The following is a 138449-nucleotide window of genomic DNA, read 5'->3' as shown; positions in this document are numbered from 1 at the left end:
AAAACCTGCCTTAGCACCGAAACTAGGAAAGGGGCATCCAGTGCCAGAAATGGAGGCATCTGTGTTATTAGCAGTCAAAATCCAGAAATTTTTCAAAGGAATTAAACAGATCCATCCAATAGCAGGAAATCGATAACCATTTAATCACAAAGTTAAAGCAGAAAAAGTACATGATCATGACACTAAGCTGAAGTATTAAATCCAACAGCTATTCCAAAATTAGATTTTAAAAACTTAAAGTAGGAGAAATACTTATGTCAGATTCATTAAAGTCAAACCAAGGCAGGGTTACTTGCTAAGTCAACATTGTCTTACGTGTTAGCAGTTAAGAAAAATTTTAAATTGGTACAACATCAAAGAAGAAAGAAATCATTTTTTCCTGATTGCCTACCGAGAAAACCCAAGAGGTTGAAATAAAAAGCTTATGCGCACCAGAAAGAGGATACACTAAAGTAGCTGATACACAAAAACAGAATAATCTAGAGTAAGTGCCTACAAAAGGAAACAGAAAACAAAAAAACTACATCACCACTAAAGCTACCAAATATTTAAATGTGGACAATCTTTTGTCCACATTTTTCTTAAGTTTTAAGTTTTTATTGAAGTTGTTAGAGATGTTGCTTCTGTTTTAAGTTTTGTTTTTGTCCATAAGGCACATGGGAACTTAGCTTCCTGACCAGGGTTGAACCTGCTGCACCCCCTCCATTTGAAGGCAGCAGTCTTAACCACTAGACTGCCCTTTCACTTTTTGGCTTCACCCCGCGCCTGCAGGGCATTAGTTCTCTGAACATACTCAGGCCCTGGCAATGAAAGCCAAGTCCTAACCACTGGACTGCCAGGGAGTTTCCGTAACTACCATATCTAGAACTAAATGTTTCAAAAAAGATACAAGGCCAAATGAAAACTAGTCTTTTTGAAGGTCAGAATAACAATCTAACAAAAGAAAAACTGTCCTCCTTTATTTGGAAAGCAAAAATATCAATATTTCCCAAATATATGTTAAATTCAACTCCAGTTAAGACTGCAACTGCAACAGATTTTTAAGTACCTCAAAGACTGAAAACAAATGTGAAAAAAATGAAGTGAGAAAAAGTAGTGGGCAGCTACAGGAGAGGGCCAGGGGACCCTGCTCATGAATACCAGTTATGAGAATAAACTATCAGTGTTCTCAGCTGTAAAACCCAGTCTGCTCTGGCTAGTTTATGTTGAAAAAGAATCTGGAAGCAAGCACAAGAGGTGTAGATTCCCTTGCCACCAGGAATAGCTCCTGGCCTCTTTCAGGGGCTGCTCAACAAAAACAGCCCACCCACCAGCTCCTCTGCGGATGCTCAGGACTGGCTCCTGACGCCACAGGGGCTGCCTCTGCACTGCTGGCAGCCAGCCACGGATGTCCACTACTGGCTCTGCCCAGGCCTTCTCTCCCTCCCTCCTCTCATAGCGTTGGGCAGAGGCACGCTCCCATCCGTGTGTACCAAGCAGCAAGGGATACTGGAGAATGAACTTCGGCAATGTGAGGAACTCCAAACATACGAATGTTCAAAATTTACTGAGCACTACACCAGTGCAATTTAATAAGTTATCAGTAAGAGGATAGGTTGGAAGTACAGGATGGGGAATCCAGAAATACATTCATGGTAATTCTGTTTACAGTTTAGGTGGTACTTTAGTTTCAGTGGTAAAAGGTTGATTTCTTTAATAGGTGGTATGGCACAACAAAGAAAATAAACCTGGATCGCATCATGCCTTACATATGAAAATAAACCCTAGTTGGATTTAAGACCGAAAAAAAAATTTTTTTAATCTTAAACGACAGTATAGGAAACTACATGTACAACTCAACAGTGGAGGAGATACTCTTTTTTTCTTTTTCTTACAAAGGAATTTTTTTTCCAGTTTCATTAGGAGAAGTAATTAATGTATATCACGTTATATGGGAAGATGTTCTTAACCAAGAACTGGAAGCCTAAAAGCTATGAAAGAAGATACGCATATTCAACTGCGCCCAATTTTAAACCTTCAAAATGCTTGATTTTGAAATAATCACAGACTCACAGGAAGTTGCAAAAATAGTCCAGGGCGGTCCTGTGTCCCCTCACCCAATTCCGCCAGTTGCAATCTCTTACAAAAATATGGAACTAGAAAAAAAAAAAAAAAACTATGGAGCAGAGAAATGCAAACAGGGACCAGGTGGCAGGAAATCAAGAATCTCTGTAAACAGCAGGAGGACTTGGGCAAACAAAGAAGAGCAGGAACCTCCAGACTGACAGGAAATCACACATTTTGGGTGATAAGGTTCCCTGAAGCAGACAAAGAAAGGTGGGGAAAAGCGGAATCTCCATTCCTGCAGCCCAAGGTAACCCTTTGCTCATTATGCTCTCATTACAATAAAATTAGCCTTGCAGATAAGTATCCATCTTGCACTGATTCCATGACACTTTTGATCTAAGCTAAATGCAAAAATCCATCCTCCTGAAACCGACGCGGCCCTGTGGGGTTCTCAGGCACGGAGGCGCTTTCCCCCCCCCCGCCATTTCTGGTAGGCAAGACTCCAGCCCCCATGACCTTCCCTGAATTCCAAAGGGCAGATTCCAACAGTTGCTGATCATGGGAGGGGCAGCCAAGAAACCACCAGAAGCAAGACTAAAGGTCCCAGAGAAGCTCAGCAAGGCTTCCCTGGTGGTTTAGATGGTCAAGAATCTGCCTGCAATGCGGGAGACCTGGGTTCCATCCCTGGGTTGGGAAGATCCCCTGGAGAAGGGAATGGCAACCCACTCCAGAATTCTGGCCTGGAGACTCCCATGGACAGAGGAGCCTGGCGGGCCACAGCCCATGGGATTGCAAAGAGTCGGCCACGGCTGAGCAACTAACGCACACAAGTTCATCAAGTTTAGGAGACAGGGACTTCCCTGGTGAGCCAGTGGTTGGGTAGGACTCTGCCCTTCCAGTACAAGGGGGCATGGGTCCGGTCTTTGGGAAGTTCTGTATGCTGCTTCTTGTTGCTGTTCACTCACCAAGTTCTGTCTGACTCTTGTAACCTCAAGGACTGTAGCCCACCAGGCTCCTTTCTCTGTGTATGGTGTTGAGCGCAGCAACCCACCCCCACCACCACCTCAAAAAAAATATTAGGAGACCAGCCACTTGAGATGAAGGGAGTGCAATCCTGCTCCCTTGAACCATTGTGATAAAACCTGTCACCAAACTCCCCTGGGTTGGGACACATCATTTTTTGAGGCAGGAGTCTTTGGTGTCCACCTTTGCCTGGCAACGTAATAGAGCTATCCTTTCCTACTTCACCCAAAACTCTGCCTCTAAGATTTGACTTGGCGCCAGTGTACACAGAGGCTGAGCTTTCCACATCACTCCCCTTGGGAAGATGGAGCCGGGATGAAAATCAGGGAATATAGCCCCCAAACCCCTTGTTCCCCAGTGACTATTCCACCTCTTCATTCGTATGCTCCTCATCACCGGTTTTCCAAAGAAACCCAGGGCAGCAGTTCCTCACTTCTCTGCCTGCGCTCCCTCTGATAAGACTATTCTTGCTTTAATAAATTCTCATTTTACTTTCTTAACCTCCCTGCTTCGTCTCCGAATTCTTTCCAAGACAAGGCAAGAACCTTAAATTCACCAAGAACAGTACAATATGCAAACCAGGAAATAGATTCTGTTGGTGCAATCAACAGATTTTGTTCAGATTTCACCAGCTTTTCCTTCAATATGTAATTTGTGCAGTTTATGCAACTTTATTGCATGTGGATTCGTGTAATCACCACCACAATCCAAATACAGAACTGTTCCTGACCACAAAGGAACTCTCTTGTGCTTCCTATTGTCAGGGGTAGCCCACTCACTGAAGCCGCCCTCCCTGGCCAGGCACCATGGTAACCATTTGTGAGAGTGATTTTACAACAGGAGGTCCTGGTAAGGAACACAGAACTAATAAGCCACTACCATCCAGAAGAGTTCGGGAAAGGTCAAAAGGAGACACCACCTCCCAGAATCCTTCTCGCTGGCATCCATCTTGTGCACCACCAGGAGGGACCCTGAATCAGAATGATTGGCCAGAGACAACCTGGAAACTCATTCCATCTCCATAAAACCCGAGACTGCAAGCCACGTGGCTAATGAGTCCTCCTGGGTTCCCTCACCTTCCTGCTCTCTGCCCAGGTGCCCTTCCCCAATAAAGTCTCTTGCTTTGTCAGCCTGTGTGTCTCCTCGGACAATTCATTTCCAAGTGTTGGGCAAGAGCCCACTTTCAGGCCCTGAGAGGGGTCCCCCTTCCTGCAACACTGCTGCTGCTAAGTCGCTTCAGTCGTGTCCGACTCTGTGCGACCCCATAGACGGCAGCCCACCAAGCTCTGCCGTCCCTGGGATTCTCCAGGCAAGAACACGAGTGGGTTGCCATTTCCTTCTCCAATGCATGAAAGTGAAAAGGGAAAGTGAAGTCGCTCAGTCGATTCCGACCCTTAGCGACTCCATGCAACACCATTTATACTCAAACACTCCCTCTCCCACCCTCATCCCTATCCCCTCACAATCGCTAACACTTGCTTGTTATGCTGAGAATGTCGTATAATTGGAATCATTCAGCATGCCACCTTTGGTGATTGGCCTTTTCATTCAGTATAATGCCCTTGGACCCATCAAGTCCTGAGGTATCAGGGCCGTCCTCCAAGAATCTTGCTCTCAGCCTGAAGTTACCACCTCCCTCTAGGTGGGGCCTTAGTTCCTGCAGAAAACCTTAAAGGTATTGCTTTGTATAGTCTGGAGAGAAACCGGGACCCTGCCCCAAGGCCCCTCTGTGCTTTCTGGATGGCTCCTCCTCTCCCTCTGATTCTCCTCCCTTCCCGGATGAGACTGTCAATCTGCCCTTTGGAGCTCAGGGAGGGTCAGGGAGGCTAAATAAATGGCCAAGGTTAGTCCAAAAGGGAAAAATCCCAAGCAAGGCTGTTTCACAGGCAAAGCCCCACACAATAGGGAAGGTTCCCCTGGTGTCATCACTCCTGAGCCGGTCACCTCTCCACCAGCCAATCAAGAAAACGACACACCCTGCAGCTCTCACCCCAAATTTTGCCTACAAAAACTTTCCTCAAAAACATCACTGGGGAGTTCAGGGGTTTTGAACCCGAGCCACCCACTTTCCTCGCTTGGCCCGACAATAAACCTTTCTCTGCTCCGAACTCTGACGTTTTGGTTTGTTTGGCCTCGTTATGTGTCAGGCACACGAACCTATGTTCTATAACAGATTCAAAATGTTTACTCCCCAAAATAGTAAAGCCTTTCATTGCACAGGTGGGTATAGCGAAGTTTGAGATGACAAAGGCCCCTTATAACAGATTTTCCTGAAAGCTGCAGAGACAGACAGAAAAAAAAAACTGCTCAGAATCCTGGTCTACTCAACGGGCTGCCAAATGTACTCTGTGTGTGTCCCTTCCAGATGGCAAAGACTATACTCTCAAAACACAAAACACCTAAGAAGATCAGGCGGAACAATTACATCAGAGGCACAGAGGGAGGGGGAGGGATCAGTTAGGAGTTTGGGATTAACAGATATCCATTTCTATATACAAAATAGATAAACAACCAGGACCTACTGTATAGCACAGAAGACATACTTGACCTTGTAAGAATCTACTGGGCTCCCCTTGTAGCTCACTCGGTAAAGAATCTGCCTGCAGTGCAGGAGCTGCTGCTACTGCTGCTGCTAAGTCGCTTCAGTCGTGTCCGACTCTGTGCGACCCCGTGGACTGCAGCCTACCAGGCTCCTCCATCCATGGGATTTTCCAGGCAAGAGTACTGGAGTGGGATGCCATTGGAGACCTGGGTTCTATCCCAGGGTTGGGGGGATCCCCTGGAGAAAGAAATGACAACCCACTCCAGTATCATTGACTAGAAAATCTCATGGACCGAGGAGTCTGGTGAGCTGCAGTCCACGCGGTCACACAGAGTCGGGCACAACTGAGTGACTAACACTGAAGAATCTATAATGGAGAAGAATCTGAAAAAGAATATATACATTTATAACTGAATCACTTTGCAGTATACCTGAAAGTAACACAACATTGTAAATGAGCTAGGATTTTTTTTTTTTTTTTTTTAATTTAAAAAATATGGTAGGGTTTCCCTGGTGGCTCAGTGGTAAGGAGTCCACCTGCCAATGCAGGAGACGTGGGTTTGATCCCTGGTCTGGGAAGATCCCACACACCACGGAGCAACTGAGCCTGTACACCACAACTGTTGAGTCTGTGCTCTAGAGCCTGGGAGCTGCAACTGCTGAGTCCTCCTGCCACAACTACTGAAGCCTGAGAGCCTTAGAGCCCGGGCTCTGCCACAGGAGAAGCCTAAGCTCCTCAACTAGAGAAGAGACTGCACAGCAACAGCAAGAAAACCCAGCACCGCCAAAATTAAGTGAGCGAGTAACTAAAAAATCATTTTAAGGCCCAGAGGAAGAACTGCAAATTCCTCCTAGAAGGATGTTTGTTCCTTTAAGGTTAGAGTTTTGCAAAGTTGTTTTATCAACCAGCTTTCCCTAATGAGATACTAAAACACCAGTTTTGAAATGTCAAAAAGAGCCCCATCGTGGACATTTTTAGGGTACAATTTCCCTCGTTCCCTACTGTGTGTGTGATTATGTGTGTGTGAAAGTCACCCAGTTGTGTCCAACTTTTTGCGACCCCATGGACTATACAGTCCATGGAATTCTCCAGGCCAGAAAACTGGAGTGGGTAGCCTTTCCCTTCTCCAGGGGATCTTCCCAACCTAGAGATCGAACCCAGGTCTCCTGCACTGCAGGTGGATTCTTTACCAGCTGAGCCACATGGGAAGTACCCTATTAAATATTCACAAGTATAAATTATATACCTGGGTATGGTATTAGTTGGAGGTTGGCTTTCTGATGCCCCTTCTTCAGGAAAGATGTTTGACTGGCTTCCTACCTAATCACCCAGTCCAGACCCATCTGTCTTTCAGCTAAGCAAATCCCAGTGTCTTTCCACTGGGGGCACTTTTCCCTGGTGTCCTTTAATTCAGGTATCTCCAGTATCTTTCAACCAAATAAACCCTCCTCAGTGTCTCTCAAGTGAGGAATCAGGTATTTTTTAATCCATCACTGAATAAAACTGAAGACTCTCTGCCTATAATTGGGAGAGCTAAGACCCAGAAGTGACTCACCCAAATTTGTCTGGACCCAGCAAGGAGGTGGGAGGACATAAATGACCCTCGCAGGTGGTGAGGCAGGAGATAGATGGGCTCCAGGCTAGACATTTATAGCCAGCCATTTATAGTTTACACATCCAGATAGAATTAACAACAGGAACAGGACAAATTGCTGGACTTTGCCTCTGGTGGAGACTTTAAGATAATAGTAATGGCAAGGGCAGAGAGGAGCTGAGCTCTGCCCAGATAAGAGATAAACAGACCACATATTATTCACGCTTGAGGTCAAGAAGACCTTCCCAACTACCCATGTGCAGAAAGGCTCCTCAGGGGTCAGAAAGGGAGGAGGCGCTACCCCATAATATGTGATGTCAACCTACCAATAGGCCTCTTCCTGGAAATCCATCTTGGCTAAGAAGAGATGTGCACGCACACAGGGATGTGTGCTCACACACGGAAGGATCTGAGATAAACCAAAGGCAGAATCAAAACCAGGCAGAGCAAGATGATTGGTCAAGAGGGAACCCAAAAGCAATGCCCCATAAAACTGATTTAAACTACCACAAGGGTGTGACTCTGAGTCCATCCGTGTGTCTGTCCACACATATACTCCTAATAAACACGTTACTTGTTTCACTCCTTCCTGTCTCCCTGCTTTGTGTTTTGTTTATTTTATTTACTTTTTGGTTACACTGGGCCTTCGCTGCTGCAAGCAAGCTTTCTCTAGTTGGGGTGAGCAAAGGCTACTCTTCATTGCAGTGCGTGGCCTTCTCACTGCGGTGGCTTCTCTTGTTGCGGAGCATGGGTCCTGGCACACGGGCACTGATTGCAGCGTGCAGGCTCAGTAACTGTGCGTGCAGGTTCTGGTAGCTACGGCATGTTGGTCGTAGTTGCTCCTAGCATGTGGAATCTTCCCAGACCAGGGATCAAACCTGTGTCCCCCACATTTGGCAGGTGGATTCTTATGCACTGTGCCACCAGGGAAGTCTCTTTCCATCTCTTTGTGGAAATTTATTTCCATAAAGCTGACCAGCCAGGACCTTATCATTAACCACTGGCCCACGTGGTCTAGGGGCTAGGATTCAGCATTCTCATTGCTCCAGCCTGACTTAAGTCTCTGGCTGGGAACTGAAATCCTGCTTCAAGCTGCTGCAGGCCAAGGAGACCTGAGATCAGTACTAAGGCTCCAGATCCTCGTAGGGTTCAGGTAAAGGAGAGACATCTACTCTGGGTTCCTTCATGATCGTCAAAACATTTGACTGAGAGGAAATCCATGCAAGGTAAAAGCTGTGAGCTAAGTTTTATTCTAGGAACTTCCTGAGGACTGTGGCCTAGAAGACAGCCACTCAGGTAGCTCGGAAGAACTGTTCCCAAGAAGTAAAGAAGTTACAATATATAGGAACTTTGCTCGTTGCAAAAGCATGTAGTCGAAAATGTAAAGATTAACTGCTGATTACAAAGAACAGGCATCTCAAAGATTATGGGTTGGAAGATGCAAGAATCTGGGGTTATTGAAATTTTTCCCTAGATAGGCATCTTAACTATGGAGGAGCCAATATATGCAAAGCACAGAGTGCTTCCTGTTTTTCTCCTTCCTGCTTTCCCCTCAGGGTGCACTGGTAGTGGGCAACTGCAGTGGCAACGTCTCCATCCTTGTAGAAATCGCTGCGGATGGTGACTGCAGCCATGAAACTAAAAGACGCTTCCTCCTTGCGAGGAAAGTTATGACCAACCTAGATAGCATATTAAAAAGCAGAGACATTACTTTGTCAACAAAGATCCTGTTTAGTCAAGGCTATGGTTTTTCCAGTGTCATGTATGGATATGAGAATTGGACTATAAAGAAAGCTGAGCGCCGAAGAATTGATGCTTTTGAAATGTGGTGTTGGAGAAGACTCTTGAGAATCCCTTGGACTGCAAGGAGATCCAACCAGTCCATCCTAAAGGAGATCAGTCCTGAATATTCAATGGAAGGACTGATGCTGAAACTGAAACTCCAATACTTTGGCCACTTCATGCGAAGAGCTGACTCATTTGAAAAGACCCTGATGCAGGGAAAGATTGAAGGCAGGAGGAGAAGGGGACGACAGAGGATGAGATGTCTGGATGGCATCACTGACTCGATGGACATGGGTCTGGGTGAACTCCAGGAGTTGGTGATGGACAGGGAGGCATGGCGTGCTGCAGTCCATGGGGTCGCAAAGGGCTGGATACGACTGAGCTACTGAACTGAACTGAACTTACAGAAATGGAATGGCATGAAACATCGCCCCCACCCTCACTATCCAAATACTAAAGAGAATATGGATGAATTCCAATATAATGTGGATGAATAAAAAGGCCTGTTTGACTCAAAAGTCAGGTATAATGAAAAACCATTGATAAAAACTCTATTATAAAAATAACACTCGTGGCAAATCAAGAGCCTCAGTAAGCAATGTAGAAGGGCAAATGACAAATTCAGTGCTGACCAAGGATATGGAAAATGGAAGTATTTCTGGTAAATTTCTCTGGAGCAGGATCTTTCTGATACGATGCTAGCTGATTATCACTGTAATCAGAGTAACCAGCTTCCCCTGGAGTAGCTCAAACTAACACACATATTTATATCACACTGTCCATGCTGAAGCATTTTAAATAAATTACAAATAGCATCTCATGAGCAAATCCAGAAACTCAAGATACTTATAAGTAAGATTTTTAAGGTATGAAGTATAAAAGTTGCTTTGAGACTTGCAGGATGGGACTAAGACAAAGGCACGAGCCTTGTCATAAAGGAGGCGTGTTGTGTGTCCTTTGAGGCAGGACACAGGGAGAACGGCTGAAGATGCACCCTGACAGGGACTTGAAACTCACAAACACGGCAACCTACTGCTTCGCAGGGCTTCAGTGCAAACTCAGAGCATTGGGCAGTCTCTGTAAGACCCTCAGCGGCAGCGAGACATTGCAGAGCAGCACTTGGAGAAGACAGCGGTGCTGCGGAGACACTGAGAGCATCTCTGAGCCCAAGCAAGTGACTTGGCCGCTGAGACACAACCGACCCCCTGCCCTCTGGCCCCCTGTGCCCACCATTGCCTCCCACGGGGCAGGTTTAACATCTGAAGGAGGAATCTGAAACCACCACAGATGGCGATTATTACCAGAACACAGAGCTTTCTCAACCCCCACCCTATCCACTTGAAACCGTGCAACTCGGATGGGACGTGAACCCATAGGCCAGAACTTGAACCTGGCCAGAACCCGGAATGGGGCTCGAACCCACTTTTAACTGAGGTCAAACACCCGGTCTCAGGACTTAATGAAACTCAGGTTCTTGATGTCTCGTCACAGAATTCAGCAAGAGACAAACAGATAGATAAGAAGTGGATTCATTTAGAGAGAACCAGACCCCGCAGACAGGGTGGGCCGTCTTAGAAGGTGGGAGGTTCCCAAAGTACACTATGGTTAGTTTATAGTTCAGTCTCATCTGACTCTTTGCAACCCCATGGACTGCAGCACACCAGGCTTCCCTGTCCATCACCAACTCCCAGAGCTTGCTCAAACTCATGTCCATCAAGTTGGTGATGCCATTCAACCAACTTATCCTCTGTTGTCCCTTTCTCCTCCTGCCTTCAATCTTTCCCAGCATCAGGGTCTTTTCCAGTGAGTCGGTTCTTCGCATCAGGTGGCCAAAGTTTTGGAGCTTCAGTTTCACCATCAGTCCTTCTAATGAATATTCAGGACTGATTTCCTTTATGATGGACTGGTTGGATCTCCTTGGGTCCAAGGGACTCTCAAGAGTCTTCTCCAGCACCACAGTTCAAAAGCACCAGTTCTTCGGTGCTCAGCATTTTTTATGGTCCAACATTCACATCCATACATGGCCACTGGAAAAATGATAGCTTTGACTAGACAGACCTTTGTCGGCAAAGCAATGTCTCTGCTTTTTAACATGCTGTCTAGGTTGGTCATAGCTCTTCTCCCAGGAGTAAACATCTTTTCATTTCATTGCAGTCACCATCTGTAGTGATTTTGGAGCTCAGGAAAATAAAGTCTGTCACTGTTTCCATTGTTTCCCCATCTATTTGCCATGAAGACTATATGCCATGATCTTAGTTTTTTGAATGTTGAGTTTTAAGCCAGCTTTTTCATGCTCCTCTTTCACTTTCATCAAGAGGCTCTTCAGTTCCTCTTTGCCTTCTTCCATAATGATGGTGTCATCTGCATATCTGAGGTTATTGATACTTCTGTGGTTAATTTCAGATGTTCAAGCTGGATTTAGAAAAGGCAGAGGAACCAGCGGACATGACTGAGCAACTTCACTTTCTCTTTTCACTTTCATGCATTGGAGAAGGAAATGGCAAGCCACTCTAGTGTTCTTGCCTGGAGAATCCCAGGGATGGGGGAGCCTGGTGGGCTGCCGTCTATGGGGTCACTCAGAGTCGGACATGACTGAAGCGACTTAGAAGCAGCAGCAGAGGAACCAGAGATCAAATTGCCAACATCCACTGGATCACTGAAAAGGCAAGAGAGTTCCAGAAAAACATATACTTCTGCTTTATTGACTACACCAAAGCCTTTGACTGTGTGGATCACAACAAACTGTGGAAAATTCTGAAAGAGATGGAAATACCAGACCACCTGACCTGCCTCCTGAGAAATCTGTATGCAGGTCAAGAAGCAGCAGTTAGAACTGGACATGGAACAACAGACTGGTTCCAAATCAGGAAAGGAGTACATCAAGTCTGTATATTGTCACCCTACTTATTTAACTTATATACAGAGTACCTCATGAGAAATCCCGGACTGGATGAAGCACAAACTGGAATCAAGATTGCCGGGAGAAATATCAATAACCTCAGTATGCAGATGACACCACCATTATGGCAGAAAGCTAAGAAGTACTAAACAGCCTCTTGATGAAAATGAAAGAGGAGAGTGGAAAGTTGGCTTAAAACCCAACATTCAGAAAAGTAAGATCATGGCATCTGGTCCCATCAATTCATGGCAAATAGATGGGGAAACAAGGGAAACAGTGGAAACAGTGACAGACTTTATTTTCTGAGGCTCCAAAATCACTGCAGATAGTGACTGCAGCCATGAAATTAAAAGACGCTTACTCCTTGGAAGAAAAGTTATGACCAACCTAGACAGCATATTAAAAAGCAGAGACATTTTTTTTGCCAACAAAGATCCATCTACTCAAAGCTATGGTTTTTCCAGTAGTCGTGTGGAAGTGAGAGTTGGACCATAAATAAAGTTGAGAGCCAAAGAATTCATACTCTTAAACTGCGGTCTTGCAGAAGACTCTTGAGAGTCCCTTGGACTGCAAAGAGATCCAACCAGTCCATCCTAAAAGAAATCAGTCCTGAATGTTCATTGGAAGGGCTGATGTTGAAGCTGACAGTCCAATATTTTGGCCACCTGATGCGAACAACTGATTTATTTGAAAAGACCCTGATGCTGGGAAAGACTGAAGGTGGGAGGAGAAGGGGACAAAAGAGGATGAGATGGTTGGATGGCATTACCAACTCAATGGATATGAGTTTGAGTAAACTCCGGGAGTTGGTGATGGACAGAGAGGCCTGGCATGCTGCAGTCCATGGGGTCGCAAAGAGCTGGACACGATTGAATGACTGAACTGACTGTGGTAAATTTACAGGGGCTGGAAAATTTCTTAGGTTAATGAGTGGGAGGGTTATTTCAACTATTTGGGGGAAGGCACAGGGATTTCCAGGAGTTGAGCTACTGTCCACTTTTTGACTTCCTATGGTCAGCCTCAGAACTCTCATGCTACCCATGGGTGTGCTGTTTAGCATATGCTAATACATTACAATGAACATATGATGAGGCTCAGGGTCCACCGAAAGTCAAACCTTCTGCCATCTTGAACCTACTTAGTTCTAACTGGTTTTTGTCATGTCCTATAGCTCTGCCATTCTTTTTAAGATTGTGCCCTATCCCTTTCTGCCCTGTTTCACCCTGACTGCCATTTTTCCAAGAAGAAAGAACTAGAAAAATGGTTCTAGGCTGGAGTGGTAGCTGGTAGCTAGGCTGGAGCTGTAGCTACCAGTGGCGTGTCAAGAGGACATTGCCTAAAATATAAAATGCCTTAGACATTAGGCACTGCTTTAAACTGGGAGACTGGGAACAGTCCAGATACCCATCAGGAGGTGTTGGTTGAATAACTTACATTACATGCAGAGATGGCATTCTAGCAAGGATGGCATTCTATGTGGCTGCAGAAAAGGATAAGGAAAATCTCTGTCTCCTAATATCTCATGATCACTGGGTGATCAAAAAATGGTAGGTGCTATCCTTCACACTCCTGAACTTTCCATTCCTTCAGACACTCCACAAATCTGATTCCAAGCTACCTTTTAACTTCACGCCCACTGCTTCCCTGCACATACCCCTTCCTGACTCTTCTTTACCTGCTCCACCTAGAATACCCTTCCCTTGGGACTTCCCTGGTGGCCCAGTAACTAAGATTTCACACTTTCAGTGCAGGGGGCCCTGAGTTTGATCCCTGGTCAGGGAGTTAAATTCCACATGCAACTAATGGTTCGCAGGCTGCAACCACAGATCCCACACGCCACACCAGAGATCAAAGATCCCAGCTGCCACAACTAAGCACAGTCACACACATGCACACACGCCTATATACATTTTAATAAATTTGTAAGTAAATAAAAAATAGAATACCCTTCCCCAGCTACCTATAGTTGAAATCCAACCAAGCACAGCCCTATAGAAACTTCTCAATGGAAGAAATGTCCTATATTCCTACTGCCAGATATGGAAGCCTCTAGCCATATGGTTCATTGAAAGCCCTTAAAATATGGCAAATGAAACTGAAGGATGAAATTTATAATTCAATTTATTATATTGTATTTCATTCTAAAGAGCCATATAGGCAATCACTTCAAGATCAGTTTAAATCTCTTGGAATCCTCTCCTGATCTCCTCAGTCCTTATTCAATCATAACTTTTACACACAAATACAGACACACACGTGCACACACACACACAGATTGCCTCCTCCTTTCTGCACGGCCCTGTACTTGGATCCATTGCACTCCGTGTCACTGTTGCCCTGTCTTCCTCTGCAGGCTCCTACGTTTTCTGAGACCTTTTCTGTACATCACGTTTCTGAGCCCCCATGGTGCCATGAATACCGTTAGGAATTGGAGAGCCATTCGCGAGACGATTTTGAAGTGTGACGGGAATAATCATTAACGTCTCAACATAGACATTGCTTATGTGCAGATCTGTAGTCTGGACCTGCAGCAGTATAGAGCCCAGTTCTGAGCTTAAGGAATATGAACAGAGATTAAATGCTCATTTTTAGAGTTTATTAATTTATCTAGGTTACTTTCACTTTATGTGCTGTTCTTAACGCTCGTATTGACTTACAGAAGTTACTGACACCAAATTGCTTCCTCAGTAAAACACAAGTGATTTATAACTTTCCTTAGGCCTACAGTTCTATTTTGCAATGTATGTCATTCCTCAGTAGGAACTGATGGAAACATTTTGTGCTATGTAATAGTCTTTTGAATTGAAAGAATTGTTTGCTCTGCAATTTTTTCAATTTTATAAGCAAAGCATTTAATTCAATTAAGCTTTTTTTTTTTTTTAGATAATGGTAGATTCATGTGCAATTGTAAGAAATAAAATAGATCCCTTCCCCAGTTTCCCTCAAAGCCAATATCTTGCAAAACTCCAGTACAATGTGGCAAACAGGAAATTGACATTGGTATCATCCACCACTTTATTCAGATTTCCTCAGTTTCAGGTGTCCTTCTGTGTGTGTATTTAACATTATGCAATTTAACCACTCAGAGATTCGTGTCAAAGTGAAAGTCACTCAGTCCTGTCCGACTGTTTGCGACCCCATGGACTGTGGCCTGCCAGGCTCCTCTGTCCGTGGAATTCTCCAGGCCAGAATATTGGAGTAGGTAGACTTGACCTTCTCCAGGGGATCTTCCCAACCCAAGAATCGAACCCAGGCCTCCCACATTGCAGGTGGATTCTTTACCAGCTGAGCCACTAGGGAGGCCCAAGAATAGTGGAGTGGGTAGCCTGTCCCTCTCCAGCAGATCTTCCTGACCCAGGAATAGAACCGAGGTCTCCTGCACTGCAGGGGGATTCTTCACCAACTGAGCTATCAGGGAACCCCTGGAGATTTGTGTAATCAGCACCGATTAAGCTACACAACAGCCTCATCTCACCAGTTTTCCCTTCTACCATCACACACACTTTCTCCAGCCCCACCCCAGTCCCTAACCCATGACAACACATACTCTGATCCTTATCTCTATGATTTCATCATCTCAGGAAGGTAATATAAATGGAATCATACTGCATATACCTTTGGGATTGGCTTGTTCACTTAGCATGATTCCCTTCTGATCCACCCAAACTACTGTATCCATAGTTTCCTCCTGTTGTTGTACAGTATCACATGGCATGTATGTACACAGTTTATTCAACCATCCATCCGCTGAGGACATTTGGACTGTTTCTAGATTTGCACTATTATGAACAAAGCTGTGGTGAACATTAGCGTACATATTTTAGTGTGGACACAAGTTTCTGTCCATCTATGATAAATGCTCAGGAGTGAAATTATGGTTTTGTCTGATGATTGCTTGTTTAATTTTGTTAGAAACTGCTGAACTATTTTCCAGAGTGGCCATATAACATTCCCCCAAAACGAAGCTTTTAAAATAAGAGCTATTTTGAAAATAAGTTCAAATTCTGTTAAACATCAGGTTCAGTTCAGTCACTCAGCCGTGTCTCTTTGCGACCCCATGAATCACAGCACGCCAGGCCTCCCTGTCCATCACCATCTCCAAGAGTTCACTCAGACTCACGTCCATCGAGTTGGTGATGCCATCCAGCCATCTCATCCTCTGTCGTCCCCTTCTCCTCCTGCCCCCAATCGCTCCCAGCATCAGAGACTTTTCCAATGAGTCAACTCTTTGCATAAGGTGGCCAAAGTACTGGAGTTTCAGCTTTAGCATCATTCCTTCCAAAGAAATCCCAGGACTGATCTCCTTCAGAATGGATTGGTTGGATCTCCTTGCAGTCCAAGTGACTCTCAAGAGTCTTCTCCAACACCACAGTTCAAATGCATCAATTCTTCAGCGCTCAGCTTTCTTTATGGTCCAACTCTCACATCCATACATGACTACTGGAAAAATCATGGCCTTGACTAGATGGACCTTTGTTGGCAAAATAATGTCTCTGCTTTTGAATATGTACTTTAGTAAAATAAATTTGTTTTAGACCCGGGTAAATTCTGGTCTCCGAAATAGATAGTGCTGCTGCTTAATAGACCAGAAAATGCACTTGGGGATGGTTGATTTGGTTTGTTATCAATCACAGAAATAACTGAACTGAATAGAAAGTTCTGAATAGTCATCTCCTCTGCACCTGAGCTCTGAAGAATTGATGCTTTTGAACTGTGGTGTTGGAGAAGACTCTTGAGAGTCCCTTGGACTGCAAGGAGATCCAACCAGTCCATCCTAAAGGAGATCAGTCCTGAATGTTCATTGGAAGGACTGATGCTGAAGCTGAAACTCCAATACTTTGGCCCCCTTATGTGAAGAACTGATTCATTTGAAAAGATCCTGATGCTGGGAAAGATTGAGGGCAGAAGGAGAAGGGGACAACAGAGGATGAGATGGTTGGATGGCATCACCAACTCAATGGACATGAGTTTGAGCAAGCCCGGGAGATGGTGATGAACAGGGAAGCCTGGTGTGCTGCAGTCCATGAGGTCACAAAGAGTCGGAAATGACGGAGCGACTGAACTGCCTGATTGAAGCACTCATTTTACAAAAGGATTTCTGCTAGTCACAAGGATCTGATGTTATCATGAAGGGATTTAGTGCTTTCCCGGATATGAGAGTGAAAGTGAATTCTCTCAGTCACGTCTGACTCTCTGCGACCCCATGGACTGTAGCTTACCAGGCTCCTCCATCCATGGGATTCTCCAGGCAAGAGTACCGGAGTGGTGGTATTTGACTTCCCTGGTGGCTCAGATGGTAAAGCATCTGCCTACAATGTGGGAGACCCGGGTAAGATCCCTGGGTTGGGAAGATCCTCTGGAGAAGGAAATGGCAACCCATTCCAGTACTCTTGCCTGGAAAATCCCATGGATGGAGGAGCATGGTAGGCTACACAGTCCATGGGGTCACAAAGAGTCAGACACAACTGAGTGACTTCACTTTCTTTCTTTCTAGATATGAAAAGATGCAAGGATTGGTCTTATGAAATCTGTTCCTGAAAGTATGCTACTATCTAAAGACCTGTCCACAGATTCCCTGGAGCACAGAGGGCCTCACTCCACCCTGAACTCCCTCAGAGGGTGTTGAAGGTCAACACCTGCAGCAGTACAGGGCTCAGTCTCCACAGAAAAGTGAAAGTGAAGTCGCTCAGTCATGTCCAACTCTTTGGGACCCCATGGCCTGTAGCCTACCAGGCTTCTTGGTCCATGGGATTTTCCAGGCAAGAATACTGGAGTGGGTTACCACTTCCTTCTCCAGGAGATCTTCCTGACCCAGGGATTGAACCCAGGTCTCCAGCATTGGAGGCAGACACTTTACCGTCTGAGCCACAAAGGAGACAGCAAACCCCCTTGTTCTTCAGTCCTTGGCAATGCTCTTGAAAGTCGCTCAGTCATGTCCGACTCTCTATGACCTCATGGATTATACAGTCCATGGAATTCTCCAGGCCAGAATACTGGAGTGGGTAGCCTTCCCCTCCTCCAGGGGATCTTCCCAACCCAGGAATCGAACCCAGGTCTCCCGCATTGCAGGCGGATTCTTTACCAGCTGAGCCACAAGGGAAACCTGATTGGCAAGTGCCAATTTACAGCTGACCGGAGAAAGGGCTGGAGAATATTACAAGTCAGATACCTTGCAGTCGTCAACAATATAAACAGTGATCAGTTCAGGGTAAAAGCCCTTCTTGGAAAGTGCATACATACTCTGTCCTTTATCATCATAAATTTAAACATTTTATTTGCCAGAAGCTTTCTCTCTGAGAACTTGAACTCTAATGATTAAACATTATATAGTTTTTGACATCAATGCTGTGTAAGGCAGAAAACATCCAGCCATAATGTAGATATGGAGTCCAAAATGTTCATCACATAAATCACATTCAAAAAACTAAGGTCATGGCATCTGGCCACATTACCTCATGGCAAACAGATGAGGGAAAATGGAAACAGTGGCAGATTTTATTTTGGGGGGCCTCCAAAATCACTGTGGATTATAGACTGCACCATGAAATTAAAAGACACTTGCTCCTTGGAAGAAAAGCTAGTGTATTAAAAAGCAGAGACATCACTTTGCTGACAAAGGTTCATACAGTCAAAACTAGGGTTTTTCCAGTAGTCACATACAGATGTGAGAGTTGGACCATAAAGAAGCCTGAGCACCAAAAAATTAATTCTTTTGAACTGTGGTGTTGAGTTTTGAGAGTCCCTTGGACAGCAAGGAGATCAAACTAGTCAATCCTAAAGGAAATCAGTTCTGAATATTCATTGGAAGGACTGATGCTGAAGCTGAAACTCCAGTGCTTTGGCCACCTGATGCGAAGAACTGACTCATTGGAAAAGACCCTGATGCTGGGAAAGATTGAAGGCAGGAGGAGAAGGGGACAATAGAGGATGAGATGGTTGGATGGCATCATCGACTCGATGGATATGAGTTTGAACAAATTATGGGAGACAGTGGAGGACAGGCAAGCCTGGCATGCTGCAGTCCGTGGAGTCACAAAGGGTTAGAGATAACCTAGTGAATGAACAACAAATCGCATGAAATATAAAGTGTTTTTGTAAAATAATGAAAAATACTATTTTTTCAGCCAGTCTATACTGTCTCACAAGGCATAAAAGGAAAGATGAAGGAACTGTATCTGGGCAAACCTTGGTCTGCGTAGGCTTTGGATTAGCATCACTGGCAGTTCTTTTCCAGCCTTCCCCACAGGAAGGAAACAATCCCCCGTCACTGTTCCCTCTCTCCACATGAGAGAGGGGCTGGGCAGAGGATGGAAGCTATCTAACTAGATCTCGGTTCCTTTTATCTCAGGGTTTCTCAGGTGTGGGATTTCCTTGTTTGTTTGTTGTAGGAAATTGTGTTTACTCACTGCATGTTTGTAAAAGGAAATTGAATTTTCTACCCTTTAACCCACTCTGTGTGCCTTCACCAATCTCTTTAAAATTGACTTGACTGGTAGAAAAACTGTGCAGATCTTTCTGGAATTAGGAAATATGCACCAGATTTCCTCCACGTACCGATTTTGAAACATGGAAAAATTAAGAGTGATTTTAACAGAAAGGTTTGTGAAACACAATTTAGAATTTTAACTTAACAACACATCACGCATTTGATTATTACCCCAAAAAAGCATCATCAGTAAAATAAACTTGCTGATGGTAGGATGGATTATGACTTGATTCCATGTGCATGGAATCTTGTACCCAATCATAGCTATCATATATGGAACATCTTTTCTGTAGTAGGTGCTTAATGTTTCTTATCTCGTGAATGTGTGCTAAGTCACCTCAGTCTTGTCTGACTCTCTGTGACCCAATGGACTATAGCCCACCAGGATCCTATGTTGGTGGGATTCTCCAGGCAGGAATCCTGGAGTGGGTTACAATGTCCTCCTCCAGGGGATCTTCCCAACCCAGGGACTGAACACGCGTCTCTTGTGTCTCCTACATCTTTACCATTAGTGCCACATGGAAGCCCCATTTGTTATCTCAGATGCTCACAAAAGCTAACTTAAGGAACTTGGTGTGTGTGCTGAGTCACTCAGTTGTGTCCAACTTTTTGAGACCCCATGGACTGTAACCTGCCAGGCTCCTCTGTCATGGAATTCTCCAAGCAAGAATACTAGAGTAGGTTGCCATTTCCTTCTTCAGGGGATCTTCACAACCCAAGAATCGAATCTGTAACTCCTGCATTGACAGGCAGATTCTTTACCACTGGGCCACCCAGGAAGCCCAAAAGAAACTTAAAATAACAGTCCCAAATTCCAGAGACGTTGTACAGTTACAAAGGTTCAAGGAAGAGAACCAGCATCTCAGTCATCTTGCTAAATCAGTATTTCCCAAGTCACTGTTGCGTGAACACTGTCTGGGAGTTACTAGTTCAAATTTTGTTTCAGAGTCAAAGTTGAGGAATTCCTGTATACTGTCTCCTCCCTTAGGAGTCTGTCTTTCATCAGCATATTCAAGTTTCAGAAAAACCCTACATTTAAACAAGTGTTTTGGACTTCCCTGGTGGACCAGTGGCTAAGACTCTGTGGCAATACAGGGGGATCTGGGTTTGATCCCTGGTCAGGAAACTAGGTCCTACATGCTCCAATTAAGAGTTCGGATGCTGCAACCCAGAGCAGTCAAACAATTTTTTTTTTTAAGTGTATAATTCTTTTTCACTGAGTAGCTCACAAATATGTTTAAACTTGAAATTCTTTTTTTTTTTTTTTTAAGGAATGCCTGTCTCATCTTAGAAACTTACTGTGACTGATGCTGAGTTGATTTTTACTGAAGAAGTGACTACGGAGGCCTACAGCTGAGGACTAAGGAGCATTAAGTACCATGTGTTCTGAAGAGAACTGCCATAACCACGGTACCATCCCAGTCTCCACCCTTTCACGGTGTCAGTCCCCACCCCCACCCAAGAAGACGAGGGAGGGGGGTTAGGAAGAGTCGCAAGAGGAGAACACTGTTGTTTCAGAGCGGGCTTCCCCTGCCGTCTCTGCGGGGTGGACGGAGCGGGTCCCTCACCACCACTCCAACCAAATGAAGAGGGGTTCCCAGAGAAATTCTTCTGAAGATTTGACTCACTGCGCTGCACATGGACATCGCTGGCACAGACAAGTCAGTGATGGCAGAGAAGACTGCTCCTCAGAGCTCTCCAGAGAAACAGAACCAGCAAAGTGTGTGTGTGTGTGTGTGTGTGTGTGTGTGTGTGTGTGTAATAGTGAGGGTGGGCCATATCCAACCAGTTGACAGCCTTAAGGAGCATCATACATGTATGTGATATATATATATATAATTTTTGTAAAAAATTAAGACTACATTTTTAGAGATGGGTTTAGGTTTACAGCAAAAGGGAACAGAAAATCCAGAGATTTCCCATACACTCCTGCCTCCCTGCTCCACTTGCTTCCCTGGTGGTTCAGTTGGTGAAGAATCTGCCTTTAATGCGGGAGGCCTGGGTTTGATCCCTGGGTTGGGAAGATCCCCTGGAGAAGGGAATGACTACCCATTCCAGTATTCTGGCCTGAGGAATCCCATGGACGTTATAGTCCATGGGGTTGCAAAGAGTCAGACACGACTGAGCAACTTTCACTTTCCCCACCCCACATACACATACAGACTCCTCCATTATCAATGTCTCCCGCCAGAGCGACACGTTTGCTGGGGGGAGGACAAGGGATGCCTCTTTATTACCCAAAGTCCACAGTTTCCCTTGTGGTTCACTCTGATATTATACATTATATGGGTTTGGAGACATGGCAAACCAATATGGCCTCATACAGAATATTCTCACTGCCCTAAAAATCCTCTGTGCTCTGCCTAGTCACCCCTCAGCTGCAAACTCTGACAACTACTGATCTTTTTTTACTGTCTCCATAGTTTTGCCTTTTCCGGACATCATAGAGTTAGAATCATACAGTAGATAGCCTTTTCAATTTGTCTTCTTTCAATTAATAATATACAGAAGTTCCTCCATATCTCTTCATGGCTCCACACCTCATTTCTGAGAAAGAGATTTATTTTAAAGAATTGGCTCATGCAGTTGTGGAAAGTGGCAAGTCTGAAACTAGCAGGGCAGGCTGACAATCGCGCAGAAGTCAATGCTGCGGTCTCGACGGTCAAATGCAGTCTACAAGCAGAGTTCTTCTTGCGGAGACTTGTCTTAGCTCTTAGGACCTTCAGATGATTGCATGAAGCCCTTCCATATTATGGAAGGTAATTTGCTTTACTCATACTGGACTGATTTTGGACGGGAGCTGAACAGCATATGGGACTTTAGTTCCCAGGGCTCAAACCTTAGCCCCCTGTATTGGAAGCAAGAAGTCTTCACCACTGGACCACGAGTGAAGTCCCAAAGTGCGGTGATTTCAATGTTAATCACATCTAAACGTTGCCTTCACAGCAACATCTAGACTTGTGTTTGAGCAAATAACTGGCATCATGACCTAACCAAGGTGATACTTAAAATGAAGTATCATGACCCCGAGGAGAGGATTAAGCAATCAGAAAAAGAAAACACTCAGAACCTGTCTCTACCATCTAGCTACTCTAACACATTGGAGAAACTGGAGTAGGGAAGAGGAGGGAATCCCCAAGAGAGATCACAAGCTCCTTCCTCCACTGCAGTTGGGAAAGACAAGACGAGAAAGCACAGAGCAGCTCCATCTGCCTCCACATCCCTGAGCCATAAACCTGGTGAGTACTTGGAGGCAGGGAGAGGAAGAGGGGGAATAAAGGGTAAAGTCTAACAGGAGCTGTAAACAGGACTGGACTGTTGTTACCAGAAGTGACTGGAGAGTGATGAAATCTTCTAGAAATGTTTCTACGGAACAGGAAAGAAAGATTCAACAGAAAATGGATGAAGGAAGGCGTGAATGGAACAAAAGAAATCATTTTGTGTTTAGACCCTACTGCGCTGACACTCGTTAATAAAAATGATGGTATCCGACTTTCCCGCTGGCCCAGTGGTTAAGAATCTGTCTGCCAGTGCAGGGGACATGGCTTTGATCCCTAGTTAAGGAAGATTCCACACGCGGGGGAGCAACTTAGCCCATGTGCCACAACTACTGAGCCCACACACTCTAGAGTGTGCTCCACAGCAAGAAGTGAGAAGTGAGAAGGCCACCCGCTGCAACTAGAGTAACCCCCACTCACTGCAACTAGAGAAAGCTCACGTAGCAACAGAGACCCAGCACTGCCAAAGACAGATAAACAATGTATATTTTTTAAATGGTGGGTAGCTTCTTTTAGAGACTCAGTTTCATGTTTCTACCCCATTTACACTGACACCACTAGACCAGTAATACATTGGCTAAGAGACTCCCAAATTAGGACACATGCTTTAATTCACTTTTGTCACCATTACCATAAGAAAGGCAAGTGAGCAGAAAAAAACACAAACCATTTTTAATATATATATATGACTAAAAATTTAAAAATACATTCTTTTTTATGGCTGAGTAATATTCCGTTGTATATATGTACCACACCTTCTTTATCCATTCATCTAGGACACCTAGGTTGCCTTCGTGTCCTGCTGCTGCTGCTGCTGCTAAGTCGCTTCAGTCGTGTCCGACTCTGTGCGACCCCAGAGATGGCAGCTCACCAGGCTCCCCCCGTCCCTGGGATTCTCCAGGCAAGAACCAGCTATTGTAAATAACACTGCAGTGAACATTAGGATACGAGTGTCTTTTTCAGTTATGGTTTTCTCCAGGTATATGCCCAGTAGAAGGATCGTTAGGTCATATGGAGGTTCAAGAGGGAGGGGACATACAGATATCTATGGTTGATTCATGTTGCTATATGGCAGAAATCAACACAATACTGTAAAGCAATTATCCTCCAATTAAAAATAAATATGTTTAGAAATAGAAAAATGTTACTTTTACTTCAATAACTAGTGGGAGGTAAATTGATTTATTTTCTTAGACATCAGGCTTAGGAAAAATGTCTTTGAAGAATCTGTACAGAGAGGTGATGATGGCTGGGGGTTTCATGCATGCTAAACCTTAGACTTGAGGCAGTGGAGCCAGGAGAGAAAATACTGTGGGATGTTGTGGGGCTCCACTCACTCTAAAATCCTGTTCTGTATAAATTTCTACAATATCCAAAGACCAAAGGAAAATAGTACAGGGTGTTACAAAGATACATTCCAAGAAAGAGAATTAGAATTTATAATCCAGCCCTTATTATCCATCCAATTGCTCATTTCTTTAAGGCTATAAAACTTAAAAGCAAAGAATGACCGAGTAACATTTTAAAGAGGAAATTGGGATGATAATGAGGACATTTAAAATCTCCCACTTTGTCCTTCTTGTTTCAATCAGTGGCTCGATTGAGATTTATTGAATACTTACTGTAAAAAGCATAGAATTGAAGTCTGAAGGAAAGAGGAAGGTGAGCCCAGCAATGCTTAGATCTGCTGCCAGGAATTTATTCTAAACATAGTACAGAATAAACAGCCACGTCTGTTTAGCTCACTGCTATATCTCTGGCATCTAGAACTAGTAATTAGCCTGACTTAGGTGGTCGAATTTTTTTTCAATGACTAGATAAATAAAGGGATCCATGTCAAAAGTGTTGCCCGTATTATACAGAAGGTGTGCCTAAGCTGACGATGCAGACAGGAGTCACCTCTGTTTCTAACTCAACAGTCAACTGCTACACTTGCCTTTTGCAGTGCTGAGCACCTCAATGTTCTAGGCACTGTGTTAGGCATAGGGATACCTCAGTCAACAAGGAACTCTCTCAAATCAATCCCTCACTTTACAACTTGCCCTTAAAGAGGCAACACGCAAGTAAGCAGGTCACAGAGGGACAAGTGGAGAAAAGCCAGCAAAGGAGGACCGTAAAGGGCCAGGGAGCACGCCTCCCCATGAGGGAACCCTCACTTATTGGGGACAGTGCCGCACCCTCCTCGCCTCCTCAGGAGATGGTTGTGGGGAGCAAACTACTTTGTGCCCTGCAGTGTTACAGAGGCCAAGGACGCCTACTTGAAGGGATTTGACTTACTCTGTGATTTTGTTGGGAGAAACACTGACTGAATCTACCCGCCCTGGCCAGGCACCATAGTAACCATCTGCACCAATTATTTTACGACAGGAGGTCCTGGTAAGGAGCATGGAACTAACAAGCCACCACCAACTGGGAGAACTGGGGGAGGTTAAAAGGAGATGCTGTTGGGGCCAGTGTGAGGAAAGCAGGAGAGACTCCATCTTGAAGCCTGTCATCCGTCTTAAGGACGGGATGTGAACTGGGGCTGACCCCTGCCCAAGAGTGAGGAACCGTTGCTAGGGAAAACCAGGTCTCCTGGAGACTGTAGTTGAGGTCAGGCTGCCCCTGTTAGATTAACCATGGAGACATACCCCCTTGATGTATAATCATTATTCCCCACCTTTTAACCTTAACTGTTTGTTCTCCTAGCAGAGGAGAGTGAAAAAGTTGGCTTAAAGCTCAACATTCAGAAAATGAAGATCACGGCATCTGGTCCCATCACTTCATGGGAAATAGATGGGGAAACAGTGGAAACGGTGGCAGACTTTATTTTGGGGGGCTCCAAAATCACTGCAGATGGTGACTGCAGCCATGAAATTAAAAGACGCTTACTCCTTGGAAGAAAAGTTATGACCAACCTAGATAAAATATTCAAAAGCAGAGACATTACTTTGCCAATAAAGGTCCGTCTAGTCAAGGCTATGGTTTTTCCAGTGGTCACATATGGATGTGAGAGTTGGACTGTGAAGAAAGCTGAGCACCAAAGAATCGATGCTTTTGAACTGTGGTGTTAGAGAAGACTCTTGAGAGTCCCTTGAACTGCAAGGAGATCCAACCAGTCCATCCTAAAGGAGATCAGTCCTGGGTGTTCTTTGGAAGGAATGATGCTAAAGCTGAAACTCCAGTACTTTGGCCACCTCATGGGAAGAGTTGACTCATTGAAAAAGACTCTGATGCTGGGAGGGATTGGGGGCAGGAGGAGAAGGGGACGATAGAGGATGAGATGGCTGGATGGCATCACTGACTCAATGGACGTGAGTCTGAGTGAACTCCGGGAGTTGGTGATGGACAGGGAGGCCTGGCGTGATGCAATTTATGGGGTCGACACGAGTGAGCGACTGAACTGAACTGAACTGAATTGAGCACCTACTTGCTGTAAAACTCAATCATATACAATAAAGAGGTTGCTAACATGTAACCAGTCATGTAGTGGCGGGTATAAAACTCAGCCTCTCAGAAACATCAGGGTCCTTGTTGGGAACTGATTCCCTGTGGACCCGCTGGTATAATAAACTGTACTCCACTGTCTTGAGTGTCCTCCCAGGTGTGTTTTGTGACTCCGGATTCCACAACAATGCCGATCCATACGTCGTACCAACCTCCCAGACTCCTCCTCGCTGGCATCCATCTTGGCTGAAAGAAAAAAACTAAGATCTTGGCATCTGGTCCCATCACTTTATTGCAAATAGATGGGGAGACAATGGAAACAGTGACAGACTTTATTTTCTTGGGCTCCAAAATCACTGCAGATGGTGACTGCAGTCATGAAATTAAAAGATGCTTGCTACTTGGAAGAAAAGCTATGACAAACCTACACAGTGTATTAAAAAGCAGAGACATTACTTTGCCAACAAAGGTTCATCTAGTCAAAGTTATGTTTTTTTCAGTAGTCATGCATGGATGGGAAAGTTGGACCATAAAAAAGGCTGAGGGCAGAAGAATTGATGCTTTTGAACTGTGGTGTTGGAGAAGACTCTTGAGAGTCCCTTGGACTGCAAGGAGATCCAACCAGTCCATCCTAAAGGAAATAAGTCTTGAATATTCACTGGAAAGACAGATGCTGAAGCTGGAACTCCAATATTCCGGCCACCTGATGTGAAGAATTGGCTCATTGGAAAAGACCCTGATTCTGGGAAAGATTAAAGGCAGGAGGAGAAGGGGACGACAGAGGACGAGATGGTTGGATGGCATCACTGACTCAATGGACATGAGTTTGAGTGAACTCTGGGAGTTGGTGATGGACCTGGTGTGCTGCAGTTCATGGGGTCGCAAAGAGTCGAACACGACTGAGTGACTGAACTGAACTGAACTGAACTGAACTGACCTGGGGCTCAGTTGAAAGATAGCCAGGTGGCTACATTGTAGAAAGATATAAGGAACGGAGCTCATACTTGCAAGTACCTAACTAAAATAAATAAATAAAGAGAAAATAAATCTCACCCTAAATATTGAAGAGACTCTTTAATGGGTACGCAGTTAGAATTTGCATTGCAGGCAGATTCTTTATCGACTGAGCTATGAGGGAAGCCCACTTTAGGTAGTATAGTAATATCAAATCTTGTTTTAATCACATAAGTGTCTATTTTACCTATTCCATTCTAAATAACCATCCAAATAATTTTTTTAAATTCATTGTGGTAACTCCTTTTTTAAAAAGAAAAAAATTTTTTACCTCATCAAAATAATAGCTATGCATTATGAACAATTGTTTTATAAAGCAAAGGAGAAGGAAATGGCAACCCACTCCAGTTTTCTTGCCTGAAGGATCCCGTGGGACAGAGGAGTCTGGGGGGTCGCGGAGAGTCACACGACTGAAGTGACTTAGCATAGCATAAAGCAAAAGTCAAATTAACCTAAGAGCTTATTTGAATGGGAAAAACTGGTTTAGGAAGCTTCACTGAAGCCTTTTCAATGGGCCTTACAGATGCTAAAAAGAGCAATTAAGAATATTAACAAAAAAATTGGAAAAAAACAAACAAGGTCTAGCTATTACTTCCCACCAGATTCCCTGCAGCAGAGTGCCTCCTCCAGCCTGAACTCCCTCAGGGATTGTTGAAGGTCAACAGCGCAGGGTTCTCCAGAGGCACATGGCAGACCCTTTGTTGTTGTCGCTGTTGACACGTGGTGAGTGCCAATTTGTTGCTGACAAGTTATCTGGGGCCAGTTGGGCTAAGGGCCTGACTTCCTCGTCTCTACCCAACTCTGGGGATCCCAGAGCCTTTTATATAAAAGTAAGTAAAATAGACAAGGAACAAAAAGCAAAGGCCTTCTAAACTCTCCCCTAAGACCAAAGCTTGTTGATTGGATTGTTATGAAAGCGAAAGATACAAAATTTGCTGGAATCTAGATTAAGGTATATAAATTGATATATTTAAATGGGCTTTGTGTAAGGTCGTGACAGTTCTTGTTTACTTACATTTTGGGATAAACACCCCCTGGTGGCTTAGCTGGTAAAGAATCTGCCAGCAATGCGGGAGACCTGGGTTCGATCCCTGGTTTGGGAAGATCCCCTGGAGAAGGGAAAGGCTATCTATTCCAGTATTCTGGCCTGGAGAATTCAGTCCATGGAGAAACAAAGAGTCAGACACAACCGAGTGACTTTCACTTTCACTGCGATAAACAAGGCATACAGATTGCCACTAAGGAAACATTAACTAAACGTACCCAGGAAACCAACAGTCACTTGATTCATACAAAATAAGTAAAATGGAAACTTGACATGTAAGAGTTAATAAATACAAAAAATTATGATTTTTGCCTTGGTTTAATTTATAAACGCAGAAAATTTGTACGTGTTAAATGCCACGTACAAACCTTTAAAGATGTGACAAATTAAAGCTCTAAAGTTAGAAAACAGAACTTTGTACATGCATTTCAGTTTGACAAAAATCTTACTGCTGGTTTTAGTTACTTTAAGGTGATAAAACCATTCTTTGAAAAATGAAACAACTGCCTTTGTCTTGCAAATTTATAAATCAGAATGTGAATACAGACCACAAGACCTAGACTAAGCCCAATTAAGAAGGCAAGACCTGAAAAACCAAGAAAAAAGAAAGTAGCAGTTTTAAATCAACCTTAAAAGGTTCCCACGGCCAAACTTTATAGATAGATAGTAAGCCTTAATCATCTGAGCAAGCAACTTTAAGGTATTCCAACTGTTTGTCAGCTAGTAAGTTTATATTAATATTGTAATACCTAGTTCATATCTAAGCTTTTAATAAAGACATGAGATCTCTAGCTTGTTTATGTCCGTGTACACATTATACATATGAGATATCTCTAATTCTAAAAGGTATTTTTAGCATTGGAGTTACAAAGAGCTCTATTTAATTTTAATAAAAAGCGATTACCTTTAAAGAAAACTGGCCAAGACGACTTTCAGGTTCGAGTGAACTGGGAAATATTCAATATTAAGTTGATCAGTTCAGTTCAGCTCAGTTCAGTCACTCAGTCGTGTCCAACTCTTTGTGACCCCATGAACCGCAGCACACCAGGTCCATCACCAACTCCCGGAGTTTGCTTAAACTCATGTCCATTGAGTCGGTGATGCCATCAACCATCTCATCCACTATTGTCCCCTTCTCCTCCTGCCGTCAATCTTTCCCAGCATCAGGGTCTTTTCCAATGAGTCAGTTCTTCACATCAGGTGGCCAAAGTATTGGAGTTTCAGCTTCAACATTAGTCCTTCCAAAGAACGTTCAGGACTGATTTCCTTTAGGATGGACTGGTTGGATCTCCCTGCAGTCCAAGGGACTTTCAAGAGTCTTCTCCAACACCATTGATACCTGATATCAATGTTTAATTTTGTTGATACAAATTAATATATAGGTCATTAAGAGTCACAGAATTAAGTATAATACTTTATTGTACTTAGGTTTAATAAATAAGACCTTACTAACCTTTTGCAAGAGAATCTCTGGACATGATGAAACTTCAAGATAAATGTAAATGTGATAAAAACTTTGGGATAAAACTTTAATCGTATTTTATTTTATTTTTGCCAACTTAAGACCACTATTATGAAGGAACCAAAAAGCTGCTAAAGGTTTATAAGCAAAATTGTACTTGACAGGAGAGCTCTTTGGGGGGAAGTCTCACTATGTCAACATTTTCGTCTTGCCACCTTCTCCCTCCCACTCCCACCCCGTCGGCCTACTGACCTGGGTTTCTCCTGGTCCCTGGGTGCATCTGTGCCCATCAGTTCCCCGAGGCCCTTCTCCTGTCTCTGGGGACCCCTGATCGCTGACTCAGGCAAACCCGACTGCTTCTCAGAGCCCTGGGCAAGGAAGCCTTCTGGCTCACAGCTGCCGGGCCTCCTTGTTCTGGGATTTGCTAAAGCGTGTGATTCCTGTCTCACTCCTCTCCTTTCTCTGCTCCAAATTCCTCTGCCCCCAGCCCCTCAGGGGTGGTGTCATCAGTGCCGACATTCTGCCTCTCAGCTGTTTTTGAAGTCAATGATCTGTTTTTCTGGGTGCCTGATGTCCTCTGCCTGCATTCAGAAGTTGTTTTGTGGAGTTTGCTCAACGTTGAAAATGTTCTTTTGATGAATTTGTGAGGGAGAAAGTGGTCTCCCCGTCCTATTCCTCCGCCATCTTAGGACCGCCCGTAATCATATTTTAGAAATATCTAATTAATAGGATTTTCCAGATGTTTGATAACTTAAAATTCTAAAGCTCTGCCAATTTAAGTTAAGTGATAGAAGCTTATTTATTTAAAAGATTACTAAAAAAAAAAATAAAAGTATTTGAGAATATTATTATGTTTGGTATCACCTGAGATGTTCTTTATAAGAAAGCAAATGTTTTTAGAAATTATCACTGGTATTTATCTCACCATTATATTGAATGCTAATATAAAGGTCAGTTCTTGGTTGCTTAGGGAAAGTAAGATGTGTGTTTTCAGTAAAGAAGTTATGAGAAATGGAATTCCATTTTATGAAGGGAAAAGAAAGGAGCTCTGACTTACAGTGGCTGTTTCAAGATGGGTACAGAAAGTGATGAGGTTTGTGGACCCTGAAAAAAGAGTTTTGTGCATGGTTGCTGCTAAGTCACTTCAGTCATGTCCTACTCTGTGCGACCCCATAGACGGCAGCCCACCAGGCTCCCCCGTCCCTGGGATTCTCCAGGCAAGAACACTGGAGTGGGCTGCCATTTCCTTCGCCAATGCATGAAAGTGAAAAGTCAAGGTGAAGTCGCTCAGTTGTGTCCAATCCTCAGCGACCCCATGGACTGCAGCCTACCAGGCTCCTCCATCCATGGAATTTTCCAGGCAAGAGTACTGGAGTGGGGTGCCATTGCCTTCTCCGTTGTGCATGCTTAGGACGGACTAAGTCTGAAGTAAATTTAATGAAGTTTACCTTTCAGTCCAGTTCAGTTCAGTCACTCAGTCATGTCCGACTCTTTGCAGCCCCATGAATCACAGCACGCCAGGCCTCCCTGTCTATCACCAACTCCCGGAGTTTACCCAAACTCATGTCCATCGAGTCGGTGATGCCATCCAGCCATCTTATCCTCTGTTGTCCCCTTCTCCTCCTGCCCCCAATCCCTCCCAGCATCAGGGTTTTTTTCCAATGAGTCAACTCTTCGAATGAGGTGATGAATTTTAAAGTAAGCTGGTACAAAACTTGAATTTGGTTTTTCTCTCCATTAACAGGACACACTTTCTTCAGATGTTGAACTGCCTTTGTTAATAGATTTAAGTTTAAGGAAAATGTGAAGTCACTCAGTCATGTCCGACTCTGAGATCCCATGGACTATAAACCTACCAGGTTCCTCTGTCCATAGGATTCTCCAGGCAAGAATACTGGAGTAGGTTGCCATTTCCTTCTCCAGGGGATCTTCTCGACTGGGGGATCGAACCAGGGTCTCCCGCATTGCAGGCAGAAGGGAAAGATTTAAGTTTACTTACCTCTTAAACGTTCTCTGCATGTAAGTTATATGCAGAGTAGATGATGAGAAATGTTGGGCTGGATGAAGCACAAACAGGAATCAAGATTGCCAGGAGAAATATCAATAACCTTGAAGGAGGAAACAGAACAGGCTCCATCTTAAAAGCAGGACTCCACCTTGGGCCAGACTGTGGACTTTGAGCTATATGCCCAGTATCTATGGAAACGACATACCAACTGGAATACCAGGCCCCCAGGATGCAAGAGCCCCAGTGCTCGTCCTAGACTCTCTGTCGCCTAAAAGAATACCCTAATTATCTGTATAACTGAATAGAAGGATAAATTCTATTACATTTATTGGGGTATGACCACAGCCTTATTGATAATTGTCCACTGTTAACTATCTAGGCTTAAGGCATACAATCACGGGTGAACTTTGATTGTATCTTTCTTTTCCTTTGTTCAGACTTGTTTCAGAGAATTTGGGGAGGTGGGTTTGAGCATGTACACTTAGAGTATATAAGGTTTTCACAAAAACTGGTCAGGGTCCTTGGCTAAGAGGACACTCTGCCTTGGGCCTGCCGGTGTAATAAACTGCACTCCACCATCTGCATTGTCCTTCTGAGTGAGTTTGTTTCCCAGAAGGCGTGGCTACCACACTGCCTTTTGGGAGGTGGCGTGAGGTGGCAGAGATGAAGCTTCCATTGTCTGGGTCCCGTGATTGTGATGAAGGTCCCCCTGGATGATGGCATATCCTGCCGCGAAGGGTGGGGATTTTTTAGAGCTGCCATCAATGAACCAGTATGTGGTGTCTGGGTCTAGGATGGGCTGATCTGTTAAATGTTGGAAGGGGTTCTGGGTAAGATCTACTGTTAGGCTGTAGCTATGCAGGAGGGGGTCTGTTGTAGAGGACGTGGGTAATAAGCTGGCGGGGTTGAGGGGAGAGCAGGGGGAGGAGAGCTGAGGCTAGAGGAGAAAGGCATGTAGGACCTGTACCTTGGAAGGGGGAAGCGAGAGGAAAGCCGGATGTGATAGTAAGTCTCCGGTGGTGTGTGGAGAACAGACTGTTAAAGGGGCATGCCTAAAGTGTTTATTTGTTTCAGGTTCAAGGGCTGCGATAGCAGCCATGGCCTGGATGCAGGGAGGCCACCTTGGTCACCATGTGAAGCTGTTTTGATAGATAGGCTATGGGAGCCCAGGTGTCTCCGGCCCGCTGGCATAGAAGTCCCAGGGCCTGTCCTTGGTTGGAATGTGCAAAGAGAAAGAATGGTCTGGTGTGATCTGGCAGGTGGAGAGTTGGCACTTGGAGGAGGCTCTGGGTGAGCTGACGAAGAGGACTGGCCAGCGAGGAGGGGTTAAAGAGGGGCTCATCCAGACATCCTTCAGTTGCCTCATAGAGTGGCTTTGCAATGAGGGAGAAGTTAGGGATCCAGATATGGAAAAAGTTTACGAGGCCAGGATAGACAGGAGCTCCCTTTTCGTTTTTGGAAGTGGACAGTTAATCAAGGCCTGGATTCTATCTGGGGGAATAGTTCTCTGTTGGTGGGATATGGAGAGCCCCAGGTAGGTGACGTCTGTCTGTACTACTTGGGCCGTGGATCAGGACACTCAATAACCCCAGGATCCCAGGGCCCCAAGGAGTTTGGCAGTATGTTGGAGGCAGTTTTCGGGTTGGGCTACAAAGGAGGAGGTCATCTACGTATTGGAGGAGATGACTCGGGGCTAGGCCGAGTGTCTGTAGGTCCTTTTGTAAAGCCTGTCCAAAAAAGTGGGGGCTGTCTCTGAACCCTTGGGGGAGAACTGTCCATGTTAGTTGTTGGGAAACATGAGTCTCGGAGTCTTACCAGGTGAAGGTGGAAATGGTTTGGGAGAGGGGTGTGGAGGGGGATGGTGAAAAAGGCGTCTTTGAGATCTAATACCGTGAAGTGGGTTGCAGTCGGGGGTATGGTAGACAGAAGGGTGTAAGGGTTAGGGACTACTGGGAATGTCAGCGTGATGGTCTCACTGATTTTTGCAGATCCTGGACAAGGCTCCAAGAGTTTGTTCCCTTGCTTACTGCCAGAATAGGGGTGTTGTGTGTAGGAATGTGTAGGAATTAGGATAGAGGCTTGAAGAAGACGGTCTATGATAGGCTTAAGTCCCTTGTGGGCCTACGGGGTGAGAGAGTACTGTTGTTGGGTGATTATAGTCGAGTGGTCTTTTAGGGTAATGTGGACCAGGGGATGATGCCTGGCTATGGATGGGTGATCAGTGTCCCAGACTTGGGGGTCTAAGGTGGGTAGATCCAAGGGAAGGTCAGGAGTGAGGGATAGGGTGCTCCAGGTGCCATCTGTATGCAGAATATAGAGCCTATATCAAGGGGGGGGGTATGGTAATAAAGACCCCCAATTTGGATAACAAATCTCTCCCTAGGAGTGTCATTGGGCACTGAGGCATTATGAGGAATGAGTGTATGAGGGTCGATTTTCCAAATTGACAGAGTAATGGAAGGCTAATTTTTGGCCTTAAGGGAACTCCAGAGACCCCCTTGATTGTGAGTTCTGAGTCTTGAGTTGGGCCAGAGTAGGAAGTTAAGAGAGAGAAAGTGGCTCCAGTGTCTACTATCAGTTCAGTTCAGTCGCTCAGTCATGTCTGACTCTTTGCAACCCCATGAACTGCAGCACACCAGGCCTCCCTGTCCATCACCAACTCCCGGAGTCCACCCAAACCCATGTCCATTGTGTCGGTGATGCCATCCAGCCATCTCATCCTCTGTTGTCCCCTTCTCCTCCTGCCCTCAATCTTTCCCAGCATCAGGGTCTTTTCAAATGAGTCAGCTCTCTGCATCAGGTGGCCAAAGTATTGGAGCTTCAGCTTCAACATCAGTCCCTCCAATGAACACCCAGGACTGATCTCCTTTAGGATGGACTGGTTGGATCTCCTTGCAGTCCAAGGGACTCTCAAGAGTCTTCTCCAACACCACAGTTCAAAAGCATCAATTCTTCGGCGCTCAGCTTTCTTCACAGTCCAACTCTCACATCCATACATGTCTACTATAAAGGACATCTTTTCCCCGGCCACTACCCCATCTACCCTAAGTTCTGAACTCGTGTCCAGGACATGGGCCAGGGCCTGCAACCCAGGCCCCGTCATTGGAACAACTCTCGTAGGGTTGGGCTGGAGTCCTGGGGAGAGGTGAGGATCTCCCCAGGGGCACCAGGCTGTCCCTGTGGACATTCCACTCTCCAGGTCTGGAACGTGGGGACCTCCCCACGGGTGCCAGGGTGTCCCTGGGGACAGTCCATCTTCCAGTGTCCCTATTGACCATAGGTTGGGCATGCTTTTGTGGGGGCTGTGGGTTCAGGCATGCCTTTGCCCAGTGTCCTGACTGGTTACATCAGAAGCAGGGTCTGGGGGTGGTGGTCTTGAGCCCCGGTCTGGGATGACAGGCTGGGCTGATCTCTTCCCTTAATTGCTGCCGCCAAAAAGGCATATTTAGCTTGTCTCTCATGGTCTTTTTCTCTCTTAGCCTCCTCCTCTCTATTATTGAACACCTTGAAGGCTACTTCTAGAAGGTCTCTTTGGGGGGTCTCAGGGCCCTTCTCTAGTTGTCGAAGTTTGCGTCTGATGTCAAGGGCGGACTGGCTGATGAATTGAACCTGAAGGCAGAGTAACCCAGCAGGGGTGGTGATATCTAGGTTGGTATACTTCTGGACTGCCTCTGTGTGGTGTGCCAAGAGTAAGGCTGGATTTTCGTCCGCCCCTTGAGTGACTTCCCTGACTTTATCATAACTGACATGGATATGAGTATTTTTCTGCATTCCTTCTAGAAGGCAGGTAATCACATGATTGAGTCTCCTGATACCTGGGTCACCGGGCTGGGACGTCCAGTGGGGATCTAATTGAGGTACCGCCGCATCAGCAACTGGGGCTATCCCGGTCTTGGTTATGCAAGGGATCCGCATGCTGCTTGCCAGAGATGACCTTTTCCATCTGGGGTGAGAGTGGCATTTAGGATATAATATGCATCACTCCATGTGAGGTTATAGGCCTGGGAGAGTCTCAGGAATTCTTTTCTGTATCTGGTAGGATTTTCAGAAAGTGATCCTAACTTTTCTTCTATCTGGTTCATATCTGACAATGAAAATGGCACGTGGGACTCGGGTGGGGCCCCTCTGGTCCTACCACCTTTCTCAGGGGAAACCTGTGTTGGGGATGTGACCATGTGGCAGGGGGGAGCGAAGGGGGGATGGGGAGTTGGGGAGATTGGGTAGCGGGCTTGAGGGGGAGTCAGGAGCGGTTTCGGAGTAGGTGAGTTGGATGAGGGGGATGGAGAGGGTTAGCAGTGTGGATGGCAGGGAGGGGCCTCAGGTTACCATCCGTGATTAGTTAAAGATAAAGAGCCCTTTTGCTTGGGAGGCAAGGTGCACAGAAGGCCCTTGTGGGTGGAGCAAGCATTGCATAGGGAGGGCCTGCTTTGAAGGGCCCAAAAGGCTTGGGCATATGGGACCTCCGACCACTTGCCATTCCACTTAAGGAAGTCGGTGAGATTTTGAAGCATGGTAAAGTCAAATGTGCCGAATTCACAACAGCGGTCTTGATTGTCCAATCGGTATTGAGGCCAGATCTGTATACAGAGTTGTTTTAAGCGGTTAGCTTTGAGTTCAGTGAGTAAGAGCAGTTTGAGATTTTTAAGAACACAGGACGGGGGGAATCTTTTGGGACAGACTGGCCAGACCCCGTAATTGAAAGGCAAGCAGAGGCTCCTATTGGGAGTTCGAATCGTCACCTGTAGTCACAATAGGAGTTATGAGAAGAGAGCTCTGTGTCGAGGTGGAACGTCCCCCACCATCGCTTACAGAGTGACCTTAGGCCGGGGTCCCTGGGACCCGGAGATGATTTGGTTCTAAGGCGCCTCTACAACACCGTCCGTATCTTACCTTAATCTAGGGGCCGGCTTGAGTGGAGTGTTGCATGTAGAGCGGTCGAATGGCAAGTTCCCTGTACCAGAGGTCATCAGAGAGAAAGAGGGTAGAGCCGAGGCCTGGGGGTACGTAAAGCACCAATGAAAGCCTTAGGACAAGGCTTGCACCGCTCACGAAGGCACTCGGCGTCCCCAAGGGGAACTTATGAGCCCTGGCAGAAAGGGAGCTCGGCAGGTGTCCACGCTCCCAGATTCCGGGAAAAGGGAAAACAATGAGAGGGAGAGAGAGACAAGTGCCTCGTCCTCTCCCGATTTCGGCACCAAGAATGCACGGTATAGTTCCGGCCGAGGCAGAAAAGGAGAGACAACCTCAAGGGAGGCAGGTTACCTTTATTCAGGCAAGGAGCGGCGGCGGTCGGCCTAACGACCAGGCTGAGCGCGAGAGGGATCAGGGAGACTTCATATTTAAAGGGAGGTTTGTGGGGTAGTCGGGTGGAACGTTTTGGGTAATCTTTAGTTGAGATGGCGTTTGTTTGAATACGGGGTGGGAGGTTTTGGGTAGGGGGTGATAAGACCCCTGGGCAGGGGTGATAAGTCCTGGGCAGATGTAGAGGGTGGGAGGTTTCTGGGCAGGGGGTGATAAGTCCCAGGTAGATACAACTGGCCTGGAGCATTAGGGTGGGATTTAAAGCTCGGTTTTGTTTTCCCCAAATTTATATGATTCAGCGAAGGCCTTTGAGACTGTTGTTGTCTTTTCTAGGCCCAAGGACTCCTTCAGCAACCAGGCTATTAGTCTACTAAATTCTGAGGTCTCGATGATGAGAAAAGCCATCTTGCAATATTGTATGGCCCATGATATCCTTAGAGCATCTCAAGGGGGTACCTGTGCTATAATACAATATTTTGAATATTGTGAATATTTTTAATATTGTTATATACCAGATGAATCCTCTAAAGGGTAATGTTTTAGGAAAATGGTTTGGTTCTGAAAGCTCATGACTTAAATCCCTATTTGTAACTTTAATCATGTTATTAGCTGTATTACTTACAATCTGTTTATTTTATAATAATGTTGTCTTTTGTATTACATAATGTATAACCAGGCTTCCAGCCAAATTAATGATAAGGAGATCAACCCTGGGATTTCTTTGGAAGGAATGATGCTAAGGCTGAAACTCCAGTACTTTGGCCACCTCATGGGAAGAGTTGACTCATTGGAAAAGACTTTGATGCTGGGAGGGATTGGGGGCAGGAGGAGAAGGGGACGACAGAGGATGAGATGGCTGGATGGCATCACTGACTCGATGGATGTGAGTCTGAGTGAACTCCAGGAGTTGGTGATGGACAGGGAGGCCTGGCTTGCTGCGATTCATGGGGTCGCAAAGAGTTGGACACGACTGAGCGACTGAACTGAACTGAAACATCTTAAAGAAATAGATCACATTTATAATGTAGAATAATTGTAATAGTATGGTTCTAGTTATGGGAAGAGGCAACAAGGGAAATATCTCCCAGATCCTATTAGGTTAGAAGATAGAGGATCCAGATAATCTTTTATTATTTATCAGTGGGCCTAATCCAGAAATTAAGACCGGGAGCAATTTATCAATAAAGACCTTCACCTGATCTGGGATGAGTCTTAGGAGCCATGGGACCAAAAAAAAAAAAAAAAAAAAAAGGCCATGAACTGTCTCCCAAATATGGTCAAATTTATTACCATGGGGAGGGACTGTGAAATGAAAATATCTCCTGCCATGTTAATCAACAAGAAATGTCACAGGCATCAGTGATTTCTGATGTGATTAAGAGTTCCCATCCAGTAGATGCTGCCACCCCCAACAGCGACCGAAGAGGAGCTGGAGGAATGCAAGAAGCAAGGCGAACAATGAAACAGGATTGGCCCCAGATAGCTGAGGTGCATATGAAAGGAAATGAATTTAGTGAGCCCAGAGTCTTGCATCTTCCATACCTAGAATGCTAAATTCATTAACTCCTTATCTGATCTTTTCTGTTTAGACTGCCTGTTCCCTTTGTTGCAAACTTGTACATAGCCTGAATCTGGCCTCCCCTCCCCCACTCCCCCACCGCCAGCCTTGGAGCAGTTTCTTAGAGCTATTGAGAGCTGTCTCTTAGGCTTGGAGTCCTAAATGTTTCCACTAAATAAAATAACTCTCTACTTTCAGTTCAGTTCAGTTCAGTCACTCAGTCATGCCACCTCTTTGCAACCCCATGGACTGCAGCACACCAGGCTTCCCTGTCCTTGGCCAACTCCCAGAGCTTACTCAAACTCCTGTCCATTGTGTTGGTGATGCCATCCAACCATCTCATCCTCTGTCATCCCCTTCTCCTCTTGCCTGCAATCTTTCCCAGCATCAGGGTCTTTTCCAATGAGTCAGTTCTTCATGTCAGGTGGCCAAAGTATTGGAATTTCAGCTTCAGCATCAGTCCTCCCAATGAATATTCAGGCCTGGTTTCCTTTTCAGATTGACTGGTTTGATCTCCTCGCAGTCCAAGTGACTCTCAAGAGTCTTCTCCAACACCACAGTTCAAAAACTTCAATTTTTCAGCATTCAGCTTTCTTTATAGTCCAACTCTCCCATCCATGCATGACTACTGGAAAAACCATAGCTTTGACTAGATGGACCTTTGTCAGCAAAGTAATGTCTCTGCTTTTTTTCTTTTAATGTCTCTGCTTTTTAATATGCTATTACCAAGATTGGTCATAGCTTTTCTTCCAAGGAGCAAGCGTCTTTTAATTTCATGGCTACAGTCACCATCTGCAGTGACTTTGGAGCCCCCCAAAATAAAGTCTTTCACTGTTTCCGTTGTTTCCCTATCTATTTGCCATGAAGTGATGGGACCAGATGCCATGATCTTAGTTTTTTTCAGGTTGTGACTATGTTTTTTAGTTGACACCTGTTAAGCCACAGTAGACAGGCCTCTGCAATGAGTAGCCAAAAATCCTCCTAAGGATAAAGGCACTTAACTCACATAGGGTAAATCAGAGAAGACTGGACTGAGGAGGTAACCTCAAAAGCAAGACATTGGCAGACAAATCAAAGAGGTGGGGAAAAGGGTTCAGTTAGAGGTCCAGCGTGAGTGAAGAAGACCTGGGGAGAAGAGGTGGGCCTTGTGCAGGGGCTACAGAAGCCAGTGTGTGGCTGAGCCCACAGTGCAGCTCACTGGAGCCAGGAGAGCGGGGCTGGGGTGAGGGTAATGATGAGAGAGGAAGCTGGGGAGACAGCAGGGGCAGAACCATTAGGACCTTGGATGCCTGGTTAAGGGGCTTAGCTTTAATGATTGTAGGAAGCCATCAAGGGTTTCCAGCATGGAAGTGACAGGGCCAGATTTGCTGATCTTTCTAGTTGTTTTGTGGAAAGCAGGTCAAGGGGGAAACTAGCAGAATGCAAGGAAACCAGCTAGGAGGCTGCTCGGGGGAACCAAGTCATCCCTGTTTGCCCAGGACTTTCCCAATTTTATTTTTATTTTTTAATTATTTCATTTTTGGTTTCATCACATCATAGTTGTGGGCACGCAGACTCTTCACTGCAGCCTGTGGGGTTCTCTCTAGTTGTGGTGCTCAGTAGGTCCCTGACATGTGGGATCTTAGTTGCCCCACCAGGGATCGAACCTGCGTCCTCTGCATTGGGAGGCAGATTCTTAACCCGTGGGCCACTGGGGAAGTCGCATGAATTTTCCCAGCTTTAACATTGGGAGTTTGGCATTCCAGGAACCTCCCTTTCCACCCCTACATGGGGTCAACAGGGACAGCTGGTCACCCCAAGGCTGCTGCATGGCCCCAGGAGAGAACTATGGCGGTAGGGATGAGCATGAGGGGAAGGCTTCAGGTTACTGCCGAGTGAGACGAACACCACCTGTCTGCTCTTAGTCAGAACTCCTGCACTCAGAAATCACACCGCACTCAGCCATCAGAAAGCACAAAATAATGCCGTGTGCAGCAACCTGGATGGATTTAGAGATTATCATACCAAGTGAAGTAAGTCAGACAGAGAAAGACAAATACCATATGATATCATTTACATGTGGAATCTAAAAAATGAAACAAATGAATTTGTTTACCAAACAGACTCATATAGAAAACAAACTTAAAAAAAAAACAAAGAAAACAGATTTACGGTTACTAAAGGGGAGGTGGGGAATAAATTAGCTTAGGAATAATAGATACACAGTACTATATATAAAATGGATTTTAAAAAGTCCTCCTGTAAAACACAGGTGACCATATTCGATATCTTGCAATAACCTCTAAGGGAAAATAACTAAATTACTTTGTTGTACACCTGAAATTAATATAACATTGTAAATCATCTATACTTCAATTAAAGAAACACACTAGAGAACCTTTGTGAGCAGAAGCCTGAGTATGGCTTCTACAAGGCCACCAAACTCCAAGAGGTGAACAAATCACAACGGTCAAGGTGTAAAGCAATTCCTTTTCTCAAAGAATAACATTTTGCTCTAGACGCAAGCAATCTTATTCTGAGTATCTTACTCTTGCCTTCTTGTTACAGTTATCCTCATTTGATGGTTATCCTCATTCGACCTGTTCACAACCAGGACACTGAGAGCTGAAAGAAGCAGTGGAATTCTGACCTCCTGGTCTCACACCACAATAAGGGAACATCTTATAAATAAGATCAACGTGGATACCCAGGCTTCCAAACACTTAGGAATTCTGTATGACTTCAGCTGTTGTCTCTCCAGCTCTCATCTCATTTTGTAACCCTCCCCTTGACATGTCTGGACTTCTTGAGGAAAGTCATATCAGGATAACAGTGGTTAATTACTATTTGTATCACAAGCTTTATGCATTCCCTGAAATCCAAAAGAAAAGGAATTGCAATAATTGACCTGAGAATTATAGCATAAGGGGAAAAATGGCATAAGGTCACAGAATCAAGAAGGTTTTGCTCTGAGAGCAAAATGTTTTATAGGGCAACAATGCTGTGCTGTCAAGTAACGAAGTATATTACTCATAGTGCAGAAGAAATGTTTGAAATAAGACAGGATAAGACTTTAAGATAAACTATTTTGGAATTGTGTTTACAGAAATGAAATAAATAATGTTATTTATTTACTATTTATTTATTTTGGCTGTGCTGGGTCTTCATTGCTGTGCAGGCTTTATTCTAGTTGCAGGGAGCAAGGGCCTCTCTCTAGTTGTGCTCAGGTTTCTCATTACAGTGGTTTCTCTTGTTGTGGGGCACAGGCTCCAGGGTGTGCGAGCTTCAGTAGGTACGACGCGTGGGCTCAGTAGTTGCGGTTCCCAGGCTCTAGTTGCTCCTCTGCAAGGTGGGATCGAACCCATGTCTCCTTCACTGGCAGGTGGATTCTTAGCACTGAGCCACCAAGGGAAGCCCCTGATACTTCAGTGTTAATTGTCTCAGCAACACCTAACCAACAGAGCTCTTCCAAGTGTTAGCATTTGAAATCACAGAGTGAAATGCATAAATCACCAGATATTAATCTAAAATCTACTATGTTCCACTGGCAGACATTTCTAACAAAATTGTAGGGGAGAGGTGGTAAGAGAAGAGAGAAAGTGGAGGCTTCTATGGCGAGTGTTTAATGGGCAGGGCCTAGGGAAAACTATACATCACTTCCACCCACATTTCATGGCCCAAACTCAGGCATAAACCTCACTTAGCTATGACTTTACTACGAGGAAACCCGGGTAATACGGTCTACACATCTGTGCAGAGGGAAAGGGCTGGGTTTGGTGAATTCCTCTCCATCTCATCCAGCAGAGCACATGCTACACAATCAGCAACTATTGAACGTCTGAAGTTTCAGAACCAAGTGCTACGGCTGGGATTTCAGCTTCCTCCGCTCTCCCACTCTCCCTCCTACATGCCCCACCCCGCTTTGCTTCTCCATTTTCCTGCCTGTAATGACTGAAGGCGGGAGGAAAAGGGGACGACAGAGGGTGAGATGGCTGGCTGGCATCACCGACTCAATGGACATGAGTCTGAGTAGCCTCCAGGAGTTGGTGATGGACAGGGAGGCCTGGCGTGCTGCAGTCCATGGGGTCGCAACGAGTCAGACACAGCTAGCTGAATGACTGAACTGAACTGATACCACTCATGTTTAAACAATTAGAGCCAAGAGCCCAATGACAAACTTCTCTCTCTTTTTTTTTTTTCTCTTTTATTTCCAATTTACTTATTTTTGGCTGCTCTCAGTCTTTGTTGCTGCCCTCAGGCTTTTTCTAGTTGCAGCTAGTGGAGGCTGCTGTCTAGTGTGGCGCACAGGCTTCTCATTGCTGTGGCTTCTCTTACTGTGGAGCACGGGCTTTAGAGGAAGGACTCAGGAGTTGTGGCACACAGACTTAATTGCCCTGGGATAACTAAGTGGAATCTTCTACATGGAAGATTCTATTTGGAATCTTCCCAAACCAGGAATGAAAGCTGTGTCCCCTGCATTGGCAGTCAGATTCTTAACCACTAGACCACCAAGGAAGCCCTCAATGACAAACTTCTACATCAGGAAAACCAATTAGACAAAACTACAGGCTGTGTGTGTGTGTGTGTGTGTGTGTGTGTGATTCTTTGCAACCCTATGGACAGTAGCCCGCCAATCTCCTCCATCCATGGAATTTTCCAGACAACAATACTGGAGTGGGTTGCCATTTCTTCCCTATCCAAAGATGGAACCTGCGTCTCTTGTGTTTCCCACGTTGGCAGGAAGTTTCTTTAACACTGTGCCACCTGGGAAGTCCTGTAGAGTTGGGTGCTAATTCTGCAATGAAGGCAAGATACGGAAGGTAGAGTAGGCTGCAGCCTGAGCTCTGCAAAGGGCTTGCGTAAAGAGGCAGAGAGGAGGCAAAGGGCTGGGCACACAAAGCTGGAGGGTGAGAAAAACACATTCAACTGAGGTCTTCTCTGTCTTGAAAGAAGTAAAGTCTAGTTTTGGATTCCTAGTTTCATCGTCAAACTAGAGTAGATTTAAGCTAGGATGAACATTTGTCAATCTGGAGGATATAAAACTAGCTTTGTGAGTGATTTTGGGAGGAAAACAGTCCTTATGTGTTAGTTTCATGGGTAGGGGAGTGAAGTCTGGGGTCAAGACAGTGGAGGCTGGACTCTCACCTCTGTGTTTGTGGAGCGTGTCTCTCCCTTGGCCACTCACACCTGGCCACTCACACCGTCTGAGACCGCGTTCTGTCTATGAAATGTCCATTTTCTCTAAATAAATCAACTTCTTAGATTATAAAAAAAAAAAAAAAAGACAGTTGGGGGTTAATTCCTGGGATTCCCTCCTGGCTTAGGGTAAAGAGTCTGCCTGAAATGTGGAAGATGTGAGTTTGACCCCTAGGTTGGGAAGATCCCCTGGAGAAGAAAATGGCAACCCACTCCAGTATTCTTGCCTGGAAAATCCCACGGACAGAAGAGCCTGGAGAGCTACAGGGTTACAGTCCATAGGGTCAGAAAGAGTCGGACACGACTGGGTGACTTCACTCTGATTTTCACTTTGAGCTGGAGCAAGTAACCCAGTCTCTGTGCCTTGCTTTCTTCAGTGAGAAACTGAGCTAATCACATCAGGTTGTTGTGAGGATTAACTGAGGTCTATATGCAGAAAGTAGCTAGCAAGCACTGTACCTGGAACACAGTAAGTTCTGGATGTACTGGCCATTATTAGCATTATCATTACTAACCAGAAGAATCTCGTGTCACAGGGCCAGAAAGCTGGTGGCCTCATTCTCCTCCCTCCTTATGCCACTCCACACTATTTCCCCTCTGCCTTCTTGTAAACAGCCCCCTATTCCTTGAGGTCCATGCCATCCACTAAGCCCTTGACCCGGCCTCACCACGGTCATGTCCCCAGGGCTGCACTAGGGTGCCTTCCGTCAGGCTGAACACAGCCCCACGCCAGGGTGCCTGGCTCTTCCAGTGGACAGCGGGCTGGGTTTCAGCCCCAGGTGGGCAGAGCATGCCCACCCAGGTACAGGGTAACCTGCGTGTGTCTCCCAAGCACCAGGTCTCTCCCCACGCAGAACTGAAGGCTCCGGCCCCTGGCTCAGTGTCTCCCTCTAGCCCGTTTGCCATCACAGTAGGTGAACTCCCATCCCTGGGGATCACTTGGCCAAGACCCTGCTTCTCAGTCCCTTGATCCTCCTTGGGCCCTTCTGCCCCACACCTCTGTGACCGCCTTCAAAGCTGCTTCTACGTGAGCGATCTCTCACCCATGTCTCCCCACCCCCAGCTGCCCACAGACCCTCGGACCTTCCCCCTCCCCTCAGGCTCTCAGTCATCCCCCTGGACGCTTGTTCCTTCTGGTTGATGACTGAGGCGCTTCCCTGAGCCTCTGTCCTTCCACAGCTCCCCCAGCCCACCCTCTAGGTGTCACTTCCCTCCCTTCCACGTGGGCCACTGAGCAGATTGGCCACCTGCAGAGATCCGACCGGCCATCATAGGGGCCACCTCAGTCCCACCTGAGAGAAGACACATCTACATACCGATGCCTTGCTTCTGGAGATCTCTGGGGTTTTAGTGGAACGAAAATCCCATGGGCTGAGGAGCCTGGTTAGGCTGCAGTCCATGGGGTCTTGAAGAGTTGGACACGACTGAGCGACTTCACTTTCACTTTTCACTTTCATGCATTGGAGAAGGAAATGACAACCCACTCCAGTGTTCTTGCCTGGAGAATCCCAGGGACGGGGGAGCCTGGTGGGCTGCCGTCTATGGGGTCTCGGAGTCGGACATGACTGAAGTGACTTAGCAGTGGTTTTCTTCTAGAGGAAGAGGGAGCCATTCTTCTCAGATACCTTCGATCCTCCAGTCAAGGAAGCTCTCCTGCAGCCCAGTTAGGAGGGAAGACCCCCCCTGACTCCGGACAGAGTCCAGCCCTGCTCTGTTCCCTCTGGACAAATGGGATTTGGAAGCAATGGCAGCCCCGCCATGGGGCCACTGCAACTGAGCCTCATCTGAGCCACTTGGTGACCTGTGGGCGTCACTGGAGCAATAGGAGGAATGTGGCAATGGAGGGATGTGAGAAACCTGAAGCAACAGGCCAGCTGTCAACACTGAGAGGCTCCTCCTTCTTTTGGGTCGATGGGTGGGGACTTGAGTGAGCGAGGAGGTCCCAGTAGAAGCAAGGGTAGGAGCCTGGAGAGGGCTACGGATGTGAGTCAGAGCCTGGCGACTTTCACAGAGTTTGGTACGACTTTCCCCGACGTCCCCTGACTGGTTTCCACACTCAAGGAAGGGGGAGCACCTGTGTTTTAATCCCCTTAGTTCCCAGGGCTTCGTTGCCGAGTGGTTGCCAATAAATGCTGTGGAAATGGACTTTGGAAAGTCCTCCAAAGGGCCCCCACACTGTTCATGAGGAGGAAGTCCTAGGTGCCCAATCTCAGCCCCACCTAAGTGCCATATTGGAATTTTTGATGCTAGAGTTGAGGGCTTCTCCCATGTTTCCCGAGTTCATCTGATGTCAGTGCAGAACATTAGGGAACTCTCCTCCTGTTCTTCTCACCACTGTCCCCAAACCTAAAAGAAACAGGAAATGTTCTCAATTACTCATCCAAATAACAACGTGGACTGCTACTAGGTATTTGAAAGTGGAGGTGTTTTTCTTCTCAAACACTGTAAAACAAATATTTGCTGAAATTCTCAGTTTCTGAAATATTTAGGGATAGCCTCCAATCTTGTACATGAAGTATCAAATCTTGAGAGATCACAAGGAAGGATGTATTGATGTTACATTTTTTTTTAAAAAAAGAGGGAAGTGGCAAGGAAAATGTTAAGAAAAACAATTCCAAGAAAACTGTAAAGTTAAGTGAACTGTGAAATAAAAATTGTCTCACAGTGAGCATTTTTATTAGGATAATAAAGACAATGAAAAGGCAGAAAAAAGCTGAATTTAAGTGAGAAAGATATTTGAAGTCAAAAATGGTATATTTCTTTTCTTTAAATCCTTTGGTCAATTAAAAAAGAAAAGTATATAAATTTACCAGGGATTCAAAGGGGGCATTTGCAGCATGATAAACAAAAGACACTTTGAGGAGTGCCATGGACTCATTTGATTCGTTAAAATGTGTGTTTATCATATTTTCATTAACTCACAAAACATCCTTTTCTCTCTGTAAAGAGGGTGATGTTAAAGTAATTGGAATAGCTGACATCAAAGTAAGAGTCCTTCAAAAAGTTTTGTTTTCATGATTGTCTAAGCAGTAACCAATCTGTCTAATATTTTAAAATAATTTCCTCTCTCCTCATTACAGCACGGTTCACTTGTTTTTTTAAATTTTTAGTCACACTTCGCAACTTGCAGGATCTTAGTTCCCCAACCAAGGATCAAACCCATGCTCTTGTCTGTGAGAGTCCTAACCACTGGATTGCCAGGGAATTCCCTCTTTGGTTGCCTTTTTTCAAAATGAACTTTGCTTTTTAGAGCAATTTAGATATGCAGAAAAACTATGACGATAATACACAGGGTTTCTGGATATTCTACACTGTTGCCCCTGTTACTAACATCTTACATTAATCTGGTATATTTGTCACAATTAATGAACCAACACTGGTACATTATCATTAGCGAAAGTACACATTTTATTCAGATGTTTCCTTAGTTTTCCTCTTCCAAGATCTCATCCAGGTACTGCATTGTATTTCATGTAACCTCCTTAGGCTTCTCTTAGTTGTGACAGTTTCTCCTTTTCCTTGTTTTTGATGCTTTGACAGTTTTGAAGAGTACTGGTGACATATTTTGTAGAAAGTCTCTCAATTGGGATTTGTTGATGATTTTCTCCTTATCAGACCAGGGTTATGGGTTAAGGGGATAAAGACCACAGAGGTGAAGTGTTCCTTCTCAAAATATCATATCAAGGGTAGGTACTGACCATCGACAAGACTTATCACTCTTGACCTTGACCTTGATCATCTGGCTGGGATAGTGTAGGTCAGGTTTCTCCAGGTCACTTTCTATACTGTGCTCTTTGGAAGGCAGTCACTGTGCAGCCCACACGTATGTTCAGTCTCCTTGTGAGTGAAGCACGCACATAAATTATTTGGAATTTTCTGTACCAGGGGACTTATCTCTTCTCCCTCATTTATTTACTTATTCAGTCATTTATTTACATCTGTATGGACTCACGGATATTAATGCAGTTCATTTTTTAAGTTGTAATTTTTTCCCCATGGGGAAAGTAAGACAGGCTGCCACACATTTCCACAAACAAAGCACCCTCAGCCTTTTCTCAAGCACATCTCAAGAATGTGTTAAACCCTCTGCATAGCAAGGGACTTGGCATAGGTGAGGAAGAGTTGCTTGCTGTAATCTAAAACGGCTGACTCACTAAATGAAAATATCCTTGTGAAACTTTCCCTGGTATGTGCTTAATCTAAATCCCTCATTTCAAGAAAATGAAATGTAAATGCATTCTTTGTTTCTAAGTATTATACAAATCACAGCAAAAGAGAAACAAACCAATGTAAAAAAAGTGAAGACCTGATTATCTTCCTTAGACTATAAAAACAAAAATAAAACACATCCATAAAGCCAAAATGGTGTGTGATAAAATTCCTAGCAAGATAAATAGATGATAAGTAGAAAAAAAAAAAAAGAAAAGAAACCCACATCACCACCGCCAGTGCCCAGGAATGATTTGGTCAGAAAGACAGGGAGGAGAAGCAAAGCAAGGAGCTTCTTATCTCACAGCCTTCCTGGGCCCCCAGAATCCTGAGGCCCTAGGAACTCATTTTCACTGCAAGTCTTTCCACGTTCCGATGTTTCCGAAAGAGTGTATGTGTGTGTCTGTGTCGGCGGGTAGGGTGGGGGATAGGGTGGGGAGGCCGGCTGCTCACCCCTCAGAAGCCAATAAACAGGCCAGGTGGGTAGAAAGGAAAGTTTGCTTTCTTTCAGATGCTGGCAACTTGAGGGGTAGGGTGGCAGGTATCTATTCGAAGGCCAACTCCCCCCCCACCCCTGCCCATGACAGGCAGGGGGCGATAGAATTGCAGGGAGGGGCTACATGCAGAAATAGCACAGTCCTCTCTGACATCATCTTCAAATTGGCCATCAGTGGTCTGACCAGCATCATCTTGGTTGTTTTAGGTACAGTTAATCTTCAGTTCCAGGGTCATTTGTTCCTATTTCTTTGAGGCCCGTTCTTGGAATTGTGGCAGCTCATATCTTGGCTATCGTCTGGTCATCATGTAGTTAACTTCTCCATCTGGTGTTTTAGTATCTATAACACAGCTCACAGGATATGGCTCAGAATATTATCTAGAGCCCTTGAGAAAGAACTAAAGGTCCTTGACTGTGCTGAATGACGACGTTATTATTATTTAGTCTCCTTTGACTGTTTTTCTTTGTTTCATCATTTCTCACGTCTCTGATTAAACTTATTCTTTGACTAAAGTTTTCCACCGGCAGAGGACATGGTGGGGGGTGGGGGCAAGGACCACACAGTCCTGCTCTCTTTCACTAAGACCACTCAGCCTTCCAGTGAAGCTCCTGGTTGTCAAGATGACCCCAGCAGGTAACACTGTCTTCGGACAATCACCACTGGCCATAGGCCTGGGCACAGTCCTCGGGCCTCTCCTGACTTCCCACAGTCTCCAGGCCCTTGGGGAAGACCAGTTTTTCTTCGTCTTTATATATTTATTTGGCTGTGCTGGGTCTTAATTGCAGCACATGGGACCTTTTTTTAGTTGCCACATGTGAACTGTTAGTTGTGGCATGTAGGATTTAGTTCCCTGACCAGGGATCGAACCTGAGCCCCCTGCACTGGGAACTTGGAGTCTTAGCCAATGGACCACCAGGGAAGCTCCCAAGATCAGCTCTTTCCTCATGACTGCCCACTCCCTTTTTCACTCCACTGCCTCTGACACCTCAGGATTGCTCCTCAAAGTCAAAGTATTAGTCTCTCAGTCATGTCTAACTCCTTGTGATCCTAAGGGCTATAGCCCACCAGGCCCCTCTGTTCATGAGGTTTCCTAGGCAAGAATACTGGAGTGGGTTGCCATTCCCTTCTCCAGGAGATCATCCCGATCCAGGGATCCAACCTAGGTCTCCCACATTGCAGGCAGATTCTTCACTGCCTGAACCACCAGGGCCCTCCGAAAGCTGCTCTGTATGCTGTGCACTGACAGCCAGCCCTCCCAGTCTGTCTTCCTTACTACTCTTGGAAGGTAATGTTATGTGCAGACAAAATTCTGGCATGGACACAGATATCTGTGTGACTCTGGGCAAGTTGCTTCACCTCTCAGTTTCTCAAGCAAAACATGAAGAGATTGGGCCGAGTCAGTCCCAAACTTTTTCACTCTGAAATGTCATGATTCTGTTAAATCCTTAAAAGCCAGGATAACTGGATTAAAAACAGTGATATAGTCATGAAATATTATCTTATTTTTTCCTCAGTTCCCTCTCTGAAAAGGGCATTTTTAATGATTATCTGATATTATCAGATATAATAAATTATATATTTTTTTAAGTATGCTTCTCAATTTTGCCATCAAAAAAATTTATTTTTTTCAAAGTGGGATCTTCATTTTGATGGTCTCTAGCTTTTTAAAGTAATTAACTTACTGAGTTGGATATTTTGTAAAGGAGGGAAATAGGATCAGGGAGGGTGTACAAGAAGTTTGAATCTGTATCCATAATATCATATTTCTTTAGGAAAAACAGGAGGCACAGATAGCAAAATCTTAGAATGTAATGAAGTCTGAGATACAAAAATTGTTCATTATATGATTGTGAATAGTTGTCACTTTCCTCTAATCGTTTTCTTCTTAAGTATAAAAACTTAACTTCTCGTATCCCTTTTTTTTGTTGTTGGCCTTTTGATTATTGGTATTTGAAAATCGATAGCCAGTCAATTAAAATAGGAGTAAGAAGAGGCCTGGGTTCTCCTTTTCCTTTGCAGCTCATATTAGGGCCCAACTCCTCTAGGAAGCCTTTCAGTTTGCCTCAATCTCCTGTTAACTTTCAGCCAATTGCCTGGTGACTTTGCTGGAAGGTGCCACTTCTGGGCTCTTAATTCACTTGTGCAACACCCACATTTTCATCCGTGGCACACTGATAATCTTTATTATCACAATGGGCGAGGTCACTGTGCTAACAAACAACCGCACAAGTCATTTCTTGCCCACATTGCGTGTCTGCAGTGGATTGGCTGTGGCTGTAATCCGTGTGTCTTCACCCTGGGACTGCTAACGGAGCAGTCTTAACCTGTCACGTTGCCTGTTTCCTGGTTATTGTTTTGTTGCTCAGTTGTGTCCAACTCTTTTTACGATCCTGTGGACTGTAGCCCACCAGTGTCCTCTGTCCATGGGATTTCTTAGGCAAGAATACTGAAGTGGGTTGCCATTTCCTTTTCCAGGGGGATCTTCCCGACTCAGGGATCAAACCCGTGTCTCCTGACTTGGCAGGCAGATTCTGTACCACTGAGCCACCAGGGAAGCCCCTGTTTCCAGGTAAAGGAGGAATAACCTGGTAGCCATCATCTAAGTCTGAAAACTCCCACCCACTTGACTTCTAACCATATTTTATTGGCCAAAGCAAGTCACATGGGTACTCCTGAGTTTAGAGGGCAGAGGTATCTAATTTTCCTGGTGGGAGGGGCACCATGGCAAGGGATCCAGACTGTTGGGTGTACAGGTCAGTAACACAATCGACCATCCCTTAGCAAACATTTCTTCTAATGAATCTGAACTTTCATCTCTCAGTTGACAACCTTCCTGTGATCTCACCTGCTGATGCTGCCAATTTTAGCAGAGTTGCCCTCTTAAGGAACTCTTTGTACAAGCATTTAAATATTTCATTGCATTTTAGCCCTTATTAATTTATAACCATAGATGGAAAATGGAAAATTAAAGTGCTGATATGAGTCATAAGGAACACAGGTCTCATAACTTCAAACACTGGAGAGGAATCCTTGGGTATGCCAGAGCTGTGAATCTCTCAATCAGAGGGTCCCTGGTCAATGTGGGCTAGTTGGCTCTTCTCATTTGTGAAGGAAACTAATTAAGAAACTTGTAAAGAGCTGGGACAATATCATCAAAGCTCTTGTTGTGATTAGAAAGATTCTTAACTCTCTGGTAAGAGAAACGACTGCATCAGCTTTTGAACATGCTAGTTTCATATGTATATTTTCAGGAGCAATTGCCTGTGTTGGCTGGTGGTTTTATTTAGTGCTTTACACATGTGCTCTGTTCCTCTGGTTGTGAATCCCTGAGGATAGGATCTAAGGGGCAGCATGGAGAGCTGAATGTACTCAAGTTCTGCAGTGAGGCCACCCTGGATCCAAATCCTGGCTGCGAGACACAGGACACGTGGCTTAAAGCTTTGGAACCTCAATTTTCTCATCTGAAAAAATGGGGCTTTTAGTACTTAACTCATAGTTTGTTGTGAACTTCCCTAATACATGTAAAACACTAGCAGCTGCTACATAATGTTAGTTTTGTCTAAATCTACCATTTACTATGCTTACCGTGTGCCAGGCATGGAACATGCTTTATTCTGTAATAACCTCTCAGCAACCATAAAGGTAGGATTATTATTCACATTTTGTAAAAATCAGAAAGATTAAGTGATTCTTCCAAAGACACAATTGTTGGCAAATTATGTCTTGAACTCATGCCCTTTTATTATAGAATTCTATAAACTGAATAAAGGGAGATTAACTCATCTTCCTACTTCAGGACCTAAGGCATCGCCAGATCCTGCTTCTCTAGATCATGAAAGAAGATAAATTACTTGATAACAATTATGGGTTAGATGTCTCATTGCTCTCAATTAATTCGGTTCCCCTCTGCTGCTCTTTTGTGTGTATAGTAAAATACACATAAGATTTAGCTTTTTAACCCTTTTTCTGGTACAGTTCAGTGGGATTAATTCATTCACAGTGTTGCATAACTGTTATGACTGTTTGCAGAATTTTTTGTCATCCCAAAAAGACATTCTGTACCTGTGAAACACAAGCTCTCCACCTCCTTCTAACCTCTGGTAAGCTCTATTCTACTCTCCATCTCTAAGAATGTGCCTACTCTTGATACCTCATTGAAGTGGAATCACACCATGTTTGTCCTTTTAAGACTGGTTTATTTCACTTAGCCTAACATTTTTCCAGTTACCTCCTTGCTGTAGCAGGTATCAGAATATCATTCCTTAAAAAAAAAAAAAAAGTCTATTATGGGAAAAATCACATAACAAAATCTACTATCTTAACCTTTTTCTTTCCTTTAATTTCTATTTATTTATTTGGCTGCGTCCGGTCTTAATTGCGGCATGCAGACTCTGGGGCCAGTGGGCTTAGTTGCCCTGTTGCCTGTAGGCTCTTAGTTCCCCAACCAGGGAATGAACCCATGTCCCCTGCTTGGAAGGCGGATTCTTAACCTCTGGACCATGGGGAAGTCCCTATCTTCACCATTTTTTTAAATTTTATTTATTCATTTACTTTTGGCTGCACTAGGTCTTTGTTGACACACGTGGGCTTTCTCTAGCTGTGACGAGCAAGGGCTGCTCTTATCTGCGGTGCGTGCGCTCCTCCTGACAGTGGCTTCTCTCGTGGAGCTTGGGCCCTAGGGCTCGTGGGCTTCAGTAGTTGTGGTTCACAGGCTTAACTGCCCCACAGCATGTGGGATCTTCTCAGACCAGGGATAGAATCTGTGTTCCCCGCTTGGCAGCCGGATTCTTAATCTCTGGACCACCAGGCAAGTCCTGTCTTAACCATTTTTAAATGTATAGTTTAGCAATGTTAAGTATAGTCACATTATCATGAAACAGAACTTTTTCATCTTGCAAACCATGAACTTGTACCCATGAAAAACATCCCCTGCTTATCCTCTTCCCTTCAACCACTGTTCTATGTTCTGTTTCTATGAAGTTGATAACATTGGATTCCTCGAGTCGGTGGAAGCAGATAGAACTTGTTTTTTTGTGATTGCCCTGTTTTGCTCAGTGTAAGGTTTTCAGGGTCCGCCTGTACTATAGCATGTGACACGATTTCCTGACTTTTTAAGGCTGAATAATATTCCATTATGTATCTGTATGTATCTCACATTGTGTTTATCCATTCATCTGGACACTTGGTTGCTTCCCCATTTTTTGTGAAGAATGCTGCTGTGAAGACAGAGTACCACCTGCTGTTTTGCTAAGCAGGAAAGTATGTCTCCCAGACTCCTTGTCAGCTGGTTTCTGGGAGTTCAGCCAATGGAAAGCTCTGGCAGAAGCCTGGAGGAGGGAGGAGGGGAGAGGCCAAGGCAGTCCTCCTCTCTCTCTGCTTCAGGAGGCGTTTCCACCAGCAGCAGCCTGTCTACAGAGATCTGCGCCCCCATGCAGCTCCGCCCTTCCCACCACAGTCACCGCTCAAGCTGGGTGGAGATGGGAGTGCCCTTCCTATTTTTGCCAATATCTGGGTTGCCTCAGTGTCCCCTGTCTGCCTTCTCATCCGGGTGCAACTGTGGTGTAAGATTTAAGTCGTCTTTCACTGGTGGGACATAACATAATAACACTCAGAGAGCAGGAAGGCAGAACTCTGTGACTGAAGGCTCCACAGTAGAGAAGACATCCAGACAGGACCACCCAGGGACAGGGTCACAGCAGGTTGGACTGTCGCTTCTGTATGGCAAGCGGGGCAAAGGTTTGCAAGGTTTTGAGGGCTTCCTGGGGACTGGGTATTTTGAATAACTGCCGACCCAAGGAAGAAAGCGCCACCCTGGGTGTTGGGTATCTGGGGCCTCTGGCCTTGGGTAAGTGCATATAGCACAGGCATGTTAGAGCCTGATAAGGCAAGCAGTTTGGGTGCGGGCTTAACAAACTGCCTGCAAATTTGAACTGAGCGTTTGCAGCCATGTCTTCAAAAGTGGGTCAAGATGGCCTTGGTGAAGTATGTTATTATAGGAACCAGTTCCCTGCAGTGTATTCCCTTTGTGTAAAATGTCGAGATCGGCTTCTGTTTTCCTGACTGAACTCTGATGGGTACAGCTGCATTTGCTGGCATTCCAAATGTTTAAACATTGATAAACTTAAGAGTATGCCATGCTAACACCACTATTCATCCGAATGTTGTTGTTGTGTTGTTAGCCACAGTATCTACCACTGATGACTCCCTCTGCCCCTCTTGTCTCTTTCTTTACTCCATGAGGTTCTTGGAGGCAGAGGTTGGGTCTTAGGCTGTCTCTCTCACAACCCCCAGTCCAGAACCTGAGCAAACTCCAGATGTGTGCTTTAATAAATATATGATTCATTACATGGATCTCAGAGCATATCAATCGTGCTTTTTGACTTCCGCCTTGGCTGCAGTTCAGGGCTGGAGCCGGTTCCACGCTCTGACCTTCACAGTCCCGACCCCTGACTGGGACAAGATCCAGAGTCTTTAATGAATCATCTGGCATCTGACTTATTTGCTTCCACACACTCCTATAAAATTGGCATTGATCACAGCCTCCATGAAGCAATTCTTTGTTATTTGACAGAACGAGAGACAGCTCTCACTTTTTTTTTCAACTGTTGTTTAGTTTTGTTTTTAATTTCTGAGAGAAATACGGGACCTGTCCCTAGGGGCAGCTTCACGGGCCCGCGACCTGGGCAGTACTACAGGGTCCCCCCACTTCAAAGGGTCCATGCTTGGGTTAATATTCAAATTCTCAACAACCTTTAAACCAGAGACCTCACAGTTTCAGTCTGCACCCGACCCACAAGTCAGGTAGTAGGTCCTGCTTATCTCATTTGTATGTCCCTTAGGCTCATGGCATCAATTTTTCAAGTCATATGCGTTTAATATTTACGAAAACCTCAGTGGTTCAGAAGTTCCCTCAGGAAAAATAATCCGAGGGGCATGGCATGAGAAGCTTTTCCTCTTCTATTACATCCCCTAGCTACACTGACACCCATAGACTTCCTTAGCCCCATCACCCTCTCATCTGCCCCTTTTCCTTCCAAATGTTAAGTCCCAGCTTTTGTACTACTTTCTGTTTCTAACCTTGGGGTTCACCAGCCCCTACACTCTTGGGTATCCTGCTCCCATCCTGCCCAAGTTGTCCTCTGTCTCTCTCCTTGGCCAACCCCAACTTATCCTATGATTTGGAATTTAGCTGTCATCACCTCTGGGAAGTCCTCTCTGACCTTTCCAAAGCTGAGATCTGAGGTTCCCATAGTACCCTGTGCTAAAGATGTCTAAGCACTTGTCTTGGTATCATTATGTTTTCTATTTCACTGTCTCCCTCATTAAATGCTGAGCTCCTTATAGACATTCCACAGCGCCCTCTGGCATAGGCATGTGGCCCCCCTTTCCAACGCGTCTAGGGAAGGCATTGAGCCCCCTTTCACATTTCCAGGAGTTAGGTAGTAGCTCTTGGAATTTCTCGGCTTTTAAATTTTAAAATTTTATTCATTCATTTTTGTCTCCACTGGGTCCTCATTGTTGTGTGCGTGGCGGTGAGCAGCGGCTGCTCTCCCGTTGCAGCGTGAGGGCTTCTTATCGTAGTGGCTTCTCTTGTTGCAAAGCAAGGGCTCTAGGGCGCTCGGGCCTCAGTAGCTGCCGTGCGTGGGCTCAGTAGTTGTAACTCCCAGGCTCTAGACAGAGCACAGGCTCCATAGTTGGGGTCCATGGGCTTAGTTGCTATCAGCTGTGGGATCGTCCCACACCAGGGATCAGACCGGCGTCTCCTGGTCTCCTGTATTGGCAGGTGGATTCTTTACCACTGAGTCACCAGGGAAGCCCTGAACTTCTCAGCCTTGAGAAGGCTCCTGAGGTCACCCCTGGGACATCTGCTTGCTGAGGTCATGGAGGCAGTTCAAGTGAGACCTTCCCTCCCCCAGAGGACTGTCTGGCTCTATACGACTCCCAGATCAAGTGTGTCTTGCAAGCTATTACAGAGAATGGATAAACAAGGTCCTAATGCATAGCACAGGGAATTATATTCAGTATCCTGTGATGAATCATAATGGAAAAAAAGAAGAAGAGGGAATCCCTGGAGATCCAAGGGTTCGGACTCAGCGAGTCCACTGCCATGGGTCTGGGTTCAATCTTTGGTTGGAGAACTAAGATCCCATAAGCTACACAACACAGCCAAAATAGTAATAACAGTATGAAAAAAAAAAAAGATGTATGTAGAACAGACACCCTTTGTTGTACAGCAAAAATTAACACGACATTGTAAATCAAGTAAACTTCAACAAAGTTATTATTATTTTTTAATGTCTCTTCCTTCACCTTTTCTGGTCTGCATTCTATTCACCCTTTACAAGGCCCAACTGAAATGCTAATTCCCTACAGTTTTAATGTAATTAATCCCTCTGCTTTCCCAGTGCATTTTGTTTGTGCCTGTAAGGATACTTGGCACACATTCTGAATAGCATCACAGTGACTTGTGCACCAGGCTACACAATAAACTCTGGGAGCAGGAGCAAAATGTTCTAACGTTTGTAACCTTTATGTCTTACGCACAGTCACCACTCAGAGTAACACTGGGTAATTTGGATCTCAAACAGATAGATTGAAACGTAATTTGTTCTAGAAAAGAAGAAATTTGACAAAAGAAAGAGAGTGGCATTATCTGACAGAAAGAAAAAACTCCCCCTACTCATTGGAAAATACCTGAACTTGGAAGAAGGGGGCAGGGGAGGATCTAGGGAGAGAAAAACTGGAGAAGATGACAAGGGAAAGGCCCTGTGACAAAGAGGCTGCAAGTTCTGATGTCCAAGAGGTAAGAAGGGCTTAAAATCTGGAAATGAAGGCAGGCGGCACAGTGGTAACAAGTCTGCCTGCCAGTGCAGGAGATGCAGGAGACCCGGGTTCGATCCCTGGGTGCGGAGATTCCCTGGAGGAAGAAAAGGCAACACACTCCAATATGCTGGCCTGGAGAATTCCATGGACAGAGGAGCGTGGCAGGCTACAGTCCTTGGGACCGCAGAGTTGGACACGACTGAGCAAACACAGTGAAGGCACCATGGGGTCAGTGAAGGATGGAGAGGAGGGATGACAGGTGAATTGCAGGGCAACCTGACCAAGGCCATGGCGGCTGTTGTCCTTCACCCTCGCAGAAAAGAAGCAAGCTGAGGCTCCTGGTAAAACGGAGCAGGGTCCTGTGGCTCCCCAGCCCCCTCCCCCATGTTCTCAGACTTCCATTTGTCTGAGAAAAACTTTAGTCAAAAAATAAGTTTAATCAGAGAAGTGAGGAAATGCAGAAACCAAGGAACACAGTCAAACTAGACAAAACAATAATAGTTTAGTCGCTGAGCAAAGTCAAGGACCTTTTGGTTCCTCCTCAAGGGCTATAGATAATCTTCTGAGCCATATCCGGTGAGCTGTCTTATAGATACTGAAACCCCCACCAGGTGGACGAAGTTAACTACGTGATGACCAGGCTGCAGCCATGACATCAGCTGTCACAATTCCGAAAACTGGCCTCAAAGAAATGGGAACAAACTGACCCTGGGACGGAAGACTAACTATACTTAAAACAACTATATAACGCTGATCAGCCCTCTGTATAACCAATCCCCCTTCACATGACTTGTCTAAACAGCACTGTACGACTGCAGTCAGTGTTCCAGCTACATACGCTACTGTTTGAAAGACAAGTGACCGAGCTGTGACTAATTACCTGGAGAAACCAGTGTTCCTCTTTTTGTGGCCAACCCACATATTCTCTTGCATCCAAATAAATACAATTCCAAAGGCACTGACAGCGTTTGTTTGTGTGTTTGTTTTAATTTTATTGGCATTTATTTTTTGCTGCATTTCATAAGCTTTTGATTCTTCAGTTTCTTCTGGGATACCTTTTCCTTCTGTGCAGCCAGGTCCTCTTTCTGGTTTAGGAACAATGTGGTCTTTCTCAGTAAGGATCGCCTCAATGTGCCAGGGAGAGCTCATGGATGGGTTGATCTGACCATGAGAAGAAACGGAGATAAAGAATAAGAGAATAAAGAATAAGAATAAGAATAATATTTCCGTTTCTTTTCTGTAAACTTGTGCCACGTCTTCCGGGCTTTGTTCACCTCGATGTGCTCAATGACCAGAGAATCTATGTCTCATCCTGAAGTTCAACATTACTCTCTGCATTTTTGAGCAAGGGCAGGAAAAATCTCAGCGCTCTTTTTGGGCCACCAGCCTGCGACAAGCACCACTCCTTGGCCCGTGCACGCCTACCAGCTCCACCATAACAATGGGATGGACACACTGCTTCTTTAAAGGGATATCCTTCAGAAGATGTGCAAACCCTTGATGGCCAGACTGGGGGGCGGGTTTCCCAAGTGTTCTTAAAGTCAACGCGAGGATTTGCATGACTTTGTGGGGTTTCTGGATCAATTTTTAGAGGTCACTTCAGGCTGCTTACCGGAAAAGCTTAAGTGTTCTGCTGTTGTTGTTTTTAATTTTTGATGGTGCAGCTCGGCTTGCAGGATTTTAGGCCCCCTACGAGAGATGGAAAATTGGAACTTGATGGTGAAAGTGCAGAGTCCTAAGCATGGGACCAAAGAATTCCTTGACATTAAATTTTGTTTACTAAGCTTCACTTGCGGATGCGTTGTTTCCCTCTTCCTGGCTCCTTTCTCCAGCTGAGTCCTCTACTCTGTCTCTCTTCTTATCTAAAGCAATTTGGCTAGTGTCTGTAAATTTCGAATATTTGAAGATTAAGCTCTCAGAAGTACAAAATTCCTTTGAATCAATGAGTCACTTGCTTAATGAACATGAAATTCTGGTGGGGAGGGCAGAGCAGGAGATAACTGTGGGAATGTGCCGGGAGTCTGAATTTGGAATGCAGCACTCCCCATTCTTATTCTTTTTTTTTTTTTCCCATTCTTATTCTTTATTTCTGTTTCTTCTCAAAGCGCTAACGCTTGTCCTAGCACTGGTTAAAAGTGGTTTTGAGCATCATTAAATATTGATGGAAGATTGCGGAGAGAAAACTATCTCTAAGGTGAAAGAAAACAGGAATTTGAGGTGAAAAACAAAGCACAAACTGAAATTTCTTGTTTGGTACCCCTGATTAACTCCCACAGTTATGTTCTTGTTGTTGTTCAGTAGCTATGTCATGTCTGACTCTTGGTGACCCCATGGACACTTGCTCCCCTGTCCTTCACATGCCAAGCTCCCCTGTCCTTCACAATCTCCCAGAGTTTGCTCAAACTCATGTCCGTGGAGTTGATGATGCCATCCAAACAACTCATCCTCTGTTGCCCGCTTCTCCTCCTGCCCTCAATCTTTCCCAGCCTCAGGGTCTTTTCCAACGAGTCGGCTCGTCACATCAGCTCGCCAAAGTATTGGAGCTTCAGCATCAGTCCTTCCAATAAATATTCAGGGTTGATTTCCTTTATGATTGACTGGTTTAATCTCCTTTGCTGTCCAAGGGACTCTCAACAGTCTTGTCCAGCACCACAATTTGAAAGCGTTAATTACTGCTATATCAGTAAACAGGGATGTCACAATCATCAGCAATTGCAGCCCTCCAAAGTGAACTGGTGAGCCCTGAGGGAACTCAGGATGAATACCTGCCATCTAATAGCCATCAGACTACAGCTACTCCCTACAGTGAGCCAAGAGGAACTCAGGATCTGAAAATATACAAGAAATTGGCCTCAGATAGCTGAGGTACATATCAAAAGAATAGTTTCAGTGAGCTCAGACTCTCCCATCTTCCCATACATACAGAAATGTACCTTAACTTGGGATATCTAATTTTAATTTACAAAAAATTTTTGACGTTCAGACTACCTGCCCTTTGTTGCAAAATTACTATTAACCTGGCTCGTCCCCTTTGCCTCCTAGCAGCAAGTTGTTCAAGGTTACTTGAGATGGTGTTTCTCAGGCTTGAAGTCCTAAAAATTCCCATCGATGAAATATAACTCTCAACTTTTAGGTTGTATTTTTTAAGTCAACATAACTAAAAATAAATAAATAACCCTTCCCTGAAAGCCACAGGGGAGTTTAGGCCTTTTGAACATGAGCTGCCTGCATTCTTTCCTTGCTGCCTGCAATAAATCCTGTTAAAGTACTCTCACCACAACCCACTATCAGTATATCGGCTTTACTGTGCAGCAAGTGAGCTGATCCAAAATTTGGTCCAGTAACATAACTGCCGACATTCATTGGATCATCAAAAAAGCAGGAGAGGGACTTCCCTGGTGGTCCAGTGGCTAAGACTCTTTGCTCCCAATGCAGGGGGCCTGGGTTCGATCCCTGGTAAGGGAACTAGATCCCGCATGACACAGCTAAGATCCCACATGCCAAAACTAAGACCCAGCTCAGCCAAAAAACAGAAAGCTTTAAAAACAAAAGAAAAAGCAAGGGAATTCTCCAAAAACATCTACTTCTGTTTCATTGATTATGCTAAAGACTTTGTGTGGATCACACAAACTGTGGAGAATTCTTAAATAGATTGGAATACCAGACCACCTGACCTGCCTCCTGAGAAACCTGTATGCAGGTGTTATGCCCAAGTTGAGAAATCTCCCAATGACCACCAGGGAGCCGATATCCCATGCGAAAGCAAGGGAGTTTTTATTACCAAGCTCGAGCTGGGGCTCCCACAATTACCGACGCAGCAGCTATAGGGAGGAGCCCGGGTTTGGGGTTACATTGCTTATATAGGGAGTGTTCATGAAAAAAAAGAATTTCTAGGTAGGGGGACGTCTGATTGGTCACTTTCTTTCGAAGGGTTGTGTGTTAGTTTTGTTTGTTTGTTTGTTGTGTGTTTTTTGTGTGTGTGTTGGTTTTTGATTGGTCCCTCTTTCCTAGGTAGACCACAAGTTCCTGAACGTTAAGTCAGGAGATTCTGGTCTGGGGTCCGATTGGCTCATGGGTGGTGGGGTGAGGTCAGGGGATTTCCAAAGGCTCTTTTCCCAGAACCTTACAAAATGGAGTTTTTCTGTTAACAAAATGGAGTAGCCTGGATTCTTCATAGGTCAGGAAGCAACAGTTAGAACTGGACATGGAACAACAGACTGGTTCCAAATAGGAAAAGGAGTACGTCAAGGCTGCATATTGTCACCCTGCTTATTTAACTTCTATGCAGAGTACATCATGTGAAATGCCTGGCTGGATGAATCCCAAGCTAGAATCAAGATTAGAGAATTATCAACAACCTCAGATATACAGATGATACCACACTAATGGCAGAAAGCAAAGAAGAACTAAAGAGCCTTTTAATGAAGGTGAAAGAAGAGAGTGAACAAGTGAACTTTAAACTCAGCATTCAAAAAATGAAGATCATGGCATCCGGCCCCATCATTTCATGGTAAATAGAAGGGAAAAAAGTAGAAGCAGTGACAGATTTTATTTTCTTGGACTCCAACATCACTGCGGACAGTGACTGCCGCCATGAAAGTAAAAGACACTTGCTCCTTGGAAGAAAAGCTATGACAGATTAAATAGCATATTAAAAAGCAGAGACATCACTTTGCTGACAAAGGTTCATATAGTCAAAACTATGGTTTTTGCAGTAGTCATGTACAGATTCGAGAGTTGGACCATAAAGAAGGCTGAGTGCAGAAGAATGGATGCTCTTGCATTGTGGTGCTGGAGAAGCCTCTTGAGAGTCCCTTGGCCAGCAAGGAGATCAAACAAGTCAATCCTAAAGGAGATCAGTCCTGAATATTCATTGGAAGGACTGCCGCTGAAGCTCCAATACTGTGTGCCTCCTGATGTGAAGAGCCGACTCATTGGAAAAGACCCTGATGCTGGGAAAGATTAAGCGCAGGAGGAGAAGGAGACGACAGAGGACGAGATGGTTGGATGGCATCACTGACTCGATGGACATGAGTTTGAGCAAACTCTGGGAGATGGTGCAGGACAGGGAAGCCTGGCGTGCTGCAGTCCGTGGGGTCACAAATTGTCCGACACAACAGAGCGACTGAACAACAAACAACCTGCATCTACAGTTTTTGCCTCTGTGAGAAATTCAGTTTTCACTTGGGGGCAAATATCCAGGGAAAAATAGCTTCTAGCCTCTATCCCCGCTCCCCCCACCCCCGGATCTGATGGCTAAGATTCCTGGTTTCCACTGAAGCTACCCAGGTTCGACTTCTTGCTAGGTGATTAAGATCTCACTTCATGCCACCACTCATTGCTGCCTTGCCAAGAATACTACTATAACCATATATGTTTTATTTTTAACTTTTTATTTTTTTATTGGAATATAGCCAATTAACAATGTTGTGATAGTTTCAGGTGCACATCAGGACACAGCCATATATATATCTCCATTCTCCCCCCAAACACCCCTCCCATTCAGTCTGCCCTATATCATTGAGCAGAGTTCTTGGTGTTATACGTTAGGTCCTTGTTGGTTACCTATTTTATATACACCAGTATGTACATGTTGGTCTCATGGAAGCACTTTTAAAGGTGACATTTGGGGTGAGAACCGCAGGGGGTATGACCTTCTGTTTGGTTGGTGGTGAGGTTAGAGGGCGATGTCTCAGGAATATTAATCATCTGGGGTCTACTTCATCACTGTCCACCTGGGGTAGGGAGGTGTGTCTTAGTTTCTGCATAACGACTGAAAGGTACGTGTCAGATTGTTGCGCATCTCCCTTGGGGGCAGGCCGGATTCAGTTTGAACACTGGACTGTTCCGCCTTTTCTTGCTGAGCTGCTTTTTCTTTGTTTCTGCTTTCCCTCGATTCTCTAGTCGGCAAGCAGTCCTACCTCCTCTTTGAAGCTCAGGGAAGGCTTAGGAGACTAAAACCTTTTTCTACAAATAAGAAATGGGAGCCGTGGAGGGGTTTTTGTATCCAGAGGGCCTTGCAGAGTCCTCCTCGGCTTTGGTGTTCATTATTATTTCTTATTGGGGCTCGTGGTTGACATCTTGGGGATGACTCTAGAGTTCCTTGAGATCCAGGTTTACGCTACACAATAAGAATGTGACAACTTTACAGCCTCGTAAAACTATTCTTGCACTTAAGCAGCTTTATCTCATATTCGTCTTCCTTTCTATATAATCTGTCTTCAAGAAATATAGATCCAACTAGTCTTTCTCTTTTTCCAAATGCAAAATGAAATGGCATCCTTTCTAAGGAGGAGCAGGAGGTTGACACATGCTGTATAATAATCTTAACTCGTCTGAGATGCTTGCCTTACACAGTGATCAGCAGCTAACGTAGGACAAGGAAGGATTCTTCTGAGGTAAGAGATAGATGGGTTGGACACCTGGTGTTTGTCAAGTGGAGTAAAATTCAAGTTTTTTCTCACCCAGACACTCTCACTCAGTCAAGTCCGACTCTTTGCAACCCCGTGGACCCCACAGCCTGCCAGACTCTTCTGTCCTTGTGATTTTCCAGATGAGAATACTGGAGTGGGTTGCCATTTCCTTCTCCGAGAACAAAGCTAGAGGCAAAACCTGAGCTCTGCTAAAGAAAAGAGATAAGGTGCCCAATCCTGAGGTCAAGGAAGACTTCCCTGTCTGCACAAGTGCAGGAGGTCTTCTGGAGGGTCAAAACGGGAGGGAGTAAGTGTGGACATGTGCCCACAGGCCTCTATGGTCCGATCCATCTTAGCAAAACGTTGTGAGTGCATCTTGGGGATGGTCCAAGGAGTGGTCAGATGTGAAAAAAGAAACAAGATAATTGACCAAAGGTAAACAATGACCCCCGGCTTCCCAGGTGGTTCAGTGGTAAAGAATCCACCTGCCAGTGCAGGAAACAGAAGAGATGAAGGTTCAATCTCTGGCTGGGGAAGATCTTCGGGAGAAGGAAATGGCAACCCACTCTACTATTTTTGCCTGGGAAATCCCATGGACAGAGGAGCCGGGCAGGGTACAGTCCCTGGGGTTACCAAAGAGTTGGACTGAGTTAGTGACTAAACAGCAACAAAACAAAGACCTAGAAGGACTGTCCTATATAAGTGATTTAAATCACCTCTTTACTGGGCCCCTCCTCACTCAGGATGCTTGCATTCCTCTGCAAGTGTGTATCTCTGCCTAGTTTCTGACGTAGTTTGGTCCTCGTCATTCAGGATGGCCACACTCCTCTTTGAGTGTATATTTCTCTCTGGCTTTGGACTTACTGTGCTCCTTCTCCTTAGAAAGGATGCCATACCCTTTCTCTCTGATGTGTATCTCTGCTCTGCTTCTGACTTAATAAATAAACTGCTTTTCTACTATGTGTTCTCCCGAACATTATGCTGGGTCTGTAATAATAAACTTTGTACCTGTTTTTATAGTTTTTGCCTCTTTGAAACTTTCTTGCTTTCAAATGCGGGAAGGAGCTAGGGCCACTTTGGTTCTAGCCTCTAGCCCCTGGTGGCCTGGTGGCTAGGTTTCCTGGTTTTCATTCAGGCTTCCCAGATTTAGTTCCTGGAGAGGAAACTAAGATCTCTCTTCAGGATCACTCTCGCCCCGAGATCACTTCCAGACCAAACATTAGATGGGAGGAAATAACTGCAAACTGGAATCCTAGGAGTATCTAACTGTCTGCGTTGGGTCTCACAGGTGCTACCAAAAAAAACTGGGTTCACCTCTTGGTGGGTATGGAGCCAAAAGACAGAACCAAAACTAGGATTGTGAGAAGAAAGGATTTATTACTTGCAGCAAGTAAGGAGAACACTGGTGGATATTCCCCAAAACAATGTCTCTCTAAATAGCAAAAGGGGGGATGTTTTAAGCTAAGGTTACATGCGTATTCATGAAGGGGCATGGGTGATCACAGAGTCCAAACTTGAGTTGATCGAAGTCATGAGGGTCAGCAAAGGTCAACAACATCATCCCTTAGAGCAGTGGTCCCTAACATTTTTGGCACCAAGGACCAGTTTCCTGGAAGACAACTGCTCACCTCCTGCTGTATGGTCCTGTTCCTAATGAGCGGTGGGGGGTGTTGGGAACTCCTGCCTTAGAAGATGGTTGCACACTGGAAGGGGTTTAAATTCTGCAAAACTGTTCAAGAAAAGTGCGAGAAAGGTTAATGGTTACCACTGAAACACACCAGGGAATCTTCACACCTGATTTGTTATCTTTGCTATTGTTACTTCTCTTGCCCCTTAATAGTTTTTTCTTGTGTCTTTCTTGCTTGCTGAGGCCTGTTCAAGGACAAGCACTGGGGTCAGTCTTAGATCACAAAATGGCTTAGGCCAAAAAAGGCTTCTCTTATTAAAAGAAAGCCATGCCTGTTTCTCTTTTTTTTTCCCCAGGACTTCTTACCTTATCTTCTTACACAGAGACCTTGTGGCAGTACTTGGCTTAATGACTCTTTCTTTAGAGCTGCAGTCACGATTTAAAAACGCTACCTGAAGCACAGCAAGTATAGTACACATTCTATTTTCTGGGAAAAGATTACTACCACAGTGATTGAGCTGGGAAGCAGAGACAGACTGCTCTGGGCGGCTTCAGCAGCGGTTCAAAGGACTGCAGTTGGCCGGAATAACCGTTACCGTTTCCCTCCCCCAGCCAACCTGGAAGATAACAATGGGAATGGCACCGAACCTACAGAATATCTGCGAGATACAAGTGGAAGAAGAAAAAAAACCCTCACCACCAACTAGACTGTAAAAGAATCTCGAACCGGTGGTGGAGTTACACCAATGACCAAACGAAAGACGGGAGGCCCGGAACTCCACCGGGGGTCGACTCGGGGACTGCCAGGGGTGAGGGTTGATCGATTTCTGCTCCCCGGGGCAGGCGGCGCCGGCCGCCGGCTGGAGCCCGCGGTGACGTCACAGGGCCCCCGGCGCCCGTCACGTGGTTCGCGGGTGCCCCGCCCCGACCCCGCCCCTCTCCCCGCCCCGACCCCGCCCCTCTCCCCGCCCCGGCCCCGCCCCCTTTCCCCGCAGCCCTCGGAGCTCAGGGTCCGGCCGAGGTTCCAGCTGCTGGCTCTTTCCGCGGAGAGGCGCGGGGCCCGGGGCCGGTGGGCGGCGGACGGGGGCCAGGAAGAGGGAGCGAGGGTAGCCGGGGAGAAGGGGGCCGGCGACAGCCGCACGGTGCGCAGGACCGACGGCCGAAGCTGTTGCGAACTTGGGCGCAGAGTCGCGCCACTGCGCCCGCGGCCCGAGCGATGAAGATGGTGGCCCCCTGGACGCGGTTCTACTCCAACAGCTGCTGCCTCTGCTGCCATGTCCGCACCGGCACCATCCTGCTCGGCGTCTGGTACCTGGTGAGTGCGACCCGCCTGGGCGAACCCCCCCGCCTCGGGGTGGGGGTAAGGGGCGCGCACCTGCCCGGGAGGAGCGCGGGCGCCCCGGGACCCCGCTTCACTTTTCACACCGCCTTGTAGGTACCGGCTGCGGCCCTCCGGGTTGGGCGAAGCCGGCGTTAATCCTCCTAAAGTTATATTATTAGAAACTTAATTCTCTGGGCGGGCGGCTCCACGATGCGCCCCCCCACCCTACCCCACCCCCCCGGCTCAGCCAACCTGTGGCGGGGGCTGAGGTCAGGGCCCAGTGTTTGGGTGGGGATGGTTTCGGGGGGCGGTGCGCGTGGGCTGGAGTCGCTCTGAGAAAGGGGGCGCCCCAAAGCCCTCCGCCGGGAGCCGGCTGGGCCTCCTGGAGCTGCGCGGTTTCCGGCGAAAGCGCGCTTTGGTGGTCAGCGAACTCCCCGCACTCCGATCCTTGCCTGCGGAGCACGTGCCCGCCTTTCCTTTCTTCTCTGCGTCCGCTGGGCTTTGTGCTTTCGACGGGTCGGGAGAGCCGTCGAGGCGGTGAGCCGGCACCTCTTGCTGCCCGCCCCCTGCACCCTCCCACGCGTGCCCGCTCTCCCCGCCCGCAGGTGCCCGCGGATTTGCTGGCTCGTCTTCTGCGTGCCTTCGCATCCCGAGTGGGAATGGCTGGGGGTGGGGGTGCTCTACCCACACGCTTGTTGTAAAGCCCTTACCCTAGGAGGGGCTTGCCTTGTGATTCACTGCGTTTCAGTCGGCCCTGGACAGCCATTTTACACCCACGTACCTCCCCCTAAAACCCTCGATTTGCAGGTGATCCCCAGCTTCTTAGCAGACCCCGAAGGCCCATCTGGTCTGTTAGTTTGTTTCTAGGTTGGAGCTTTTTACTTGTCTGGGGAGCAGTGATTATCAGACACTAGTGAGGCAACCTGATGGAGTCGTGCCCTGTACCAGCTCCAGGTTGATTGTCACCCCCAACCCCCCACGCCAAGACTGCACCAGCACCGGAGTCGGGTTCCGCTGCATCGTGGTTTCTGTTCAATCATGATGGAGAGTTAAGCCCGAGCCTCTGGGCGCTGAATGCCTCTGCACCAGGAAGAAACTCCTTAGACGTGGTAGTAAGATGGCTTATACAACTTTTAGTGGTGGTACATTCTGATCTTCTTAGTCATCAGAGTGTTTTGGTCGGTTCATAGTTCAGTGTTTGGATATAACACGGACGTAAGTCGAATTGTGAACTCGTCTGTGGTGCCACTGTAAGCAAAATACCCCTCTGCCCCAATATGGTGTTCTCTGTACTATTTATAGTTTCAAGTTTCCTTTAGTCAGTGCCTATCACAGGCCACACAATAGAAATATTTGGCCTTAAAAGCTTTCAAACAGATCTTTAGTATATGTGAGTTCTTACTGTGCTGCTTGAATGCATGTCTTGTGTCCTCCTTGAAGATGTTGAAATCTGCAGGGTGCGAGTACATCTATGACTGTAATTTGTAAAATCTAGGGCACTGCATTAGGCAAATGGACTAGGTGATGTACGGGAGAGATAAATCTACTTGAGCCCCGTTGTTGGCGGTAATCCAGTAGGACGCATTGGTGTGATAAAAGGGAGGACTCTGCAGGCTTTGTCCACAGCTTGAGCGTGCTCTTTGGGGAAAGGAGTTATTGGTATGCAGGTTTTAGCATTTGGTAAGATGGCTTTTTGAAAAATAATTCGAAAGCTTTTAAGCAGATGTGAATACTTTGGGGCTTCCCAGGTGGCGCTAGTGGTAAAGGACCCGCCTTCCAATGCAGGAGACAAGAGAAACAGGTTCGGTCCCTGGATGGGAAAGATCCCCTGGCGGCAGGAAGGGCAAATTCCTCCAGTAATTCTTGCCTGGGAAATCCCCTGGGCAGAGAAGCCTGGTCGGCTACAGTCCACCAGGGTCGCCGATTGTTGGAAACGACTGAAACGACTTAGCATACACACAATGTACGCTGCTGCTGCTGCTGCTGCTGTTAAGTAGCTTCAGTCGTGTCCGACTCTGTGTGACCCCACACAGACCCCCATACACCCCACAGACGGTATATGCTATTGGTCCTCTTTATAAGTCTTTAGCTTTTCTCAAAACAATTTAATTTTTTTAAACTAGTGAGTTTCCCTCATCCTTTTACATATATAATTTGGTTATCCAAAACATTGATGTACACGTTCATTTTTAAGATGAAAGAGCTAAAGAACAAGGCATCTCTTTCTCTTTCCACCAGTCATCTGGATGGAATGAGGTCACGATCAAGAAAGGTAGAGTTTTCAGGAGAAAAAAAAGGGTAGGAGTATAGATAGATACTCAAAAAAGAGTCCACTAGAAAGGTAAAGGGAACCTTCTTTATGCGTTTTCTAATTGTTTTCTGCCACGACCATCTCCTAAGCTCCTGTGTGCCAGGTACTATTTGCGCTCAGTGGCTTCAGTTGTGCCCAACTCTTTTCAAACCCATGGATCATAGCCTGCCAGGCCCCTCTGTCCTTGGAATTCTCCAGGCAGGATTATTGAAGTGGGTTGCCATTCCCTTCTCCAGGGGACCTCTCCGACCCAGGGATGGAACCTGCGTCTCCTGCGGCGCCCCCGGATTCTTTTACCACTGAGCTGCTGGGGAAGCCCACTGTACTATTGATAGCAATCCTTTTTTTGGCTACACCCAGAGGCTTCCCTAAGAAGGGGTCAAACTCCGCTCTCCACAGTGAAATCGAGGAGTCCTCATCACTGGGTCTCCAGCGAATTCCCTAGATTCCTTGATGAAAAAAACCAGAGTGAACTATGGGAGGGCTGTGAGTTGAGTTTATTCAGTGTCTTGACTCTATATAAAATAGCCCAGGGGAACAACCTCTCCGACAGCTCTGAGAAACTGTTGTGAAGATGTGAGGGAGGAGCCAGGATATATGAATTTTTTGCTGTGAGAAAACCTGTAGTTGAAGTCCTAAGATGAGTGTTAATCACGGAACAGGCAAATCAGGTTAATGATTTTATGTATCATTTTCGAAGTATGGGAAGATGCAAGAATCTGGGAAAGTTGAAATTTCTCAGGAATGGATCTGGATTATCGTGGGGATCTGTCTGTCTCTAGCCTGAATTCCCCTCAGTCCCCAGAGTCCTGGGTGACTGCCGTGGCTAACGGCTAGCTTGATCCTGATAGAATTGGAGTGGCAGGCAACGTTTTTCTCTACAATGCTTTGCATAAGCTTAATTTTTACATATTCCTGGTAGATTTTTTTATTCCCATTTTATAGAAGAAAAACCAAGGCGAAGAGCTTAAGTGATTTGCAGCTTGAGGTCTGAGTGATGTATTGGTCTGTGCTGTTTCCAGTTTTACCTTTTAAAAGTTGTGTGTTTTGTTTTTGCCTTGAAATGATAAAGGTTTCCTTCAGTCCAGTTTTTAAAAAAAGCATATTGATTTCAGGTATTTGTATTAGCGATCACTTTTCATTTACTTTTATTTTTTTCCCTTTAAAAATTGAGGCGTACTTTACATATGGTGAAAAATCACAGATAGTAAGCGTACAGGTCATTGACAAGACCAATGTTTGCACCTTTGTAACCCACACCTTTAGAGAACATTCCCAGAAAGTTCCCTCGTGCCTCTTCTCAGAATATCCCCTCCATAGACACCCCACCCCATAGATATTTTGCCTATTCATATAAATGGAATTATACTGTAGGTGTTTTTTTGGTATTGGGTTTCTTTAACTTAGCATGATGAATTTTACATTCATTCATGGTCTTGGAGTATGTCAATATTTGTGCCTTATTATTGCTGAGTATTACTTTGTTGTAAGAATATACCACAATCTGTTTATGCATTTGCCAGATGATGGACATTTGGGTTTTTCCAGTTTGGAGCTATTATGGATCAATCTGCTCTGAACAGTTTTGCAAAAAAAAGACTTTGTGGACATCTGGTTTTATTTCTCCTGAATAAATACCTTGCAGTGGGGTTCTTGGTCGTCGTGTGTTTTAACTTGATAAGAAACTGCCAGGTATTTTCCAAATTGCCATTTTTACTCTGCAGTCAACAGGGTATAAAGTTCACTGGGTGCGTAGTGGTGGCTGTTGGTGACTTGGGTTTGAATTCCCCTGTGTGGCTGATGACCTGAAACAGTTTATCTATGCTTCTTGGCCAACTATATATCCTCCTTTGCGTTGACTGCACAGTTTTTAAAAAACTGAGTTTTACCTTTTTTTTCTTAATCCTTCAGATTTGTGAGAACTCTATATTTTGGATAATAATAATAATATAGTCCTTTGTTAAATATATTCTTTGTGAATATTTTCTCTCAGTGTGGCTTGCCCACTGATTTTCTTAATAGTCTATTTCGACGAACTGGAGTTTTTAATTTCAGTTAAGTTCAATTCGCCTTTTTTCTTTTATGGTTAGTACTTTCTGTGTTAGTGCTTGCTTTGCCTACCCTGAGATTGTAAAGACAACTCTATTTTCTTTGGAAGCTTTATGGCTTTAGCTTTTATGTTTACATCTGGTTTAGTTCTAAGTTTTTTTGTAGAGCTTTTGTGTTTTGTGTACTACGATGTGAGGTGGAGGCTTGTGTTTACTTAGAAAGGCAGTTTAATCATTAAACCTAAGAAAAAAAGTTGGTTTCTCCCATAACCTTTAATAGCTACAAAAGTTTTTTAGAAAAACAAGTAAGGTGTGTATCTATCCTCGCTGAATGAGGACGGATTTGTCTTGGTTTCCGGAGGGATCACGATTTGAAAGGAATACTTGACGCAGAATGCTTGCTATGTGGGCTTCTAGGATTTCCTCTCTTCCACACGACTTAATATTCTAAGCCTGAATCCGTTAACTTCTCCAAATTTGCCCATACTCAGATTTGCCCCACTAGTTTTCTTCGACCCCTGTCTCAGATTCCTCGGATAGCTGTCTCTGTCCCCCTTGCCATCTGGATCTCATTCCTTTATCCCATCTCCACGTTATATTGATTTTTTTCCCCCAACCTCCTGAGTGCCTTATTCTGTCCTGTTCTTACTCTTGCCACCACTTCTCTCATTTAGGCTCTCATTAACTCTCGCTTAACTATTATAATAGAATCATAACTGGTCTGTCTGCTTCTAGCCTTGCCATCAATGATCCATTTTTTTTTCCTTCTATTGCATATGCGATTTTCAGAGGTATTTTTCTCAAACACAAACACGAGCTTGTCATCCTACTCCTAAAAAGTGTGGGCTCACTGTCTCCTCCGGGAGATGTGTGTTTCATGACCCTTGTGTTTCTCATCCGCTGAAGTCGGCTTACACAGTTGAGCAATGCGGTGGATTTCACCGCATCCCTTTCCCTCCTCTCTCCCAACCCCTCCGCTTTCAGGTTACCTTCCTTTAGGATACAAATGGCTGCCAAATATGCCAGCCAGTACTTAAGCTGTGAGTCCTGAGATTCATTCAGATTTGATAAATTTATCTGTACAGTCCTGAATCAAACAGGCCATGGTTATGCGACTAGAATATACTGATGAATTTAGGTCTGGGATATGCCTCCCTTGAACTACTGGTTGGAGGGCTGTGAGTGGGGGGTGGTGGAGTGGGATTAATTTAAAATATCGATGTGAGAACAGAGGGTTGAGACATCCGGAGGCCGTTCCTGGGAGGAGAAAGAAAGAATATTTGGAGAACAATAATAAACAAAAAAAAATCCCTGCTGTATTCCTTATGCTAAAGGCCACATTAAAAAAAAACAACTTTATTTTGTATCGGAGTATAGCTGATAAATAAAAAATGTTGGGACAGTTCAGGTGGACAACAAAGGGACTCAGCCGTACATATGCATGTATCCATTCTCCCCCAAACTCCCCAGCCATTCAAGCCGACACATGACATCGAGCAGAGTTCCCTGTGCTCTACAATAAGTCCTTGTTGGTTATCCATTTTAAATATAGCAGTGTGTGCATGTCTGTCCCAAACTCCCTAACTGTTCCTTCCCCCGTCCTTCCCCCCGAGCGACCATAAGTTCCTTCTCTAAGTCTGTGAGTTTCTTTCTGTTTTGTAAGTAAGTTACAAAACCTTTCTTTTTAGATTCCACATATAAGGGATGTCATATGATATTTCTCCTTTTCTGTCTTAGCTTCACCCAGTGTGACGATCTCTAGGGCCATCCATGTTGCTGCAAATGGCATTATTTCATTCTTTTTAACGTAAAGCCTGCATTTCTTATGGAATATATTTTGCCATCAGGACTTGCATTGCTCCTGACACCCTCAAGCATACTCTTTCCTTTGTAATTTCCTGCATTTTATCCGATGATTTTCTTAGTATGTTTTAAAAAGTGGTGCTGATAGATGGAAGAATCTGTCATTGACACCTAGAATGGGTCCCCCTTTGTGCATACCATCCTTTTCATCATTTTCGAAGTGTATTTTAGGTTAGTCTTCAGCAAATACATACTGAATACCTCTTTGTGCCAGACGCTATTCTTTGGGGAGTTGGCCATATATCAGATTATAAAGGATGAAAGAGCTCAGAGTAGCTGGTCTCATTGGCTTTATGACCTGGCCTGTCAAATAAGCAACTAGTTCACTTTGAAAGTCACAGCTTGCTTATGTACCCAAGCCTGGTGGGTTCTTTTTGTATCCTTAGAAGTCCTGGTGCAATAACTATTGATTTCTGTCTGGATAGTAATACTGGACAGTAAAGCCGACATCTTGCATTTGTAGAGTGATTGATAGAGGGTTTTCAGTGGACTTTCACATTTGTTCCTGTTTAGACCTCAAAACATCCCTGGGGTCAGGCTCGATAGGTGATGATATGCTCCCTTTAGATGAATAGTTTATTTCCAGCTGTCAGATTCTATACCTTGGTCCATAAGTCCAGGGCAAAATAGGGACTAACTCGTAATACGTCGGTAAGTCTTATTACCTAGTGTTTTCCTGACTATATTAGATTGTAAAAGACTGAAATTCCAAAGTAAGGAGTATGGATTTTATTCTGTAGATAGTGAGAGGCACTGAAGAATTAACAGGGGTGAGAGGGTGAAAGCAGTTTTTAAGGAAGATGGAAAGGGCCAGCTATTTTAGATGGCCCCGGTGACGAGGCAGGGTGTGGACAGCCTTTCAGATGGGAGATGCTGCTCTGCCAGGTCTTCCCACCAGAAGTTTCTCATTTGCTCATGATGCAAGTTATATGAATGGGAACTCTCATTGGTTAGTTAATGATACAAGTCTGTCTTGGCCATCCTGCTTCTCTCCATCTGAATTCAGGAATCGAGCAGATTTGGGACAGAAATGGATACTGGGTTTTCGAGAGATATGTCTAATGAGTCCCTTTAAAAAAAAATACAAGCCTCCCCACCCACAAATAAAAAGGATTAAGGGAAGTTTTATGAAATATTGTCTGCTGAAGATTTCAGTGGTATTTACTACCTTTTAAAAAAAGCTTCAAAAATTATTTTTATTTATTATTTATGGCTGTACTGGGTCTTCGCTGCTGCACGTGGCTTTCTCTAGTTGTGGTCCGTGGGCTTCTCATTGCTTCTGTAGTTACGGAGCTCAGGCTCCAGGGCGCGCTGGCTTCAGTAGCTGAGGTGCGTTGGCTCAGGAGCTGTGGCTCATAAACTTAGCTGTCCCTCAGCCTGTGGGCTCTTCCCCGGACCAAAGATAGAACCTGTGTCCCGTGATGGATGTTCATCCTGAACATTTTAAAGGCAAGCCGACCAAGAAATAAAGTGTTTGTTAATATCACTTTCTCTGGGTCCCACTATAGATACATTTTAACGTAACGTAAAAAGTCCTGAATATTTATTGGAACAACTGATGGTGAAGCTGAAACTCCAATACTTTGGCCACCTGATGCGAACAGCTGACTCATTTGAAAAGACCCTGATGCTGGGAAAGATTGAAGGCAGGAGGAGAAGGGGGCGACAGAGGATGAGATGGTTGGATGGCATCACCGACTCAATGGACATGAGTTTGAGTATACTCTGGGAGTTGGTGATGGACAGGGAAGCCTGACGTGCTGCAGTCCATGGGGTCGCAAAGAGTCAGACATGACTGAGCAACTGAACTGAACGTAACAAAGTGGTTAGCGTGAGTTTTACACCAATGAAAGGTTGTTGCTGAATGAAAAGACACTGGGATTCTTGGCCTCCGGAGAAGAATTCAGTCTGGGGCCAGAGACGAGGCTTGATTGCTCAGAGCTTTTGTGTAATAAAGTTTTATTAAAGTATAAAGGAGATAGAGAAAGCTTCTGACATAGGCATCAGAAGAGGGCAGAAAGAGTACCCCCCTGCTAGTCTTCAGCTGGATGTTAGGCCCCTCATCCATAACATGTATTTTGTGATAATCTTGGCCCCAGATGATTCATCCTGGGCCATAAAACGATTGACTTGAATGTTGTAGAAGGGCAGATTACCATACAAATAGTTTCGTTTATATAGATTAGGGGAACAATATCTGAGTATAACATACTGGTTTGTCGAGTAGGTTCTGAGCCATTAGGCGGAACCGACTTGAAGACGGGGTGGGGGTAAATGCATAGTACATTAACATAGCTTAAGACAAACATTTCCATAAGAAAAATGCATTGGTTAACTCAAGGTTTGAGAATAGTTAACTTCAGGTGAAACCAGGTGTCATTATGGCTACACAGTATTTTAAGAGAAACTTCCTTTTAAATTTGTATAGAGAAGGAAAAAATATCGCTTGTTTGTTTCCTCCTGCCGCTTAAGAGAGTTAAAAATGTCTGACACTTGCAGCCTGTTTCCTCCATTTGGAGACCCCTGGCCTTCCTGCCTGTTCACCCTTTCACCAAGATGTGGATTCTGTGAAACACTCCTATCCCAGTAGCCCAAAACAAGACAGAGGACTTAGCTGCATGGTAGGCAGGGAGATGGTATCTTCAGCTGGGGATTAGCATATCCAGATACCCCTGTTACTGTGATGGAAGGGGAGAACAGATTCCAGGGGCATTTGCTAATCTGACATGACACCTAACAGTAGTCTTATTGCTGCGATCCTGCTGCCTGTTGGGCAACTGTTACTAATGACTGGAGGCTTTAATTCCAGTATACAAACCAGTACCTTATGCGCTTTCCTGGTGGCTCAGATGGGCAAGAATCTGCCTGCAGTGTTGGAGACGTGGGTTCGATTAGTGGATCAGGAAGTTCCCCTGAAGATGGAAATGGCCGTCTGCTCCAGTATTCTTGCCTGGAGAATTCCATGGACAGAGGGGTCTGGGGCTACAGTCCAGTTAATAATTCTAACAATAAATAGTTGCAAATAATCGTTCAAAAGTATCACAAAGCAATTTAAGTAAGTCATAAAATGGTTGCAACCACCGATAAAACCGCGTAGTATTCAAGTGCGAATATATCTTTCCTAAGGTCTGTTGCACCAGTGGAGTTTTTAATTGCTTGTCAAAACTTTATTTAAAGATAAAATGAGAGCACATGATAGCATTTTCAGTATGAAAGCACCTGTTGTCATCTGTGTAAGACATCAGATGCAGCTAGCTGGTGGATCAGGAAGCCATAACTTGTGCTTATGGATAAGGGTTTCCCACCTCAAATAAAGTGAAAGTGAAGTCACTCAGTCGTGTCTGACTTTGTGACCCCTTGAACTGTAGCCCACCAGGCTCTTCTGTCCATGAAATTTTCCAGGCAAGAGTACTGGAGTGGGTTGCCATTTCCTTCTTCCCATCTCAAAATAATTGTAGAAAATATAAGCCTAGAAGGAGTGTTGATGTGTATCTGGTTATTTTTTTCCCTTCATTTCATGTGTTAGGAACTGTGTGAGCTGCTGGCAAAACAATATGATTCAAAATAGACCCCGTCCTTGCCAACATGGAATCTAGGGTCTAGTAAGGGGAAATTGCCGGTAATAAATGTGTATTAATTAGTAATCACAAATATTGGAACATAATTGTGGTAAGCAGTTTTTGCCTATCTGCTGTTTTTTTTTACTTCTATGGCCGTAGTGGTTCATTCAAGAAATTTAGTATATGTACTTAACAAAAGTCTAGACTTAATAATATCTTTGCCTTTCTTTTGAACAGTATCCGTCCTTTAACTCGTCATTTCTTTTATTTTAGTGTCTTTTCTTTTTAAAGCTTCCCCAGGACACTGACCTATACAATCAGTGTTTGCTTAGAGTTAGCCACATATTTACACATCTGTCCATCATTTTCTCTTTTTGCAATTACTATAATATTTATTTTAAAAATGGACATTCTAAACTCCACACGTGGAAAGTACATGACCCATCATTTTCTCAACCAGCTTTTTCGCTATCACTATCCTTCTGTCTGATGTTTAAACATCTCCTTTAGTGAGGGTCTGTTTTATTTGTTTGTTTGTTTTGCTGTGCCAGGTCTTAGTTGTGGCTGTGAGTTCTAGGTTGAGGCATGTGGGACCTAGTTCCCTGACCAGGGATTGAATCCGAGCCCCCTGCGTTGGGGGTACGGAGTCTTAGCCACTGGACTGCCAGGGAGGTCCCAGTGAGGAAGATATGTTGATGGCAAACTGTTATTCTTTGAAAATGTCTTTATTTGGCTCACGTTCTTGAAAGATATCTCACTGCTTGTGTCTGTGCTTGGCTGTTCAGTCGTGTCCAACTCTTTGTGACCCTTGGGACTGTGGCCCGCCAGGCTCCTCTGTCCATGGGGTTTTTCAGGCAAGAATACTGGAGTGGGGTCACCCTTTCCTCCTCCAGGGGAATCTTCTCAACCCAGGGATCAAACCCCAGTCTCCTGGGTCTCCTGCTTTGCAGACTTGATTCTTTACCCTCTGAGCCATCGGGGAAGCAATCCTTGGTTGACAGTTGCTGTCTCTTAACACGCTGAAGCTCTCCATCCACTGTCTCTGTAGAGTTATGCTTTGCTGCTAAGAGGTCAGCTGTCAGTCTTGTTGACATTTACTTTTTCTTTTTTTTTTTCCTTCCTTTTTACAAAAATACTTATTTCGCTAGGTAGGGTCTTAGTTGTGGCCTGTGGGATCTTCATTGCTGCACGCAGGATCTTTGCTGCAGAGTGAGGGCTTTTCTCTAGTTGTGGTGCTGGCTCTGTAGTGGGAGCACGCATGGGCTTAGTGGTCCCATGGTATGTGGCGAATCTTAGTTCCCTGACCAAGAGTTGAACCTGTCACCCCTGCGCTGGTAGGCAGATTCTTAACCACTGGACCACCAGGGAAGTCCCTTGACCTTTACTTCTGATTCATTAGGTCTGAGGTTGGTCCTGTGGTTCTACATTAGTAACACATGTGGGATGATGCTGAAACTTCATTTTGCTGACAACACTTTTTTCTCTCTTTTTTTTAACTGAAGTACAGTTGATTTACAGCATTGTGTTCATTTCTGCTGTGCAGCAAAGTGACTCAGTGATACAGACCACACTTTTGATAGCAGTGGTTTATGGCCTCATACATTTCTGTATGAGGCTAATTTTCTTTTCTCAGAATCATGCTTGTGTAGTCAAAACTTGACTGTTTTTATTCCTTCAAACAGGTTTTAGTAGCAGAAAGATCATAGCACCTTTGTGAAAATGTTTAAAAGATTGGGGTTGGGCAGAGATACATGGGAGATTGGGGTTGACATATACACACTATTATTTATGAAATAGATAATAAGGAGCTACTGTATAGCACAGGGAACTCCATTCAGTAATCTGTAATGACCTATATGGGAAAAATTTTTTAAAAAGAGTGGAGAGAGAGATTGATATATATATATATGTATAACTGACTCACTTTGCTGTATAGCAGAAAGTAACATAACATTGTCAATCGGCTATACTCCAGTAAAAAATTTTTTTAAAGTTTAAGTTAGTAAGATTTCAGTAGGTGCTTTCTTCGATTCTTGTTATTGACCTGAGAATATTTCTTTGCCTTATTTTTTTTCTCTTTCATAGCTCTTTAGAAACTAAAAGGAAGTTTCTTAGATAATCTGTTTGTTCTAAAGTAAGTATGTAAACAGGAATAGAATCTTAAAAGATTTATTTATATTAGTGACAGTTAATAATTTACTGGGTAATCTTTTCGTTAGTTTACTTTGAGGAATAGCTTAGGATGGTGATCTTCAGAAGCTGTTTACTTTTGAAGTAATCTAATGCTATTTTCTTTTAACTAAAAGTAACGATGTCAGATATTAATATCATCTTCAAGAATGCTTCATTACCTAGATTCATAGTAATGAATATTTATGGTATGCATTTTATGTACAGAAAGGAGAAAAGCATTATTTAACAATTTACCATTATGATTGCAAAGCATTTCTTTGTCTATGAGTAGTTAGACTGTATCATTGGATTTGATTTTAATTTGACAATTAAAATTTTTTAAAAACAGCTATCAAGTTATACATTCGCAGCTTTTTATTCTAAATTTCAAAGTATGTGTACAAAGTAGAAGTGTATTTTTTGGTCTTTAATTTCAAGTTTTGGATTTCTTTTTAGGTGATTTAAATGTATTGCTATTTTGTAAGAAAAAGTTTAACTCTAAAGTACAAATAGCAACACTGTTCTTGAATGGAAAGCAAAATTTGTATTCCAGTGGTTATCTGTTATTGCCTCTTCCCTTTCACTAGTAAAGACATTCTGTTTTATGAGTTTCAGTTTTGTCTTTGGTAGATAGCTGTGGGAATAAACTATTATTTTGAAGCTAAGCAGGGAGTAGTAATCACTTTAAATAGTCTTTCAAAGCATGTTTCTTCTTTTTTCTTTTTAATGATAATCCAAGTTGTTGGAATCGGATGGTTGCAAATAGGAACTAACAGGTCTAATATATAGAGCGTCTCAGAACACAAAGAGCACCAGGGTTGCGGCCCTAAAAAAATTAGCCATTTTTGCACTTTATATTTTCTCCTCTTTTCCAGATGCTGGCCTTCTAAACCTTCTGGTGCTTGATCCTTCTTTGTGGAGATTATAAACTAGGCTCTGGCTTGGCCTATCTCTTTATATTCAGAGATCCAGAAAGTTCTTTAGGGCACGGGGGGAACACAGTTGTTCTTTTGTCCACACCTGCCTCCCAGGTCTCCCAGTGGCTCTTTGGACAGCCTTCTTTGTGGCTTCTGCCTGAGGACTATCCTTTGCCTTCTGTCCACTGTCCAGACATCTTCCTTATCATTCCAAGAGAATATAGTGGTGACTCAGCCCGAGCCTGAAGATCAGAACCCGACCAAGTCCATTCAGGGAAATGGTAGTTGCAAGTCTGTCTGCCTCTGCTTGCCAGCCTCAGCTCACATGAGAGCGCCTTGCTGGAACACTCCCTTGAAAAGAATTCCGAGCCTGCTGCCAGTGGATTGGTTAACAGAGGCGCCAGGCCTTGTGAACCGGTTGTGGTGGCTTCTTGGGTGGGTCCTGGGTTACTGGACAAAGGACCCATGACTGAGTCTCTGCTGAAAAGGTCACAACTCCCTGCAGGGTTCCCAAGAATCCTGAGAGTCCTCGTCTGTGGAGTGGTTATAGCATTGATCACACCACCTAGGGCAGGCAAAACTGCTTCAGCGATAGGTAGAAGGTGTAGTGGTGGTGGTTTCTTGATTTAACCCATCACCTACGCAGAAGGTATATGGAAAGGATGGCACTAGGCTGCAAAGTGAATCAGAAGGCCTGCATTGAATTTGGGATGTGGGGGGAGGGAGAATCTGTAATTCACTTTTAAAATTTGCCTACTGAGGTGGAGGTCTAAGGAAAGATACAGTGTCAACTTGACTGCTTAAACTTTGTCCTGCACGCACACTGTATAAACCAGGGATTTATAGCTTCCGTATTGAAAACACTGGCTTTACTTACGATCCAACTCAGAGGACTGCCAAGGGCTGCTCGTTTTTACCTTTCTGTTTCCTTGAACTTTCTCTTAACATTTAGTTCTCTGTCACTTGGCCTGATTCCCTAAAATTATTCATTTATGCTGTAATCTTCGTCTCTCGAGATCTCCGAGTCTCCAACTTTCTCGTGTTTAGAAGGTCCTCTTCCTACAAAGGCTTTCCATTGCCTCCCTCTTCTCCCCAGCCACAAGCGTAGCAAAATTCCTTTTTACGCTAAATGGAACAGCCAGTTTATTTGACTGTCCTCCCTACTAGACAGCAGACTAGCTTGAGGGGAGATTAATATGTATTGATGTTAGCCTAGTGCTTGGCATATATTTGTTGCCTAATAGCTAATTTTTGAACGATTCAGTGGATGCGTTTTAATGTTACAACATTTCTTCTACATTTTATTTGGTTGCTGATGTTTGTTTATATCCTGGACTACTATGATTTTATGGTGAATTAAATTTCCCCCAGCATGTATTTACCACAGTTGTTTGAGTTGAAATAGTTAAGTGTCAGAAATTTATTTCACTGTCAGAACAGGACCACGTAGACAGGGTCTTACTTGAATAAAAAGCACATTTGTGTCAGAATTCTAACATTAAGTAAATTTCAATTAAAAGGTCCAAACTTGGGACTTTCTGATGGTCCAGTGGATAAGAATCCACCTGCCAATGCAGGGGACAGGGGTTCGATCCCTGGTCTGGGAGGAATTCACATGCCACGAAGCAACTAAGCCCACGAGCCACAGTTACTTTTTTTTTAGTCAAACTTAATTTCAGTTTTCCTATTGAAATTGCACTCAAGTGAAAGGCACATCTGCCATTGATAGTTTTTAGAAGATAAAAAAATTAGGCAGCTGTCCAAAAACAGTGTCATCAGATTATAATTTATATTTTTAAAATTTTAGCCATTTTACTGTGACTATCGCACACACAGAAAAAGTGCACAGAATATAACCGTGTTGGTTACCAACGGAGCAAACACTTGGTGTATCTACCACCCACCTGTGACTTCTTCAAAAGGTTACCCTAGAGGTGACGACATGTATCCTTTACTTTTAAAGATTCTCACATTAATTGGTACAGTTCTCTCCCTGGACAATACAGGGACCTACAGTCAGTTCAGTTCCAGTTATGCCCTCTTGATCTATATGCTATTATTATGGATTGTTTATATTTTGTAGTCATTATTGTTATTATTTGTTATCAGTATTCACAATTGCCAACATAAGTATCAGTTATATTCTTAACTTTTTGGCCCATCTTCTGCCTTCCATCTGATATCATTCTTTTTTTGTCCAAAGAATACCCTTTAATGCTTTCTTTACCGCTCAGCTGCTGATGACAGGTTCCTTTGGTTTTGCCTGAAGGTATCTTAGTTTTGTTTTCATCCTTAAAAGATTGTTGTTTTTAAGCTTGTAAGGTGGTCCTTTCCTCCCTGACATTTTGGAGATGTAACTCCATTTTCTTCTAGCTGCTTTTGTTTTTATTACAGCCAGCTGTCTGAATATGTTCTTCTGTTTTATCCAGCTCATCTTTTTGTTTGTTTGTTTGTTTGTAACCCTCTTAATGGGTTAAACCCATTCACTAAGTTCTTTTATTTGGCTACTGTATTTTTCATTCTAGAGTTTCTATTCCTTAAAAAAAAAATCTCTCATACCCCCGCCCCCCCGCCTTTTGTGATTCAAGTACCGTGCCAAAATTCTCATTCTGTTTTTTCTTTTTAAATCTCTTTGAATATTGTAAGTGTAGGCACTTTTTATGGGGAGCCCATGAACTCCAGCATCTAGAGCCACACCTATGGTCTGTTCTGCTGTCTGTTGTTTCTGCTGGTCCTTACTGTTAGCATTCCTGTCTTCTCCTGTTTCTTGTATTTTGGATGTTGTATTTCAAAAACTGAAGAAGTTATTCGACGTGTGGGATGGCATTTTTTCCCCACTAAGACGCTTACTCCTTGGAAGAAAAGTTATGATAAACCTAGATAGCGTATTCAAAAGCAGAGACATTACTTTGCCAACTAAGGTCCGTCTAGTCAAGGCTATGGTTTTTCCAGTGGTCATGTATGGATGTGAGAGTTGGACTGTGAAGAAGGCTGAGCACCGAAGAATTGATGCTTTTGAACTGTGGTGTTGGAGAAGACTCTTGAGAGTCCCTTGGACTGCAAGGAGATCCAACCAGTCCATCCTAAAGGAGATCAGTCCTGGGATTTCTTTGGAAGGAATGATGCTAAGGCTGAAACTCCAGTACTTTGGCCACCTCATGCGAAGAGTTGACTCATTGGAAAAGACCTCGATGCTGGGAGGGATTGGGGGCAGGAGGAGAAGGGGACGACAAAGGGTGAGATGGCTGGATGGCATCACGGACTCGATGGACGTGAATCTGAGTGAACTCCGGGAGTTGGTGTTGGGCAGGGAGGCCTGGTGTGCTGCGATTCATGGGGTCGCAAAGAGTCAGACACGACTGAGCGACTGAACTGAACTGAACTGAAGGGTTTTGATAGATTCTTACAGGCAAGTGGTGGTCCCCTCCATCCAGTCTCAGATGCCGATGAGGCAAAGCTGGGCGGTGTCCCTGCCCTGTCCCCAGGAATGAAGTGCATCTTCCTGCAGCCCCTTCCCGATCTGACAGCGAAGCCCTGGGGGCTTCTGCCCTCCAGCCCCACCAGGGTCCCTCTCCTGCAGGTCTTCACTCTGTGGCCTAGCTGTCAGGGTGCCCTCAGGGTCTTTGTTCTCCTCCCTCTTTGCTGGAATCTACAAATTGCCCTCAGGAGTATTTCTGCCTTCTCCTGAATCTTGGCCTATTAGTTCCTCACTGCCTTGCTAGCTAATAGCTTCTCACATGTGTTTTTGTTCAAATTTTCTAGTTGTCCTCAGTGAGAAGATTAGTTTGTATAACATAGTTCACCATTCCTTGGGGTCACAAGAGTCAGACACCAATACTGAAAGTGGCAGATCTCATAATTGTCCTTAGTGTTTTCACTCTGACTCTTTTTTTCTCCTCTGACATGCCTATTTCCAGGTGGGTTTTCTTGGGGGGGGCGGTGGTTTGTGCTGCATGACGTGTAGGATGTTAGTTCCCCCACCAACGATCGAACTTGGGCTTCCAGCAGTGAAAGCCCAGAGTCCTAACCACTGGGCTGCCGGGGAGTTCCCTATTTCCCAGTTTTAGCTTGAATGCGTGGCTAGATTTGCTTGTTATTGGCCATCTTCTTACTAGTAGGTGTCTTTTTTTAGAGAGTGAGGTGTAATACTAATATTTTAGAATATGTTTTATATTAAGAATCTTTTTGAAGCTTGAAATATTTTTTCCTGATCATAAAAGCAACTATGGTCTTATTAGATACCCTGAAGAATACAAGAAAAGGTACAGTGATAATAAAAGGTAAAAGGCAGCAGCAGAACTACCACATGGTTGATGACATTGTATGTTTTAGTGTTTTTACTCTATGATTAATGCCTGTGAACGTAAATAATCAATTGGAATAAATTTTACACTGTGGTACTCAGTTAACATAGCGTGAACATTTTCTTGCCATTAATATTTTTTAATATGACTTTTAATGCTTATGTAGCATTCTCTTATTTGGTTGTAATCTTATTTAATTATTCTAATTCTGTTTAAAATTTTCATCACTATAAATAAGTCTGCAGTGGTCATTTTTGGACGCAACTTTCTGTGCTGAGTTCTGATTGTTGTGTAATTATCATTCAGTGGGTTTGAGTGTTCTTAAGTTTCTTTTATTGAGTCTTTTAAAAAGTGATAATTGCATTTTACCTTTTCGGTTGTTTCGATTCAAGCTGCAAGTCCACTGTTCATTTAGGGTCTGGTATGATTGAAGGGTGAAGAGCACTTTGGATCCCCAGAGAATATACAAGGGCCTGACACCACTTAAGTAATTGGACAGACGTTGAATTTATCTGCATGTGGAAGTAATCATTGTCAAGAACAAGGGGAAAAATATGTGACACCACAGGAACACTTGGTAAATAGAACAGGAACAGCTTGTACATGACCTCCCAAAACAGACAAAGAAAGCTCAAATGCTGGTGAACATGAACCGAACAGGAACGTAAATACTACCTCCCTTTGGTTTACATTTTGATCAGCTATGGCCGTTACATAATCGGCTCCTGGCAAGTCCTAACCGTTTTCTTGGTTCTCATTTGGTCGTGACGTTTCATTCTTGGTCACAATGGATGACTGGGTGATTGCTGTGTTCTCTTTTGGGAAGTGCTTCTTTCCCAGTGCTCTTGGGGGCTTTGACTTGTGTTTGACCTTTTCCATCCGACCACGTTTAACATCTGCCGCGGCTAGTTCTGCATACACACCCTGGTCTCCCCTTCACACAGACCTAGGTCCTCATGGGTCACCCTGTCAGCCTACTGCGTTCACATCCTGCAAGGTGTCTCAGATTCCCATCCAACACCTGAGGTTTCATAGAATAACCCAGTAAACATGCGGCAACACACAGACCTTCTGTTACGAAGGTTTCGCTCTGGGATTAAAAGGGCGCAGTGGTGAGTCTTTGGCGATGTGTAATGACCTTGCCGTTACATCTTAGTATTATCTGTCTCCTTTCTCTGGATTCTGGAGGAGCAAGGGCAGCTGGAAGGGAACCTTGGCCTCAGGAGTGTGTCCGAGAAGGGAGAAGGGCCAGAGGGGACAGGGCGAGAGGATGACGATGACTGCAGCAGCCGAGCACAGCCCACGTAGGACCTGGGACCCGCTCGGGAGCAAGAACACACATAAGCGGGAGCCAGAACTAGGACATCGGGAAGGAGGTGACTCGTTCAGAGGCTGATCAGAAGAGAGGGCAACAGCTCTCAGGACTGCAAGTCAGGCCACCAAAAGTGGGTCAGGCAGACACACCCACAGGTCTGCCCGAGGGCCAAAGAGGGAATAAAAAGGCTTCGAGGACACGTGGCTGAGCCAACACACGATAACCCCAATAATCCCGACAGCGTGCAAGTACTGTGGGCTGCCCAGGTGTGGCTCTGTGGTAGAGAATCCGCCTGCCAATGCAGGAGACGAGGGTTCAGTCCCAGGGCCGGGAAGATCCCCTGCAGGAGGAAATGGCAACGGGCTCCAGTGTTCTTGCCTGGGGAATCCCACAGACAGAGGAGCCTGGTGGGCCACTGTCCATGGGGTCACGGGCGTTGGACACGACTGAGCCGTGCACATATGCAAGTGCTTTCCCCACCTAACATCAACTTTGTCATAGTTCTTATTTCTGATGATGACTAGATTTTGTCACCCCGGCTTGGAATTTCAGTCTGTTTTTCTGCTTCTTTTTTATCTTTGCAGCTCGTCAGTTCCTATGTCTCTAGTAACTTCGCCTCCACGTGGGAAGGCCTTGGCTCTTCCACACACAGGACCTAAGACAGAAGTCACTTAACCTCCCAAACCGATGCCTAAGATGACACGTGTGACAGGGCTGTCATGAGAACCGGGGTGAAGTGGATCAGACCCTCACTGCAGCTCAGCCAGAGTGTTGAGGGCCTTCCGGGTTGCTTTCCGGCCACCAGTTTAGCCCCCCAGCCGCTCCCAGCTCGATCTTCTTCACAGCGCCTCAGATCACGTCATATCCTGCCTCAGAAACCTTTAAAGTTTCCTCGTGAACTGTTTGGACACAGCCCCACATTCTTTGCTTGATTTGAGGACCTGCCAGCCCGGCAGCCTGCCTTTCTGGTCTCAGCCCCTCGCACGTTCTTTTGTCTACTTTGTTCTAACCAAATCCAGCTGCTTGCTAGTCTCAGCACAAGCCCCTGTTCTGCCAGCCTCACTCACACTTTAAATTGTTCCCTCTCTCTCCTTTTTGTTTTGGCCTCTCCATGCAGCTTGCAGGGTCTTAGTTCCCCAACCAGGGATTGAACCCAGGCCCTAGCAATGAAAGCACCTAGTTCTAACCACTGGGACTGCTGGAGAATTTCCAAAATTGTTCTCTTGGGTTGCAGAACCTTCTCATTTTTCCAGTCCCTGTCCTAATGCTCCCGTGTCCCCTGCACCTCCCCGTGACCCCAGTCTCAGCCACAAGCTTCTGTAGTAACTTGCTCTGATTTTCCATTATTCTTCCATTATTCATTTATCTGAAGTCTTGTCATGCTTCCTCTTTTTTTGCTTTGTGTTATTTGGGCGCACGGTTTATTTACCCTCCTGAATCCTGGAAGGTTCTTCCTGAGCACTTAGCAAAGCATCTGGTCAGTTTTACTAATTGTTGGAGGCAATTAGTAAAAGGATTATGCTAAGTAAACCAGGCAAGGGGATAATATCAAGCTGATCAAGAGTTGATAGGCCCGCTGGAACCAAAAGGACAGGAATGCAGCTGCATAGCCCTGTCTGGAAAATTGGAACCAGGTAGTTTTCTGATGTCGGCCAAGAGCCTTTATGTGGTTCTTGTTGAGGTCTGTAGATGTAAGGCAACTAATTTTCAGTCACTGTTACATGCCAGCCACTCTTCTAGGTGTTTTACGTGATGTATTCCTTTGAGCCTCAAACAGAGTATTCTCCACTGGCTTTTTTTCCCCCTGACTGCTCCTCAAGGCATGAGGCATGTGGGATCTGGGCTCTTAGTTTACTGAACAGGGATCAAACCCAAGTCCCCTCCATTAGAAGTGTGGAGTCTTAACCTCTGGACCACCAGGGAAGTCCCTCCACTGGCTTCTTGTTATACTTAGAATAAAACCCAGACTCTGAAACTAGACCCACATGATCCCTAAATCTGGCCTGTATTTTCTAACCAGACTCACTGCACCACCTCCTGACCTTTCCACACTCCCCCCTCCACCCTTTACCCTCCTTTCTCCACTCCTTCCTACATTAAAGCTTCACCCATGAATCCCAGATTTATGTGTTTTTTTTAGACCCAATGTGATAACAGAAGTAAGTGCGTTGCCTTTGATGTTTTACTTTTCGAAATACATTCTGATCTTATTTCAGTCCATAATCTTACCCAAAGATAATAATGTAGAGAGGATAAAATGCCAAGAAAACTTGATGATTTCGCAGAGATTTTTGCTAAATCATCTGCCAGTTGTGGGACTAAATCATACTTTCCTTTAAGCTTTAGATATGTTCTGAAAGGTTTTCTTCGACTAGAGTTTCGCTAATCATACTCTCTTTAAAATCTGTTGTGAAATTTCTTGGCTCATTGGAGAGAAACAAGAAACTGGAAGTTCTAATAGCCACTGTGGGGAGGGAAACTGTAGGAACAGGAGAGAGACTTAATTTTTGCTGTATACCTTTCTGTAGATAAATTTTAACCACATGCCTGTGGTATCTGTTTAAATGAGTAATACATAGATGTTCTGGAAAATTGCCACTCATTATTATCACTCCTTGCAAAAGCAATCTGGCCACGTTAGACAGTTTGGAAAATAAAGGAAGGAAAAAGGTTATTCCAAATTCTACAACAATCCTAAAACAACCACTTCGGATTGCCATTTCAAACTGGATTCTAGAATGGGTATTTTGTAAAATGAATTACCTAACTCTGCATTTGAACCTCTTCTGTACACTGGTATTTCCACATACTATTTTTAATAGTGTATGTGTCTGTGCGTGCCGAGTCGTGTCTGTCTCTTTGTGACCCCATGAACTGTAGCCTGCCAGGCTTCTCTGTCCATGAAATTTCTCCAGGCAAGAATAATGGAGTGGATTGCCATTTCCTTCTCCAGGGGATCTTCTCGACCCAGGGATTGAACCCTCATCTCTTGCATCTCCTGCACTGGCGGGCAGATTCTTTGCCAACTTTTAGTGCCGCTTAGGAAACCCAATTTTTATAGGAGGAATTGCCTTTAGTTATTGTTAGTAGAAGAATTTTCTTTATGCATGAAGGTTATTCATCTTTTTCTCTGTTTTGACCAGCGTGAAACAGCTCTATCACAAGTTTCTCAATTTAGAAAAAAGGAGAAATGACCCAGTCTCAGCTGGAGCCTCAGCTAAGTTCTAAAAACCTGCCGCCACCTCCAGCCCCATCAGTGCTGGTCCATGTGCGTGTTTGGGAAGAGAAGGCTGGAAATGCTGCAGTGAAATGGGCAGAATCTCGCAGCTGGTGGGATGTAAGGAATAAGGAGGATGGGAAGCCCAACGATAATCAAGGTTTGAGTAAGAAGAAGAGAATTTAAGATGGTAGGCTTTCAAACTGAAATTCTTGAATCTCAATCCCAGTTAATTTGCCTGATCTTCGGCAGTGTTCTTAACCCCTGAGCGTCAGTTTTCTCATTTACCAAACAGAGATAATTTAGCACCTACTTCAGTTAGGTTATTGGAGGACTAATGAGAGAAACTCCACATAAAGCACCTAGCATAGTGCCTGAATGTTTTCCACTTCCAATTATTAATGGCAGTTCTGCATTTTAATATTTATTTATTTTTATTTTATTTCTGCCTGTGTTGGGTCTTCATTGCTGCATGCGGGCACTCTAGTTGCGGCAAGCACGGGCTCCTGTCTATTTGTGAATCGCAGCCTCTAGGGCACACAGTCTTGGTTGCTCCGAAGCATATGAGATCTTCCCGGACTAGGGATCCAACCCGTGTCTCCTGCGTTGGCAGGTGGATTCTTACCCTTAGGCCACCAGGGAAGTCCGTGATTCTCTTTTTAAAGAGAGAATAGAAAAGGAGGATGAGAGGTGGGCGATGTTAAGGAAGCTGATTTCTGCTTAGACAGGTTGGGTTTGAAATACCCGAGGGAAATGTATTCAGTAGTTTCTAGAAAACGGAAATAGGAGCCTGGGGTAGATGGGCCTGTGCCACTGCAGGAGTTAAGGATCTTCAAGGTTTGAGTAAAAAGAAGAGGATTTAAGATGGTAGGTTTTCAAACTGAAATTCTTGGATCTCAATCCCAGTTTATTTGCCTGATCTTCGGCAGCATTCTTAACCCCTGAGCGTCAGTTTTCTCATTTACCAGACATAATTTAGCACCTAATTCCCTAGTGGCTCAGACGGTGAAGCGTCTGTCTACAATGCAGGAGACCCGGGTTCGATCCCTGGGTTGGGAAGATCCCCTGGAGAAGGAAATGGCACCCCACTCCAGTACTATTGCCTGGAAAATCCCATGGACAGAGGAGCCTGGTAGGCTATAGTCCATGGGGTCGCAAAGAGTCAGACACGACTGAGCGATTTCAGTCTTCCACAAAATTGCTTTGCATTCATTCTCTGCCACCCTTCCCTGGATGGGCTCATAACTCCTGTTGTCTGAACCCGTGGACAATGTTTGGTCACCCTTGAGGTTGCTTGAAAAGAGTGCCCTTGGCTAAATGGAGAGTGTTTTCCAGCCACTGGCCTCAGGGCTTCAGCGTGTTTCTGCAATGCTCCACGGTGCCCGGCCAAGGGGACAGTGAGCTGAAACCAGCTGTCGCCTGTACACCAGGCCACGTGCCCTTGGCTGCATGAATGGACTGACCATGTATGTCTCTGCCTCGGGAATGTTTCTCTGCTCCCTCTGAGGGTGGGGCTTCGTGTTGAAAGTCCAGCAGCTGTTGAAGTTAAATTCCACATGGTCCCTCTTAATTTTCTGTTGTAAGGGCCGTATACTGGGGCTTGTTAAGGTTTTTTTCGTTTTTTCTTGCAGATCCTCAATGCTGTGGTACTGCTGATTCTGTTGAGCGCCCTGGCTGATCCAGATCATCACCGCTTTTCAAGTTCTGAACTCGGGGGTGACTTTGAGTTCATGGATGATGCCAGTAAGTACATCAGACAATTGTAGACATTTTGGTATTTTCAAGGGCAGGGAATCCGGCTGCCAGTTCTTCCTGTTAAATTACAAATATTGATTCATGGGTCCATTTGAACTGATGCCTCAGTCTCTTCCCGCCGTTACAAATCAGGATGACAGACATTTATGTGCTGCATGTGTTCTGCCTCTAAGGGCAGGAGTTTCTATCAGATCTCGTCTTTTTTTTTCCTCCATCTTATGTTAACTTTCCTGTTTTTTTAAATTTTGCTTTGTGTGAATCTTTTTATACCCTGGGAGAGGGAGGGAGTCAGGAAGGAAGTTTCATATCTTATTGTGTCTTTATCTCTCAGTATTTACCTTCCCTTCAGAAGGTGATCTTTCTCCATTCTAGAAAGGCTTCTGATGGTTATTTTGTTGCTTTTTCCAGATAAATAGAAATGCACACAGGGATGTGGATGTGGGGTGTGCAGCAAGGAGGCTAGGCACCCCCCACCCCCACCCCAACACACACATCCTAAGGTCAAGGAAACCTGAATGTTTTATAACTACAGTCATGCGGTGTCCATGCTGACTGAGAGGAAGAGTGCTGTGCACAGTCCCAGACAAAAGGTCATGCAAATTTATTTTTACTGGCCTTGCAGAACTTTAAATGCATTTTAAAAATGTGTCTGGAACATAGTGAGTAAGGTGGAGAATGGCTGAAGGTGCAGTTTAGGGATGGACTAAGAGCCTTCAGCAGACATGGTGAGACTTGCAAAATTTATTCTTAGAGTGAGAAAGTCGTTTTCTAGTATTTTGTGGTTATGAACTGATGTGTGTTTTCAGAAGATCCTTTTTGTTGCTGAGTACAGGTACATTAGGGGGCTGGGTGTGTGAGTACAGGGGCCCGGACACTGGTTTGGTGGGTGTTTCTCTGCAATCCAGGCTACACTGGGGATGGGGAAAATTGGTTTGAAGATGGGATTGACAGAAGTTACTGCAGTGAGAGAAAGGGTTGAGTATATGACCTGCATCTTTTCAGGAGTGAGAGAGTTTGGAAATGGAAACACCTGGCAGGAAACTCAACTGATTTATTTATTTATTTGACTTATTCAACACATTCCAGAATGAACAAGAGTTTGTCCATCTCAATCACTGGCCTAACTTTATTTCCTTCCTAGATGACTTTTAGAAGCCTAGTAAACCAGTTCATTGCCTTGGATTCGACCTACTGATTTCATGAAGGCATTGGTCAAGAAAACTCAACTGATTTTATTGGCTTAGTGTAGTTGTTAGGAGTGTGGCTCTGAAGCCAGAGACCATACTTTGAAACCTGACCCTGTGGTGTATGAAATGGGCTAACATTGGGCTTGTTACTGATGTTTGTGTGACTTAGTTTCCCCCTCTGAATATAGGGATGATTGTAGTATCCACCTCCTCAGATTGTCCTGGTGGCTAAGTTAGTGCATGAAAAATGCTTCAGATGGGATCTGGGCCATAATAAGGGCTCAATATATTTCACTGGTTTATAGGCTGTTCTTAACTTAGATAGAGTGAAGTGGAGAAATTAAAAGGGCAGTTGGGTATGTGACTCTGTAACCCAAATGTCTGGGAAGGGGTAAATTTGAGGACATAAGTTTCAAAAAGACATTTACGTTAGTGAGATAGTAAAGAGAAAAGGGTAGGATTGGGTCATATAGGAGCGCTGACATCAGAAGTCAGGAGGAGTAGCCTGAAGAGAGCTGGAAGTGAAGTAAAGGCGAACCAGGAGATACTTTCTTGCCATCCTCTCCCACCTCTCAGCTTCAGAGTAGAGACTAAGGAGTCAGGGCGTTGTGTCATCCTGGGGGCGGAACCTGTCAGACAGACGTGACTTCTGCTGTAGCATTGCTCATTGTCTCTGTTCTGGACAGTCCTGTTACTCTGGTGAATTCCCCCAGAAAGGATAATGAGTTCCATTAATATTAAATTAATATCTCTCTGCCTTCCTTCCCTTGAGTTAAAAGACCATGCAAGCTATAAATGTAACATTTGATTGACATTTAGAAGTAATTTATCTTTCACTATTTCCAGTAGCGGGATTCCTCTTCTAAGTAATTGAGGTTAGAGGAAGAAACTTTAAATGATACAGCTATGGTTGTATCTGAATCAAGTAGTAACAGTGCCTGCCTTGTTCTAATTGCCAGAGATTAGGCTGAGTAGTGACTGCCTAACAGTATTGGCTTAATTTAGTTGACTTCAAAGGCTTGCTGGTACTCAAGGCTTTATAACAGTAATTATTTTGTAGTAACCTGGATACTAATTCCAGTGCATTTGCAGTTTCATATCTTTGAAAGAAATGGTTTATAATTACTTTTAAGGCAATCTATTGATGTTTTACATCACATGCTTGAAAAGATACAGAAGGATAAATGTTCATTCACTTGAGTGAATCTTTTTCTTAACTGCTTTCATCTTACATTTCCTTTTTCATATGTTTTGATCTCTATTTATTTATTTATTATTTTTAATTTTTATTTTTACTTTATTTTACTTTACAATACTGTATTGGTTTTGCCATACATTGACATGAATCCACCACGGGTGTACATGCGTTCCCAAACATGAACCCTCCTCCCACCTCCCTCCCCATAACATCTCTCTGGGTCATCACCGTGCACCAGCCCCAAGCATGCTGTATCCTGCGTCGGACATAGACTGGCGATTTGATTCTTACATGATAGTATACATGTTACAATGCCATTCTCCCAAATCATCCCACCCTCTCCCTCTCCCTCTGAGTCCAAAAGTCCGTTATACACATCTGTGTCTTTTTTGCTGTCTTGCATACAGGGTCATCATTGCCATCTTTCTAAATTCCATATATATGTGTTAGTATCCTGTATTAGTGTTTTTCTTTCTGGCTTACTTCACTCTGTATAATCGGCTCCAGTTTCACCCATCTCATCAGAACTGATTCAAATGTGTTGTTTTTAACGGCTAGTACTCCATTGTGTATATGTACCACAGCTTTCTTATCCATTCATCTGCTGATGATCATCTAGGTTGTTTCCATGTCCTGGCTATTATAAACAGTGCTGCGATGAACATTCGGGTACATGTGTCTCTTTCAGTTCTGGTTTCCTCGGTGTGTATGCCCAGCAGTGGGATTGCTGGGTCATAAGGTAGTTCTATTTGCAGTTTTTTAAGGAATCTCCACACTGTTCTCCATAGAGGCTGTACTAGTTTGCATTCCCACCAACAGTGTAGGAGGGTTCTTAAAAAGAAGTTTGTCGGGGACTTCCTGGTGGCTCAGTGATAAAGAATCCACCTGCCAATGCAGGAGACATGGGTTCGATCCCTGAACTGGCAAGATCTCATATGCTGTGGATCACCTAAGCCTGTGCGCAAGAACTGCTGAGCCTTGCTCTGCAACGAGAGAGGCCAGGGCAGCGAGAAGTATACACGCTTCAGTGTGAGAGGAGCCCCTGGCTCACCACAACCAGAGCAGAGCAGCAGAGACTCAGCACAGCCATAAATAAATGAATAAGCAAATTTAGCTTTTAAAATTGTTTGTAGGTCAAAGGTCATCATGGCTGACAACCCTTTCTATATTTAACATACAGGAGTATAGAACTAAATAGTCTTTGAAATGGGTACAGTCAATTGCTTTGAATTGTGCTTGAAAATTATGGTATAAAGTATAGCAATTTAACATTGTTGCCTTTTGGAGTGGCGGTAGCCATCTCAAGATTTTATCCAGGACAGAACAGGAGTGTTATCTCACTTATCCACGTGATCTTAAGATTTCTCTTTTTAAAAAAACCTAGCTCTTGAACATTTGTATTTTTACATGATTTATATACAAAAACATGTAATACATTTATAACTTATAACCATATTTATTGGAGAAGGCAATGGCACCCCACTCCAGTACTCCCATGGATGGAGGAGCCTGGTAGGCTGCAGTCCATGGGGTCGCTGAGAGTCGGGCACGACTGAGCGACTTTCACTTTCACTTTTCACTTTCATGCATTGGAGAAGGAAATGGCAACCTACTCCAGTGTTCTTGCCTGGAGAATTCCAGGGATGGAGGAGCCTGGTAGGCTGCTGTCTATGGGGTAGCCCAGGGTTGGACACAACTGAAGCGACTTAGCAGCAGTAGCAACCATATTTATATGGTTAAAAAAAGGGGAATACCCTAGGAAAGACTAGAAAACTGTCCTAGATTGAAGGAAACAAAGGAGATCCAGCTACCTGCAGTATGAGACCCTGGATTAGACTCTAGAACAGAAGAAGGACATTAGGGAGCAAACAAACAGGCAAAATTCAGATAAACTTTATTTGCGAAATTTTAATGGACTGGCAAGAAACTGTAACAGGAGCTTTCAGAGCCAACCATAGTGCCAAATAGCAGGTTATCCCAATTAATTTCTGATTCATTTTGCAGCAAAGTTATCTTTCAAGCCAAACTTAACTTCAGTGTGTGTGTTAGTCACTCAGTCGTGTCTGACTCTTTGTGACCCCACGAACTGTAGCCTTCCAGGCTTCTCTGTCTATGGGATTTTCCAAGCAAGAATACTGGAGTGGATGGCCATTCCCTTCTCCAGAGGATCTTCCTAACCCAGGGATCGAACCTGGGTCTCCTCTGTTGCAGGCAGATACTTTACCGTTTGAGCTACAGGGAAGTCCAAAACTTAACGTTATTCATTGGGTAAATAATATATGACCAATAAAATAATAAGAAATTTGTTTCTGAGGAGGAACTAACCATTACAATAATAAGAATTTGTTTACCATATATAGACATCTCATCTAAGATAACATTTGTTGAAGAAAGGGTGGTCTTTAAATTGTTCTGTGTGAAATCAAGAGAGAGAAAACCAGATACTTCACAAAGGAAGGTATTCGTATGACTAAGAAACATGAAAATAGTCTTCACATTATTGGATATAAAAGAAGTGGAAATTACAAGCCCAGTAGTGAATCACTGTGCCCCTTCAATTTTCCAGTGGTCATGTATGGATGTGAGAGTTGGACTAAAAGAAAGCTGAGCACTGAGGAATTGATGCTTTTGAACTGTGGTGTTGGGGAAGACTCTTGAGAGGCCCTTGGACTGCAAGGAGATCCAACCTGTCCATCCTAAAGGAAATCAGTCCTGACTTCATTGGAAGGACTGCTGCTGAAGCTGAAACTCCAATACTTTGGCCACCTAATGAGAAGAGCAGACTCGTTTGAAAAGACCCTGATGCTGGGAAAGATTGAGGGCAGGAGGAGAAGGGGACAACAGAGGATGAGATGGTTGGATGGCATCACCAACCCAATGGACATGAGTTTGAGTGAACTCCGGGAGTTGGTCATGGACAAGGAGGCCTGGCGAGTTGCAGTCCATGGGGGGTCACAAAGAGTTGGACACAACTGAGCGACGGAACTGAACTGAACAGAATGCCCTTTCAAAATGGCAACATGAACAAAACTGACAATGCCACCTGATGGCTGTGGAGACAGCAAATTTTTCAATCTACAGCTGGGAGTGTGATCATACAACTTGGGATATACAAGTTGTAGCTAGATATACACCCACCCTATGATCCAGCAGTTTCATCCCTGGGTATGTAGCCTGCGGAAATGAATGCTTGTGTCCCTCATAAGCCATGTATAAAAATGGCCATAGGCTTTTTGTTTATAAGTGAGCACTCACCTAGAGCCAGACATCCTGGAATGTGAAGTCAGGTGGGCCTTAGGAAGCATCACTACGAACAAAGCTAATGGAGGTGATGGCATTCCAGTTGAGCAATTTCAAATCCTGAAAGATGATGCCGAAAGTGCTGTACTCAATATGCCAGCCAATTTGGAAAACTCTTCAGTGGCCACAGGCCTGGAAAAGGTCAGTTTTCATTCCAATCCCAAAGAAAGGCAACGCCAAAGAATGCTCAAACTACCGCACAATTGCACTCATCTCACACTCTAGTAAAAGTAATGCTCAAAATTCTCCAAGCCACGCTTCAGCAATACGTGAACCGTGAACTCCCTGATGTTAAAGCTGGATTTAGAAAAGGCAGAGGAACCAGAGATCAAATTGCCAACATCCGCTGGATCATGGAAAAAGCAAGAGAGTTCCAGAAAAACATCTATTTCTGCTTTCTTGACTATGCCAAAGCCTTTGACTGGATCACAATAAACTGTGGAAAATTCTGAAAGAGATGGGAATACCAGACCACCTAACCTGCCTCTTGAGAAACCTGTATGCAGGTCAGGAAGCAACAGTTAGAACTGGACATGGAACAACAGACTGGTTCCAAACAGGAAAAGGAGTACATCAGGGCTATATATTGTCAGCCTGCTTATTTAACTTATATGCAGAGTACATCATGAGAAACTCTGGACTGGAAGAAGTACAAGCTGGAATCAAGATTGCCGGGAGAAATATCAATAACCTCAGATATGCAGATGACACCACCCTTATGGCAGAAAGTGAAGAGGAACTAAAGAGCCTCTTGATGAAAGTGAAAGAGGAGAGTGAAAAAGTTGGCCTAAAGCTCAGCATTCAGAAACTAAGATCATAGCATCTGGTCCCATCACTTCATGGCAAATAGATGTGGAAACAGTGTCAGACTTTATTTTTCTGGGCTCCAAAATCACTGCAGATGGTGATTGCAGCCATGAAATTAAAAGACGCTTACTCCTTGGAAGGGAAGTTATGACCAACCTAGACAGCATATTACTTTGTCAACAAAGGTCCATCTGGTCAAGGCTGTGGGTTTTCCAGTAGTCATGTATGGATGTGAAAGTTGGACTATAAAGAAAGCTGAGTGCCGAAGAATTGATGCTTTGAACTGTGGTGTTGGAGAAGACTCTTGAGAGTCCCTTGGACTACAAGGATATCCAACCAGTCCATCCTAAAGGAGATCAATCCTGGGTGTTCATTGGAAGGACCGATTCGGAAGCTGAATCTCCAATACTTTGGTCACCTCATGCAAAGAGTTGACTCATTGGAAAAGACCCTGATGCTGGGAGGGATTGAGGGCAGGAGGAGAAGGGTATGACAGAGCATAAGATGGTTGGATGGCATCACTGACTCAATGGTCATGGGTTTGGGTGGACTCCGGGAGTTGGTGATGGACAGGGAGGCCTGGCGTGCTGCAGTTCATGGGGTTGCAAAGAGTCAGACACGACTGAGCGACTGAACTGAACGAAAAACTGGAAGCAATCCACATTTTTCCCAGTGGCAGAATGGACAGAAGTGCAGTGATCAGAGATGAGACAATCCAAATCAAACAGGTTCTGAAGATTCATTATACTGCTCTCTGTATATTTACATAGTAATGTATGTTTGAAAGTTCTGGCAATGAAAACTAAGAAATAGAAGGAAAAACAGAATGATTGACTGGGGCCTTCCCTGTGGCTCTTGGCATTACGTTGGAAAAGGCCCAGGCTGCCTTCCTGCTCTCTGTTAACGTACCCCCAAACCAGCTGGGCGGTCAGTTCACTAGTGCAGGACATCCCAATGTTTTGAGGAAATAGACCTACAAAGCAACAGCAGAGGAAGGGGAGCCATAGGAGCGATTGTTGCCCTTTATTTTCATCCTTCTACCCTCCCACCCTTCCACCCTTTTCATCTTTTTAATCCTTTAAATCACATGGCTCAAAAGATTGTATATTCTACACTTGACAGCTGTCTTATTTTTTTTTAAGGTAATTCAGTAAATATTTATTTTCAAGATCTTTTTACAGAGATGTATGTCTAAGAAGACCACTAGGGGTGGTGATGTCATTTGCTTGATCAAGGCCAGCCGTTAACTGTCCCTAGATAGGAAGGAGCCTTGACCTCTTTCTAGGGAGCACAGAGCTATCTTTGGGTCAGAGCCCACCCGAGGCCGCCTCACAGCAGGGGGCAGCCTCACGTTCTCTCCAATCCCTTGCCTGGGCTCCTCCTTGGCTGAACTCAACTGATGCCAAAGGGTAATGCAGGCCTGTTGATGATGGCCCATAGGAGTCTGCCTGCTGGGGGCAGAGAACTGGATGAGGACCTTGGTGTGTTTGTGTGTGTGTGTGTGCGCGCGCGTGCGTACATGCGTGCGTGCGTGTGTGTGTGTACGTGCAGGCGTGTGTGCGTGCGTGTGTGTGTGTACGTGCATGCGTGTGTGTGTGTGTGACTTAATTGTGAAAATTACCTCAAATATTGTTTTCAGAAGCCAGAAACGTGGCCAAAACTTAGAGAAAAGTGAGCCGTAAGAATGCAGGTAAGAATACAAGTGTAAATCAGGTAGTCATCTACCTTGCTACCAGTTTTATGGAAAGAAAACAAATCCAAGAAAGGCAAAGGGAGAAATCCAAAGGGAGAGTAGAATAAGAACTAGGTTAACCTTAACAAAGGCATTTCCGGAAACTCCTTTTCTGTTTGAATGATTGGCTAAGTATCAGGAAATGTTTTCTAATTATGCCTTTTGTGGCCTGTGGTGTAGCTTTTCTTCTGAACCTTTTCAAATGAGGACGGCATCGTTAAGCCAGGAATTTAATGTAGGAAGCAACTGCGGGCAGTGTGATCTGACCTGCCGGTGTGCTGTGCACAGAATGAGTAAAAGGTATTTCTGCCACTGACCAGTACTTTACTGGTTGTAAAAATCCCTGTTATTAGAACCAGTTCCTCATTTGCCTATTGACACATTTATGAATTTTAATTCTTCAGAGTAACTCTTGTGTTTGCTACGGTATGCTACACCTTATTTCAGAGACGTTGAGTTCTCTAGACTGCTAGGAGATACGAGATTTATTCACCTGTTTTATCTTACCTGCTCTGCGTTTTTATTTGACTTACACTTTGATCCTACCTAAGCTGTGTCATATACTTGGGATTTATTCATTCTGTTCAGTGTGGTTAGTATAGTTACTTACAGGAATAGAATTTTGAAAATTTCCTTATCAAATTAACATTTTTCTGTTTTCTCATTGTGAGGGGTGATAGGATACTGTATGATTTTAATTTTATTTATGCCTTTTACATTTCTCCTGAGTTTTATATTTTTGAGAAAGATGGAAATTTAAAAAAAATTTTAATGATTATGTGAGATTTAGTCCTGGAGTGGTTTTCTTTTTGGACAGAATAGGACATAAAAATACTCGATTCTAAATTTTCTATATTAACATTGATATGTCTAATGTTAACATAAGAGATAATTTATATAAATTGTATTATAACCTTATATAAATTATGTTCATATAAATGTCATTGATTTTATTTTTTTAATAAAGCCTTGAGTTTAATTGTCTATCTCTTTCTTTTAAGATGTATGAGGGAGTCAGAGAGTATCCCACAATGGGTTGGCTTTTATAAAATTAATTTTTCTCATTATAGAAGATACTTGTACAGAATTTAAAAACCGTTAAAGTAAGACAAACAAGAAAATAGTGAACTTCTGCCCGAGTTCAAGTTTCAGAGATTGCCACAGGTTCTCCCACGCTTTGCACGTACGTAATAAAGGATGTGCAGCTCCTCTTAGGGAGGCTCTGTGGATTCCCCGGCCTCTGACCCCCCCACTGTATTTGCTCTGTCTCCTCCACAGCTGGGTAGCACAGAAGAGCTTTGCTTCTGGAGGCAGACTTCTTGACTAGAGTGTCTCATCCACCACTTGCTAGCTGGGCAGTCTTGGGCAGGTTACTTGGCCGGGTGAGAAGACTATGAGGCTTACGTGGTACCTCTTCCCGCATAACGGGAAGGTGATATCATTTAGCATTAAAGTTATAAAGTAAATTATAAATACATGTGTATCCCAACAGAAATCATACTCTTTAGGTACTGACCAGTATTCATCATCTTTTTTTAAATTATTAATTTATGTATTTGGCCATGCTGGGTCTCTGTGGCTGCCTGCAGGCTTGTTCTCGTGCAGAGAGCGAGGCCACTCTGGTTTGGTGTGTGTGCTTCTCTTTCCTTGTTGCAGGACATGGGCTCTAGGGCACGTGGACTCAGTAGTTGTGGCTCAGGGGCTTAGTTGCTCCGAGGCATGTGGAAGCTTCTGGGACCAGGGATCGAACCTGTGTCCCCTGCATTGGCAGGCGGAGTCTTAACCACTGGACCTCAAGGGAAGTCCCATCATCTTTTGATTCTCTTATAAAAATTTTTTTTTGAAAATCAGATTTTTACTCCATGAGTAAAAGTCATCAGCTTTATTATTAAGTTATTGCATTAAATCTGTGTCTCTGTTAGTCACTCAGTCGCGTCCGACTCTTTGCGACCCCATGGACTATAGCCCGCCAGGCTCCTCTGTCCATGGACTTGTCCAGGCAAGAATCCTGGCGTGGGTTGCCATTCTCTTCTCCAAGGGATCTTCCCGACCCAGGGATCGAACCCGGGTCTCCGCATTGCAGACAGATTTTTTACCATGTGAGCCACCAGGGCAACCCTATATATCTGCTTTTTCTGTTTTTACTTTTTTTGGCTGGGCCCTGGTGCATGTGGGATCTAGTTCCCTAATGAGTGAATGAACCCACCCCTCGCTGAATTGGAAGTGCAGAATCTTAACCACTGGACTGCCAGGGAAGTCCCGATTGATCTGCATTCTCTCACAGAAAGTACTTTGACTTTGTGCTTCGTTTGTAAACCTCCTGTTGAAATATCCTTTCATCTCTGAAGCTGAGGATATAGAGCAGGTGGTTCTAAAACTGGAATGCTTTGCTTTGGAGAAATACCTGTAGGAAGTGGCAGCCTAAATTGGGTTCATTTGGTTAGTATTTAAAAGCTTAAGGAGAAACAGCATAGAATAGTAGAGTCAGATTTGAAATCATAAGAGCAAGATTAGTCATAGTTGAGCCTTTCGGTGCAGATGCCATCTCAGCAAGTTACGTAACCTCTGAGCCCTGGTTCCGTAATCTCTTCATTGGGCACAGTAACATCTACCTTAGAGTTAGGAGGACTCAATGAGATAGCTGTGAGAGTGCCTTGGAAACTGACAGCACTGTACAGATAACTTCACTGCAAGGGTTTTTTGTATTCTCTTAGCCTGATGATAACCCTACATGTTATCTTCAGAAACCCAGCCTTCAGTTCAGTTCAGTTCAGTCGCTCAGTCGTGTCCGACTCTTTGCAACCCCATGAATCGCAGCACACCTGGCCTCCCTGTCCATCACCAACTCCTGGAGTAACCCAGCCTTGTTGTGGTTCTTATCAGAATCTCTTAAAAATACGGTGACACGACCTCTTGAGTCAGTCTTCAGTTTGTGCCTACTGGGATATAGGCTTTAGAGTTGGTTGTACTGTTCAGCAGAAATACAGTGCAAGTACATAAGTCATTTTCAATTTCTTAGTAGCCTCATTTAAAAAGGTAACTCAAATAGGTGATTGCCTTTAATAATATATTTAACTCAGTATATCCCTAATATTACTTCAGCTTGTCATCGGGATAAAAAAGATCAATGAGATAGATAGTTTAATTTATTGTATACTAAGGCCTTGAAATCTGGAGGACATGTCAGTCTTACAACACATCTCGTTTTAGATTGACTACAGTTCAAGGGCTCAGTGCCCACGTGTGGCATGCCACCTTCTCCATGCAGTAGTGAACGAGACATAGAGACTCATTTTCGTCAGGAAGGTTCCTCTAGCAGAGGAAGAGAGACAGTCTATAAGCACCAAATATAAGTAAGACAGTAGTGATGTGTTATATCAAGAAAATACAGCAGTTGTGTGGGCATGACTGGGAGGCCCCATTAGCCAGGATGACCAGGGAAGGTGTTGAGCCAAGACCTGAATGATTAAAAAGGCAAAAGCTGATGATGTGAAACTATGAAAGATATTACGGGGCAAGTGTGAGGCCCTGAAGTGGGGTGATTCAGTGTGTTCAGTGAACTCGGTGATACGGCTGGATTAGGGTAAGTAGAAAAAAACGTGGGAGGAGATGAGAGAGGTCGGCAGGTTCTAGACCGAACACAGACATACAGGCCTTGACAAGAAATTGAGATTTTTGAGTGAGATAGGAAGCCTGTGGAAAGTTTTAATAGGGGTCTGAGACACGTGAGATTATAAAATACAAGTTAGATACCTATTTGTTAAAAGAATACCTCAGTGTTTATGTATGTAATTCAGTGGACCAGAAGACCAAACTGTTTAATACGTACAGATATGTTTATATATATATATTTAATATAGATGTAGATATATTTAATATCTGTTAAATATATATAATATCTTTTAAATATGTTAAATAGATTTAATGTATCTACAAATAGAGTCAAACACCACTGAGCGACTGACACAGATATTTTATATAAATGTATAAACATATGATTTAAGGAGGACATCTTTCAGGCACTTTGCTCCCATTATCATCCTCTCAAATTCCAAAGGAATGCTGGTGATGTACTTAGTATAAAGTTCTTGTCTGTAATTGGTTTATAAACAAATTGCCTTTGAAGAATGACTAAAAAATGTTAAAACAGTGGAGCTACAACTGATTTCCTTTCTTTCTTAAAAAACTTGACAGACATGTGCATTGCCATCGCGATCTCTGTTCTCATGATCCTTATCTGTGCCATGGCTACGTACGGTGCGTACAAGGTAAGCAGCTTGGAAGCAAGGTCCTGGGCCCTTTCCTCCATCTCTTACACGTGATTACCTGTGCTGCTGTCTGTAAGAAGTAAGTTATGGTTGTTCCCAGTTTCCTGTAGGAATCTTCGGAAGTTTAAATCTCCTGTTAATGTTACATGGAAGCCAACGTTACAGTCTCAGAAACGTTCACTGGAGGCTTGTGGTTGACTGCTTTTGTGTGGTTTACCAAGTTGCCATCATGACCCGCTTTAATGTATTTCTACTTCTCCATTTCCCTTCATATTGAGATTTCTCTGAATTAAAATAATGTTTTGTAATACCAAGCATACTAACTCGCTCTTCTCTCTTCAGCAACGCGCAGCCTGGATCATCCCATTCTTCTGCTACCAGATCTTTGATTTTGCCCTAAACACCTTGGTTGCGGTCACCATACTTGTTTATCCAAACTCCATCCAGGAATACATACGACAGCTGGTACGTGACCTTCAAAATCGCAATGTCTCTTCATGACATCCAAGAGACATCCCTGTCTTTGATCAAGATTGGTATATAAAGGAAGTAGAGATAAACATACATATAATAATTTGTGAATTTTCAACTTGCATCTGAGATTAGAGATTTTTGAATAAAGATTTTTAAATTTCTTAGAATGCTTTTTGGGAAAACTTAACCCCCTGAGGTAGATCAATGGTGATGACGGTATTGGAGGTACCTAAATGGCAACCCACTCCAATATCCTTGCCTGGAAAATCTCATGGACAGAGGAGCCTGGTGGGCTGCAGTTCTTGGGGTCGCAAAGACTCGGGCACAACTGAGCAACTAACACTTAACACTTACCTAATTTACAAGCTGCTTACTGCTAATTTTTGTAAAATGCAATTTGCTCAGTTATCAGCAGAGGGTAGCTTTTTGCCTCTGCTGTGTATGGAAAATGGGAAACTTAATATACAGTGGTTCTCACACTTAATTTGACTGTAGAACCCATTTCTTCCTCCAGCTTCTTTTTGAGGCTGGTTTTCTATTAAATGTCCTTTGTGATCTTATGAGTGAATATGAGTGGCTTGCTATTAAGAAGCTCATGGAGGGTGTGAGGTTAGAATATATCCATGCCTTCACGTTTTTAAATTGGTGTGTTTTAAATTATGAATGTATATGAAAATGTAATTTCTTCAAAATCAAAAATGCTTTAAATGGAGAGAATGTTCAGTCTTTGGAGGTTCTAATAGTAGTGTCTGAGCATGGGGGAAGAAGCGGGTTGTTCTCTGGGATGAAGACACAGATTGGGGGTTTGATGTGGTAACAGAGATCAAGAAGATCAGTGGAAAAGAGACGTGGAGGGGATGGAGGCAGGCCAGAAGTGTGGCAACAAGAGTCCCTGATCTTTCGGGGGCCTGCCTGGATCACGTGGCTAGCGCTCAGGGGACCACGTATGAAAAGCCTCTGTCGTATCAGGGGGTCATTGCTGTAGGAAATAGCTTCTTTTTGCTTCTTAGAAAACAGGTCTGTGTTTTCAGAGTGTAGTGTCAAGGAAATTTTGGTGTTTTCCCATGAGCTAACTTAACGTATTATTTCTTGTGATAACAGCTACGTGTTTCTGCGTGAGGGGGTTTATACGTGACCAGCAGGTTGTAGAATTACCTCTGTCTGTAAGGACTTGGGCTTGACTCTAATGATAATCTGGCGCTGAGCTCCTACCATCACCCGGCAATTGTGGAGGAAACAGGATTGCCACGTAGCCTGCCACGTGAGGGGGTTGGGAGGGTGTATCGTGAAGCAGAGGACATCAAGGCAAGTCATGACTGTAGTCCTGACCACTGTAAGGTTTATAAGGAGGAGAAAGGCAGGCATTTAGAGCAGTCCTGGTGCCCCTTAGACTTCCTGTCACACACACATCGTGCAGTCACTCTGTACCCACTTGTAAAATGATAACGTTAGCGACGCTGACAGTGATCCTAGTATCGGTTTAAAAAATCACTATTTACTTCTTATTGGTAAGTATAAACCAAATTATACAAGTAGGTGTCTTCTGAATGTCCTACTTGAAGATCCGTCTGGGCGGAACAAGCGAGGCGTCCGGGTTGTCACAGTGGCTAAGCGGCAGACAGCAATGAAAGGGGGCGTCAGACTTGCCCGGATACTGCAGCTCTTGTTGACAAGTTGAGATAAAGTGAGTCTGGGGAGACTTGTCTGAGAAAGCTGATGGAGAGAAGTCCCAGTGCCTGCTCTGTTCATGTGGAGCCTTGTAAAACACAGATAAAATAAGCTGTGCATGTGTTTTTATAGGTCTTAACTGGAAATAGAAACCACGTACAGATTTCTGGGGTAAAGAGTGTAAAAGATCTTTGTGGAAAGGGTCTCGCCCACTTTAATCCCGGTTTGGTTTTTTTTCCCCCATATTTCTGGAAACAGTACGATTTCATGTTGGTCTTGTAAACAACATCCGTTTGTTTCCTTCTTAACCCTTTGAGATCAGTACTACAGACAGCCCTTTCAGGTTCCAAGGGGCAAGGCAAGGGCCTGTTTGATGAGCTGATCAGAAGGAATGAATGCCTTAGATTTTATTTCTTAGGTATTTTGCCAGAATGGAAGGGGACTCTGAAAACCAGTGGGTGAGGGTCCCCCTGGAGTGGGCCAGTCACATGAGTCACGATTACTGCTAAAGTGGGACCCAAACTCATAGTACTGGGTGACGGGGAGAGATGAAGGGGGACCACATGGAGCTGCCTTCCACATACACTAAGCCGATTACCGTGAGAGCGCTGATCTGTGCTGAGCACATGGTTTATGGTGATGTCCTGTCATTTCCAGAAACTATATATAGTAGCAGATTTCAGTCCTCCTAAAGGGGTTTCCTTTGCCCTGGTAGTTAATCAATTTGGTCAACTGGTAGGATTTTTTTTTTTTAATTCAAGTATAGTTGATTTATAATGGCAATTTACAGTGTTAATTTCTGCTGTACAGTGAAGGAATTGATTCTTATACATTCTTTTTACTAAATTTTTTATTGAAGCATGCTTGCTTTACGGTGTGCCGGTCTGCTATTCAGTACAGTGACTCAGTTATACACATACGGAATTCCTTTATTAAATATTCTTTTTATATCACCAAAAAATATTTTCCTCTTTCTAATATCACAGGATATTGAATATAGTCCCCTGTGCTATACAACAGGACCTTTTCTATCCATTCTGTATATAATAGTTTTGATTCTTTTTAATGCTGTAAATACCTATTTAATACAAGATTCTGCTCTTTGAGAAGTAGCATCAGCAAAAATGCTCTATATCAAGAAGGCAGTATTTTATTTTAGTTTTTATTTTTAAAAGTTATTTGTTTTTGATTGTGCTGGGTCTTGTCTTCATTGCTGCGCTTGATAAGTAATGAGATTTGCCAATAAGACTCTTCTTCTCTTTTGCAGCCTCCTGATTTTCCTTACAAAGATGATATCATGTCAGTGAATCCTACCTGTTTGGTCCTCATTATTCTTCTGTTTATCAGCATTATCTTGGCTTTTAAGGTAAGCATGAAGATTTTACTTATGCTTTAAATATTATTGAATGTATTCATGAATGCCACAGAAGTAGGCAAGTTTCTATTTATTATCTGGCTGTAGATTTCTGAACTGCTTTTTGAATTCCTAACAGTTTTGTTCCTTCTCTTATCTGTATGACAGAAATAAACACTAACCAAACTTAACACAGGCCAACTCAAGGTTATTCTAAAATCTGTTTGGATGTGAATAAATTAATGTTGTGCATTTATGCAGTATGTATTATGTACCGTAGCAGCCATTACTGTGTGTCAGTACACATTCCTTTGTAATTTGATTTTTAAAAAATATTTTTTTCCATATTTAACTTTTCAAAAATTGTTTTAGTTGAAGGGTAATTGGTAATTTTGTGGGGTTTTTTGTCATTTGTTTTTTAAAATGTAATAAACTTTGAACATTATTCTGTAACAATGTATTAGATAAACTTAGTTTTATAAATTAGTTGTTTTTGGACATTGAGATAGTTTCTACTTTTTTACTTCTAAATAGTATTGCAATGAAAATTAAATGTATCTTTTGTATACTTACACATTTATTTCCTCAAGATGTATTTCTTGAAATTAGAAGGCTATGCATAATTTGAAGGTTTTATGTAGGTTATCAGATTGGCCTCCCCTAAAGTTGAATGACTCAACACTCCCTACAGCCACATTTCCTCACCTTCAGCAACTGAGTGCCCTCTAGCTTTTTCGTCTTTGTAAATCTGACAATAAAAACATCATAATTATTGGAACTTGAGTGCTACTAAGTAGAAAATTCTCAGGTTAGACTTTGAAGTTTGAATTCTGAGTATTCTCTCATTGTCTTTACTTAGGCATAAGGTTACCCGGTTCTTTAAAAATCAAGCCTCAGTGAGCTTGAATAAGCTGCGTTTCGGGAGAAGAGTCATAGTAATTTGGTGAAGAGGAGTAGAAAGAAAATGATTCATTGAAAGTCACTTAGGTCTGCATTTTCTCTCCATAAAGCACACTCTGCATTTTTTGATATTGCATGTATGGTTTAGTGGTGAGGATTTGGGTGAATTTTATAGACGGATGTTGAGGCTCACCGCCCCTGCAGCTCCTGCCCCCACACACCAAATTCCTGACTGCTCAGTCAGCCCCAGACCACCCCTGGCATGAGGCTTTGGACTTTCAAATCCCACCCCGTGAGCTTTGTCACTGAAGGCTAGATTCCTCTTTAGCTTCTGCCCTATTGAAGCCCTTCAGCCATGCCTTCCTATAGAGTCTGTGTCTATTAATTCCAGATTTTCTCATTTTTACCTGCAAGAAGGTTAATCTGACTGAGCTACCCTGTGCCATTGCCCAGAAACTGCTCTTTAAAAATGCATTTTAATTGTGTAACCATTGACATTTTTATGGGAAATGCTTATTTGAGATTTTGAGTCAGAGGACCTAGATTTAGCTTCAGTCGCTGTTGTATCTAGTTGTGTGACCAGAGCTTCAGTTTCTTCCTTAACTTAACAGCAGTGGTAGCTACGAAAACATTCTGTAGGGTGACAGTGAAGTTAAATGAGCTGATGGGTAGGAAGGTGCATCACTCACTCACTTATCCGGTAAAGCCCCAGTGTGCCAGGCCATGTCTTAGGTGATGGTGTAGGTGTCCTGCCTTTATCAGTTGCAAATCATAGTGATCTGATAAAAGGCTTCATACAAACTGTCCACAGCACTGTCTCCAGCCTGTGAGTAATGTGTTATACATAATAATTATAATAAACAATAACTATGTGTTTATCTGTTCTCTACTAACCAGGTTGCATTTCCTTGAGAACACAGATCCTACCTTCATTTTCCTCTCCCTTGTGGAGACTCAGTAATTGTTAAAAAGAAAATGTGAATACATGTATGTTTTGTGCCTTCACAAATCCGTCTGCCTGATTAGTAGTTCTCACAACTTAAATTCACTGTTAGACTCTAGTAAGTTTCATTGCTAGTGGTCCCTGGGAGCCCGGATAGGACTTGTGTCTGTTTCACTTTGTCCTTGGTTGGCAAGTAACAACGCTTACCACCTAGCTCTCCAAATAAACAATGGGTGTACTTACTCCTGTCAGTGCAAGTTCATTTGGAAGATAGGCCAAATATTTCCTTTTTTTTTTTTTAACATTTTAATTTTTTTGTTAACTTTTGGCTGAGCCAGGTCTTACTGCTTTGCACGGGCTTTCTCTAGTTACGGTGAGCTGGGGCTACTCTTCGTTGCCATGCACGTTCTTATCATTGTGGTGGCTTCTCTGGTTGCGAAGCACAAGTTCTAGGCGCACAGGCTTCAGTAGTTGCAGCCTGTGGGCTCCAGATCGTGGCCTCAGTGGTGGTGGTACACGCGCTTAGTTGCTCTGCGGCATGTGAAATCTGGCCGGACCAGGGATCAAACCTGTGTCCCCTGCATTGGCAGGCAGATTCTTATCCGCTGTGCCCCAAATATTTAATTCTTTAATCAAGATTATACAAATGTCCAATGGAAGTAAGTTTACTGAAGTAAGTTATTGGGGTTTTAGAGACATCAGGCCAGTTTTTCTCCTATGGGAGTGTTGAGTGAGTGTGTGCTCCAAGTGTGGCAGGGGGCCCCCAAGAGTGCAGACTGGACGTATTGAGGCCCCAGACACTGAGTACTTCCCCTCCAGGTTTAACCTTCAGTTGGAGATTCGTCATTCTGGAGGCCTCACGTCAGAAAGCTTTCCTGCCTTAAAGAGAACCTTCTATTCACTGCTAAAATAGTGGACAACTTCTTGCACAGGACACAACAGAAAATGTTCAAGCATTCCTTTTTTATTTGTTTTAAAATTCTCAATGAGTCTAGGGTTTTTTGTTTTTGTTTTTGTTTTTTGGAGAAGCAAGAACATTGTTGGATTAACTGAAGATTCGTGTAAATTGAACATACTGTGTACAATGTTCAAGAAAAATACCCTTTCCATCTCTTTCTTGTTGTTCTCTGGTTTCAGATTATTGCCATTCAGAAAACAGTTTACTAAAATAGCATTACACAATAAATAACATTTTCACCTTAACATTATCACAGAAAGTTAAGTGTAGGAAATAATAACCCCCAAGTTCAAAATGCAGCTTCAGACAGCTTTCTGAGTACACAACAGAATGTTCACCTCACTCTGCTGAAAAGTGTTGACACATACCCCATTTGTCTTTAAATGTCTTCTTTTTTGTAAAGCAACTTTCTTGAGATACAATTCACATATCATGTTCTCATATATATTCTCATATATATATATATATCTCATAAAGTTCTCCCATTTAAATGTACAATCCAGTGGTTTTCAGGATGTTCACAGAGTTGCATAAACACAGCTCAGTGGTTAAACAGTGTAATTTTAGAGCATCTTCACCACTTGATGTTTTCCCTCACCCACATCCCCTGCTCCTGGTAACCACTAATCTGCTTTGTGTCTCTGTGGGTTTGCCTGTTCTGGACATTTCATGTAAATGGAATCCTACAGTGCGTGGTCCTTTGTGACTGGCTGCTTTGACATTTCCAAGGTTCATCCATGCCATAGCGTGCATCAGAAGTTTCTCTCTTGCTGAATAATATTCCATTGTTTAAACATCATACAATGAAATATTTTGTTTGTCCAGTCTTGACAGTCCAAAATATTGGATTGTTTTACTCTTGTTATTATGGATAACACAAGCTTTTGTGTGGACATAACGTCTTCATTTCTCTTGGGTATATACCTCAGAGTGGACTCTCCAGGTCACGTGGTAACTATTTAAACTTTTGAGAAACTTCCAGACTGTTTTCCATGTGGCACCGTTTTACATTCTCAACAGCAGTGTAGGAGGGCTCCATTTTCTCCATATCTTTAAACGCCTTTTAATCAAAGAATTTCAAAGCTAGAAAGGGCCTTTAAAATCATTTCATTTTAATCTGATTACACATGATGGGCATGAAACTGCCAAGAATTCATATTTTAAACATTTCCCATGAGCTCATGCTTTGTTTCTAGTATGTCTTTATTCTGAACCTGAATTTTAATTATCCTCTTTGGATAGTTCATTATGAAAATGGAAATGTTTTAGTGAATTTTATTGACCGTGAAGCAGATTGACATGCTATGAACCTCTTTTTTTTTTTTAAGTTGACTTGTATAATAAAATTATATATAATGATGCAGAGTAAAAATCCCAATGATCCAGAGTTAAATGTGATCAGAATTGGCTAATGAATTGGTTGTTCTATAACTCTGAGGGGCAATAAATATTTGTAGAGAACGCTCCTTTCACTCCTTTTTCTTGGAAATGTTCTCCTGCTTTCAGCCCACTCCTCCCTACCACCTTCTGCATGGTGTGGTAGAATAAGGCTGTAGTGTCACCTTTGGCCAGAAAGTTACTGTACCCAAAATTTGTAATTTTAAAGGCTTTTTGGCTTAGTAGAGTTAATGTGTGTTTAAAATTTATGTAAATAAACATTTTGCAATGTGGCTTTATCCATGGTGATATTTTAAATTATCTGAAGTTTGAAAATTAAGGTCCTAATAATGATGACTTATTTGCAGGGTTACTTGATTAGCTGTGTTTGGAACTGCTACCGATATATCAATGGCAGGAACTCCTCTGATGTCCTGGTTTATGTTACCAGCAACGACACTACGGTAGGTGTGATGTCGCTTCACATGGAGATCTCCACACGTGCACTATATGATGGCTTCTACGCATTTCTAGTGTTTGCTGCTTTTTTCACTGTTGTTGAGACATATTCATGAGCTGCTTAGTCACCAAAGGATTCATAGTTGAATGAAATGTGTTTTGTTTTCCTTACAGGATATTAAAATCTAGATGGCTCAGCTTTTGATTCATTTGAAAATTATTACAAATAGGTAATATGTGCCTCTCCACATTTGCGTATCTTAAACTTGCATTATTAAACCATGGTAGATAATTCTGGTTATCAGTTCTGTATGACTATATACCTTCTCCTTTGACATGTGGAATTAAACTTAAAAATGTGATGGTATAGGTAAAACAAATAGCAGAGCTTGCTGCATTTTAAAGTCTTAGGCTGTACCAACTGAGTTAGCCAGGTGATGGAGTTTACTGTGTTTTTAAAACTTGTCCTGTATATATAAGCTTTCGTAAAAGAATTGAGATGATCTCTGTTATTCATACTTAAATTGTATCAACTTGTTAAGTATGATTTTGGGCAATACATCTTCATTGGAAGAGTCTTCAAAAAATCATTGGTCCTTGATGTAAATGATCTTGCCTGCCTCGTGGTAAAAGTACAAGCCCTGTAGGTACTACCCTCCTGTATCTCCATCGTTATGCCTGATGCATTGCTCAATACACGTATGGAATGCCGAATGGAAGGATGGTGATGGGTGACATGAGCACGTGGGATGGGTCCTGGGATGGGTCCAGGTGGATAAGATTGGAGGTGACGGAATGGACAGAACAGATGAAAGGATAAATAGAAATGATGTGTCTGTTCTAAACTAGAATGGGGTTTTATTTTTGGTTTTGTTTTTTAAATTGTGGTCACTTGCTCATTCTGGCCTTACTGAAATAATTTAGCCTGTTCCTGACTTGACTTCCTTGTGTATCAAATGGGGGTAAAACAACTTCAGACCTTATACTAAATACACAGGTGCTAGCTGGTATCACTGAGACGTATGTGGAATTTCTGCAAGAAAGAGTATTTTATGTGAAGAGTTTTCCTAAGTCCTCAGTTAGCAGGTGTCAACTTGAGTCAGAACGCATGAGCAGCGGTTTAAGGAGAGGCTTCGCGATGATCAGATGCACTAACCCAGTGTGTGATACCTGCAAAGTCGCGTGCACTCATCACAGGAAAACACGTTCTGCCTAGTAAACCTTTAACCTTTAGAGAAGTCCTTTTGGGTCAGTACGTCTCTCTAAAAAAATAACTTCGCCCAAAAAATAAATAAATAAATAAATAAAAATAAAAAAAAATAACTTCACAATTACTGTAACTTTTTCTTTTTTAACTTTTTAGTTTATATTGGAGTGTAACTTGTGACAGTTTCAGGTAGATAGCAAAGAAACTCAGCGGTACACTACATACATCCGTTCTTCCCCAAACACCCCTCCCATCCAGTCTGCCACATAACCACAGTTACTTGAAGAATGTTTTCCTTCCCTCTCAGTTTCTAGGGTATTAGTTACCTATCAATATCTTTCTATTTTTTCCTTTAAAAACACATTTCAGAATACATTTATTGTCCCGCTGAACTAGTAAAAAAAAGTTTGAGATTTGGGGATTTGAGGAACCAGTAAAGTTGCTGAAGAAGCAAGATATTATCAGAGCCTTATCCTAAATATTATGAATGTGTGGGACTTGTAATATCTCCATTTTTGGAAAGTATTTCAGAGAAGAGAATGCCCATATTACATGTGTTTGTTCAGATGTACTTTTGGTGGTTTTTTCCATAGCTTTTTGAAGGGTTTTGTGTGTGAATAATATGTATATATCATATATATGTGTGTGTGTGTTATATATAATGTGTATATACACACACATATATAGGTTTTGCATATTTTTGCATATTTTAGCCCTTTAGCAAAGCAGAAGGGCTGCATAGACAGATATATGTTGTCTAGATACGTCTCAGATCAAAGGATATTCTGAAATTTGTAAAAACTGGGGTGCCTAGAGAATTTAAAAATCATGAGTGAGTCCCTAAAATGCATTTAACTAGCTTTTTAGAGGAGAAGGCAATGGCACCCCACTCCAGTACTCTTGCCTGGAAAATCCCATGGACGGAGGAGCCTGGTAGGCTGCAGTCCATGGGGTCGCTAAGGGGTCAGACACGACTGAGCGACTTCACTTTGACTTTTCACTTTCATGCATTGGAGAAGGAAATGGCAACCCACTCCAGTGTTCTTGCCTGGAGAATCCCAGGGACGGGGGAGCCTGGTGGGCTGCCGTCTATGGGGTCGCACAGGGTCGGACACGACTGAAGCGACTAAGCAGCAGCAGCAGCAGCTTTTTAGAGGATGCTTTTATTTTCTGTTTTTCGAGATTCAGAATTAGGTAAGAATTAACATGTATGTTTTATTTAGGCTTAGATGCACTCAAAAATAGTTGTACTTAAAAATAGTTGAGACATCCCAGCTCTTCTATTAATAGGCGTTTCTTCAGAAAGATTTCCAACTTGGCAGTAGTTAATAGTAGCTAGGATTTGGGACCATGGACTGGTGTCAGCTGTGATATTTTCCTGGTATGTTGACAGAAGGTCCTGGGGAATTGCTCCATGATGGTTATTGGTCATTATCTTAGGCATTCTCTATCAACTTGCCATTTTTAAGATAAGGAAACTGATGATATGTTTTTACTTTTCTCAAAGTTCCCAGTGAACCTTCCCCACTGACTCTTTTTTCAAATGAATGGTATTCCTGGGAAAGGGACATTTATCATTTCTCATACCTTGCATGGATAACGCAGAATAGGGACAGATCACCATCTAAAATCTCAGCTTTCTGGCAGTGGTTTTTTTTTTTTAATAATGGTATTGTGGATATTATTCTAAAGAGTCCTTATTATATCTAAAATAACATCATAAAATTTCCAGTATGTATTTAGGTTTTCAGTTGCTTCATGTTAATTTTCCTGGCAGTTTATTTGCAATAAGATCTGTGGATCTGTATATATTTTAAGACTTTATACTTTTCTTTTTTAGATTAAATTTTATTTATATCAGGACTAAAATGATTTTACTTCTTACACTTTTATAAAAGGTTAGTTAAAACCTATAGTCTCAGTAAATCTTTAGAATAAAATCTTGTGTTTTACCCATATGTTGTGGATAGAAGAGGACTAGAAGATTATGAATCATCAGACATGGTTGCTGTTGAAATAAAAATAGTCCATGGATCTCCTGACTTCTGATTCAACACAGCAAACACTATACATACTCCTTTGCATATTAGAAAGAAGCAGAATCAGATGTAGAAGTAACAGCTGAGAAAAAGCAAGTACAAATAAGAGTGGGTGTGCTCAGCTGCTCAGCTGTGTCTGACTCTTTGCAGCCCTATGGAGTGTAGCCCTCCAGGCTTGTCTGTCCATGGCATTTTACTGGCAAGAATACTGGAGTGGGTTGCCATTTCCTTCTCCAGGGTACTTTTTTTTTTTTTAAAGAAACAACTTTGGGCCACAAACTAGATTTAACTAATTGCATAGCTCTAATATAGTTCTCTCTATTTCCAGTAAATTAGTAATTGGATCAAAGGACTTCTTGTATTTATATTTCCATATTCCTTTTTTGCAAGACTATAGTTGATATATTTGTTCTTCCATGAGGAGGGAGATAACGTCTGGGTGATTCTATCTGAGATGTCAGCAGCCATTGATACCGATTGATTAGGAATTGAAAGATGACATTCTATTTTTTCATTTATTAGCTGGAATATCCCTTTGAAGAAAAACTTTCCCTCACTTTCTATTTAATTACCCAGTGGTACGTAGGCAATGATAAATACATATGATTTTCTTCTCTTTATCAGTTTTCAAACAAGTTGTTCCATCATTTTCTAGTGATGACCAGTGGTTTGTTTTTTTTTTTTAAGTAATAAATGATCTAATGAAAACAGGCCTATTATAATACAGCTGGGGATGTTCTGTTAAAAAGGATAGCTATTTTGATTAATTTTATCAGTAAGCCTAAATAGTAAAATTTACCTACTGTTGCACATTTTAGACTTTCTAAGCGGAAAAACAAAATGGTTTTCTAAATAGCTAGTACATTACCATCATTATTAATGCTCAGATTGTGCCATCTTTCCCAATTAGGGACTCTTCAAGTTGGCACCTTTATATAACTGGTGGTCTGATTGCTTCCTTGCTGTCTCGCTGACATTGACATTGTTCTAGGCTTACCTTGTCCATATCCTGTCCCAGACCTGGAATCGGCTATTTCTCTAAGGAACCCTGCTTCCTTTCAGTAAGGACCATAATCTGCATTTCTAGGGTTGGAGAATAGATTTTTAAAGAGGACTCTACATATTTAAAGATTGTTTTAACTAGTACTAAAGGAATTCTAGTTAGCATTTCTAACTTGGGAAAAAAAAACAAAAACAGCAACAAATATACTGGAGCCTCCCTCTGCACCCTGAATAGGGATTTGAATGATGTAGTTCTGTCATTTCCCCTGGTCTCCTAGCTTTATTAAGGTCCTCACAGTGTGTAATAATGTATGTTTCTCCGTTGCCCATGTCTTTATTGGGAATCCACATGGACATAATAACACGTTATGTCTTTCATTTCCTATCAAGTGTTAAGCCAGATGGCTTTTTTCCCAGGCTGAAGAGTGTCAGGGTGACCTCTGTGGGAAGATAGCTGGGGCTCTGGTTGGTAGAAAATAAATGTGCTTCCGTTTTCTTCTCTAAAACAGCACACATATCATTCTCCAAATACCTACTTTTTCAGATACTACTCAGGGAGAATAGAGTTATTAGATATTGGAGATTATTCTCTGGGTTAATCACTTTAGTTTCTTAACTAAACCAAAGCAAAAATCTCTGAAAGAAACACCTGAAGATAGAGAGGTCACAAGTGCTATTAGTTCATAATGCCTCTTGGGGTCTTGGGTTCCCCCCACCACGATGCTGTTCCAGTGTATGCGGGCTTGGGCTTGGTCATGTCTGACTCTTTGTGACCCCATGGCCTATATACCTCATCGGACTTCCCTGTCCATGGAATTTTCCAGGAAAGAATACTAGAGTGGGTTGCCATTTTCTACTCCATGATGCTCTTAGGCCAAAAGAAATACCTCATTGTTGATTTCATTAAGTAGTCAGGTCCAGACTACTTTTGAGTATTAGTTAGGGTAGTACCTAACAGGCTTTGTAGTATTTTACTTCAACATTTAAAATATCCCTTTGAGTCACTGCCATGCAATATAGGGTTAGGCACCCTAAGGAGATGCAGTCTTCTCTTTAGAATATTGTAGAAATCACATTCTGGATACATACTACATATTAGCACATTCACTCACCTGCCTTCATTAAAATCAAACCTTAAGAGGAAGAACATATTAAGATACTAAACATGGATTATAGAAATAGATCTTTCATATTAAAGTTTAGGCAAATTGAATTGTTAAAACCTCTTTTAATCAGCTAATACCAGTGAAAACTTGAGTCACTCCAGCATTCTTGCCTGGGAAAATCCCATGGACAGAGGAGCCTGGTGGGCTATAGTCCACGCGGTCCCAAAGAGGCAGACAGGACTGGGCACAGACATAGCCAGTCCGGCTCTGAAGATCTCTTCCAGTCCTGGGCTCTTCAGATTCATGTCCATTGAACATAACCTCACAAAACGGCCCCTTGACCACAGTAATCGGCCTGTATGAACCAGAGGGTCGTGGAGGCAGTGTGGAGGGAGTGGGGGGAAGAAGGTCCTTCGATAACAGGATTTGAAACTTCAGCCTGTGAGTTACAGGCTCTGAAGCTTGTGACCTAGTGAGTACTAGAATATGAGTGAGACATCTTATTTGTAGTATCTCCGTTTTAGGTATCTTCTTTTTCCTTGTAATTAAGTAGTTTGTGTGATCTAAGCTTTTTATTTTTAATCTTAAAATTGTGAGAGGTTGAGGTAGACTTGGCAACATCTCAGAGAAGTAGAGAGAACATTCAGGAGACCATTTCCATGGTCAGGGTCAGGGCGATGGTGAAGAAGAGGCAGTGGCGACGGCAGGGTGGTAGCAAAGCGGCTGAAGAGGAGGGGAGACTGCAGAGGGCTGCCAGAGGGCGCAGCGATCGCCGCTAACGAGGGGACGTGGAACAAGCATGGTTGCCCAGGACGCCGCTTGCTGTGACTCTTAACTAGAAACGTCAGATTCCTCACCTGAAAGGCAGGAGCAGACTCCGGGACTGAGAGTTAACTGGCCAGCCCTCTTCTCCTGAGCAGTGTTCCCGCAAGCGTCATCCAGCCGAGCGCTGAGGAACCCCAGTGAGGGCCCTCCCTTCTCTGCCTCTGCCCCGCCGCCCCCCACCCCGCCCCGGCTCAGTGCCTTTTGTGCTGTGGGTTTCTCCCCAGACACTTAGGTCGCGGCTGCCGTCTGCCAGGCTCTGGGCCGAGTGCTTTATGTATATGAACCAGGTCTCACAAGAGTCCTTGAAGTTGACCCCCTTGGTGGCAAAGAGGAAACCGAGGCACCAAGTGGGTAACTCCCAAGAGGACACCGTGGTGAGACCTGGGGTGCGGGGGGCAGTGATCACCACCGCCGCAGCCCTGTTCTTCACCCCACGGGCCTCCCGGACCATCACCGGGGCGGGCAGCCATGGCCCGTGTTCCTCCCTAACGGAGGGTGTGGGGTGGGACAAACAGGAGGGAGGCAGGAAAGAGATTCATTTGGATGATTCTTCTCAAGGAAAAGTCACAAACTTTCAGAGCAGGGGGACTTTTTTGTTTTGCTTATTTTTGCCCTCTAGCCCAGGGGAAGGAATGGGAGGGTGGCTTAAAGAAAGAGGTGGAATGAAAGGTAAAAATAAACTTGGTAACACCCGAGGCAGCTGCCTTGTTTGTTTAGATACATGTATATGTATATATTTATACATATATTTTCCTTATATATATTCTTTTTCAATTTTTTTCCCCATTTAGGTTATTAGGTAATACTGAGCAGAGTTCCCTATGCAAACAGTAGGTTCGTGCAGTTCCCTTGTGCTGAATAGCCCCGCCTTCTATAACTCAGCTTCATATGTGCACGTGGCTGCAGATAGATTTCTCTGCTGGTTCTAATAGAAAAACATCATGGCCTGGATACCAGCTGAGATTTTCCCTGGAAAGCATTTTCCCTGCTTTAATGTATTCCATGCTTCAATCAGACAGTGCGTGACATTAACTCAGCTCATATTTCTTTCCTTACTTCAGTAAAATATAGCATTTGAAAAAAAAATCCTTATCTGTTGAAAGTTATCTCTGACCCATATAACTTTACAGTTACTTCATCCAGAGAATATCTGGAGCAGTCAAATCAACACATTGATATTTTGACACATAAAGCTTCTGAAAGAAGAGTTAAAATAATTCAGTTTCCATTGTGAACCTAGATAAAGAATATTAATCATTTGCTCAGTTGTAACTTTCTTATACTAACGAGTAAAGAAAAGTATAAGAGTAGCTTTGCAGTGAACCAAGAATAAAATCACCCTCCACTTTCATTGTGTTTTACTTTACAAACGCACTCAGAACTTGATTTCTTATTTTATCCCACATGTCCAAAATAGAATTCATGTTGACTTTATTCTGGGACAAAGATATTGAATTTTATCTTTTTAACATCCTGAGAAATTTTCTGGGAATATATATTAAGGAAGTCAAAGTAGAATATATATACATTTGTTTAAGATGTCCTGTAGCATTGTTTTTGTAAACTACTTAATTTTGTTTTTGGCTGTGCGGGGTCTTCACTGGTGTGAGGGCTACTCTGCAGTTGCGGGCGTGGCCTTCTCACCGTGGTGGCTTCTCGTTGGAGCGCAGAGGCTCTAGAGCTTCAGTGGTTGCAGCACACGGGCCCAGGAGTTGTGACGTTTGCCTGGAGCCATGTGGGATCTTCCCACATCCAGGATCGAACCCGCATCTCCTGCATTGGCAGGTGGATTCTTTACCACTGAGCCACCAGGAACCCCTGGCATTGGTTTTTAAGAGCAAAAGTATCCAATCTCATTGTCTAATAATTGGGAACTGGTTTGATTTAATAAAAGCATGTCCATTTGATAAGATGTCCTTATGGCCATAAAAATCATGAGCAGTGTAAACAGCAGAAGAAAGGCTTTTGATGTTTTTTAAAAGCAGAGTATAGAAGTTTGTGCTCCAGCAAGGAAAAAGCAAAGCTTGTAGACAACAGATTAGATTCTGGTAGAAATTAAGCAGTTGATTTCTTGAGTAGGAGAAAGCAAAGTAGAAGACATTTCTCCTTTCCCGTTGATTCTAGGGATGGATGGAAGAAGTGTGTGGTGAAGGAGACCGGGTAAAAGAGGGAATCTGAAGTTTGAAGCAGTCCTTCCAGCCCAGAGGGCCCTGGCAGCCGCTGAGCAGGGCAGCTGGGCCCAGCCGGGCGGGCAGCCCCTGGAAGACAGGGTCGAGTCCCGTCCTGCGGAGGTGGGCACAGGAGGTGGCGTAGCGCATTCAGGCCTGGGCGCCAGGAGCGGCTGGAACCCGTGGTCGGGCTTCTGTGGTGACAGCTCACAGAGCATTCCTTCACCCGCCTCAGCTGTCAGGTGTTTTCATTTTAGATAAAAAATGTGGTTCTTTAGATATTTATTTTGATCAAGGTAATGTATATATATTTAGGTGTCATTATTTGAGATACATTTATTTGAACATGAGATCCTTAATTGCATTTCAACTTTCTGCTGGGGCTACTATATTGTTTTGATGTTCTCCTGCCCAAATATCTCACCAGGGAGGACTTTTGACCCAATTCAAAAGATTTGAGGTATGAATTCTATATAAGTATAATCTGAAAGAATTTGAGTAGCTTCTCTGCTGAGAATTAAGGGAAATAGTGACTTCCTCCTGTAATATCAATTTATAGTGGTTTTTTGTGAATTGATAAAATTGGCGTGGCTTGTGGGATCTTAGTTCCCCAACCAGGGATTGAACCTAGGCCCACCAGGAAACTCCTGATATAGTCAGGAGTTTCTCCTTCTGTAGTCAGGGTTGGGGGCGTGGGTGGTCCTCACTAGAGTCCTCTAAATTCGTTTGTTCTTCCTGATTCCTGATGAATTCATTGAGTACAAGATGCCATTGGCTATATATTACACTATTATTTTGGATGCCTCTTATTGTAAAGTGCTGTGAATTACAACACACAGGCTAAATTCAGGTGCTGAAATGTATAATGTACCTTAGAATAAAAAATATATGGTTGTGTGTGTGTGTGTGTGTGTGTGTGTGTGTGTGTGTGTGTGTATTACAGGTGGGAGTGTTTAGAAAGTTTTGGAACAGTTATTTTAGATGTCTTCAGGAAAGTCAGACTTTCTTTTGTGATGCTCCTGCCTGAAATGCCCAAATGGCAATTTTAGTTAATCATGGAGAGTCATGATTCAACTATCCCTCCTTTCCTTTTTGGCCTAAATAAAGGGGCAAATGTGATAATGTAAATGGTGCCTTTTTTTTTTTTAACTTTTAATTTTGTATTGGGGCATGGCCGATTAACAATAATGTCATGTTAGTGATACGTGAACGGTGAAGGATCTCAGCCACACATAGACACGTGTTCATTCTCTCCTAAACTCCCCCCATCTAAGCTGCCACATAAATGGTTGCCTGTTTTAAACCAGGTGCATTGTAGACTCTTAGGGGTGTAATAAATGGTGAAGACATAAATAAATATTTTGACTACTTGGTATTAATTTAAATGGACCTGTGTTAGATTCTAATGCCTCTAAATGATGCGAGTGATCTGGGGCTGTGTACTTTCACATCTCACATTATCACATCTTCTAAGGTCAGAATTTTTTTCTATAAAAATTTTTTTGCCTATGAAAAATAGACAACTGCATGCTCAGTCGTGTCCAACTCTGTGTGTGTGTCCGTCCAACTCTGCAGCCCCATGAACTGTAGCTTCCCAGGCTCCTCTGTCCATGGAATTCTTCCAGACAGGAACACTGAAGTGGGTTCTCATTTCCTGGGCTTCCCAGGTGGTGCTAGTCATAAAGAAGCTGCATGCCAACGCAGGAGACACAGGAGACGTAGATTCGGTTCCTGGGTCAGGAAGATCCCCTGGAGAAGGGAAATGGCAACGCTCTCCAGTATTCTTGCCTGGGAACATCCCATGGACAGAGGAGCCTGGTGGGCTACAGTCCTTGGGCTTGCAAAGAGTCGGACATGACTGGAGCACACACGCGCACCGTTTGCTACCCCAGAGGACCTTCCCCACCCGGGGATCAAACCCACGTCTCCTGTGTCTCCCACATTGGCAGGTGGATGCGTTACCACTCGCTACCTGGGAGCCCTCTGTAACTAAAGAGTCAGCTTTAAATGTGTTAGGGTTAGGGTTTTAGCCTCTAGTCTTGAACTCTACTTCCTCTTCAGATTTGTTTTTTTTCCTCTCTGTTGCGGTCAAATTGATCTGAAATGTAAATCTGGTTTTGTCATCCCCAGATTTAAAAGTCTTCAGGGTTTCTGCTGTTTATTACTGTAGCGTTTCCCAACTGTGATGTCATTCCCACTTTGCGATGTGACAGTCATTTGTAACTAGTGGGATTATATTTTAAATCTGAGTTTGCCAGTGGTTTGCCTTTTTTTTTTTTCCCTTTGAATAAATAAGAACAGATTTAGCATTATCTCTCCAACAACATCAAACTCCGCTCTGCAGTCTTACATTGTAATATTTTCTTGAAGCCAAAGGAGGGAGTGCAGTGATAACTTCATCCTGCCAAGTTCATCTTATTTGTGAAGCAGCTATGAGGGACTGTTAACTGATGTGTTATCAACAGCTGTAGGTCTCATGAGCTGTGATGCTCTCACGAACACTGTGCCCCTTGCCTCCTTCCCCTCAAAGGAGCCAAAAAGCAAAAGGATAAGGAAGTTTCCGTTTATAGTGGTGTTTTCTTTATTTGTCCGCACTTTGGTGAGAGCGAAGGGCAGTTGGTTTTGTGCAAGCTCACCTGTGTATGCCCATGGGTGTCTTTCACACGTGGCATCACCAAAGCTCCCATCCCCTCCTGGTGGGGAGGACTGCAAGTTTATCAAGACGGTGGTTCCACTTCCCAGTCTTGCTGACAAGTCTAGCTGGGGTCTTGCCTATTGTTCCAACGCTCATCCCTTGTAATCTCCAGCGCCCAGGTCTTCAGCTGAAGCACACCATCTGCACCTTTACCAGTGTTTTTTTCGGGGACAGTTCACATATGCTTTCCCTAGCTCTCCGGTGGGCGTTCTCCAGCCTTTAGTCCTTAAATGCCTCCCCAGCACGGGGCACAACAGCTGCCCTCTGGTGGCTGCTCGGATGTCCTGGGGTAAAGAGTGAATGAATGGACGTGGTGTTCCAGCCACGGGCACTTCTGATTTTAGAACCGTAACTAAATGAGAGGTGCCCACACCTCTGCAGACGTGGCAGCCTGTAGGGGAAACGCTGTTCATGTTGTCTTCTTTCTCATCCTTGAGTTAACTTTTGTTAAGTTTGGTAAAGGAGGGAAGAGGGTAAGGCTAGGGGCGATGGGCTGGAAGATCAGCTCTGGGGGAGGTGAATGCCACGTCCACTCCCAGCTTTTGAGGTCAAAGGAATCATGACCTCGAAGATCTTTGGTTCCTCTGCTGGGCCCTGGGATGTATCCTTCATAGGAAGGATCCTATCCTGACAGGAAACACTGTCAGGATTCTTGAGAGAGAGAGAGGGAGCGAGCCAGAGTTACGTCGAATCGGTTGTCAGTTCAGGGACCTTCCCCTGAGGCTTTTATCCAGCTGCCTGCTCGCTTCATCGTGTGTGGCTCAGATCAGCTTACGAGTCACCCTGTCGCGCTTCCCGCAGCCACCAGAGCTGAGGTGGGGAGAGGAGCTCCTTTTGTGACCCACGTGAAGCTGCTTGTGAGGAGAATGTTCACTGGTGTCACTCTGTTAAGGAAGGGCTGTAGTTGAACTAGCTAATAACCCTGTGTTGGCTGTTGTGCAGGTTTTGGAGCATTGCTCCGTTTACTGAGCGCCCGGGCGCTCAGCCTGTGTCTTAGGCGTGTTGCCTTCCTGACGTCCTTACAACCATCTTTCGAGGAGCGTCAGTTGTGGTTTCCATTTTATAAGCATGGAAGCTGAAGGTATATTTTACTAACTTTCTCGGGACCCCAGGGTTCATACCTCACAGAGCTGGAATTTGAACCCAGGTCTAATTTCAGAGTTTGTGTTTCATCCCACCACCACCGATTGCCTCTAGAATTTGACCACAGCCATATAGCTGAAATGCAATGAAAGAACTCATACCTGGACACATCTCTGTCTTAACAGCCTGTGCTGACAAACGACATGGAAATGTAAGACTTTGCTTTTAGAAACTTTTTGGAGGGGAGAGTGGTAAACATACAAGACAGTTAATACCACAAGTGAAGTGAAGTGAAGTCGCTCAGTCATGTCCGACTCTTTGCCACTCCATGGACTGTAGCCGACCAGGTTCCTCCATCCATGGGATTCTCCAGGCAAGAGTACTGGAGCGGGTTGCCATTTCCTTCTCCAGGGGATCTTCCCGATCCAGGGATCGAACCCGGGTCTCCCGCATTGCAGGCAGACGCTTTAACCTCTGAGCCACCAGGGAAGGACCCGAGAGACGATACAGTTTAATTGATAAGCTGCTTATGTAAGTGCTTCAGAAGAATGGTCTTGTCTTTGAGTTCAGAGTGCTGCACTATAGTTACTGGCATTTCTAGTGTTACTCTTATGACTTCATGTTATCTATAAAGAATATGGAAATATCTAACTGATGTTTTTACTTTGAAAATTAATTCATTTGTCTGATCCCAGAGAGCAATAGTGGCAAAGAATCCTCCTGCCAGTGCAGGAGACGTAAGATACAAGGGGTTTGATCCCTGGGTCAGGAAGATCCCCTGGAGCAGGAAATGTCAACCCACTCCAGTGTTTTTGCCAGCAGAATCTCACGGACAGAGGAGCCTGGCGGGCCACAGTCCATGGGATCACAAAGAGTTAGACATGACTGAACATCTGAGCACACACACAGTTGCATAGCATAATTCAGAGAAGAGTAATTGTGTCTGCTGCCGCTGTTGCTGCTGCTAAGTCGCTTCAGTCGTGTCCGACTCTGTGTGACCCCATAGACAGCAGCCCACCAGGCTCCCCTGTCCCTGGGATTCTCCAGGCAAGAACACTGGAGTGGGTTGCTATTTCCTTCCCAGTGCATGAAAGTGAAAAGTGAAAGTGAAGTCCGTTAGTCATGTCCGACTCTTAGCGACCCCATGGACTGCAGCCTACCAGGCTCCTCTGTCCATGGATTTTCCAGGCAAGAGTACTGGAGTGGGGTGCCATTGCCTTCTCCAGTAATTGTGGCTAGACTATTTCAGATCTCTGGAAGTGATTTTTAACCTGAACCTGGGGTTATTTGGGCTTTCTGTGGAATGACAAGAGAGAAATCATGGGGAAAAGGAGTCAGATTGGTATTGAACTTGCCATACTAGGGAGTCATAGAAATAAATCAGACAGGACAGAGCCAGACAGTGGGCTGCTAGTGGCCTGGGCCTGAATGACGTGAAGAGCATGTATTAAATGAGGAAGTCCTTTGTTTCCCAGGGCTCACATCTGTTTCCTGGGGGCCCCTCAAAGCATCCTGGTTCTCTAGTTTCCATTGGTGTCTGGGGCACCCTCGATGAGCTTGGGTCTCACAACACAGGAGGAGAATCACACAGGCCAGAGGCCCCCCGACCCGCTGCTCTGTGAAAGCACATTTCGGCTCCCGGGCAGGGAACTCCAACTGCACTGTGCTCCCTGGCTGCTTTGTTAGTGTCTGTTCTACATGTGTCCCATGCCCACCACCCTTTCTGGTTTAGACGGATCATTTCCAGCAAACTAGGATCCTTTTCCGGGCCCCTGCAGAAGCTCAGAGCGAATATGTAACTTACCCACCAGCCAAGAAGCGAGAGGGATGCGGTGGCCCTGAGCCTGCCCACTGGCCTCTGGTTTGCAAATTGCCCCTTGATGACTGACTTCTTTCCTTCAAGACTGCTATGATTATTCTTTTATTTTTAAAATATTTTTAACAGTATAACATGTGCATAGCTAAAAATCGTGGTAGTGCAAAGTTTATTTCTCAATGGTCTGCCGCCATTTTCTTGCCCATTCTCCACTTTTCCATCCCCAAGTAAACACTGGCAACTCATTGCTTCAGGTATTTACCTCCATATTTCATCTACATTACTGATTTTTCAAGGATCAATTTGAGATCCCTTTTGACTTCTTGGATAGGGTTTAAGTTTTATTCTCCCTATATTCTCTGCTGCCGTCATCTGCCTAATACAGTTACATCAGGTATTTTTGTTACATCTCCAGTTAGTGTTTTTCTTGATTTTAAGAAAATATTGCTCAGTGCAGAGCTCTGTCATGTACATCCCTGCTCTTGTACCATTTTTTTCCCCCAAGCAAACATTGCTTTGTTTTTTCAGCTGCCGAGTTTTTAACCTTTTACCTTGCCGTGATCTATCAGATCTGTCCACGACATAGTAACATTTCCCAGATGTTTGACTCTGTGAGATAATCAACCAGTTCTTCTTTCTTTTTTTTTTTAAACGAAGGCTTCTCCTGCTCCAAGGCCCTCATCCTGGGCCTTGATTTCTTCTTAACCTTCTTCACCCTTATTAGGATGTAGAACCAGCAGACAGGCTGCCGGTGTAGTTTGCCTTGTGCCTTGCACCCCTCTCCCCTACAGCCCAGGACCCCAGGATCTTGGATGGTTCTTGGAGAATCTGATGAAAGCTCTGAACACTCTGCCCAGGAAAATAAATGCACATATATAAAATTTGGCGCATAATTTTGTGAATGTCAAAAGATAATTTATATAACATTACCTGCACTGTCATCCTATCAACCGGAGAGTTCCGAATAAGTCCTCAGAACCTTAACTCAGATATTACAGTACAACTACATTTACTATTTTTCCCAACACATAATTCTTTACTCTTAAGCATTTCCTCATTTCTTAGTGTTTGATGGAGTGAGTGAGCTTTCCAAATTTTAATGACTTGCAGACGTGTGGCCAGTTGGAATCACTTCTCTTCCAGGGTGTTCCATTTTGCAACCTTTGATGTTAATCTGTTTTCTCCCTCCAACTGTTCTGTATGTTGACGTAGCTGAGGATGAAGATCCCCTTATAACACTCCATATTTGTCGAGTTGAATCGAAATGAATGATGAGCTACTTTCCTGGTAGTGCATGTCCCCAGCGTGACTGCTCCCAAGGAAAAAAGATACTGTATATAGATAGATGCTAATCTTCCTAAGGAGCAGATGCCCTGCTGGGGTCATTGACAAGAGGGATTTTCCGTCTGCCTGAAAGGGAGTTCCACCATCCAACACTCACTCTGTAGTTGAGATCCTATTAAGACAAACTCCTGGGGCTTGGTTGTATTGAATATTGCTTGAAGTGAAGTGGTGCATGGCTGAGATATATAATGCATTTGTGTTTATCCACTCATTGATTTGTTGTTCAGTTGCTCAGTTGTGTCCAACTCTTTGCAACCTCATGGACTGCAGCACACCAGGCTTCCCTGTCCTTCCCTGTTTCCCAGAGCTTGCTCAAATTCATGTCCCAGTTGAGTCAGTGATGCCATCCAGCCATCTCATCCTCTGTCATCCCCTTCTCCTCCTGCTCCTTCAGTCTTTCCCAGGATCTGGGTCTTTTCCAAATGTGTCGGCTGTTCACATCAAGTGGCCAAAGTATTGGAGCCTCAGCTTCAGCACCAGTCCTTCCAGTGAATATTCAGGGTTGATTTCCTTTAGGATGGACTGGTTTGATCTCCTTGCAGTCGAAGGGACTCTTGAGTCTTATCCAGCACCACAGTTAGAAGGCATCAATTTTTTGGTGCTCAGCCTTCTTTATAGGTTCAACTCTCACATCCATACATGACTATTGGAAAAACCATAGCTCTGATTATACTGACCTTTGTCAGCAAAGTGATGTCTCTGCTATGCTGTCTAGGTTTGTCATGACTTTGCTTCCAAGAAGCAAGTGTCTTTTAATTTCATGGCTGCAGTCACTTTCCACATTGATTTTGGAGCCCAAGAAAATAATGTCTGTCACTGTTTCCATTGTTTCTCCATCTATTAGCCATGAAGTAAATGGGACCAGATGCCATGGTGTTAGCTTTTTGATTGTTGAGTTTTAAACTGGCTTTTCACCTTCTTCAAAAGGCTGTTAGTTCCTCTTCACTTTCTGCCTTAAGGGTGGTTTCATCTGCATATCTGAGCTTATTGTTATTTCTCTTGGCAGTCTTGATTCCAGCTTGTGCTTCATCCGCCTGGGCGTTTCACATGATGTACTCTGCATAAAAGTTAAACAAGCAGGGTGACAGTACACAGCCTTGACATACACCTTTGCCGGTTTTTGAACTCACTGAGTAGCTGCTGTTTATTAGACAGCAAGGTAGGGGATGGTGTACATTTTTAGTCTTCAGAGATTATTTTTTGGTCATTCAGTGTGAATGATCAAATTGTTTAAAAAACAGGGCTTAACTAAATGCCAGCTTCTAACAATGTCAAAATAATTACGTTTCCCTTAAGTTTTGTGTTGTAGGGCATCTCACTTGGAATTTTCTATGTTAATCCATCCTACAGTTATTTTCTCAGATTCCCAAGTTGCTTCATTGATTTTACTTGAACAGGACAATAGCTAGTGTTTGCAGTGAGTTGTAACACACTGTAAGAGAAGCAGTATGGCAGTCCTCATTTCACCAACACTTCCCTGAAATCATCATTAAAATTAACATCATGTAGCTTAAACAAAGATGACACTATCCCTTCAGAATTTAAAACCAACTCTATTTGGAGAAGTGTTCATTGAAAGTAATTCAGGAGTACGAAGTGCTCTGTGAAGAGTATTTGCTGGTCTGCATTCAGTATGTGGTCACGGGGAGGTGAAGACAAGTATGAGGGTGTCAGTATCTTCACCAGGCATCTTGACATTGGATATAGGGTCCAAGGCAACAGAATATTTGAGAGAAAGCCCATGAGGATGCTAATGATAAGAAATTAAACTTGAAAATGAGTTTGAAAGTAAATAGCAAGAAACAATGACATACGGCCAAACCTAATGTGAAAATAAGTTTTTGGCAAGCAGAAGACAAATTTGCAGCACTTTCTGTTCTTCAAGACAGTTTTGTGTTTAATCATCCGTGAACATTTTGGAAACTTTGAGTGTTGCATTTGGCTCATGGTGGGGAACAAAAATAAATTGGCTGTGATGGCTGATTTCACTTTTTGAGTAGCCTCACCGTGTTTTACGGTCACTCCTCCAAGGAAAGTGACAGATAGGAAGCAGCTGATAGCTCAATGAGGTGGTGCAGCATAAAGCCGACGCCGAGTCTTTGCAAAATTGAATGTTTCTATTGCTGATCACAGCTGTTTCTGCTGGTTGTATCTTACACCTTTGTGACATGCTCACACACACGTGCTGGAGGCTGAGTCCTCAGGTCAGACGCTCCGTTGCAGAGAGCTGGGCTGTCACTTTAGAGAATACGCTCTGCTCCAGCTGAGACTGGCAGGTTCCTAGTGGACATGCTGCTGCCAGAGACCGGAAATGCCTCTCGAGGGGGACAGGGGTCCCTTCCATGCTCTGACCTTGGCCTGTCTCTCCCGCCCCTTCTGACCACCCTGAGCATCATATCACAGCCCCTGGGTTCCCAGGAAGTGCTCTGCTCCCAGCCCCCTCCCTGCACCGGTGCCCTCACCTCCCTACCCGCCGGGTGGCCCTCTTCATTCACCGCCTGGTCCTGCTCCTCCTCCTGAGGAGCTTCCCTGCCCTCCAGCCCGCCTCAAGCTGTCCTGTTGATTCTTGGACATCTTGTCCACACCTGCACATCAGTCTCGCTCATCAGCATGACGTGCCCATCTGCCCTCCCCAGGCTGTGCGTCAAAACACAAAACACAGATCTTAGTAAAGTTACAAAGTCACAGGTGTTTGGCTTCATAGTAATCTTAAGTGGGTCATGTAGGGCTACAGAGGAGAGCTGTGAAATTTCCATTTTTCACCTAACATGGAAAACGTGTAAACCCACTTCCATAAATTAAATAAGGTCCTCATTTTGCACCCTGTAAACCCTTTCATAATGCTGTTAAGGGCTAGCAGAATCTCATCAGGGGCCACTTCAAAGAGCAGTTCCTCAAGTTCTCTAGAACGAGTGTTCCTCCACAGACAGCAAGGTGTGTTCACGTGTGTGTTTGGGGGGCTGGGCATGACCTAGTACCCTCTGCGTCCTCAGTCAACGTTGGCTTGTGGGATGCAGGGCACACGGGGACGCTTCCTGGCCTCGGAAGGGTGCCTGTACTGAGCGTGCCCTGGGTGCTCTTCCCGTCCAGCGCGGCCAGCAGCAGCCGAGCCCTGGCCCTGAGTCTTCCCGGGCAATGCCCAGGGGGAAGGACTCACACAGGTGCGGCGTCGCCACCACTTCCGGGAACGGTTCTCAGACCTGTGTGACATTCTTGTGGGTGCTGAGCCAGTTGCCCACTTCTCACTGGTGCAGCTCCCAAGTCCGTCTCCTTCCCACCCCCATTAGCCCACGCGGAGCTGGCGTGGTGACGTCTCACCTTCGCCCACCACCTTGCTCTCCAGCCTCCCGGGTAGAGGGCGCCAGAGGAGGAAGGCGTTTTCCCTCCCAGGTCGTGCGTGCCCCGCAGCGTTCAGATCTTACTGTCCGTGACCCCCCAGGCAGCGGCGCGGGCAGCCCGTCTCCCTGACAGCCCTCCAGCAAGCATGCACCTTGTCTCAGGTAGTTTCCAGGGCCAGCGGCACCTCCCGGTCCCCCTGAACAGCGCCTCTGCAGCCCATCAGGTGGTTCGCTCACTTGGCCTGATTCTACCCAGGAGGCGTCTCTACCATCCAGTGAGCTCAGCCACACCGTCTCTCACAGTGATTGCCCGGCCTTTGGGGGAGACCCCTTTCCACGTGTGTTCCTCCTGTGAGTTCCATCCGTCAGCACTCGTAGCTGGCAGTGTTCTCCTTTTTTGCTCCTCAGTGAGTGCTCTGCACCTCCGATCTCCTGTTCGTACCATAATTCTTTGTTAAACTTTTCTCTGTTCAAACCATGGGGTGGCTTCTGTCTCCCGAGGGGACCCTGACCATGCAGATGCCCGCTACCAGTGTCCCAGCTCCACACTACCCCAGCCACCATACGGAGTCTTCCAGGCCCAGCCTACAGGACCGCGCACTCAGTTATTCCCCAGACACTGTGTGCCTACTGGCCAGCAGGCCCTGGGTTAAGGAAGACAGGACTGCAGCCTGGCACTTGTTGAAACACTAGAAAAGGAGAAAACCAAGTAGTGTAGTATATTGAGTTTGTGTGAGTGTGCGTGTGTGTGGGGTAGGAGGTGGGAGTAATGTAGACAAAACTTAAAGAGAAACTTGAGAATTTTAGTGTCCTCTAGGAGGCCAAGGGGATAGATAGATGGCATGGCAATTCATGGAATTGATAGACGTTTACCACTTTAAGTCATGTCCATAATAGAAGAAGTATTAATAACAAAATGTGGTTTTGTTTTGTTCCACTTCATTTGTGAATATTCTTTGACTTTCCACAAAGACCTTGAGCTGGGTAGGATGTCTCAACGCACCTCATCTCTGAATTCCTAAGGGCAGGAACCGTCACATAGTAGGTGTACAATAAATGTTAGTTGACTAGAGGCCAGTCACACAGAATTGATGTTCTCTGTTTTGTAAGTACTCCGCAAAGTCAAAGTCAGCCAGTGTCTTCTTATGTTGACAGTTCATAAGCGGTTACGTGCAGTTGTTTTTGTCCTTGAAATGTGAACAGAGAGGTTGTTCATGAGCTTAGGATTTTTGTGCTTCCTCTCCAGCCATTTACAGATAACATCAGCCTCGTCAGGTGTGTATCACAGCATGTGAGGTGTCTTTTAGACCTCTAATTCTCAGGGATCCCTGTGGTGCAGACATAGAAACGGAGGTTGGCTCACTTAATCGTGGCAGTACTGATAGGATGTGGCTGAGTCCCGGCTTGGAGTCCAGGTTGATACCAAAGCTCTTGTCTTCCCACTTAACTGCCCAGGTCTCACCACACGTGGCCCTGTGGTCAGTCAGGCGCCTGCCCTACTTGTGTGAACACACATACACGTCACCCCAGAGCCTTTGTTTCTCTTCAGAGTCACTCCCCCCTGCTTCCTTGTCCTAGAAACACAGCCCTCTGGCCCCCTCGGGCACTGTGACATCCAGGTACAAGTGGAAAAGGATTGGAAAACTCGAGAGAAGGCCAGAAGTGTCTTTCCTTCACTTCATGGGTTCAAAAATCTCTCCTCTTCCCAAAATCCAGTGACTTGCTCAACAGTTGATACTGATAGATGTTATGGGGAAACTTGAGCTACAATAAAGCCCAGGGGAGCAGGTGTGCACCTTTAACCTCTGACCCTTGTCTTCTCTTCTTCCCAGGTGCTGTTACCCCCGTACGATGACGCCACTGTGAATAGCGCCACCAAGGAGCCGCCGCCCCCGTATGTGTCTGCCTGAGCCTGGAAGTCGGGCGGAGCAAGAGCGACAGCCAGACTTTTCATTCATCAGAGCAATAGTTCTTTAATTTTTCTTCTGAGATGAGCTCTCTGAGCTTATTTGTTGCAGAAATGCTACAGTTTAAAATTTTAGATGTTAAGTTGAAACTCTGTAGTTTGAAACCTATGCTTTAGCTGGAACACCATGATAGAGTAGCTGTAGAAATTCTCTCTGTGGGGTGGGGTGGGGTGGGGTGGGGTGGGCTCGGCTCCTCTAGTCTTCCCTCGGCGTTGGAACTACTCGACAACCCGGATGAATCTCAAGTCCGAGACGTCTGTTGTACGTGCTGAGCCCCAGAGTCGAAGACTTTCCAACGCTTTTCTCTTCACTCCCTCTTTCTCTTTTGAACGTGTATAATCAAGTCAAAATTAGACAATGCTTTTCCTCGGGCATTCCAAATTATAGAAGAAACCCTTAGGAGAACAGGAATGTTATTTGTGTAAGGACTCCATATAAATACATAAATAAAACAAGAATTTCCTTAGACATTTACTTTATGATTTAAATTTGGTGACAGGTTTTGAGTTTGCTGGTCAAGGAGTTTGACCGTGAGACCCTCTGATAATCCATGGCAAGGCGGGCAGTCGGTGGCTGTCCTGATGGCTGCTCTTGTCCGTGCATGTCTGGGGTCACGGGTCTGGCGTGTCGGGGGGAACTGATGGATTTGGTCCTTTGTGGTGTCAAGTCTGTCTCTCCTCCCCTTTTCCCATCCTTGCTCAGAAACCCCTCTAGCTCAGTGTTCTAGCCTCGCCTGACTCGGGGAGGACACCCACCACCAACCTTTGTCAGGTAGAATTACTGATATATATTTATCTAACAATATGAAAGAAGATTTTCTTCTCTCCCTACAAGGTACAACCTGCTACTGTGAACTTCTGATCACAGAACTTGTGATTTTTTTAAAAGTCTTCTGAAAAATGGGAGGCGGGGGTTGGAGGGGGTGTTGCTTTCCTTGTGAAATACCCTTGTCTTGACTACCTTGATTTTCCAGAGATTTTTATATATTCACACGTTCAAAAGTCACAGCTCTTCATTTTGTTCATTATTGGATGTGCTTATAAATGAAGGCGTTTGCAATTAAAGTGAAATTTTTCCCACATTCAAGAAGACCACCTTTGACTCTGGTGATTGTGCCTGGAAACACTTCTTGCCCACTTGGGACTGTGTTGGACACAGAATTTGACCCGAGGAGGAAGCTCTGTGGCTTGCCTCACACATAGGTGTTTTTTAATATCTTCATGCTGATAAAATCAGAGCATCTTGGGCCAAGAGAAATGGAGAGGACAGACATGAATTTGGAGCATTCCTAACCCCGCCTCTGCCAAGCTCTGCCAACGCAGCTGCTTTGAATCTGATTGCTTTCTGTCCGCAGTGCAGTTGTAACAAGCTGTTTAGATTCTCCTGTGTTCCAAGGGAGGTTAAAATAGGAGGGATTTTGGCTTGTTTCCGGATAGGTGTTTCAGATCATTTGGAAATGTAAAAAAATAAGAGGTGAAGCGGGGGTGGTTTTTATCCCTGAGAATCAGCCTCGGTCATTTCTTTTGGTGCATCACGTTAGTATTCCATATACACTCAACCTCAGAAATTCTGTTCCTTGAAGCCTTGTACCCAGGAGATTCCCACCAAGTTAAACACATGCAGGGTTGTTATGGATGGAAAAGGCCTATCAGATCGTTTCACTGATCCCTTGGAAGGCACATGGGAAGACACAGTCATTTGCATGTCACTCCCTGTGATTTTCCGGCACTTTCCTTAATCATGTTTTATACTGTGAAAAATGACATGGGATCAAGTGGAGAAAAATGCTGGTTTTGAGACTCCCTTCGTAGGGTCATCAGAGGGGATCCCGTTCACATGACACTCGGCACCACCGACCACAGGATGTCACGTCATACTCAGACCCGACAGGTGCTGCTGCTGCTGCTGGGCCTTCCTGACATGACAACTCAAGCTGACTCCCAAAGCTGCCCCCATCCTTACCTCTGCAAAGTAAGGAATTGTCTTCATGTCTCCACTGTGGAGAGGTGATGCTTGGATTAAAGTGACCCTCCAGAGCATACTCAGCAGTTCGCTGTGTCCCTGTCTCATCACTGATATGCATGCATAGCTCTTTTAAATGTATTTGAAGCCCCACTTTAATGTCTAGCTCTGTTCTTCTGTTTTGCTGTCTGCAGAGAACAAGAACAGTCATTACCTGAGTTGCTCTCATGCTTATATACTTTCTGGTCACTTGACTGATGAAAACCGATGAGAGATCTGTGAGTTTTTTCATCTTGAAACCCCCAAACCCCATTTTAAGGTCCAGCCCAGCACCAATAGATGTGCAAATGGGCCCACTGATAAGCAGCCTGTGGGAGGGGTTGGAGTCTGTTTGCTGGACAGAGGGAAGAGAAAAACACATCTTTGGGTTTAGATGGGGTCTGCCCACACTAGAAATCCAGCTTCCATTGAACGAGCCAGTCAGATTTCCAGAATGTTGCGTCACGTGAAAGGGCCAGTTGACTAACTCCTCCCCTTCCTGTACCTTCTTTCTACATAAACACATGAGCAGCATCTCCCCCAGATTCCTTGTCCCTATCCTGTTCTGCAGAATGCCAGACAGGTTCTCTCCATCCTTTCTCCCCCTATTTTTTTAAACTCTAATGGTCCCAAAATTTGTTTAGTTTGACTGCTTAGCCGAACCACACCTTATTGCATTTGTCTTTTCACCTTCACTTCAGTTCATTAATCAGCAGTACTCAGTAATATTCTCAAGAGACCATTTTTAGAGACACAGCATTCAAGTTTTCTCCGTGGAGGGGATGTATTATATGTGAATCATTGGAGTCATCACTGGAGGAAAAAATCCTTCTATACAAATGGGTCTTTTATAAAAACACTATTTCCACTTGAAAAGATGATGTTAGCTTTTGCAGCCAATCTGGAAAACGACCTAAATATTGTGACTGTTAATACTGCTGCTGGTCACGTAGACAAAATTCTACGTTCTGGCGGGGAGAGGGCAGGTGAGGTGTAACGCCAAAGGACAGCCAGTGTAAAGTGAGACATTTCAATACCAGAAGTAGCACCCGCTTCTGTGTAAAATGGGTTTTGGGCAGCTCACATGCATATTCTAAAAGGGAAGGAGAAAGTAGGCCTTGCATAGATGTCTCCACACCCATGAAATTCCCTTCAAGTGTTTTGCCTGCTGGCCAAGTTTTCTGCCAAAAGACTGGTGTGTGGAAGCCAGCCAGGTCTGCAACCTTCTGCTGAGAAGCCCGTGCATGCCTGCTGCTGAGTCGTGTACAGAAGCAGAAGAGAAACTATCGCCTGGCCAACCCTGGAGAAGTGACATCAGAGCAAAAGTCTTAGCTCTCTACCCCCATCGATACAACCCTAAGTAGAGGAAAGGGCTGCTGCTTCAGAATGAAGAGTTTGGCTCAAAACAGCATGATGGACTAAAGTTTTATTTATTTTATCCCATCTAAAACCTAACATACTTTTTTTAAAAAAACACATGCTTTAAAAAAAAAACCATTAGCAGACTGATTCATGTTGAGGTTTGACAAAAAACAACAAAATTCTGTAAAGCAATTATCCTTCAATAAAATTTTTTAAGCCATTAACAACAAACACAATAAAACAAGTTTTTGCTTACTAAGTAAAATTTATTATCATGGGATCTTCAGCTGAGCAAATAGAACATATATATTCCTTGGTGCTGGTCAAGTTGTCCAGGGTATATTGTTGCAGTAGAGAGTTTGGAGAGGAACTGTGTGACGGTGGGTAGATTGGGCGTAATTAGCCAGCAATGGGGGCCTCATTTCTCTTAGAAGAGTCTGGCAGCGGATGTACCATCAGATTGTCTGCTGCTAGTCACGGTTCAGTTCTCTGGCATATCGAGTCCTACTGTGAAAAAAGATAACCAACAACAGGTGCTGGATTCCTGGGACCCTAAGTTTGGAGCTTCCAGTCTAGACCTAGAGAGCTGATGAGGCTCCCGTCTGTGGTCTCCACCTGAGAAACCCCCAGCTCTGGGAAGACTGGGAACACTGGGTCTGCTCTCTGTGTGACCCACCAGCACAAAGGACAGTGTGCCTTGTGTGTGTGGGGGGGCCTTCGTGTGATGTCACGTTTCCCCCAGTATTCATTTTAGCTAAACAAATGTATCCTTATTTAACTATTTTACTTTCTCAAGATAATTTATTTAATTCTTTTAAACGTTTGTTCAGTCGCTGAGTTGTGTCCAGCTCTTTGCAACCTCATGGACTGCAGCATGCCAGGCTTCCCTGTCCTTCACAATCTCCTGGAGTTTGCTCAAACTCATGTCTATTGAGTCAGGGATGCCAGCCAGCCATCTTGTTCTCGGTTGTCCCCTTCTCCTTTTGCCTTTAATCTTTCCCAGCATCAAGGTCTTTTCCAGTGAGTCAGGTCTTCAGGTCATGTGGCCAAAGTACTGAAGCTTCAGCTTCAGCATCCAGTCCTTCCAATGAATATTCAGGGTTGATTTCCTTTAGGATGGACTGGTTTGATATCCTTGCTGTCCAAGTGACTCTCAAGAGTCTTCTTCAGCACCACTGTTGAAAAACATCAGTTCTTCAGCGCTCAGCCTTTATGGTCCAACTCTAACATCCATACATGGCCACTGGAAAAACCAGTAGGTTCAACTATATGGACCTTCGTCAGCAAAGTGACGTCTCTGCTTAATACAACACTGTCTAGGTTTGTCTTTCTTCCAAGAAGCAAGCATCTTTTGTTGCTGCAGTCATGATATGTCTTTTAAATCTTTCTTTCCTGTAGATTAGTGTTAGTCTCTCAGTCATGTCCAACTCTTTGTGACCCTGTGGACTATAGCCCACCAGGCTCCTTTGTCCTTGGGATTCTCCATACAAGAGTAGATTGCCATTCCCTGCTCTAGAGGATCTTCCCAACCCAGGGATCGAACCTGGGTCTTCTGCATTCCTGCATATAGTCCCCTGCAATAAATAATAATGGCAGCTCTAACCCTGCTTTTATCAACACTTCCCGTCTTCTCTTGATGATGTCAAAACCCTGCTTTTATCAATGATCCCAGTCTTCTCTTGATGACATCCCGACATTAAATATTCACTGTGCCTGAGATGAAGCATTGTTTCCTCTTCCCCCAGATCTGCTCATGTTGACCCCTGTATCTGCTAGTGGTCTCCCCATCATTCCTGTCACCCCCAACTTGAGGTCACGGGGCCTCTTTGCCTGTCTCTCTCTCTCTAATCAGCCCCCAGACCTGTGGCTTCTACCTTGCTATCTGGCAGAATGACGTTGACTTTCTATGTGTCAGCCATGCTGCTAAGCACTTTACACTTATTAACTCTTTATCCTCGTCTTACAGATGGAGAAACAGACTTTTAAAGGAAAATAACTGATCCCAAGTTTCCACAGTACATGGCAGAGCCAGTATTTTGTTGCTGGTTGAGTCCATCTAAGCATCAATTTCATATCTTTGAGACATCAAGAATCTCAGAATTCTGTACCAAACCTCTCAGTTCTTACTAAGAAGGTTGATTGCTGCTAACTGGAATGAAGACATTACGAGAAGGAAGGCAAGTCATGTAAAGCCATATGAAGATTGTAAACTTGGGGTGGATTTTTTTACTTGAGGTTTGTATTACACAAGTAAAGCGGTCAATTTTCTATTTAAGCAGGCTTACGCATGTTCTGTGAATATCAGCTTTTAATTCTTATTATAAGGAAAGTATTCAGCTAGGAAGAAAGATCAACTGAGGTGGGCCTTTTGGAGCAGTTAATTGTTTTAAGTGAGCAATTTTCTTTTGAGAATATTAGACACTCTTTAAAATGCACTAGTTTATCTTTTCTTTTTTTTAACTTTTTTTGTTTTTTTTTTTGGCTGTGCTGGGTCTTCGTTGCCGTGCATGGGCTTTCTCTATTGCAGAGCTTCACACTGGCTTCACATTGTGGTGGCCCCTCTTGTTGCAGAGTACAGGCTCTAGGAGCACAGTCTTCAGTAGCTGTGTCTGGCTTAGTTGCTTCTCGGCATGTGGGGTCTACCGGGGACCAGGGATCTAACCCATGTCCCCTGCATTGGCAGATGAATTCTTTTCTTTCTTTTTTATTTAAGGATAATTGCTTTACAGAATTTTGTTGTTTTCTATCAAACCTCAACATGAATCTGCTGCTAAGTCGCTTCAGTCGTGTCTGACTCTGTGCGACCCCATCAGCAGCCCACCAGGCTCCTCTGTCCACGGAATTCTCTAGGCAAGAATACTGGAGTGGGTTGCCATTTCCTTCTTCATATAAGAATAAATATGCTCAATTAAAATCATAAATTGTGGATTAATATCAATCTTTATCTGTATTGAAAAATATTTGCAAAGAATCACTATGTACAACACAGGGAATATAGCTAATATTTTACAATAACTGTAAATGAAATGTTACCTTTAGAACTGAATCACTGTATCATACACCTGAAACATATAATACTGTACATCAACCACACCTCAACAGAAAAAGAAGCAATATGTAATATTTCATTACAGATCAGCACTTACAGATGAAATTTGCAATCAATTTGGATGCTGGGGAACACTAAGTTTGAGCCCCAGCTCATTGACATGTTTTTTTTTTTCAATTCCATTCTTCTGTCGCGCGAGTGTATGTTCCTTGATCCTTTGTCTCGTCACAACAAAGATTTGGAGTGACGGACATTAAAGCCCCATCCGTCAACATGAATCAGTCATCGGTATACATATTCCCCTTCCCTTTTGAACCTCCCTTCCACCTCCCTCCCTATCCCGCCCCTCTAGGTTGATACAGAGCCTGTTTGAGTTTCCTGAGCCAGAAAATTCCCATTGGTGATCTATTAAAAATATGGAACGCATCATGAATTTGCTAATCTCCTCTGTATCGTTCCAATTTTAGTCTGTGCTGCCGGAACGAGCACTGGCAGGTGAATTCTTAACCACTGGACCACCAGGGAAGTTCCTGGACTGATTTCCCTTTTAAGAAGACTGTGTGCAGTAAGGTTCCAAGCATAAGTAAGTAGATTAGTGATGTAATGTGTTTACATTATCCTGGAGGAATAACTGGGGCCTTGAGACCCAACTCTCTTTCCCTCCCTGCCTGCCCCAGAAAGCCTATCTCACAGGCTCTGTTTCCACATTTCCCAAACAGAGGCAGAATACAGCCCTCTCCCATGAAGCTGTAGGCTTTCTTCTGCCCTGTGAGGTTAATATACTAACTCATCTGTGTCCCTGAGAACCAGCTTCCTTGAACATCTTA

At 44.1% G+C, this 138449-nt stretch overlaps 1 protein-coding gene across 2 annotated transcripts; it reads left to right on the top strand.

Moving 5' to 3' along the window:
* Positions 1–66215: 66215 nt before the first annotated feature.
* On the top strand, positions 66216–132299 carry LAPTM4B (lysosomal protein transmembrane 4 beta). 2 transcript variants are annotated; one of them, XM_052651970.1, is made up of 7 exons: positions 66216–66527; positions 89872–89983; positions 102414–102487; positions 102830–102952; positions 105897–105995; positions 110530–110625; positions 131076–132299. In XM_052651970.1, exons 1-7 carry the CDS (start codon positions 66429–66431, stop codon positions 131151–131153), a joined length of 681 nt encoding a protein of 226 aa, XP_052507930.1. In that variant the 5' UTR covers positions 66216–66428; the 3' UTR covers positions 131154–132299. The 2 variants fall into 2 exon arrangements, with proteins under 2 accessions (XP_052507930.1, XP_052507929.1); XM_052651969.1 differs by lacking the exon at positions 131076–132299 and having other exon boundaries at positions 110530–110736.
* Positions 132300–138449: the final 6150 nt, after the last annotated feature.

The sequence above is a fragment of the Budorcas taxicolor genome, chromosome 14, assembly GCF_023091745.1.
Source record: "Budorcas taxicolor isolate Tak-1 chromosome 14, Takin1.1, whole genome shotgun sequence".
Classification (NCBI taxonomy): domain Eukaryota; kingdom Metazoa; phylum Chordata; class Mammalia; order Artiodactyla; family Bovidae; genus Budorcas; species Budorcas taxicolor.
The sequence above is the reverse complement of the archived record's forward strand: the minus strand, read 5'-3'. Positions and strand labels throughout refer to the sequence as shown.

Bases quoted from the DNA above. Each gene is read 5' to 3' on its own strand.
- LAPTM4B (XM_052651969.1), top strand. From the start codon at position 66,429: ATGAAGATGGTGGCCCCCTGGACGCGGTTCTACTCCAACAGCTGCTGC. The intron at 102,488-102,829 runs GTAAGCAGCTTG...TTCTCTCTTCAG, and splicing joins CTACGTACGGTGCGTACAAG to CAACGCGCAGCCTGGATCAT. The intron at 105,996-110,529 runs GTAAGCATGAAG...ACTTATTTGCAG, and splicing joins GCATTATCTTGGCTTTTAAG to GGTTACTTGATTAGCTGTGT.